Source organism: Macrobrachium rosenbergii, chromosome 52 (genome assembly GCF_040412425.1).
Source record: "Macrobrachium rosenbergii isolate ZJJX-2024 chromosome 52, ASM4041242v1, whole genome shotgun sequence".
In the NCBI taxonomy this organism is placed as follows: Eukaryota; Metazoa; Arthropoda; class Malacostraca; order Decapoda; family Palaemonidae; genus Macrobrachium; species Macrobrachium rosenbergii.
Genome location: NC_089792.1, coordinates 27,500,534 through 27,609,093, shown reverse-complemented (window position 1 = coordinate 27,609,093; position 108,560 = coordinate 27,500,534). Strand labels below are relative to the sequence as shown.

The window sequence follows — 108,560 nt, the reverse complement described above, 5'->3', positions numbered from 1 at the left end:
TTCCCCAGCCTGGCAGGATATCTGCCTTCCTCCGAGGAAGCAGCCTCTGGGTCGGACCCTTCCCTTCAAGGCTGCCCTCAAAAGACTGGCGAGCCTTGGGGGCTTTTGGACCTCATCCTTGAAGTTTTTGGGCCCTCTCCAGGCCTGCTTCCCCAGCCTGGCAGGATATCTGCCTTCCTCCGAGGAAGCAGCCTCTGGGTCGGACCCTTCCCTTCAAGGCTGCCCTCAAAAGACTGGCGAGCCTTGGGGGCTTTTGGACCTCATCCTTGAAGTTTTGGGCCCTCTCCAGGCCTGCTTCCCCAGCCTGGCAGGATATCTGCCTTCCTCCGAGGAAGCAGCCTCTGGTCGGACCCTTCCCTTCAAAGCTGCCCTCAAAAGACTGGCGAGCCTTGGGGCTTTTGGACCTCATCCTTGAAGTTTTGGGCCTCTCCAGGCCTGCTTCCCCAGCCTGGCAGGATATCTGCCTTCCTCCGAGGAAGCAGCCTCTGGGTCGGACCCTTCCCTTCAAAGGCTGCCCCTCAAAGACTGGCGAGCCTTGGGGGCTTTGGACCCATCCTTGAGGGGTTTTGGGCCCTCTCCAGGCCCGCTTCCCCAGCCTGGCAGGATATCTGCCTTCCTTCGAGGAAGCAGCCTCTGGGTCGGACCCTTCCCTTCAAAGCTGCCCTCAAAAGACTGGCAAGCCTTGGGGGCTTTTGGGGCCCATCCTTGAGGGGCTTGGGCCCTCTCCAGGCCCGCTTCCCCAGCCTGGCAGGATACCTGCCTTCCTCCGAGGAAGCAGCCTCTGGGTCGGACCCTTCCCTTCACCAAGCTTTGCTTTCTCTTACCCAAAAGACTATGACGCCTTGGCGCTCTCTGAAGGATTCCAGACGATTTGAAGCATCTCGGAGATTGTTCCTGGAGACTTTGAAGTTTGGCACTTGCGCAAATGGCATTTCTCTCGTTCTTCCAAGAGCTGGAGACTGAAGGACCCAAAATGTCCCTTCAAGGAAAATCCCAACGGTTTCAGATCATTTTGACTGGCGTTAACCATGGGCCTCACTTAGAGTTCTTTTTCTGACACACAAGCAGTTTCCTTTAACGAGTCGTCTTCTACAATCTCTGGGATTCCCTTCCCTTCAATACTCTTTGATCTCTGGAGTCGTCAATGACTTGTTCTTCAAGAATGACCCATCCGAGATTGTCTTTCTCGTCATGCGCAAATGGGATATATCTCGTTCTTCCAGGAGCTATATATATATATATAGATTCCCTATATATATATATATATATATATATATATATATATATTATATATATATATACGTATGGTCTTCCACCTGACGGAGAGAAGCCTTCCGGCGGTCTTAAAGGTCTTGACCAGCAAATTGGGGGTTTTAGTGCGTCTTGAATATTTTTTTAAGCATTTAATGAGGAATCCAATGGGCATTAGTAAAGGCTTCAACCTGGAGATCGTCTTGAAGCCTTAGGAAGACCCAGAGGGTTTTGGAATTCATCCCCAAGATTTAGTAGGCTTATTCATCTCCAAAAACGTTTATTTGCAAGTATTCCCCCAAAGAAGTCTTGAAGCCTCTAGCCTCCGACTTCTTCTCCATCAAACTCTGTTCTTTAGGTTTTGTGCATGAAATCCAAAGGCTACAGAGTTGAAGATTGTCTTGAAGCCTTTGAAGTTTAGAGAGTGTTTAGGGAATTCCCAGAAACCTTTCGGAATGATTCCTAGATTCCTGCAGTCATCCCGGACAAGATCCACTTGGAACGTTTAGAGTGGTTTACATACCTAGGTTACGATCTCTATGCCAGTACTTTCAGACTGTCATTGATGGGCCGGAGTTCAATTTTAGTGGCCGGCTGATGAAGAGTTAGAGGAATTTATTTCTGGTGATAGAAATTCATTTCTCGCTATACTGTGAGTTCGGATTCCACAATAAGCTGTAGGTCCCGTTGCTGTAACCAATTAGTTTGTTTTAGCCTGTAAAATAAGTCTAATCCTTCGGGCCAGCCCTAGGAGAGCTGTTAATCAGCTCAGTGGTCTTTATATAAAACTAAGGTATACTTTTATGCCAGTATACGTAGTTCAGTGGTCTTCCACATGACCGGTGCTCCAAAGCCTTCCGGCCGTCTTTAAAGGTCTGGTAACCCGCAAATTGAACAGGGACTTAGTGCGATTGTGAATCTTTTTTATCGTTAATGTTTAATGAGAGTGTTTAGCGAATGTTTAGGGTTTAGTGAGTAAGTGTTTAGTGAATGTTTATAAGTGTTTAGTGAATGTTCAGTTTAGGGTTTAGTGAATATTTTGTGAATGTATAGTGTGTAAGTATTTAGTGAATGTTTAGTGAGTCTTTAGGGTTTAGTGAATGTTTTGTGAATGTTAGTGAATGTTTATTGTGCAAGTATTCAGTGAATGTTTAGTGAGTGTTTAGCGTTTAGTGAATGTTTGGTGTGTGAGTGTTTAGGGTTTAGTGCATGTTAGTGTTTAGTGGATGTTTAGTGTGTGAGTGTTTAGGGTTTAGAGCATGTTAGTGTTTAGTGAATGTTTAGTGTGTAAGTATTCACTGAATGTTTACTGTGTAAGTATTCAGTGAATGTTTAGTGAGTGTTTAGGGTTTAGTAAATGTTTTGTGAATGTTAGTGTTTAGTGAATGTTTAGAGTTTAATGAATGTTTTGTGTGTGTTTAGTGAATATTTACACATTAAGTATTTAGTGAGTGTTTGGTGTTTCATAAGTGTTTTGTGGGAGCTTAGTGTATAGTAAGTGCCTGGTGAGTGTTGAGTATTCAGTGAGTGTTTAGTGGTACTGAGTGTGAGTGTTTAGTGAGCATGAGTGTATAGCAAGTGTATGTGGTTATTGAGTGTAAGTGTGTAGTAGGTGCACGTGTTTAGTGAGTGTAAGTGTATTGTGAATGTTAGTGTTAATGTGATTGTGCATTATTGTTTAGTTAGACAAGAAAAGGCTGTATCAAAGAAAGTCCGTAATTTACTGGAACCATTTAGAGCCAAACACTGCTTAGATCACACAAACACACACACACACAGGTAAACACATACAATATATATATATATGGAATATATAAATATATAAAAAAATATAAATATATATATAGAATATAAATTATATATATACTGTATAAAGATATAGAAATGAAGAAGCTATATATATATATAATTTATATAGAAAATATATATAAGGGAATATATATATATATATATATATATAAAACCAGGCTGAATATGTTGGACCAGTATATATGCTAATTATGTAATCGTCATGTAAATAGGAGATATTAATGTATTAGGCTCCCTGGTTTAATCAACAAAGAAACCAAATTAATATTGAATCAATGTGCAGCAAAGATATTGGAAAAAGAACCTTCGAATACAAGACCTAGACAGTACAAATGTGGTGAGATGTAAGGAGAAGTAAAGACTTGACTATTCAAAGTACTCATGATACAGATGAACAAGCTATTCAAGACGATCATAAACTGTAATAGACAAACAAATGTGACCCACTAGCTGGACCAAACAAGGAAAAATAGGAAAGTTCAAAATTGTGGAATACGTAAAAATAAAAGAGTTAATATTATACTGCCAAACTTACGCCGCTGCATGAGCGTGTAGTGCTACAACACTTTTCAAGAAGAAGATCAGTCATGACATAACAATGTCAACATTCTCCTTGTCTCTTATGTGTAGACATCTGTTAACGACCACAGAACTCGCACGTTGACAATGATTGTGTGTTTTGAAAGAAAGTGAAGGCTTAGGCTAAATCAGAGTCTTTATTTAGAACTTGTCGTATAGATGTTACGCTGATAAAGGCTATCGCCTCCTAACACCAGGTGACTGGCAACAGACCATCCCCTACCTCCCACCGGTACTTTGGCGACTGTAAGGCTAACCTAGCTGTCAATACGTGGGAGCATTGTACCAACGCTATTAAGCTTCACGATGGAACCTCCTATTTCAAGATCTAGGCTTGAAATCAATTTCATCCGTCTTCTTGAAGAAACACAACAAATGGCAAATGGAAATAAGCCTAAAGACTGGACGTTCGAAAAGGTTAGTAGACTGCAGTAGCCTGTCAAGATGATCTAGGCAGCCTGTGGTAATCAGGTTAGTCCAAACCCTGTCTAAAATATATACTTAAAGCTAAGTTTTAGACGATAATTTCTTTAATTTTTACCGACTAGGCTAGCAAGCACAGTAACTTGGTGGGGTGATGTTGGGCTAACGTCTTGTAGAACTCAGGAACTGGTGAAAGTTAATGTTACCTAAGACTATTTTTAAATAAATTATCAGACTTATTATGACTGTAAAACTGGTTAATTTTTACTTTAAACATCTGCAGATATTGGTGAGTATAGGCTAAGCATGTGTTTTGCTGAAAATTTCCAAAAGCCCTAATACATCATAATCTGACCATACTGAAGGAATTGTGCTGCGACCTGTTTGTGTTTGGGGTAGAACCAAGTAAGAGCTCTGCGTCAGGTATTAGCTTGGAATTGACTTTTACTATAATATATTGGTTGTTTATCAAGAGTTTACCATTATTTTTTGTCGATCAACTGTAATTAACCTGTAATCAACCTCAGAACTGATTATGTTTCTGTATGCTGGCCATCTTGGAATGCTATTGCACTTGTGCAATCGTATAGGGGAACTTTTGGTAAAAAGTGGTTTCCTTCACTGGTGGGTCCTAGAGGGGAGCCAGAGCCCCCTGGCTAAGTAACATGGCCTACTATGTTAGGTTAGGTTAGGGTACATAAGGTTAGTATGGTTCCTTTTATAATAGATTTCCTTAGCCAGTCCCTTTGTGAACATATGGCCCTAATGACTTTCTTATTCTTGGAACGGTTTCATAGGCTACAGTCCGTGCAGAGCTGTTACTTAGAAATACTGTGTTTGGTTTTCCACCTCCTTTTCTATGAAGATTTGGAGTATTTTTGCCAATTTTTGAGATAGTTTTACTGTATGCTCTGCATACAGTCGTTTACACCAAACCATTATCACATTCTGATATTGAAAATGTTATTTTTCTGTTTTAATGGGTTTTGAACATTCCTGGTGTGCCTTTCAATAATTAATTAGTAGTTTTAGAGGTAATGGAACCCCCATTTTAATTGTGGGGGACCATAATGGGAAAGTATCAAACTTAACCTAACCTAGGGTGCCAGGTCCTTACCTGGCTGAGGTTTCTGGGGAGAAAGGGGCCAAAGACCTCCCCACCTAACCTGACCAAGGGCACTGAAAATTGAAATAGATAACAGGGTGTGACCCAACCTAACTTAACAAAGGGTGCTTCTTCCTAATCTGGCCGGGGTCTTTTTTCCTCTAAATCCCCCCACCTAACCTAACCAAGGGCACAGTAAATTATAACATAAATAATAGGGTTGTGACCAAAATTGTAGCTAAAGAGCTCAGTTCATTTCTGCTGGTCAATGACTAAACATTGGTTATTGAGCAGCTCTTGGTTTGTGACTTTCTCGATTTTGACTTTTTGACTAATCATGTCACTCTAGTTTGTCTAGCGTTAGGTATTGCAGCAAAGGCTGCAAGACTAGACTCATTTCGGCTAAGTAAGACACTTATACCGTCTGCAGTTCTTGTAGGGAGCAAATTTACTCACCTGATCTTAATTGTGAAGAATGTAAGGAATGGGATAAGGGGAAGTGGAAGACTTGGCAGATTCATTTAAATAAATTGCAACATGACCGACTGAGATAGGCTACTACTAGGGCAGAAGCTAAGGTTTCCACTGGTTTGTTAATTCTCCGGGAGTTGATATTGCTGCTTTGCCTATCCCTTCAACACATGTGACAGCTTTTTCTCCTATCTCCAGTCCTCCGACTTTTCCTGTTACTCCGTTACCTGGCTCTCATTCTTCTGAACCCAATGCCATTGCCAGCTTAGAAGTGCATGTGGATCAGAAATTTAATTTTTTGGTTAATACCGTTTCCCAGATTGGGAATTCTGTGGAAGTCCTAATGGACAAATTTAACATTGTTGGTGCAGTGTAGAGTGCAGAATTAGTGGAGGAGGTGGCTACTCGTCCCACTGATGCTCCTAGACCAAGATCCCTGCTAAACTCCCCTTGCTCACCTGGGAGGAAGCAAACTGACAGTCCAAGGGAGGTCAAAAGGGTTTGCTCACAAGCAGTTGCTTCCTCAACCGAGCCTGTTGTCCGGAAGTTCCAGGACTTGGAGGACTACCACTGGAAAGGCATCCGATTGGATGTTCATACCTTGTCATCTAGTGATTCGGACTCACATGGGCCCAAAAAACAAAGTGGGCGCTTGGCTAAGGTTTCGAGGCTGTTGAAAAGGCTGGGCGCTTCGGTGGAAGATGAATTGCCCCATGCTCATAAGCGACCTACAGAGAGGGCCCACAACCCGCCCCCTTTGTGTAGTTTTTAGGGGTCTCCTGTCCAAGCTCCTCACGCCCATTCAGTGTCCATCGAGCGCCATGACTCCAAAAGAGTGTACAGGCAGTCCCCAGTTATCGGCAGCCTCGGTTACTGGCAATCTGGTTTACGGCGCTTGTCCAGTGACGACGATAACCAGATTTTCATTGCTGATAACGGTTATCAGCGCTGTGCTGATCGGGCGCTCTTGATCGGTTATTGGCGCCTAACGGTTAACACTAAGGGATCAGTGCTGTTATTGCCAATTTTCGGTTGTCGTCACACCATTCGGGAAAGGAACCCCGCCGATAACTGGGGACTGCCTGTATGCCAGTCCTGTGTATCGACGTAAACGTGTCCAAGCGCCCAGAGTCCGAAAGTGTAGTTTATGAACGCCCATTAAGGAAACACCCAGTGTCCGAGCACCTATCTTATGAGCATTCAGTGTCCGCACTTCCAGTTCATGGGCGCCCAGTGTCCAAACGTTCCACGTTGGAAAGTTCAGTGTATGAACATCCAGTGTATGGATGTGAGTTGTCCAAGCACCCATCATTTGAGTGCCCAGAAGCCGAGTGCCCATCATATGGGTGCCCAGTGTCCAAGCTACAAGCTCCCAGCTGTCTAGTGTTCTCAAAGAATGCCGCAGCTTCTAAGTGTTCTATGTCTGTTCGGTCAGTGAGAAGGCGTTCAGTATCCAAGTGCCCAGTGTCAGTGGGCACTTCTGTTGATGTTTGTCCACCTGTCAGTGTGTGGTGCCACAGGTAGGACAGCCAGTACCTGGCATATCAGGTGAGGTACCCTCCGTTGTTGAAGACCTGTCGTTGGCGCCTGTTTAACGCCAACTAGATAATATTCTACCTTCAGAAATCAGCCTCTGTGGTTCAGGACCCTACAGACCCTCCGATGTTGCCCATTTCCTCTGAAATTGAAGAGGAATAACCAATGTCAAACTATTCAGCCCTTTTATGATTTTTCTTGGTGTGTTATCCTTCGCTCTTCTCTCCAGCCACCCCATCTTCTCCAGGCTCAGCCTTTTTGATGCATCAACCTGCAGGAACTTCCAGATTATCATGTATGGTTCTGTCCTCTTCCACTAGGAAAGCCCTTGCCCGCATCAACGACTGGTTATCGGAGAAGAAGGATGTCAGGAAAGCAGTCTTCCGTACGCCACCCTCTTGACTGATACAGCAGAAGTATCTGTCGTACGCAACTGGCGAAGCGCCTTCCTTAGGAGTTTCTGCCTCCTCTCAAGGGGACTTCTCCAGCCTCATAGAGGCTACACAGCGCTTCAGCTTTCTCCTCTGCAAGGAGTTTCATTGCATTGGAGCTGGCTCATCTTATTAGGGATACTTGAGGTCCTCAGCCTTTGATTGGAGCAGGGGCTTTAGCAAAGAAGTCTGAGGACACGCTCAAGAGAACTTTCTCCTCAGATTGGTTGGGGGTTCTAGCTTTTTAGAGCATTGCATCAGAGTTGGCCATCTTTATCTGGAGTCCTGAAGAAACGAGATTTTACCACAAAGTCTTTCATCTCTCCTGTTTGTCCTTTCAGACAAGCTTATTCCTTCAGGAGTCCCTAGAATGATTGGAGAAGAAAGGGGACCTTTAGCAAAAGAGGTCTGAGGACTGTGCCAACTGCCACAACTTCGCAGCATGAGAGGTCGCCTTCAGTCCCGCCCCAGAACCAATTGTCAAGAAGTTACCAGCAAATTATAAAATGACATTTTATAATAAAATAAAGTTTAATGGCTTGTAACTATGTGCTGACCTCCTCTCATGGACATAGGGCACAAATGAATTGAGCTCTTCAGCTGTGTTGTACCTATTCTTCCCGAAAGTGGGCGGGCGAGTTACCTACACCAAAACAATAGAGTTGGCAACCATCTAGTTAGAAACTAATAGCTGGAGTCCTGAAGTATATATAAAACTTTATTTTATTATAAAAATGATTTTGTTTGACCAGCTCTAAAATGTGCATCCTGCAACCCACTAAGTAGGTTTATATTTTAATTTACAGAGCTTCTGGAATACAAGATACTTCACTCATGAATTTTGCAGGCCCCTTGGGTCCTAGTTTATAATACATTATCACTTAAATATTTTCTAAGGCTGCTGTAATGTGTAAAGGGTATGTGACAGAACTGAGTACATGGCCAGGTTGAAGTTGTTTTTCTTTGGGAGCATGATTCGCGGGGGTTAGGAACCACAACCACCTGTGATAAGCTGAAATCTGCAATAAATTGGTACCCCTCTAAAATCACTTATAAATGCCTATTTTGACAGTTCATACACAAATATACCTTAAACTAAAATGCTTATAGCTGCCTATTTTAATAATTCAAACACCAAATATACCTTAAACTATCATCCTAAAACACTAATATAATTCCAAAGTCATTTTACATTTACCCTTAAAAATATATGGCTTACAGCTACGTGTGAAAACTAATCAAGTTCCCCCAATATTCAGGCACAGCCATTTTCTCTCATACAGTATTCAAGCCATCCCATTTTCTTTTTACAGTAGTTAGGGGAAACATTGGGAATTCACAAATAGAGTTAAGTACTGCACCTCAATATTTAAATATGCATTGAAAAAAATACCAAATTATAAATGCAATCAGCAGTAATAAAATATTTTCTTGTGCACTGTTTGTGTGTTAATCATACTTAGAATCAACTAAACTTGTAATAAAAACAGTACAGTAAATCAAGCAAAGCAAAAAAATAAAAATTGTAACATGCAGATGTATGCAAGCATTCATTCATATGCGTTATGAACTTTTTGGAGTTTTAGTTTCATATTTTTATGTTGATGATATAGTAATTCATATTTCATTAAAGGATATGTACAGTACTGAGAGAGAGAGAGAGAGAGAGAGAGAGAGAGAGAGAGAGAGAGAACTGAGGTGTGTTTATTTGGTAAAACAAATCAGGAAACAGCTGTTTTGTGATTTTGAGGAATTTTACTTTAACATAAAGTATGTAAGTTTACCTTTGTGTACCCATTTTACTTTTATGTGCAGCATTAAAAATAATAGTGGACCCTCACTTTATTTGAGCTTCCCTTTTTCACTTTTTCGCATGTTTTCACTTTATCACAGGAACTTTCACCAACTTGCAAATTTTTCTATGGAACATATCTCTTAAATTATCATGAATTGTTAAAATAGGCAATTATAAGCATTTTAGGGGTGTATATACTTAAGAGTAACAGTTGTAGGAGGGTAATGTAAGATGACTTTGGGTGTTTTGGGATGATGGTTTGGGGTCCATTTTTGCTTGAAAATATTAAATTGTTTTAGTATGACAATTTAGGTATATTTTTGTTTAAACTATTAAATTAGGCAGTGAACTGTTAAAATAGGCAATTATAAGCATTTGAGTTTAAGGGCTACAGGGTATTTGGCAATTATAAGCAGTTAAAAGCTGTTTTTAGAGGGGATTTTGCATTTCTGGAACCTATCCCTGCAAAAACGTAGGGAGCACTGTAATTCCATAAATTACATTTATTTCTTTTAGCAGCTAGAAAATTATTTTCCTAATTCTTTCCATAGTAGGCTCAATCAGCTGATTCTGAGAATGTAAACATTACAAATGTCGGGACGATCTTTTTTTTTTATGCATAATACAGCACAATGATAATAGATCAATATAGTGATACAGTACTCTAAATGGATTCTGTAAGTAAAATAACATTTTATTGATATTTTGTTGTGTTTACATTAATACGCATTAATATTTGAAAATTAGTAAATCATTGTAACATACATATGTATGCGTCGTAAACTTCTCGGAGTTTTAGTTTCGTATTTTTATGTTTATGATACAGTAATTCATATTTCATTCAAGGATGTGTACAGTACTAAGAAGAGAGAGAGAGAGAGAGAGAGAGAGAGAGAGAGAGAGAGAGAGAGAGAGAGAGAGAGAGAGAACACTGAAGTATGTTGACATCAGTAAAACAAATTCAGAAACAGCTGTTTTGTGATTTTAAGGGATTTTACTTTATAAGAAAAAAATGCATTTTATTGATATTTTCCTGTTTACATTAATATTAATATTTGAAAATTATTAAATAATTTTATAAAAAAAATTTATTTAGCCCCAAATATAACATGAAAATACAGTAATTAGTGAATATAGCTCTATGGAAAAATCCTTGAATTAGTCAATTTTCCACGATTTATTTGGATTTATGTTCCACAGGAAAATCTACTACTAACTGAAGATGCGAATGTTGAACCATGATATAGCTGGGCTCCACTGTAATGGGTTTGTAATGAAACAAATTATGAGGATGATTTTGATGGTAAATGAAAGACTTTGTTAAGTTTCACCTAATTTAATTGCCCCTTCACTTATTTATGAATAACAAATTAGCTCTGTTTTTGCTTTCTAATTGCCATTGACATGCTTTAAGTATATCAAGAGGTGTGTATTTATGGAACAGGAATAATTTGGATTTTATGTTCATAAGATCATTTTCACTTTTTCTTATGTGGACTGAAACCTTTAATTACTCCAAAGTTGAAATAAAATATATCATCTTGTACTTTTAGCTTTAAAATATTTTCTTAATCGTATCAGAAATTAGTGCAAGTGCAATTTCTTCCAGTGGATGGAGGATCGCAGTTTGATGATCCTATATGGAAGTCAAACTGGAACTGCCCAGGAAGTTGCTGAGAGAATTGGAAGGGAAGCTTATTGTCATTTCTTCAACCCTTTGGTTTCAGCAATGGATGATATTCCTATAGAAGAATTTTCTAAGGCAACCTTGGCTGTTTTTGTAGCTGCAACTACAGGTCAAGGTGACAACCCAGACAACATGACAAAATTCTTTAAAATTCTGTGGGCAAACCGAAAAAATAGACAACTCCTAGTAAACCTCAAGTTTGGTGTGTTAGGGCTCGGAGATTCATCATATCAGAAGTTTAATTTTGCTGGTAAGAGACTGAATAATCTTTTAGCACTCCTGGGTGGTCAGTCTCTTGTGAAGATAGGCCTTGGTGATGATCAGCATGATTTGGGGCCTGATTTTGAAGTAGACTCGTGGCTGCAATCTCTGTGGACAAAATTATTGGAGCTATACCCTCTGCCTGATGGCATAAAGCCTATTAGTTCATATGCCCTTCCTCCTCCAAAATACAAAGTATGTTATGTTGGTGACGAAAATGATAATTTAAACATTGATAAACCCACCATGTCAGATGAAACGGTTGAACCTTCAGCTCTCAATCCATTTTATGCACATGTCACAATGAATAAAAGAGTCACTGCTGAAAACCACTTTCAAGAAGTCAGGCTAGTAGAATTTGATGTAAGCAGTGTTCAGTACAATTACAAACCAGGTGATGTTCTTATGGTGCAACCTCAGAACTTAGAAGAACATGTTGATGAATTTATAAGTGTGCTCAGCTTAGACCCAGAAAAAAAGTTTTATTTAGAGAGGTCTGAGACAAACCTTACTCTGCCCCCTGCATGGCTGTTGCCTTATCCATGTACTATCAGAGATTGTGTTAGAAATTATTTTGATATTCAGAGCGTACCAAAACGATACTTCTTTGAACTCTTGTCTTTTTTCACTACAGATGAAGATGAAAAAGAAAAGTTTATAGAATTTTCATCTCCTAAAGGACAACAAGATCTTTATGACTATTGTCATAGGCCAAAAAGAAGTATAATGGAAGTGCTGGCAGACTTCCCTCACACCAAGAAAAACATTCCATTTGAGTATTTATTTGATCTAATTCCTCCAATTAGACCAAGGCCTTATTCAATTGCTTCTTCTAGGTTAGCTATTCCAGATCGTGTCCAGCTTCTGGTAGCTGTTGTTGAGTACCGAACAGTTCTCAAGAGACCTAGATTGGGATTATGCACCAATTGGTTATCAAGACAAAAAGAGAATTCATATGTGCCAATATGGTTTAAATCAGGAGCGCTAACTTTCCCTGTAGCGTCTTCCCCAGATTTGCCTCCTGTTATAATGATTGGACCAGGAACTGGTTGTGCTCCATTTCGAGCTTACATACAGGAGAGAGTTGCTTCTGGTCAGCATGAAAATGTTGTCATGGTGTTTGGGTGCAGAAATCGTGATAAAGACTTTTTTTTCAAAGAGGAATGGGAAGCTTTAGTAGCTGAAAAGAAGTTAATTCTCCATTGTGCTTTTTCACGTGATCAAGATGACAAGGTATATGTACAGCATGTCATGCGACAACATGCTGATAGTTTTTGGGACCTTATTGGAAACAAGAAAGCCATGGTATTTTTTGCTGGTAATGCTAAGAGGGTTCCAATAGATATTTATGAAGCTTTAACCTTTATATGTGAAAAAGGTCTTGGTTGTAGCACTCAGGATGTTGAAGAATACATGAAGAAAGATTTGGAAAAACGGTATCAAACTGAAACTTGGGCATGAAAACTTTTTATACTCTGATATTGATGGCCAAGAACCAATGTAAATATGAGTCTTAGCATTGAAGTTACACTTACTTCATACTTATATAGCCTAATTGTGTTCTTTATCTGTTAAGGTCATGGAAGGTGACGGTTGAAGAATTATATGAATTTACTGTACAGGTTACTACTTGTAAATCTTGTAAATAAATATTTTATCACAAATTAAGCTGTTTAGTTAAAATAAAAGTGCACTTCAGTATTGAATATCTCTCAATTACCCTATGATACAATCTTCATTAAGTTGTATGTATATTATTTATGTATATTATGTATTGTGTTATAGGACTGCTGTTGGCTTGTAAATTGAAATCATGACATTTATTTCTATGAAAAAATTTTGCTAATTTTGCACTTTATTTTACTTTTCCTCCCAATTTTTTTTAGTTTATGGTAATTTTAGCAGTGCATAAAACATCCAGATCACTAATTTCCATAAGCAGTTTTATTGTAGGGTTTATTTTTTGTATATTGATAATGGGAAATAATTAAGAACATGTGATGCTTGTTGATTTTTTGCTTTCTTATTGGTCATTGCTGTAATTGATTTTATTCCTTCAACCTGGTCAGTAATGCCATTCATTTTATACCCTCCATGTGGTGTTTTGTGTAATTCATTTTAAACCTTCTGTTTTGTCAGTGACTTATTTAAGATGAATTTTACCTACTGTTAAAAATAGCTTATATCTCCGTGCCGATAGGTGAGTTGGCATTCAAACAGAAGATTGCTTGGCTGACCTGGATGACTATCTTGTTCACCTGTTCTCCACCAGGTGTGTTTCAAATGTTTTGGCTCTTTCAGAATTTTCCATGCTGCCACAGTGTATAGGTGCTTGTTGGTATTTCATGGTTTTGGCTATTTGCTGCTTTCATGGTATTGTACAGTACATTTACTTTTCCAAGGATGTCTTCTGCTAGGAGCAAGGCTAAGAGTGTTAGGCTTTGTAGGAATGATTACTGTGTTAGAAGGATGTTGAATTTTGAGGTAAATGGACACACTGTGCTGAATGCAGGGGTATTGAATGTGATCTTGGGAGTAAGTGTGAGGAATGTAGGGATTGGTCTAAGAACTTTATGCTTAAGTTTGTTAGATATAGGAAGAGAAAGAAGGCAGATATATAGGTTATAAAAAGCAAATTCTGTAGTTAGGTCCGGTCATAAACATGTCATTTCTCCCCCTTCTCCAGGTCCTTCATCTGTAATCATTACTACTCAGTCTATGGATTTTTCCTCTGCTAATGCTTTAGGTAGTAATGAGACTTCCTCTTGAGCTCCACTTTTGGTTCAGGAAAAGTGTATTGAGGAGTTTGAACAGGATGTAAACCTTATTTTCGAGTCAGTGAAAAGGTTTGACTGAATTTATGTGAGGGAATCTTTCAGAGTTTCCCCATACAGTACTGTGAAATCATTTTCTGGTTCCCCTGTAAGAGGCAACGTGTCAGTGTCCTCATCCATTTTTAGCCTGAGCTCAGGACTGCCCTATGACAGTTGGAAGAGTCTGCTGCCAGGGAACTGGGTCAGTTCTTGGGGCGATGTGGTTCTATGCCTTCCATCACCTGATTCTCGTTTTTCACGCTGTAAGTCTCGTTTAATGCGCACCTAAAGGTCGTTTTTGGCATACATAAATCCTCAAACTGTAGTATCAATAGGACAAATGATAAAGGTATATGCTGTTGTAATAATAAAGAAGTTTTGATGTAAGAAAACCTATGTGTGGCAGCTTCTCCTACAGTTGGTCTCAGCCAGAATAGTGCTTGTTGGCACATAGATAGAATATAAAGAACTCAGGAGACGAGGGCTCTATCTCCTGTACACAGTGACTGCCTCAGTTTTCCCTTCATCCTACTCACACAGATGTGACAGTGTGTATGCCAGCTATCTTCCCCATTGCACTCCAGGTCTGTGCAAGATAAATGTTAACCCCTCCATCCCATGCCTTTTCATCAGGGCAAGTGGATTGGTTTGAGGACTTTCAGCGGCTACCAAAACTAGGATTTTCCTACGTCAAAACCTGTTTTTGATAGTGAAGCTGCTGTTCATCCTCAAAGGAGCTTACAAAAGAAATTGGCATTGGATGAAATGGCTTAGCTCTTAATAAATAAATCCAAATTTTTGGTCCAAAGTGTAGCCACAAGTTATTAAACATTTTCTTTATTTTGGTTACCTATTAGGGTTTGGTAGTAAAGAACAGGAAAAACATACAGATGTATATATGCATTATTCTTTGTGGTTCTAAGGTGACTTGCCTAATTATGTCAGATCTGGCTGCGAGATTATTGTGCCTTCCCTGGCAATATCTCAGCATGACCAATACTCTTATGGCAATAGTGTTTCAGGAATTTTTTTATCTAAGGTAAAAAAGTATACCTTAGTTTTACCAGACCACTGAGCTAATTAACAGCTCTCCTAGGGATGGCCCGAAGGATTAGACTCATTTTACGTGGCTAAGAACCAATTGGTTACCTAGCAATGGGACCTACAGTTTACGTGGAATCCGAACCACATTATAGCGAGAAATGAATTTCTATCACAAGAAATAAATTCCTCTAACTCTTCATCAGCCAGCTGGGGGAATTGAACTCCGGCCCATCGAGTGACAGTCTGAAGCTCAACCGACTCAGCCAACGAAGGGCTATCTAAGTCACAGGTTATCAACCATTTTCATTATTCTGGTTATTCATTAGGGTTTGGCAATAAAGAACAGGAAACACACAGACCTATACATGTATTGTCCGTTGTGGTTCTACAGTGACTTACCTAACTATATCAGGTCTGATGTTAGATTATCGTGCCTTCCCCAGTTCAGGAATACTGCCTCTAATAACCACTCCATACACTCAGAGACTTCTTCAAAGGAAAAATTCTGAAGAAAGTTAAAAATATACTCTCCTTTTGGATGTCATGCAACCTATGGAAGGAGTGAGGGTCTGCCTTTTTAATGAGACCCTAGAATAATTCCCAGCTTATGTAGAGAGAATGTGCAAGGATGTAGGAAAAATGGAACCAACTAGGATGTTTGCTGCGACATCTAGATAAACTTTGAGTGCTTGAACTGGGAATAATATTTGATCTGAAATGCTGAGTTCCCTTATCAGAATAGGGATTTTCCCTTTAAAAGGTCTGTATTCTCGGCCAGGAATGATAGGCCAGGAAATAACAGCAAATGACAACTGTCTATGAGTGATGAAATGTTGTTACTGTCTAAGAGAGCCCAGTACAATAATCCGCTCTCCTTATGCCAAAGCAGTCAAGAAGACTACCTTTTGGAGCATATGAGCTGAAGTTGTATTTGGCCCACCGAATTGAAGGGATAGCAGGAGTCTAAGAACTTTATTCAGGGACTGGGTAATGGGGGGCCTTGCAGGAACTGACCTTTGCAGTGCAAAAGACTGGAAAAGGGAATTAACAATTTCTACATTAGAACTACTGTAATTCCAAAACCATAAAGCAAGGGTTCTTACAATGCTGCCTTGTGTGCCATGGTTGTTGTAATAGCAAGGCACTTGGTCTCAAAAGAAATAAATAAAATGTAAAACTGTTTCAACACATTTTAACTGGGCTCTCAGTGTGGAGGTAATCTAACCACATTTTCCATAGGGACTGGTATGTCAGATAGGTGAAGTTCATAGGTTTTGCACTAGATACCTGGTAATGTTAGGTAAATAATCTTCATGGTAGACTAGATTTTAAAAAATCCACACATGAAGGTCACGGCTCAGAAAAGAGGAAGCGTAGACGACTTCTCCTTTCTGGGGTAGAACAGTGGACGGGAATCAAATCTATTCTCTCACCTGTTGTTGAAGAAAAAAGGAACCAGTTACAGTTCAGCTAATTCAGGGCCACTAGGTAAGGTGTTCTGAAGAAAGCTAGTACTTACTGTAGTTCAAATCTTTCAAAATCTGGGACAATGGAAGAAAAAGGTATGTCGTCCTTCATTTTTTCTGCTATTGCTTGAATGTCCAGGTTCAGAGAGACACACACACCACTGGAAGTTAATGGTTCTTGCATGTGACAAAACAGGTCCACTTCCAGATGTGGAAGCCTGTTGGCAATTACTAATCTAAGGGGGCCGAGCTTGAGCCAACCTCTTGGTATAAGAAATTGTAGTTGTGTTGTCTAGGACCAACAAAATGTTGGTCCCTTTTGGAGGCTTCAGTTATCTGAGATGGAAAGACAGCCAACAGCTTCTGAAAGCTGATATGACACTCCCACAGAACAGGTGACCATCTTCCCGCTACCTGATGATCCTCCCAATGGCCCCCAACCTGTCAAGGAGGCATCCATAAGTATTATGACTCATACGGACGGTGGAGTCAGGTCGACCTGTTTGGCCAAGGACCCTTCCAGGTCCACAGAGGGGAGTATCTTCCCAATCTCCGATGAAGGCTATCACAAACCCTATTCTTGGCATGTGAAAGCCACACTCTTGTTTACTCCTACAGTCGCCATCTTATGATTAGATCTACCACAGATGCAAGCTGTAACAGGCCTAGACTTCATTCCAGTTGTCATCTTGAAAAGCTGGGCTGTGCAAGGAATCTTCTCAGGTCCTTCCTTATTCTGGTTTGAGTGCTGTTGGGAAGAGACAGCCAGTCTGAAGAGTATCCCAAAAAAGTCCTTGCCTCAGAAAACATCTGCTGGATATAAGGTGGGAATTGTTCCTATTTGTTTGGAGACCTTTAGACTGGATTCTGTCGACTACCACTCTCAGGTTTCATCAGCACTCTTTTCTGGTGGCTCCCCAGATTAGCCAGTCATCTACTGTAGGTAGGCCACCAGTTAAATTTCTTCCTTCCTGAGTTCCCATAAAATAAATAAGGCAAGTACAGGCAGTCCACGGTTATCGGCGGGGGTTCCATTCTGACGGAGTGATGATAACCGAAAATCAGTGATTTGTGGTTATCAGCACCTCTGTTAGGTATGTATCGGTGCCGATAAGCAGAAATTGGTGATTTCCTGCACCAAAAATTGCTGATTTTTGTTGCTAGACAAGTCCCGTAAAACTGGATCGCTGATAACCAGGGACTGCCTATATTTCTCTGTGGCCCCCCCTTTTAAGATGGGTCTGGTTTTTTTTTTTAAACTTTTTAGAGGAGGGGAGGTTGAGATCATCGCTACCCGGCCCATTGAAAGTTATACGTAATGTGTCTCCAAGGGGAGAACTTTTACTGCATGTGATGTTGTTTTCCCCTAAGTGGGTTTGCCATCTCTCTCTCTCTCTCTCTCTCTCTCTCTCTCTCTCTCTCTCTCTCTCTCTCTCTCTCTCTCTCTCTCTCTCTCTCTCTCTCTCTCGTAGGTTGTTAATCTTTTGTGACTTGGGTGGATTATCTGTTTGGTTTATCCCATTAAACTTTTGCCCTTTTTCGTATGATATTCGTCACTTTTTCTATTTTTTTAGCTTTTTTTCCCTAGATCTGTCATTTAGTAACTCAGACCATAAGTGGGCCCACGTGCCCCCTGTTCCCCCCCCCAGCTATGCTACTGATCTGAGGTATTTCTCTCATGTAAAGTAGAAGACTGTCCTCGAGATCATCCAGATTCAGAAGGGACATTTCATTGGCTACATCCACTTACTATCGGGTCTCAGTGACCTCTCTCCTAAGGAAAGACTCTTCGTCTCCACAGGAAGAGTTGAAGTGGGAGTCCTTAGATTCTGATGCTTTTGGAGTATTGGCCCAAACATGGATTCTGCTTGGAGAGGGGTGGAAACACACTGCCAGAGTTCTGCTGGAACAGTGTAGTCACCTTCCGTACTCCTACTGAAACCTATAACTCATAGAGCATGTTTCATATTTCACACATGTCCGGCAACCAACCAAATTCTCCTTTATTCCTTCAGGGGCTGATTCATGGCAGGTAGTTATGAGCCATTTCAACAGGCAAAAAGCATATTGAGCAATTTGCTGTGGCGCAGGCAATCTGTGGGTCATGTATAATAATAGCCCAGTAATGATAAAAGGAACAAGTGTTTATTAAAACTACCCAGTGTTAGCTACCTGTATCACTATATAAGCAGCAAACATTTCAAATTAAAACACGCTGACATGGCCACAAGTACATGTCCATAGTATGACGTAAGGTAACATGATCAATGGGTCATATCCATAAAATAGTAGTACGGCAATGTATTAAAACATTAATTCACAATTACTACAAAAACATTGCCTTAAAGGATTTACCCTCAAATGCTTCTAAACTCTAAGAATAATATAAATGGTTACCCAGCGTAATGTATTTCTATACATTTCATAACTTTTGAGTACGTGGTGTATTCCCAAGCTCCAGGTAAAGGTCATAGTCTACATTAGTTAGTACATAAGTAAAATCATCATTTATTGGAATTAATATACCAAATTTATATAAAACCAATATCTCTAAGATTTTAAATTGTTAAGCAAACCTCACCATTAGAAAAAAGTACTTTTTCATTCCCATAGGAAAATGACAAGCATCACAAAAATTTTTCTCAAAACCTATGACATTACTATCGGCAGAGTGATGTCCGTTGGGAGTAGATTTGCATGAGTGTATTTTCTTTTACACTTGAAAAGGACAACATTAAGAATAACTGGAGAACTTTTTATGTAACAAAATCTATTTAGTTTGATTATAAAATACTACAAAGGAAATACTATTACCCTTTAGTAAAACCAAGCCTTATAATTCAAACATGATTGGGAACTACTATCATGGCTAGGTTTCATAAGCAAGGAGATAGGCTAACCTGATTTACCCTTTGACTAATGTTTTTCAATAACAAAATTGTCTAACATTAATGTATTAATGATAATTACTGTATTGCTTTGTCAGACAGGAGGAAACAGTATGAAAATTACAGCATAGCTTAGCGATCTGCTCTTAACTTTTTGTCTGGCAGGAGACCTACTGGCTCCCACTTTCAACAAAAATAAGTCTACCCATTAAAACTTTCAGGAAATAAAACTCTTCACTGGGTCTTAAAACTATGTACTTAGCTTGAGTGGTGTTATGATGATCGACAAATGGACAGTCAAACATATTTCTGGAGCAGAAATTAGGGATTAGTGAACTCTTGGACAGACCAGAGTGCAATGAGGAAGATGGCTGACATATTAGTGAAGCAGATAAACCATACAATCATTCATTTGATGATCAGCACATCCTCGACTTATGATGATTCAATCTTACAGTGCTTTTTCAGTGCCGTTAGCAACGTTTTACAGCACTGTAACTTGATGTTGCATCAAGTTATGGCGTTGTTGACAGTACTAACAGGAAGAATAGGCAGCAAGTTAATGGTGCTTACAGCATTGTAACTTGGTGCAACATCAAAGTTATGACGCCATAACTCAAGTTATGGCACCGTTAAAGCGCCGATAATGGAGAAATCAACTTTGGTGGAAATCAACTTCTGGCGCGGCGCTGGAACGGATCCCCCACTGTAAGTCGAAGACACACTGCCATTTGTTCATAGATATAATGAAAAAAATATGTAAGTGACAAATATATTAACTCATTATTAACTGTGTCCAAACTTGAGAATTATGATTATGAGTATATTAGCATCTATTATCCTTCTGTCATTTTGAACATCAGTGTTTTAGACTCCTGAAAATGCATGGCATTGACAGCTACAGGGTGCAGTACAGTGTAATCCTGTCTTTTTACAAGTGCACCTTCCACCTTAGTCCGTCTTGCATCCACATTTAGTCAATTCCTGGGAGCATTTAGAAATCAGTTCAAGTATGGTCCACACAATTCTCCAATTGTCATCCTCTTTCTTCCATCCCCACCTAGAAGGACATTGAAGTTCTGGATCACATTTGACACATTATCCCCAGATATGACCTGCCTGATAGGCTGCTCTTTTACACGTTCCCTTAGTGCATTTTAGTTTGCGGGATTAAGTCATATGACCTCTGCTTCCAGGCTTCCAGGCAAAGAGATCAAGTCTAGCCTTGTCTACTGTTGAGGTCATGCTAGACCTGTCATACATTAGAACTACAAATTGCCCCAGTACTTGTAAATCAGACTCCTCAACTGAGTTTTACAAATGTAGCTGAAACTTCATTAAAGACATTCCATGTCTGCCAAACTGTCTTTTTTTCCTTTAACATTAAAACCTGATACAACATCGCACCCAGTGAAAGGATGGAAAAACAACATTCCTTTGGACTTCTCTGGTACAAGAGTAGACGTAAGATCATGTATAGGAATCCACCTAGTGTGCTCTCCTTTGCCAAATTGGACCCACATTTTCACGAGTCCCATTGCGGTGAGAAAAGGCATCAGATATATGGCAATTACCACTATGTCAGTGTCATTTGCATCAATTATCAGAGACTTGTTGCCCTCCCTAACTGCATACCAGACATGTAGAAATATTTGTGTCAGCCTCTTCATGAGTACAGGGAGTCAATTCCTCCATGCTTATGTTGGTTTAATTGGTACACATGAGGACATTTTCCTCTCTAGTCACAAGCATTGCTTGTGGTCATTCTAACTATGTTATGAGCAAGTAAATGGAAGAGTTCTGATCTGTTTGTGCTGTTACGAGGAAAACTCTTCCAATTTTATGGTGTTTTGCTCTTTTCTGTAACTCTCTTCCTGATGGCCCTTCCTTGTTTTGATCTGGCTTCTGACTTCAGACTGGTCTCCTGGTATACATCAAAAATGATATCAGTTCCCTTATGATTGTTGCTGTAGTGCTCTAACAAGGGAAGAATATCCTTTTTGGCATATTCATCAAATGTCTTAGGTGTTTTTGGAGTAACTACATTCACCAGTGAAGTGTTTTTGGAGTAACTACATTCACCAGTGAGGCCCCATCAACAATGAGTACATCAGATTCTGGCTTGTCTCTAGAATCTTGACTCTATCTTGGAGAATATTCACAAGATCTGACTTCATATATGAGCGCGGTTTACCATTCTTGCTGAGAGATGGAGGGCAAGACTAGTTCTCATGCTTGAAAAATTCTTGTAAATCACATCCTTGGTTTTGACAAGAGATGAAAAGGTGAGAGAACAGGTGACGACCATCCTCCACTTGTAGCTTTGTCTCAGATTGGTCCCTGCACTGAAAAAATCAGTCTTGTTCGTCTTGATGGGCTGATCATGTTGCATTGGATGGATCATCAACATCTGTGGTGTCATGGACCTCTTCTAACCATTCACATTCAAGCTTGAGTTCTTTTTGGAGAAGACTGGGGTCTGGCAATGATACATGATCAATGGTGTTCAGTTCTGGATTCTTTTTGTGGAAGAAGGCCAGTGGGATGTTCGTGAATGTCTCAGGAAGATCAGGAACGTATTTGGTTCGACTGTTTATAACACTGGGCAATGTTCATACTTCCCATTCTTCCTCTGGACTTGGATGCTAGAACAATGAAATATTTGTACCATAGAAGGATGTACTGGCTGTTGCGGCTGTTAGATTGTGGTCTATGTTGTCTAAAGCAGAAGTTGTGAAAAGTCCCTTTCTCAAAATAGGTGGACACACATCATCATCTTCCACGTATTGCTTTACTACACTCTCACCTAACTGCCCTGATATTTCCAACACTCTGTCATATGATATACTAATTCCATACTCATGAGACTTGTCAATTAATTTTCTTTTTCTTGTTTTGGCAAACACTTTCATCCCGACATATATGGAAAAATGTGTTTCACGGTATTTTGCATGCCTGCAGGTTTTTGGTCCTTCAGTATACTTAGAGTAGCGGTTTTATTGTAAAAGTTGTGCAATAGCAACATCTGACAGTTCTACACCATGGTCCGGATGGGACCTGATGTCAACACCATGCTCAATGCTGCAAACAAACTGTAGAAGTGCCTGTAGAACAGCTCCCTGCCCAAGTCCTTCTTGTAAATCTTGAGTGAATTTTATCTTATGAGCAAGCATTTCTCTTCGAATGATATCTGCAGCTTTAGCCAGATGAATAGCTATATTGTACTTGCTAGCATCAGACAGAATTGTGCCAATGTCTTTTCTTAATGTTAGAAGAACATCACGCCTTTTCCTATGGGCCTCAAGCTCAGGGATCCTAGAGAGTGACTGCTCTTTTAACCTGGTGATATTGATGTCTGGGAAGTCTACACCTAGTTGTTGTAGCCGGCGCTAGATAAGCAAGTCTGAATATTGCTGGTGATGTTTCTGTATTAGTAACCTTGCTATCAATGATGTAGATAACAAGTTCAGAAAAAGCCACAGGCTATAATTCTTTCCATTGATCATGGCAATTCTCCTCTTGCTTTATTGGGTTCAGATGTGTTCTCTCTGAGTTGTATAAGTCTGCCAAGCATCGTGGGTGATGCTTCAGTTCTTGGGCAACAACATCACCAGCACTCAACTTTGTAAAGAGCTTTCCATGGTTTAGGGTCTTGGCACATTGACTGAGCTTTTCATTCGGCTGCATTGTCATTGCTTGTCTTAAATTTGATATTTCATCCTCTTCTTCACACAAGAAGCTTTGTACCTTTGGAGGGTTTGAGGTTCTTAATCTCTTTCCACAGTTTTCTTCTGTGCCTGTGCTCTTTTCAGTTTGACATTATTAAACAAAAGTCTGCAGCTGTTATGATATTTTGCTTTATTTCATATCAATGTAGTTTCTATGCCTTCCCCATCATCTAACCATGCTGGATCAAATGGTATGGATATAGCAATAAGAGACTGAAACAATAGTATATTTTTTGCAAGATTAACATATCCAGCAGAGTCCTGTCTCCCTTGAAATAGCTAAGAGGTGAAATTAGTGTTTCATCACTTTTGTCCTCTTGACAAAGACAACATTTACTCCAGCCAGTTTGCATTTTTGGTTTGGCATCCATGATAAAATACTTTGAACTTAAATAGAGCTGGCCGAAGGTTTATCCTTTTGCCACCTAAAGTTGCTCACTTGCAAGTATGGGACACAGTTAGGTTCGAGCTGTTGCCCTACACCTAACCAGATCATTCATCCAATATCATTTAAATCCTGTGCGATCTGTACACCATACAGATAACGTTAAAGCCCCCGTCATCCTTGGCTCGGCTCTCCCGCGCTGGCACATCCTGTCAGTTCAGGTGCTGCTATCTAATTTCTTTGGGGTTGATTTGATAGCATTTCGGTTACTAAACTTGCAGTTTAGCTGATATTGAACCCCAAGCTGAGTTTCATAGCCGTGTCCATCACCAGTGTGCCCTGGTAGTGAGCAACAGTCATTCTCTTGGCTCTACCTCCATAGTTTAATTCTAGAGTTTTCCTTCTCATATATGAATAGTCTTTACTCTGATACTGAGTTTCATCTGCCCAAAGCAACTGGTTTTTTGGTGCCAAAATCTTCCGTGTGCCCCATTGCTGTCTGCAGAATTCCACCCCATCCCCAGCCTCAGGAAGAGAGTGTAAGTCCTTTGAGTGAAAAGCGGCTATGCTATCAAAAGTGTGCCTGTTGTGAGTTGTTGTAATACTTATATTATGTTGATTCATTTGATAGTTAAACCATTCTCTTCTAAATGGTTTTTTGGTGCCAAAATCTTCCGTGTGCCCCATTGCTGTTTGCAGAATTCCACCCCATCCCCTGCCTCAGGAAGAGAGTGTAACTCCTTTGAGGATGAAAAGTGGCTATGCTATCAAAAGTGTGTCTGTTGTGAGTTGTTGTAATTCTTATATTGTGTTGATTCATTTGATAGTTAAACCATTCTCTTACAAATCTACTTCTCATTGTAAACCCTGTCTGCTATTCCTCTTTCTCCTTGAAATGCACCTGTCTGTACTTGCCCTGCTATATCTTCTGCTGTTGGTGAGTTTCTTCCTTCTGACTTTGTTAATGTTTCTCTTTCCAGTCCTACATGTTACAGAATCTTCTGTTGTTTCTAATCTAGATGCTGTTGTATATGCTTTGCTTTCTAAGGAAGGATGGGTCATCTGGGAGTGCTTCTTAGTCTGTTGAGTCACTTTTGGATGAGGCAGCAGTGTTGAAGTGTCACCGTTACTCCTCATCCCCCCCTCCTCCCAGCTTTCCCATTTTCTTTGGTGCCTGAAGCTTAGTCATCTCTTGTGTCAACTCAGGTGAGCCACTTCAGACTGTTTCCCTGCCTTCCTTTCAATTTAGCTGGAGATTTGTTGCAAGTATTTGGCTGCTGTCACCTTGCCTCCTTCTCTGGCACAAAAGAGTGTTTTGAATCGGAGGAGTCTCCTTCATTATTTTGGTGTTTGCTGGAGCATTGCACTTCATTTTGTCCAGATTTAATGGAGGAAAGAGGTCCTTTAGAGACAAGGTCTCTGTTATCTTCGAGTATTTCAGCTTCTTCAATTAAAATGTTTTGATGAGATTTCTCTTACTCTGGTGCATAAAGCTTCTCTTAAGTCTGCTAGCTCTTGTCTTCCTGGTTTTTTGAAGTAGCATAGAGTTACCTCTTATGATACAGGCACTTTACCAGCTCTTAAACTGTCTTCGGTCAGTGTCTCAGGTTTCTGTGCTTGCCTCGATCTTTGACGAGATGTGCTCTTAGGGCTGGCAAGGTGCTCTGGACTAATACAGGGGCAGAGAATTTGTGCAACTCTTTATTTAGAATGATTGTAGTTTTATTTTTCTTGAGCTTTTGCTCAGTACAATCAACGCTGCTCTGAGCCAGTCTAGTGAATTTGTGGCACCAGCTGGTATCAGATCTTGAAAAGAGTCGTTAGATATGATCCAGTCACCTGTAAACAACGCCTTGAGCCTGCCTCTTAATTGAAATATTCTTTGCAGGGTGAATGTTCACACATCTTGAGCAGCTAAACAAAAAAGCAATTGACTCAAGGTAAGTTGTGCTGCAGGATTAATCCAATCTTGCCTTTCTACAAATGATTTGCATTTGAGTCCCAGGAGGCTTTAGGAAGACAGTGTAGTTTTCTTATTTCATTATGTCTAACAGGTTTACAGGATTCAGTAGTTTTAGGTCTCCTCTTTAGGAGCCTTCAACTTCCAGAGCATACCCACAAGTATTGTGTGTTAAGCAGTGCCCTTACTGCTGTATTCAGTCAATCAAAGTCTCATGAATTTGCTTCAAATCATAATTAAGAGTTGTTTCATCACCAAGCCTTACATAACAGTGCTCACACTGGCTGCTCCTGCCTCTAGTATACCTGTCAGTGACAACATTTATTAGCTGTAGGTCTTGAGCCATGCACAGCTTGCTCACCTGTTCTCCTTCTGGACTCACATTTGATGAGCGTGGTGTAGTGTGGAGCTCACGCTTTACATCTGACTCAGGTTCATATAATGCCAGTGACCAATTTATCACCAATAGTAGTTGTTTCCTAGCCTGTTGTATTGTCTATTAGTACTGCACAGCAGAATGCAGTGCTGTCCAGTCTCTCTACTCTGGAGAAATTAAACTGGATCTCCAATAGCTGATGTATTTAATCATTCTTAGGAAGAGAAACTGCAAGTCTTTTAGATTCTTGGATACATGATTTCCTAACTTTCAGATAATGAAGCATATTTTGATTTACCTCAGAGAGACATTATTTTAAATGAGGTTCTTGACTGGATTTGTGAGGTCATTGTGTAAGAGAAGTGATTGTAACCTCTTGAAGTGACGTCAGCCACTGAGCCACATTCTGTCAACAAATTTGAGGGATCTTCCTTCAATTTTTGAGTAACTTAGGGTGGTGACTAAGGATACTATCCTCAAGAATGTCAGTAAGCAAATGCAAGGCAGGATATCTAAGATAGGTTGTAAAAAACTTGTGGCTGCTCTGCAGATCTTTACTCTTCCTGATGTGAGATCACATAAATTTTATAAATGGACTGGTTACATCATGCACACCTTTTTGCCATTTTCAGTGTTCATCTCTTATATCATGTTACATCACCTTTTTGTTGAATAGCACTGAATGACCTTCGGGCCCCAGTGCTTGGGCTGTCCATAAATTTCCTAATCGTACCATCCACAGGTGGCATCTTATTGTCATATTAATGACTTGGCAATGGAATCCCTATTAGGGGGCTTATTTGCAAATTTCTGTATGGGCTCCATTGAAGACAGCACTTTTAGCAAGATCCTGTATCCTCCCCAATATCACTAGTAATAGATGACACCTTCGTGAGAGTGAACACTGAAGAGGACCTGGAAATTTAAGAACTTTTTATAATCTTTGGTTCCAGCAAAGTCATGTTTAGGTGTAAAAAGGTCGGTAGTTGTTACCTTTGTTGTGCCCTCACACACTGCTGCACTTAGAGGGACGTCACTGAGGAGTTTGAATGTTGGCCCAAATGTTTATTAACAACAATATCTCAAATAACATGGGGTTAGATATCAAGAGCACCTTGAGTAATTGTCACAAAGCTCTACAGGGAGACAATATGTATTGGATATTTCCATCAGTGCTGTACAAAAAGCAAGACAAATCTTCAGGGAAATAAATGGGACAGTTGTCACATCATCAAGATACAGCATTAAAAAATTCAAATGAGATTCTTGATCCTTAAGAAATAAGCCAAGTAGGAGAAGTTTTTGCTAATGAAGCAGAAACAAGAATGTAGATGAAAATTTTTGTAAAATAAAAACCATTTTAGAATCAAACCCAGTAATTTTTAAAATGATGGACAATATATATTTCAATAGAAAATTCAGTATGAAGAATTAGATTGTCCTTTCAAACTAACAAATCTGCTTCTTGTAGAGATAACGTTTTGTAATGATTAGATATCTAGCACTAAAGCTAAATCGTACATTTTATAATTTCATAATCAATTGTAGCTCAGATACTTGTTCCCTGAAGACTTAGAGTATGCCATAATTATTACCATATCCAAACCAGGCAAAGACCTAATTAATATAAACAATTCCTAACTAGTTTCCATACCAAATTGCTTATACAAATTATTAGAGAAAATGGTTAATGCATGAATTGTAGGGCATACACATGAAATAAGAGAATGAAACCTTCCCAGTGTGGATCACAACAATAGATCTACTGTAAATTCATTGCCCTATTTGGAAGGTCACATCCATAGAAGATTTGAATACACAGTTAACAAAAGCTGTTTGTTTCAATATAAACCTTCATCTTTTATGTAGAAGTATCCTTCACTGGGAGCTGGAATCAGTTGTTGAAACTTGGTAAAAAGGTAGTTAATTGGTGGAGATGGGGGTGGTGAATGGGTGAGTTGCGCTCACTCACCTTTTGACACTACAACACTAATAGCCTTTTCTTCAGCTGCTGTTTAATATAGATGTGTTGAACTCGACTGCCCTGACTTCAGTTGAGAAACTTGGGTAGCCTACTCTTTTTGATTGTCTGTTTTTTTGTTTGTTTGTTCCCTTGCTATTTGTTTTTTCACTATTGAGAAAAAACATGACCAATGCCATTGCAAGGGATGTCACCATCCTTATGGACAGTTCATGTCCTGTCCTAGTGCAGGACTTCTCCCTACAGAAAGAACAGTAAGTACAGGTATGTGCATCAAATAAAATGGGCCATGTAAGGAGTGTGCTATTTGGGATCTGCTGTATCAGTGAAGTTTGGCAAGTGAAGGGAGAAGGACAAGAAGTGTTTGCTGGCTTCATATGTCCTCTATATTGTTCTCAAATCCTTCTAGCTCTTAGGAGGGATATTACTAGAACTGTGAGACCTGCACATGTGCTTTCTCTCAGAAGATGAAACAATGGCTGAAGGAGGCGATCCTTCAGCAGCCGCGTCACTCTCCATCTTGTCTAATCACATCCACAGAAGATGTGAATACACACGTAACAAAAGCTATTTGTTCTTACGGAAATGACAACCTTGACCTCTTTTTTTATGAGTATCCATCAACTTGAGTGGAATCTGTCATTGAAACTAGCTAAAAAGATACTTCAGCCCACATAACCCTGTTCCCAAATGCCCAGAATGCAAAGTGATAATAACATTTAAACATATGTTGTGTGAATGTACTGGATAACCAACAGTAATCATCAAGTTTCGGAAAGAAATCTATCACAGAAATTTTATCAGAATCTTCAACATTTTCAATTAGTAGCACACCGAGATAACGGACCATGGTATATTGTACTTCTGGATATATTGGTGCGAAATGGAAATATTGATTTGAGGGTTTTCACCTCCGGATTGAGCTTAGGCTAATTTCAGTGATTTTTATTTATTATTTTACTCAAGTGTTTTCCATGTTTATTGTACAACTAGGTAAAATTTGTTATTGTTACTGTTCTTTATTAATTTACATTTCTTTCAACTCTAAAAATTATGGTAAAGCTTTTACTGTCCTGCAGTTTATATTAATAAGGTTTTTATCTTACTTTACGGGTTCTGTTTGTTTATACTGTATAAATATACTGTACACTTTATAGCGAAGAAAGAAAGCGGAACAGTCCTGTGAGAGAAAATGACTATGCTTATGTATTACAGGGCTAACTTGATTAGTTGTCACACTTCTGTAAGACATATATTTAGTTTGTATTACAGTAATAGATATTTTGCTGTGTTTTATATTAATATTAATAGTATTTTAAAATGAGCAAATCATTATTATAAGCATTTTGGGGTGTATATACTTAGGAGCAACAGTTGAAGGAGGGTAATGTAAGATGACTTTGGGTGTTTTGGGATGATGGTTTGGGGTGTATTTTTGTTTGAAATATTAAATTGTTTTAGTATGATAATTTATAGTATATTTTTGTTTGAACTATTAAAATAGGCAGTGAAATGTTAAAAAAGGCAGTTATAAGCATTTTACAGTAGTTCAAGGGGTACAGGTTATAAATATACCTTTATTTTATAGCAAAAACACACTTTCACATATATATACAACGCAAATTCATTTCTCGCTATAATGTGGTTCGGATTCCACAATAAGCTGTAGGTCCTGTTGCTAAGTAACCAGTTGGTTCTTAGCCACGTAAAATAAGTCTAATCCTTCGGGCCAGCCCTAGGAGAGCTGTTAATCAGCTCAGTGGTCTGGTAAAACTAAGGTATACTTATTTTTTTATTTATATCAGAGTTTCTTTTATAGCGGTGTAGGCTCAGAGGCTTTAATCTGTTACCTCGGTGAGCTACTATTCTAATTTTAATATTCATGAAGAAATGTGATTTAAGTGATAAAATATAAAAATGAATAAATAGATAATGAAAATACAAAAACCCTTTGGGCACTTTATGAAAAAAATAAGAATTTTTCAAATCATACTGAACTTATTCTGATTTTTATCATTATTAAATTTCATTTTCATTCGTCACCACACCAAATGACCTATTTGGTCCCAGTGCTTAGCCTATGACCTAGATCTGGTATTCCATTTCATTCTAATCCTTTTGGCCAGCCATATGAAAGCTGATAATCACCTCAGTGGTGTGGTTTAACTGTTTTAATAATAATAATAATAATAATAATAATCTTCAGCTGGCATATGGGGCAGATGTGCTGCACTTGAGTGCCATGGCTTCATTTGAGAAGCATGGATGAGTAGCATGCTCATTTTGATTGATTTCCTGTTTGTTGCTTTGTGGGGTGCCTTGTTTGTTATTTTAGTACTATGGAGAAAAAATATCGAGGTATCTAGAGAAAGAGGTAGCGTCATCCACATGGAGCGCTGTGGTAACACAAACCAAAATACGGTATGATTTTTACCTGTTTGTTTTTTAAGTTTCATGATGATGAAAATAGCTTCGCAAGGTTAAACAAAAGGTAGATTTTTTGTTGCACTCCGGATGCTGATACTGACAATGATAAAAAAATAAAAAACAATAAAAAAACAAGCCATAATTGAAAAATTCTTCTATGTCCTGATTGGCTAGCTATGACGTCACTAAGCTCCACCCTATTTATACCATGCTCATCATCTGTCAGTTGTCAAAGCAGGAAGGCGGTTTTTTAACTGTGTTGACATTTTAACACAGCTAAATTATGGTGTCTTGTGCTATTGCTACATGCCATATAAATCAGAAAAACATAAGGAAATTTGTTTATGACATCCTCATCCGTTTAGCAGACGAATTAATGTCAATGCACAGCCCTGGTGTAAAGGGGGCGTGGCCTAGGCAGGCGAGCTCCAGGGCCAAGACAAGATACCAACTACAGTAGTCAATTTCCTCCCATTCCAGATGCAACCACCTTTCTTATACCCACCTTGAAAAAATATGAGCAGCCCCATTTCAAAGAGGCAGTGCCATCCTTGTGAGCAGTTAATATCCCCTGTAACAGTTGACATACACAGTTTTGTAGGGGGGCAAGCCTTTGTATACCCATTTTACTTTTATGTACAAAAATAGTAATTCCATTAATACCTTTGTTTCTTTTAGCAACTAAAAAACTATTTTCCTAATTCTTTCAGTAGTAGGCTGAATTAGCTGATAATGAGAACGTAAACATTACAGATGGCAGGACGATTGGTTTTTTATACACATTACGATGATGATATATCAATATAATAATACAGTATTCAAAAATGGTTTCTGTAAATAGGGTAACAGTTTCATTACAATTACCTTTATCTTAAATACAGCTGTAATAGCCTATTTGATTTTTGCAAATGGATACTGTGAGTGTGTAAAGCCCCGCTCAATGCGTTGTCTATAGTGAACATCCCATTTTCTGCGGTGCCTTCACATCGACCTGGGGTCGGCCAGAACACATGTTTATCACCATAATTGTATGTAAATTGTATATTTTATTGTCTTTCCAAATGATCATGCTTTATATACATGTAACGAAGTATTTATGTTATGCATCAGACATTACTGATCATGATGTTTTCTGTATGAACCTGTCCTCTTTTTCTAGAGAATTATTTTGACCTCAGGTCACCTGTAAATCTTTGTACCCACGGTCTCTGCGAAGCACGAGAAAACCCTGTTTTTCAAAAAAGCTCGCTTCATCAATAAACTAGCAGTACTTGTCTTCCTGCTCATTATTTTGCACTTCTCTCACAAGTGTAATACCTGGGCTAGCCCAGGTCTATAGTTCCCACACAGCCTTCACATTTTTATCTTGTGTATGGTAATACAATATGGTAACAACTGATAAGGAAGTTGCGGTGTAAAAATATATTAATGGTCACAAAACCATGGTAGGCTGTGGGTAAACATAGGTAGGCTATATACCCACTGAACTGTGTCATTCACTAGGAAGAGGAAAAATAGGGGTTGCATTTTTTAAAAATGTATTATGCAGTATATTTTGTTAAAAATATGGGGAAAAAAGGTAGATAATTGCCTTTTGCATAAAGTTTTCAGTTTAAAATGGGATGGTTGTTGTTCATCAGCATGTTTAGTGGTATTGATAAGTTTAGGTGAGGAAGGGTACAGAGTTGCCCTTGAACACCCCTAGATATTTTTACTCGCCATTATTTGGATTTCACCCATACCTGATGGACCCTTGGCTCTATTAATTCGGATAACTGAAGGATTACTACTATGTCTTTTTTTTTTTTTTTTAATGGCTGATAGACATACCATCATAAACCTAACGCATGCTAATTGGCTACATCTGGAAAGCATCATTGCATTCCACTCGGTAACAAAGACCGTAGTTCCCTAGTGTGCTTGAGCAGTCATGTGTTTGAACTGATTTTGAGTGGACTGCGTTCAGTGTGCCTATTGTGGAGTGCGTGGTGTTCTTAGCATCACCTGCAGTATTGCAGGTCGTGCTTGTGTGTCGTGCTATTGATTTTGTGCATGGCCCGACCTCGTCCTAAGAGGGTGAGGAAGGTGTTGACCCTTAAACATAAATTGGAAATTGTTGAGAGGATGGAGCAAGGTTAAAATATTTTTATATTGTAAATTATCATGTTGTGTTGAGAGAAAAAGGGGTTTACTTTTTTATGAACAATGCAATGTATTTTACAGTACTGTGCTGCAAAAGAGAGAAAAAGAAGGAGGTTGCTTGTTTTGTTTTTAAGGGTAATTTATGCAGATTATTTTTTTCAAATATAGGAAAATAAGGTAAATAATAGCTTTTGCATAAAGTTTTCAGTTTAAAGTGTGATAGTTGTTGTTTCTAAGCATATTTAGTGTTTATGGCTGCAAATGAAAAATGGGTAGCCTAACAAACTGTGTATGGTATGAGATAAAAGGGAATTGCTTTTTTGTTTTTAAGTGTACTTATGGAGTTTATTTTGTTACAAATATGGGAAAATAAGGTAGGCTCATTGCTTTTTGCATAAAGTTTTCAGATTAAAGTGTGATGTTTGTTGTTTATAACAATATTAAATGTTTAGCACTAGGTAAGGAAGGGTAGGGCGTTGTCCTTGCACGCCCCTATGTTTTTTTACTTGCCATTAGCCAGATTTCAACATTATCTGACGAGCCCTTGGCTCAGTTAATCCAGATAGAGGGATTACTTATATACAGTATATTTATATATATACAATACATACACTTATGGATGGTTTTATCTTTTTTCAGTATATTGGCTGGCTTCAGGAAAAGATACCAGAAATGGAAAAAAGTCCAAAGTAAGTAAAGTAATATTCAGTATACAGTACCATATTATGAACAATAGACATATTGAGGGTGGGCTATAGTTCTTCAGATGGTATGTCCTTTTCACTTTTGAAAATGACATTTAGGTAAAAATGCTTCAGACTGCTCTTCATGTGCAACCTTCTCAAATCAACCCCTATTCCAAATGTTTTCCTTCTCTCTATCATTCATTGATAAAGAGGTAAATGGAGTTACTCCCTGACTGTCTGTTTCTGATACTCAGGATTTGAGATCATGTACATATTGATACTGGTCTTTTGGCTCCTCTGCAGGCTATTCTTAGACCTGCCGTGACAAATGTGGTTAATGCAAGGTTAAAGGTGATCAAGAATTTGCATACAGCCAGGTCATCTTCCTCTAGAACCCTTCCTTTCATTTCCAAAGAGCATGCTTTTACTGTAGGAATAAATTCTTTATTTGTATCTATCTTCTTTGGGAGACACCAAATCTGTTGGCTTAATAATTAAGTGGACAGGATCAAGAAGAACTTTTTTGTCTTCTGCTGATGTGGAACAGCATTACACTAAATTCAGTAGTTAAACCCTATGAGGATTTTGGGTGGGAGGTTAAAATCTGTCTGCTCCGGAACACTCGCTGTTCACTGACGGAGCAAGAATGCTAAGCAGTAATTTTCTTATATTGCTCAAAGTAACATTACACTTTATGCTATATTAATAAATTTGGTGCCAGGTTTGAAGCCAAAGAGTTGAAAGTTGTTATGATATGTTTGAAAGTTCCAAAAAATTTTAAAAACATTGATATCATGCGTATCAAAATTAGCTGTAATGAAAATATTTTTGTTACTTTTCAATAAAATTTTACTTTAAATTGGAAAAAAAAAAGAGATATCCTATTTTTGTCTAGACAGTGTTAAAGTATAATAAATTGCCTTTCCAGTGATATGAAATTCATTACTATTTGAGCCAAATATGATACTACAAAGCACATTCAAAAATAAATTAGATATACTTGAGTGGTGGAAGTTTGCTGTGTGGAACAAGGGTTTACGTATCTTTTTTTTTTTAAGTTGCTATAAACTAGAATATTTACCAGTCTCTGTGACAACTGCAAGCCTCCATACAAGCCATATTAAAATTTTGTTATGATGCTTTTGTATGATTTATGGTAAACTTATTAAAAAAATATCTTTCGATGATGACCATAGGTGTTATCAGAATATCTAGGTTAAGAAATGAATGATGACTATAATTGTCATCAAAATCTCAAGTGGTTGATAAACCCATTGGGGAGCAAGTGGGCGAGATCAAGCAAGGCTTTTTGGTCATCTGTGGATGTGGAACATCCTTGCAATGTCAGTTTAAATTTTGAAGATGTCTTTCGTTGTTGATATGTATTGAGTGTTCTAGCAGAGAATGTTAGCCATGAGTTTGGTAAGGGAAAGGTTTTGATAAAAGCACAAACCTTTTGTAGAAAGGTAGAAAACAAAGAATAAAAAAATGGAAACAGTAAATGACTACAAAGTTAGCTGTACACCCCAGAACTTGCAATTATAGTACAGAGTGTGAGTAATTTACTTTAAGGATTTGATGAAGGTGTCAGAAGAAAAACTTCTACTAGAATTTAAAGAAGAAAAACTTCTATGGGAAATTAAAGAGTAAAATCTTTTGGAGGCAAAGAGAATAATGAAGAAGTACAATGGAGTGCTCTATCCATAGCTACCGTTGATACTGATGTTTAACCAGAAACTGCCAGAAACAGTATCATCAGCATGGTACAAAATAAAAGTGAACCCTCATATTCCATCCCCTCATTGTTGTTTTTATTGCCAGAAGTTTGGGCATGTAGGTAATCACATCTAGTAAATGGAAATTAGAATTTGAATCAGAAATATGTGTGAAATGCAGCCAAGAGTCTCATGGAGAATGTAACAACAGTCCAAAATGGGCCAACTGTGGAGGTGAACATGGTGCTTCAGACAAAGTTTATGAAATACTGTACATACAGAAATTTTGATAAAAAGGTCATGGAAGTAAAAATTATTGAAAAAATGAGTTCCTTGCAAGCTGAACACAAATGACAAACAACTTTAATCTAGCTGATGCATGAAATGCAAATATTTCGAAGAGGAAAGAAAGATGCGTAATTCATCAGATATTGCACAAAGTGACTTCCTCATATTCTCCGCCACAATACATCCTTCATAGGTTTTCCTATGCCTGGTTATCTTTTGTTCTGCCAGGTGACTGTTCCACAGCTTCTTTTCCTCCACCTGCTGATCCTGTTTTGTCTTCTCTGTCAGCTTGGTCTTCCACATCTCTTTTGTTAGTTGAAACTTCCATGTCCCCCTCACTTCTTTATCAGTAGGACTTGTTCTTGTCTCTATAAACTGACATTATTTGTTTTTTCTCTGCCAAAAACCTTCACTGGTCTTATCCTGTGCCAGCTAAAGACAGTTGTCTTTTCTTTTGCTAGCTACTTCATTGTCTTCATCTTCTCCCCCATCTGCTGACTCATCCTTATCTCTGCCTGTTGATTCTTCCTGGTTCCCTCTATCTGACTCTTTCATGTTTGATTTTCTGCATATTTGGTAGAGAGCCAAAGGAAAAAATGCCAAGGTTTCCTCCTATTATTCAGGTTACTTTGTGAAAGAAATGGTTTTTTCGTTATTCTGTTTAATCTGTTCAAGTGTTCATGGTAAATGGTTTTTATGTTCAGGGTAAAAATGATGAATGTCAGAGCAGTGGTCAAAGCATAATAATTTATGTTGCTATGATGTAATATTACTTTGTAACTTCTCTAAAATAGATAATTTATTGTTACATATTCATTGAAAGTTTACTTTGTTCATGACACTTACCTGACAGATATATATATAGCTGTATTCTCCGAAAGGGACCGACAGAAATTCAAAAACTTACGGCACACGCAGATGGGCCAGGTGGTTAGTACCCATTCCCGCCGCTGGGAGGCAGGTATCAGGAACCATTCCCATTTTCTATTCAGATTTTCTCTGTCGCCGGTATTGTCAACACCTGTTGTCAATACCTCCGCCGTTGGATTTCGTAAACTTTTCCACTGAGTATTCTGATTGTCTTTTGGTTTTTGACTTTGGCTTTGTGGATAGGCATACGCTTCTATGGACTGATTTGATTTTGGTTTTGGCTTTTCTTGAACAAGATGTCTGGTTCTAGTTCTGCTAGTTTCAGGGTGTGTGTTGTGAAGGAGTGTAAGGTGAGGTTACCAAAAGCCCGGTAGACCCTCACACAGTATGCATGAGATGTAGAGGGCATGTCTGTATGTTGGATGATCGCTGCAAGGAGTGTGAATCGTTGCCTGATTCTGATTGGAAGGCTTACGATTCTTATGTTCATAAAGCTAGAGCGTGATCGTGTAGGAGGTCTTCCTCCAGGAGTGTGTCTGTAGGTGGGAGTCAGGGTATTAATTTATCTCCTGTTAATCCTACTAATGCTTCTCCTTTCCTGTAGAGTCGCCTTCAACCCAGTGATTGCGTCTGCGGAAGGTAATGCCCTTGCTGCAGATTTTAAACTCCATTCGTACTTTGGAGTCTAAGGTGTTGGCGATCGAAAGTGCAGTGAAGTGTAGTGATCCCCCCAGTGTTGTGGAGGGGCGTCAGATCGGCCCTATAATGCCTCTAGGCCTGGGCCTCTGCCGAACTCCCAGGACTTAGGGAATGGGCATGTCGAAAGTCGCAAGAGGGTTACGGGGACCCCCACCGATCTGGCGTCCCTTCGGCAGGCCTTGTTGACGTCTCCCAGGCTGCCAAGGATCGTGCTCGCGCACGATCCTTAAGGATTGCTTCGTCCTCCGAGGCGCCCTCCCCTTAAGGGGTCGCGTTCTCGGTTGGACTCTCGTCCTTTCAAGAGGGAGCGTTGAAGAGGACGCTTCTTCTCCTCTTTCTCGTGCTTTGGAATCTTCTCCCGACTGGCTGCGCGATTTGCCGCAGAAGAGGACCAGGTTTCTTCGGAGGGAGGGTTGCTGAACGCCCCAGCCGCACCAAGAAGAGAGCTCCTGTCGCCCTTGGTAGAAGGAGGAGGACGTCTCCTTCCCCTCTTCTTCTCATAAGAGCAGCCCTTCTCCTGAGAGGGCTTCCTCTCCTTGGCGTCTTATCCAGGATATGCAGCGGCAGTTAGCTTCCCTTCTCGCTGCTAAGGAGAAGGAGCCTCGTAGGCGCCGTAAGGATTTGTCGCTGCCAGTTAAGAGATCTAAGAGGTCTCCCTCTCCTTCTCTTCGTTCGTCTCTCTCCCCTGCGGTTTCTCGTAGTCGCCCTCATCGTTCTTCGGATCATCAGCTCTCCTTGCCCCGTCGTGACGCGCTGGTTGATCAGGATGCTCCTCTTGCAGCTCGGCTTGCCGCTAGTAAGAGTTCGCGCCAAGACGCTCTTCTTGACTCTCCTCCTGCTTCGCGCTCGTTTTGACGTTCGGCAGGGCGCTCCCCAGGACGCTTCTCTTTATTCCCGATCTCTGCATGACGCTCTTCAGGACTCTCGTCAAGCTGGCTTCGGTCGCTCGTCAGGACTCTCGCCAGGACGCCGGCAGCTTGTGAGACAGGGCGCTCTTCAGGACGCTTTCGGCTGCTTATGAAGTGAAGCAGGACGGGGAAGCAGGGTTGTTCGTCAGGCGCTTTTCAGGGCGGCTCGTCAGGACGTTTCGCAGGATGCTTCTTCCGAGTTGTTCCGGATTTTTTTCTGCTTCTTCCACGAGAAGAGGTCTCTGGGCGGGTGGACCCAAAGGTCTTAGTCTCCCTCTAGCCCCGGAAGACTCTCCTGTCGCTCCTGTCAAAGAGGCTGGTTTGTCTCAGGAGTCGGACTCTGCAGAACAGGAGCAGCCCCCTCTGTCGTCTTTCTCCGACTACGGGTTTTGGCTAGCATGCTTGAAGGAACTTTTTCCAGATAAATTTCAGCCTTCTGCTCCTCTTTCCCCTCCTTCGCAGTTAGCTTCCTCAAAGGTGAGGAAATCGCAAGGCTTCCTACAAATGAAGACTTCTCTGGCTACTAGAAAAGCTCTCAAGAGAGTCAACTCTTGGATGGAAGATAGGAAGTCTCAAGGAAAATCTTCCTTCGCTCTACCCCGTCTAGATTGTGAGGGAAAGCTGGAATGTGGTATGAGACGGGAGAGGAAATTGGCTCAAGAGTTCCTTCTTCCTCTCAAGGCGATTTTGCGAGCCTCGTTGATGCTTCAAGGAGGTCTCTTCTTTCTTCGGTTCAAGTGTCTTGGACTCTTTCTGAGACCGACCACCATCTGAAAGGCCTTTTCAAGTCTATGGAGGTTTTTAACTTTCTGGACTGGTGCTTGGGGCCTTGGACTTAAGGACTCGTAGTCCAGATTCTATTTCTCTGGGAGCTGTCCAGTGTACTGTCTTGCATGGACAAGGCCGTCAGGATGGCGCTGATGAACTGGCTTCATTTTTGGTACAACCCTCCTAAAGAAGAGGGCTTTGTACTGCAATTTTGCTGCCAAGTCGGTTTCTCCTGTTCAGAGGGCTGAGTTACTTTTGCCCTCTTTCTAGCCATCTCTTCCCCAGCCGCTTGTCAAGGATCTCGCCTCCAGCCTTAAGGAGAAGGCTACTCAGGATCTCCTTGCTCAGTCTTCCAGACGTCCTAGTGTCCCTTCACGTCTTCAAGAGACTTCCCTCAAAGAGACAGAAGCCCTTTCGTGGGAGATCTTCCTCCTCTAGACCCTTTTCGCGAGGAAGAGGTCTCTCCAGAGGCGGAGCCCCTTCTTCCCAAAGGGCAAGAAGTGACTTTCTCCACCTCCAGACACCAGTAGGAGCCAGGCTTCTCCTGTTTTTCCTGGTCCTCAATGGCGGATTCCTGGTCCCTCAATGAAAGGTTACAGGATCCCGTTCTCAAAACCCCTGTCCTCAACTCCCAGAGATCTGTCGCCTTCTTACCGTCGGAGAAGCAACAGATCCTTTTAGATCTGCTGGAAGAAATGATCGAGAAGAGGGCCATAGAGCGAACAGTCCTGGATCTGGAGTCTCCAGGTTTTTACAATCGTCTCTTCCTGGTTCCAAAACAGTCAGGGGTGGAGACCAGTCCTGGACGTCAGCAGACTGAACAATTTTGTCGTCAAAGAAAAGTTCAAAATGGAAACGCCCCAGTCTGTTATCAATGCGCTGCGACCAGGCGATTGGATGGTCTCTCTCGACCTCCAGGACGCTTATTTTCATGTCCCCATTCATCCTCAGTCGAGAAAGTATTTGAGATTTGTCCTGGGGGGAAGAGTGTACCAGTTCAGAGCTCTCTGTTTCGGACTGAGTACAGCTCCTATGGTGTTCACAGTCCTGATGAGGAACGTTGCCCGGTGGCTTCATCTTGCCGGTATAAGAGGATCTCGCTCTATCTGGACGACTGGCTCATCCGAGCCACATCGAACAAAGGTGTCTGGAGGACTTACATTCAACTTTGAAGCTGACAAAGTCCCTGGGACTTCTTGTGAATTTAGAGAAGTCTCATCTGATCCCCTCTCAGTCCATTCTTTATCTGGGGATTCAGATGGATTCAGCGGTTTTTGAGCCTTTCCATCCCAGGAACGTCAGCAGCACTGCTTAGTAAAAGTTTCGGCCTTCCTGGGGAAAGAAACATGCTCGGTGAGGGAATGGATGAGTCTGCTGGGGACCATTTCATCACTGGAGAAGTTTGTTTCCCTGGGAGGTTGCATCTCAGACCCCTACAGTTCTTTCTTGCGGACAACTGGAAGAACAAGGAGGATTTGGAGGAGTCTCTCAGGATCTCTCTCTCTGTCAAGGACCATCTTCGGTGGTGGCTCGATCCCTTAAAGTTGGCAGAAGGGGTCTCTCTCTATCTTCAGAACCCCCGACCTAGTGTTGTTTTCCCACGCGTCCATGTCGGGATGGGGAGCAACACTAGGGGAGGAAGTGTCAGGCACCTGGAAAGGGGAACAGGTGTCCTGGCACATAAATCTAAAAGAACTGAAAGCGATCTTCTTGGCTCTTCAGTTCTTCTTGAAGATCAAGTTACAGGCCGGGTAATTCAAGTCAACTCAGACAACACCACGGCCCTGGCGTACCTCAAGAAACAGGGAGGTACTCATTCTCGGTCCCTGTTCCTGATCGCCAAGGAGATCCTGCTGTGGGCACATTCTTCGGGTGACAATTCTCACTCGTTTTGTAGCAGGGGTCGAGAATGTACGCTCGGACCTTCTCAGTCGGCAGCATCAGCTTCTGCCAACAGAATGGACTCTGAACGCAGGAAGTGTGTCAGGAGCTTTGGAAGCTTTGGGGACGTCCCCTGGTGGACATTTTTGCAACTTCAAGGACCACAAGGCTGCCCCTTTACTGCTCTCCAGTTCTCGACCCGGGAGCCCTAGCAATAGATGCCTTTCTCTGGGACTGGAAGGGTCTAGATCTGTATGCCTTTCCCCATTCAAGATTCTGGGGAAGTCGTCAGGAAGTTTGTAGCCTCAGAAGGGACGAGAATGACTTTAATCGCCTCCTTTTTGGCCTTCAGCAGAGTGGTTCCCAGAGGTCATGTCTCTCTGGTGTGGATTTTCCAAGAACGCTTCCTTTGAGAACAGATCTTCTCAAACAACCCCACTTCGAGAGGTACCACAAAAACCTTCCCGCTCTGAGTCTGACTGCATACAGACTATCGAGAAGTTGCTCAGAGCGAGAGGTTTTTCTAAACCAGTGGCTAAAGCGATCGCTAACGCCAGGAGAGCCTCTTCCAGCGCAGTGTACCAGTCTAAGTGGGTCATTTTCAGGAAGTGGTGTAAACTTAAGGGAATTTCTCTACCACAACCTCTCTGTCCCAGATAGCGGACTTCCTTTTTATTTGAGAAAGGATTTGAAGCTGGCAGTCCCTACCATCAAAGGCTATAGGAGTATGCTGTCAACGGTCTTTAGGCATAGAGGCCTGACTTATCGGACAATAAAGACCTTCATGATCTTCTTAGGTCTTTTGAGACGTCTAAGGTAGCCTCCCTAAGTTACCTTCTTGGAATTTAGATGTCGTTCTAAAATTCCTGATGTCCAGAGATTTGAACCTTTACATTCTGCTTCCTTCAAAGATGTAACCAAGAAAGCTATTTTCCTAACTGCTCTGGCGACGCGTAAGAGAGTTAGTGAACTTCAAGCGATCAGCAAGATTATAGGTTTCAGAGGGCCTGATGCTGTCTGTTCTCTGAGCCCTATGTTTCTTGCCAAGAATGAAAACCCGTCTTCCCCTTGGCCCAGGTCCTTTGAAATTAAGGGCTTGACTGAACATCACTGGACAAGAACCTGAGAGAACCCTGTGTCCTGTCAGGGCTCTGAAATTTTATTTGCAGAGGACCCAGGATTGTAGAGGTCCTTCTAGCAATCTTTGGTGCTCGGTTAAGAGGCCTGATATACCTCTCTCGAAAAATGCCCTGGCGTTCTTTTTTACGAAGCACCATCATAGACGCCCATTCCAGTGTGTGCTAGACGAGGATTTGAGAACTTTGAAGGTCAAGGCTCACGAAGTGAGAGCCATTGCTACCTCAGTGGCCTTCCAGAAAAACCAGTCTCTCAATGACATTCTGGGTGCCACTTTTGGCGAAGCAATTCTGTCTTTGCTTCTCATTATCTCACAGAAGTGAAAACGTCCTATGAGAATTGCTGTGCGCTGGGGACCATACGTTTCCATAAATACGATCTTGGGAACAGAAAGCGACTCTCATCCTATCCTTTAGTTTTGTTTTGTGTGTTTTTAAATATTTTATGTGTTGTTTTTATGGGTGTTGGGTCTCCACCAGTGGTGGTCGCCCCAGTCCTTAGTTTATGTTAATCTTTATTGACGTAACTAGGCTTGGTCAGGTGGTTGTTTAGTTTGTCGCACCCTCAAAGTAAGGTCATATGGTCTAGTCACATTGTGGTCGCCCCCGTTGACAGATCATCTAGATTTCACCAGCTTTATAGGTCTCTACCTCGCTGGAGTTCTCTAGTAAAGCAGAAGCAGACTTGGGTGACAGTAATCACGAAGTCAGCAATGCTAACAGGTAAGGGAACCAAGGCGTCAATCGCCTACATAGGTTTGTTTCCTAAATCCTATTCTGTCTCTTCCACCTCCAATGGTGGGATTCAGCTATATATATATCTGTCAGGTAAGTGTCATGAACAAAATGATATTTTTATGATAAAATAAAGTTTGTTCATACTTACCTGGCAGATATATATAATCATAATACCCGCCCTCCTCCTCAGGAGACAGTAGTTCTAGTTTCTAGAAAATCTGAATAGAAAATGGGAATGGTTCTGATACCCGCCTCCCAGCGGCGGGAATGGTACTAACCACCTGGCCCATCTGCGTGTGCCGTAAGTTTTGAATTTCTGTCGGTCCCTTTCGGAGAATACAGCTATATATATATCTGCCAGGTAAGTATGAACAAACTTTATTTTATCATAAAAATATCATTTTCATTGTATTATTTACTGATTTTCAGTGCTCCCAATGAAGAAACATTAAAGCATTACAAGAGACAAGTCGACTTCTTGAAAGGTGTTATTGATGCTGAAAACTGCGTGAGTAATGCAATTAAATGTTTAATCCTTCACTGTTATTTTGAACTTGGAACTTTTATCAATTTGCTTGTTAACAATGAAATCAGATTTGATATATTGATGCTGTGTGATGCTGCCATGTGGGTCTTTCCCAAATAACCTAGGTAATGTGAGTATTTTATTGTTGTTAGATGGTCATTTTAGAAAAGAAACTGAGGACTGTTGTGTTTGCTAAATTTGTGTCATCATGACCCTGTTGATCATGTACTGTATGTCTAATATCATAGTTCACAATGTTCCAATGATCACAAGTCTTTTTTTGTTACATAAAGAAGTAGAAGATAGTCTTGTTACCTTTGCACCCTCTGGACTTTCATATTTTTATTAACTACTGCAGTAACTGCATATGTTGGTGGTCATGTAATGTTGACAGCAGCTCTGCCATAGCTCTCCGGGTATTTTCTTCAGGATCCTTTCCAGAACTTGATGCTAATTATTATTTTTTATATATTCAGAAAAATGTATTTCAGCCTTTTTGATAGCGTATCCGCTGTTCGTCCTCAAAGGAGTCACTCTCATGATCCCCCCAGAGCTCCATACGACAGATCAACTAGTCTTAAAGAATTCTTTTCTACCCTCTATTTGGTTTTGGCTAGAATAGAGTAAGTTGCCACAATGATAGAATATAAAGGACTCAAGACAATGAGGATCTATCTCTATCTATGACTGCCTCGACTCTTCCTTCATCCTTCACTCACTGATGTAGCAACAGCACATATGTTGGCCATTTTCTCCATTACATTCTTGGTTTCTGCCGAGTGAAGAACCTCAGTGGCTTTGCTCCCAGATTATTTTCCCTGAGATCTTATTTTGGTCACCTTGGTAGAACTAAACTCAGAAGCAAGTTAAATGCATAGGTTTAAGTCCCATTGAAAAGTTTTAAATCTACAATTTTTAACTGGTAGGTTTATATTTGTTAAAGTTGGGAGCCAGTGGGATCTCCAATCAAGGTGAGCAGTCAAATTGATTGCTGAAAGAGCAATACTGCCCTGTTATTTTCTTTTTCCTCTCTAATAAAGTGATATTTAACAATACTGTAATGCAATAATACAGTGCATCACCGACTTATGGCGGATTCAATTTTATGGTGCTTTTTCAGCACTGTAACTTGGTTTTGCATCAAGTTACTGCACTGTAAGTGCCGTTAATGTTGCTAACAGCAAGAACAGGCATCAAGTTAATGGCACTTAAGGCACTGTAACTTGATACAACATCATATTTCAAAACGCTGACTTACATTACGACGAGAAATTAGCTTGCAGCGTGGTGCTGGAACGGATCCCCCGCCGTAAGTTGAGGCCCTACTGTATTAGACATTTTGGTTATTGAAACTCATTATTTAATGGCCTTTTAATGTTGGTAGTTAATTTTATGCTATCCAATAACATGGTAGCCTAACTTCTCGTGTACAAAAGGTAGCTGTGATAGTTCTCAGTTGTGCTTGACTTCCAAGCCTTGGCATTTAGTAAAAGCTGGTTTTCCCTCTATAGTATTTGATGATCAAACTGAATGGATTATATGATATAGAAAGTTCCCCATTTATCCTTAGTACTGGGGACTTTTATCAAGTGTGAATGGAAATTCGTTTTGCAGATCTACTTATACGTAACAGATATTACTCTACCATTAGTGATGTCACATGCAGAAAATTCTTGTGATGGTTGCTTCTTCCTGCAGGAATATTAAATTACATTTTTAGGCAAGTGAATTAAAATCTTATGTATACTTATTTTATATAAGATTTGACACACTAGTTGTAATACCAAATTATGTACCCTCTAATGTAGCGTATAACATTTACCTGCTGCTTAGGATTAGACAAGATAAACAAAATTATGAAAATGTAAAGGAATGGGATTTATGGTATCCAGTTAGTTCTGTTTTAATCAAGTTGAGTAACATTTGTGAGAAAATACTTTTAAAGGAAGGTAATAGTAGTAATTATGAGTTGATATTTTAATACATTAACCCCTTCGCCACTGGCCTGTTGCACTGCCAATAACGCTTGCATACCGCATGAGACCGCGAGTATATCAGTCATCATTTGCTCCCACTAAACTTTCTGTTATTCATATTTTTTTTCATTTATATTCTTATGTGAAAACATTGTGTACATACCAATGAATATTTTTCACCACATTGGCTATATATATATATATATATATCGAAAAAAGAGGAATATTTAGTGGAAAAAGTAATTGCAGAAATAGAAATAGTAGTAAAGTAGTAGAAATAAAGTAGCAGAAAAAGTAGTAAAGTATTAGTAAAATAGTACTAGTAGTAATAGCAGTATATACTAGTTTTCTTACGGAAACAGTTAGTATACATCAATGAATGTTTATGGCATTGGTAATAATAATAATAATAATAATCATAATCATAATAATAATAACAATAATAATAATTAAAAAATTCAACAGTAATACCACTACTACTACAACTTGTAGTAGAAAAAATAATGATAATAAAAATTACATGTTAGTGTAAAAAAAAATGAAAGAAGTTTTCAAAAAACATAGTATACTTTCCTGTTGACCTGAAAATACTCCTCTGCCCGAGCATTCATCCATTCACACAGTCTGCCAATATCATCATCACAAAAAAGAAACAAAATGCATCTCGTGGGCAGGTGAAGTTGGGTGTGCAAACAGAGATCCCATTGTCACCCTCCGTGAAATCGGGGGGTGGGTCTGGGCGCTTGTCACAAAATGGATCTGTTATGAACTGCCAACCTTCATCGACAATGGGTTCAATGTCTTCTAAAATCTCAGTGTCGCTGTCATCCTCCTAACTATAACAACTATCACTGTAATCATCTGACAGATCTGGCAGGTATTCCTACCCAGAATCTGAAATACTATCATCCGACATCATGATACTGAAAAATAAAAACCAGTAAAATAACTGCAATCAAAAGGAGAAAAAGTTTAGCCTTCGAATCCAAATGGTTTACTCACAAGATCGTGACAATGTTTCATACATAACAGCTTGAGGCGCACTGGCATGTGCTGCTGGACGATACCCTTATAATATCCCATATGAATATGACGTCACGACGACCATCGGACACTCATTGGCTAGAATGAATAGTGGGTGGAGCTTCTGCACCTCTCTCGTACACAATACTATGCCTGAAACCCATCCAAGCTGAATGAAAGCAGCTCTGCTTTTCGAGGAGGGATGAAAGACGTATAGGCGTAACATCATGTCTTTTATTACTGTACCGTAAAAGACGTACATGTGTACGCAGATTCCGGTGGCGAAGGGGTTAAAGGGAAGGTAATAGTAGTAATTATGAATTGATATTTTAACACATTACCACTGTCTTATGGATATAACCCATTGTTAAGATTGCTAACAGTATACTATGGCTACATACTTGCGACCAAGTCAGCCTGTTTTATGTTAAGTGTGCTGCCTATGAAGTGATTATAGGTAGCTAGCACCAGGTAGTTTATAATAAACAGTTGTTCCTTTTATCATTACAGGGCTGCTATTATGCAGGACTTACAGATTATGTGAGCCGCAGCGAATTGCTCAATCTGCTTTTTGCCTGTTGGTATGGCTCATATCACCTGCCATACAAGCACAGCCCTTGCAGGAATAAAGGAGAATATGGTTGGTTGCCGGACATGTGTGGAATATGCAACATGCTCTTGGCAGCAAGCTTAAATGATGAAAGAGCTCACTTTAAGCTGTCTGTGTGGATCATAGGTTTCAGTAGGGTACAGGAGGAGACTACATCTTTCCAGCAGAACTTGGCAGAATGTGTAACCTTCCTTCTTTGAGCAGAATCCACATTTGGGACAATACTCCAAAACATTGGTTCCTAGAACCTCCTGCGTCGACTCCTTCAATGGAGACGAAGAGTCTTTCCTTGGGAGAGATGTCACTAACATTGGACAAGAAATGGACTTAGCCACTGAAACTGCCTTCTGAATCTGGAAGGTCCAGGGACAAACTCTTCTGCTTTACATGAGAGGGATACCTCTGATGAGAATCTTCCCTCTCCCATGCAGCTATCAGATATTGAAGGGGATCCTGATAGAGTCCACCCAACCCTTTCTGAAGTGTCTGTATCTTCTAGGGGGTATATGGGACTTCTATCCTGCTGGACAGTAGTGATACAACTGCCTCTGCGTGCTCAGTTCATGCTGGTGCCCTGATGGGGAAATTCTGCTGGTAGTACTTTCAGAATTCCAGGAGGAAATTATGGGCAGTATCAAGGCTGGTCTTGCTACTGAGCATCAGCATGTCGGAGATCTTATCCACGATTCCTGAAAGGAAATTCAGTTATTTCTGGATACAGAGTTAAATGTAATGTTTGAAAATTCCTCAGCCTTTAAACACTACACAGTATCCCTTGTATAAAGAAAAAATCATACGACAATTACGAAGGACATCATAATACAGGCAGTCCCCGGTTATCGGCAGGGGTTCCTTTCTGACGGCGTGATGATAACTGAAAATTTGTGATTTTTGGCAATTTTCAGGGCTTATCGGCATCGAAAATCACCGATTTTCAGTTATTGGGCTCACTGTTATGTATATACCGGCACCAATACCCAATTATCGGTGCCAATAAGCGGAAATTAGCCATTTTCAGCATCTAAAATTGCTGATTTTTGTCGCTAGACAAGCGCTGTAAAACCAGATCGCCAATAACCGAGCCTGCCAACGACCGGAGACTGCCTGTACAGGTATTCTGGAAAAATCATACTTTATACATTTTACAAGCGAATATTATGAGATTCTTCCCCCCAGAAGATTGTTTATCCCGGGATAAATAATATGCAACTACATTGTTCTTTCCTGAAATGTTTCAATTTTACATTATACAGTTGCAAGCACAAAGACCACCTTGTCAATCTCTGATTCTGATTTTTCATTTTCTGAGTAAAAGTGAGGGGGTAGTGGTCAGATAACACTAAAATTTCTTCATTCCTAGGTCTGTTCATATACACTTCAAACTTTTTCAATGCTGTGATTAATGCTAATGTTTCTTTTTCTCTTGCTGAATACACTTTCTGATGCTTTTTCAGTTTCAAGACATAAAACTAACTGGGTGTAAGATATTACTGTCCTCTTCTTGAAGTAGAACAGCTCCAGTCCCAAAGTCGGATGCATCAACTTGTATCACAAACTTGTTATTGAAGTCTGGAGCTTGAAGTACTAGTCTCAAAGTTAAAATGGCTTTAACCTTGTCAAATGATTCTTGACATTCTGAAGTCCAAACTTTGTCTTAGGGCTGGTTAAATCAATCAAGGGACCTACTATGGCTGATAAATTCAGACAGAATCGGCGATAAAATCCAGCCATGCCCAAAAATCTTTGTAGTCGTTTCCTGGTAGTTGTGGGGGGTAGCCTTATGGATACCTACATTAGCGTCAACAAAAGCGAGAAGGCCTTTCCCAACTTCAAATCCCAGATACTGAACAGTTGCCTTTCCAAACTCACTCTTTTCTAGGTTGATTGTTAGTCCTGCTTCCCGTAGTTTCTTGAACACTTTTCTTAAAATCCTCAGAGGCTCTTTCCATGCCCATGTTGTAGAATAAATTAATATATGTCATGAAGGTATAGCCTACTCCTATGGGCCCTAGCAGGTGATCCATCACTCGTTGGAATGTTGCAGGTGCATTCATCAGACCAAATAGCAAAACAGTGTACTGATACAGTCCGAAAGGAGTAATGAAAGCTGACATTAATTTAGCATTCTCATCTAAAGGAATTTGATAATACCCTCTTAACAAGTCTATCTTGGAAACAAACTTGGCTTGCCCAGTGTTATCAAGTAACTGATCTATAAGAGGCAAGGGATAATTGTCAGCTACAGTGATGGAATTCAATTTCCTGTAATCAGTACACACCCTAAACGATCCATCTGGTTTCTTCACTAACACACATGGGGAATTGTAATGGCTTGAACTGGATGCTGCTAATCCATGCTGCAATAAATATTTTACTTATTTCTTCAAAACATTTTCGATGAAAAGGTGATAGGCAATATGCTCTCTGTTTAAAAGGTTTTCCATCTTCTCTGATCTTTAACTCATGCTTTGTCAGATCGGTATGCCTAGGTACATCTGCAAAAATTTCAGGGAAACTTTTAATTACTTCACTTAATTCACTACTTTGCTCAACACTCAGATGTTTTAGTTTATCCTCCAAATCTTGCAGTATTGAAGAATTTTTCATCTTGCTTTCAGCTCCCAATTCATAGCTATCCTCATCCTCTGTGGATGAAGTTGTCTAGCGTTATGGACACTGTTTCAGTTTTAGTCTCTGAGAAGTAATGTTTCAAAAGATTCACATGCATCTTCCTCTGTCGTTTCCTTCTTCCTGGTGTTTCAATCACATAAATTAAGTCACTTAACTTCTCTATTATCGTATAAAGACCTTGAAATTTATTGTAAGGGGAAATCTTTTCACTGGTAAGAACACTAGAACTTGCTGACCTACACTAAAACTTCTTAGTTTAGTCTTAGCAACATATCTTCTTTTCATTGTCGCTTGACTTATTTTCAGACTTTCTACACAGAATTTTCTAATTTCTCTTAACCTTTTCCTCAAGTTCTTCACATATTCTCCTTGGATTTCCTCTTGATTTTCTTCCCAATTCTCTGCAAGAATCTTCAATGGACTTCTCACCTCTCCACCAAAAATCATCTCATTAGGTGAACATCCCATGCTTTCTTGATAAGCATTCCTAACTTCAAACAACACTTAGGGTAAACCAGCATCCCATTCTCTTCCTGGTTTATAACACTATTTTGTTATAAATTTCAATGTCTGGTGGAACCTTTCCAAGGCTCCTTGAGTCTCTGGATGATAAGCAGTTGATAACTGTTGTTTCACCCCTAACAAGTTCATCACATCCTGGAACAATTTAGAAGTAAAGTTTGTTTCTCAGTCACTTTGCACAATTTCTGGTATTCCAAACTTGGAGAAGAGCACCACCAATTTCTCACCAGTTACCTTGGTACTTATACTTCTCACTGGCATTGCCTCAGGATAACGTGTCACAAGACACATTAATGCTAACAGATATTCATTTCCTTTGTTTTTGGAAGCAGCCTAACCACATCAAAAATCACCTTGCAAAAGGGTTCTCCTCCAACTTCTATATGTTGTAGGGGGGCTTTCTGAATGGTTTCATTCGGTTTTCCAGCTACTTGGCAGGTGTGACATTCTCAACAAAACCTGCTAACATCCCTGTGAAGTCCAGGCCAGAAAAAATACTTCATAATCTTCTCAACAGCCTTCCTGATTCCCATATGTCCAGACTCATGTGCTACTACCGCTTGCTTCCTCAATGGATATGGAATGAGAATTTTATGATATTCACCCCATCCAGCATTTCCTGGTATATTTGCAGGTCTGTGCTTCCTCATTAGCAAACCTTCCTTTAGATAATAACAGGTAGGAGTTTGTTGCATCTCTTCTTGATCAACAACTTTGATGAACAAGTCAGATAACGTTGTATTCTTCTTCTGCAGTTCCATTAGCTTCTCACTAGTCACTTGACCAACTTCAAGGGTTGAACTCTCAATATCTGCTAACTCAACTTCTGTAGCTTCACTACTATCTTCAGGAATACTGACTATTCTGAGTCTCTTCAAGAACAACAGATTCTTCTTCTTGGGAAATCTCTTCGTTGTTAGCACTAGAGGAAACTTTACCTTCCTGGAACAGCTCTACTAAGCTGAAAGATCCTTCACTTGATCCTTCTTGTGTGTGTAAATCCTCAGTTTCTTCACTTGCAGGCATAGTTCTCTTCATACTCCTGGTAGTTACACAACTTTGAAACAGGTGGTGGTTATTCTTCTCTAAATCTACCGTAGGACTAATCCTCAACGGTTTGTCCGTCACTGTAGGACAAGGAACAAATGGTACACCACCTGCTTCATTACCCAATAAGACATGTACACCTTCAACAGCTAGTGAATCCTTGAAGTACCTTGGGGCCAATTTCAGTGGCTGCCATGGTACTGGGGTAGGAAGCATAGGAATCTTGTTTTCTCCTAGTACCTCTTCGCATTAAAGTAAGGTGTTGAATTTTCGGGAGCCGGGGGTACAATGTACTGGGAGTACTCACTAGTCTCAGTGGATGGGTTGTGGTGTTTTCAGTGTAAGTGAAAGCGATGTCTGATTCTTTTCTGTATTGGCACTGTGTCCAGGGCAAGGGTACTTGTGTATGCTTTGCCAGCAATCAGGCCTATCCTCCTCTGCAAAGCTCCCACTTAAGGGAAGCACATGCTTACATAGAAATAATGCTCCGATTTTTATGGAATTTTTATATGTTATACATATATATAAGGTGATGTTCCAGGAAAAATTTGAGAGTGATCGGATGATTATTTTGGATTTTATTAAAAATAAAAATAAAATAAAAATTAAAAATGATTCACCTCCTTCATTTTTAGAGCTATTGCAATGCGGCTTCATACACAGAAAATATATCACAGTATGAAAAAAAATAATGGGAAGAGTTTTCTACTTTTCCTTTTTTTTTTGATGGGGGCAGGGGATTTTCCCCACAAATTTGTATAATTTGATTATCACCGGTTCTCGTCAACCTAAGAAAATCTAGCCCCAAACAAATATTCGTCTTTCTTTCCTCTTTCCAATGGTATATTTAACTTTAAAATTGGCCTAAAAATAAAAATGTAGTTTGCGTTTGAAGTGCAAAAAAGTGAAAACTGAGAAAAAACGACCGTAAAGATAAACAAGTGGTTTTGGCACTCGTGGAAAAACTTACCTTAGAGCATTATTTTGGTTGATTTCTGGCTCCAGGTCACCCCTTCCTCTATAAAAGGGGTATTATTCGCTCGAGGCGAGGATATCATCAAGTACCACCTGACTCATTGTTGCCTTGTTTGAAACTAAGAAACTAGAAGTTTAGTAGCTACCAGGCTGATATTCTTGACTCATTTTCAGTCGTTTTTTCACTTGTTTGGTCTTTTTGGTCTTTGGAGTTTGATTTTCAAGCCTTTTTGTCTCTCGAATGATGAACTTCTTCTATACTTTCACTTGTGCCAAACAGATGTGTTAGCAAGTTGAATTTCTCATAGCCAAAGTTGTGTTCAATTTCCTCAATATTTATCTCACTCAATTGATGGTGCTGAGATTTTCCATTGCTAATTCGCTTTGCTGGGGCACTAACTGTAAACCTACACGATTGGCACTTCATTAAAATATCAGTATCCCATCTATTGGCAGAGAATTCGACCTGAACTTTACCCCTGCAATTTCCTACCTTGCACCTAATACCGACACTATTTTATCTAACCGAGATTTGATATAATGAACTTGTCATCATATACTCCCTTTTCATCATCCTTTATTCATTTCATCAACTGTGAGTGTATTTTTGAAGGTGAAAGTATATAGATTGTATTTAGAGTTACTGGATGTAAAAAGACAGCAAAAACACCGCAAATAGCGAAAAATTGCTCAGAGTAAAGTGTCCCACCACCCTTTTCAACGTATGGTGGCAACCCTGTCTCCTACCACGCATTCACCAAGGAACAAGCCATTGTTGTTGCCAGACACTGCCAGACGTAGGAGATAAGGTGATATAAAAATCAAAATAATGAATAAATTAGGCGAATAAAGGAAAAAATGACAATAGTCATTAGAGCCAAACGTCAGCCCTGCCTCACCGTGTGGGGCGAAGGCCCAAAACCCCATCAATTTTAATATTTCGAAAAAATGCTTTGGTCACGTGATAACGAAGGTGTTGCTCATGTCTTACGGCCATTTAACCATTTTTTTAAAATTTCAAAATATTCATAAAAATCTAAGAGTGCGCTCCCCTTAAGTAGAGGCGACTCACAACTCAACTGCCATGCTACAAAAGGTTAAGATGAGCACCAACCAGAGGCAGTTTTCACCTGCAGTAGCGCTCTTACCAAGTAAGGAAACAACAAGCATTGTTTCAATGCTAGCACACCTTTCTATTTCAAATTCATTACTATTACTTAATGTTTTGGAGTAGAATATGTCCATGTGACCCACCTCCTGTCAATGTGGGATTCTGCTTTGTAATCACTTGGTAAGTTACTTATATGAAAATGTAATTTTCATGGTAAAATTAAGTTTCATATATACTTACCAAGTAATTACAGAATTGGAGCCTGCCCTCCTCCCTTCTCATAGACATAAGGCACAAACAGAGTGAGGTTTTCTGCTAAGTCGTTTCCAGTACTCCTGTTAGTGGGGGGGCTTGTCACCTACACTAAACTATCAAAGTTCTACTGTGATTTTTTAAATAAAAGCTGCTGCGCGAGTTGAAACTATAGCTATGTAATTACTTGTTAAATATGTACAAAACTTAATTTTATCATGAAAATATTTTTAGTCTAGTGGAATGGAAACAAAAATAATGCCTATAGAAAAGGGAGTGAGACTACTTTGCAGTAATAATACATAATTACCTTCCAATGAAAATCAGTGTAAACAGGAAATTTAACAAACTATGTCGTAGAGATTATATCATTTCCTGATATTTAAACATTTACACTATCATCAACTGATATAAAGTTACTAGATAAAAAGTACCTAATTAGTTTACAAAAGGGAGGATTAAAGCCATAAACAAGAAGTTTGCCAAAAAGACCATATGCCAAGTTGTGTCAGATACCATAGTGATATTTGAAGCAATGATAAAATATTATATGAAGTCTTATTGCATGATCAACATATTGCATTGACAGCACTGTATATTGAAGGTTCCAAGTGGACATTGCCATACTGAGGCAGTATAAGTGTTCTGTGGAAAGAAGGTTAAATTCAAGGAATTTGAGAAAGTCTCAGTCATGTAGTGGGCAGTGAGGTAGTTATTTTAAGGATTACAGTTTTTGCCGGTTAATATGTTGGGCTTGAACCATCGTATGTTTCCAAGAAGTAAAAAAAGGAATGGATGAATTAATAGTAAAAAATAAAATGAACAACAAAATGCAGGTATTGATTCATTTGAAAATTTTCTGAAAGAATTGTGGTCAAGTATGGTCTAGACAAGTAAAGTTATTAGGTTTATAATGAAGTAAGGACCATCTGTTTTGAAAATTCCTTGATCTCTACCAGTAAAATCTTTGGATTGCACAAGACACTAGCAATAGGTGTATTTCATCCACATCATTGTAATTTTCATCCTGAGTTTTCATTACCATTTGCAGTTGTTTAAATGTTATTGAAAATATGTATGCACTTATTGGTAAAAATGTTCTTTTATATAAAGAATTGGTTTGAATCCTGGGATATGGAAATTCCATGTTTTTAAATATCTAACTTCCTGGTAGTTACATATATATAGCTTTATCCCGATTGATTCGTTGTGCACGGCAGAAATTCAAAATTCAGCGGCAATCGCCGATAGATGGTCAGGGTGGCCATACCTGAGCGCCCTCTACGAGGTACTTAGAACCATTCCCAATTGTCCTCAGAAATTCCCTGCCGTCGTTCTATCAACACGTTGAAATTGACTCTACTTTGGTTTGCTTTACTACAATTGGTGAAGTACCCATTACTTGTTTGGTTTTTCGTTGATGGCTTTCTCTTGATTTTGGATTTTCCTGGATTTTTCTTTTTCATTGTTAGCCTATTTGGTCGGTTTTCTGACTGTTACAATTGTTCTTTGTACTTGCTTTTCAAGATGGCTGACCCTGTTGTTAGAATGTGTGTTAGGGGATGCAAGTTGGCTTCCCAAGGCTGCTCTTGATCCCCACACAGTTTGTAAGAAATGCAGAGATCATGTGTGTGCACTTGATGATAGATGCAAGGAGTGTGAAAGTTTGTCCGAGAAAGAGTGGAGAGAGTATGATCGCTATGTGAGGCGATTGGAAAAGGACAGACTTAGGAGAGCTAGATCTTCCAGTGTCCTTCCAGCTAGGTCTTCTGATAGTCAAGTCCTTTCTAACTTGTCTGATACTAATATTCCTGATCCTAACCCTAAGGTTATAGTACCCGATCCTCCTGGAGTCGGGAGTCAAGTAATCCGTCATTAAAGGATATAATGGCTGCTATGGAGGCCATAGGAGTTTCTGTGCAATCCCTTTCTTCGGATAGGGAAGTGATGGGGGGCAGTGCATAGTTTGCAACAAAAGTTCGGTGACAGTGTTAGTGCAGTGGAGGGTGCGTCCGTTCGTGCCTGTCACGCCCTAGCCCTAGACCTCTTCCATGCTCCCCAACCCCTGGGAGAAGGAACGTCGACAGGCTAAGGGGAGGTGAGAGACGTTGAACAACGAGCGTAACGCCCCCGAACAGCGATCCTGTTGACGCATCCCAGGCTGCTCGCCCTCGCCGCAGGAAAGGCGAGATGAGGACGTGTTGTCTTTCCTCGGATGACGCAAGACCCAGACGTGGTTGGCGTCAGTCACAAGAATCTAGACCTATCAAGAGACGCAGGTCCCCTTCCCGCTCCAACAACCTCTTGCAGCAAATGGAGCTCTCTCAGAGAGATTCCTGTCGTTTGGAAGAAGACGGCGTTTCTGCGCCTAAACAGAGGCGTAAGACGCATATCTCGTCGGAGGAAGAAGACGTGATACATGACTTCAGTTCACGCTTCTCCCCGACCCCAGAATGGGACGTGTCACAAGCTGGCGTCACCACCTCTTCATCAAAAGATCCCAGCTAGAGTCTCCGGTTGTGGAAGCTCGTGCAGTGCCATCTCCAGTTGTTTCCCAGCAGCAAGTGGCACCTCAAGAAAAGTTCTTGTCGGAAGTCCAGCAGTCTTCTTGCGTCTCTTTTTGACTCTTACAAGTCGCAAGGACTAAGAGAAGAAACACACAAGAAGGAATCTAAGGACGTCAACAGACCCAAGAAGAGGTAAGGCAAGAATCAGAACAACAAGACGCTAACAGCCAGCAAGACGCAAGGCTTCCCGGCAAGTTGCAGCGCTCATAGACGCTTCCCTGCAACAAGGCGCCACGAGTGACGGGAGGGAACAAGGATCGTGAAGCTCCTCGCAGCAAGTTGGACGCATGCGTGACGCACGCAAGCAGCACGATTCACACGTTTTCCCCACTCGCTCGACATCGAAATAGCGGATCCTTTGGAAGAGATCTCGGAAGAGGAAACTCAAGAAACTCTTCATGCCGCTGATCTGAAAAGACTTCTTACTCTTTTTGGCGGACTTATTTCCTAACGATTTTCAACAGGCCGTACCTCGGAGTCCTCCTCGCAATATTTGATGGGTAGACCCCAGAAGTCTTCCTCATTCAAGAAGACAGTGTTGGCCAAATCAGTGAAGAAGAGCCTTTTCGACACTGAATGATTGGATTTTGAAGAAGAAGGAACAAGGAAAGACAACTTTTCCTTTCCCCCGACAAGATTGGCTTCTAGATCCAGCGTGTGGTACGAGACTGGGGAAGCTCTCGGTTTGGGAGTTCCTGCCTCCTCCCAAGGGGACTTCTCCAGACTCGTTGACTCTTCACGGAGAACAGCCATGACAAAAGCCAAGGTTCTGTGGTCCACTTCGAGATGGATCATTTGCTGAAAGGCGTCTTCAGAACTATTGAAGTCTTCAGCTTGATGGACTGGACTCTTGCAGCTCTTGCAGAGGTTTCAGATCAGAAGAATGACACGCAAATGCACCTTATTGCCTGTCTCGATAAAGCTGTGAGGGACGGGTCAGTCGAACTTTCTGCCATTTTCACAGGAGGTGTTATCAAGAAACGAGCTATGCTGTGTCTCTTTCGTGTCTTCTGGAGTGACTATAGCTCAGAAATCTGAACTGTTGTATGCTCTGGATATCTAAACAGCTCTTCCCTTCAGAGCTGGTTAGGATTTATCAGCAGCCCTTGCACAACAATCAACGCAAGATCTGATCACAAGGACTGCTAGGAAAGTTCTTCCGCAAACTTTTTAGCCAGGAAGGACAAGGAAGCTCCTCCCTAACGCATCAGCCCTTTCGTGGGAGAGCCCTTTCGAGAGGAAGTCAGAGAATGGCTGCTGGAGGACAAGATTTGTAAGAACCCCAAGCAGCAACCCAAATCCAAGAAATGATCACTACAACCTCCAGACACAAGTGGGAGCCAGGTTATCCCACTTTTGGCAAGAGTGGAGCCAAAGGGGAGCTGACCATGGACAGTCGAAGTTTTGAAGGAAGGATACAAGATTCCCTTCCTAAGGAAGCCCCCTCTTTCACAAGAACCGTTAGAGTTGACAGCTACTTACTCGGGGAGCAAAGCAGCAGCTCTTCAAGAACAGGTGACCCAGATGCTATCAAAAGCAGCAATAGAAGAGTGGAAAAGGACCTCTCGTCAGGGTTTTACAACAGACTTTTCTGGTACCCAAGAACTCGGGGGTTGGAGACCAGTTCTGGAAGTAAGTCCACTGAACAAGTACGTAAGCAAAGTCAAGTTTGCCATGGAGACATCTCGCTCAGTCCTAGCAGGCACCAGACAGGAAGACTGGATGGTTTCGATAGACCTACAGGACGCTTATTTTCATGTACCAATTCACCCGAACTACAGAAAATATCTGAGGTTTGTGCATCTCGGGACAACCTATCAGTTCAGAGCACTTTGTTTTGGACTGTCCACGGCCCCTCACGTTTTCTCTCGAGTGGCATCGAACGTAGCTCACTGGTTACATCTAAAAGGGATAACGGATTTCGATGTACCTGGACGATTGGCTAATCAGAGCCAGATCGCAAGTCAAAGTGTCTGGAGGATCTACAAGTTACAATGAATTTGACGCAACAATTAGGTCTGGTAGTAAATCTAGCCAAATCGCAGCTAACGCCTTCACAGGACATCATCTACCTGGGGATGAGGATTCAGTCAGTGGTTTTTCGGGCTTTTCCAGCCCCAAACGCATTCTAGATTGCTTAGAAAAGGTGAAGCTCTTTCTAGGGAGATGGACCTGTTCGGCGAGGGAGTGGATGAGTCTGCTGGGGACCCTCTCCTCGATCGAACAAGTTTGTCTCCTTGGGAAGACTACATCTACGTCCACTTCAGTTCCATCTGTCAAGCTATTGGAAAAGAGGCCAAGATCTGGAGACGTGGATTCCGATCCCTCTGGGAATCAAAAATCATTTGAGTTGGTGGAACGACCCCAAAAACTTCAATTAGGGCCTCGAACTTCAACAAAAGAACCGACCTAGTGTTGTATTCAGACGCATCGGACATGGGATGGGGTGCAACGCTGGGGGAAGGGCGAGATCTCAGGTCTATGGAAAACCATCAGAAGAAATGGCATATAAATGTCAAGGAACTGGTGGCCATTCATCTTGCACTAGTCCACTTTCAGGAGAAGGTCCAGAACAAGATTGTACAGGTCATTCAGACAACACCACAGCGTTGGCCTACATCAGGAAACAGGGTGGCACTCGTTCTTTTCCCTCACGAGGCAGCAAAAGATCTCCTGCTGTGGGCAGAAACGAACAACTCTAACTCTGATCACCCGCTTCATAGAGGGAGAGAAGAACGTCAGAGCGGATCTTCTCAGCAGAGGAAGACAGGTTCTCACGACAGAATGGACCTTACATCACGATGTGTGCAACAGGCTTTGGAATCTGTGGGGAGAACTCAATAGACCTCTTTGCGACACAGAGAACAGAAGAGGTTACCAGTCTACTGCTCTCCAGTCCCAGACCAGGAAGCAGTGGCAGTGGACGCCTTCCTCATGAATTGGGAGGGACTAGACATGCACGCTTTTCCTCCATTCAAGATCCTAGACAGAGTCATGAAGAAGTTCAGAGAGTCAAACACGCCAGCATGACGTTGATAGCTCCATTTTGGCCCATGAGACCATGGATCACGGAGGTGATGGAGTGGCTAGTAGACACCCCCAGATCGTTACCTTGTCGGAACGATCTACTCAGACAGCCACATATAGAGAGATACCATCAAAATCTCCTCGCTCTCAACCTAACTGCCTTTCGACTATCGAAAAACTGGCAAGAGCGAAGGGCTTTTCAAGGAAGCTGCAAGAGCCATCGCGAGAGCGAGGAGAACATCCACACTCAAGGTGTACCAGTCAAAGTGGGACGTATTCAGGGAATGGTGCAAAAAAATAACATTTCCTCTTCCAGTACCTCTCTAACTCAACTGGCAGATTTTCTTCTGCATTTGAAAACCCAAGGAAACCTAGCAGTATCTACCATCAAGGGATACCGCAGCATGCTTGCTTCCGTCTTCGTCACAAATATTGACGTGTCGGGAGACAAGGACCTCATGGATCTCATAAGGTCTTTTGAGACAGTTAAGAGGAAGGACAAGTTGACCCCTCTTGGAATTTGGACGTAGTCCTAAAATTTTTAACCTCGAATAGGTTTGAACCTCTCGACAAGGCTTCATGGAAGGATCTCACTAAGAAGACCCTTTTCCTGGTTTTTTTGGCTACAGCCAAGAGGGTAGAGAACTACAAGCCTTTAGCAAGAAAGTAGGCTTCAATGGGGAAAATGCAGTCTGCTCACTTCAACTTGTTTTTATGGCTAAAAACGAGAACCCTTCTCAACCATGGCCCAGATCTTTTCCATACCAGGGCTGTCTCATTTAGTAGGACAGGAAAAAGAGAGAGGCCTTTGTCCAGTTAGGGCCCTAAAATTTTATCTACAGAGGACCAGAAACATGAGAGGTCAGACAGATCACCTCTGGTGCTCAGTGAAGAAACCCGTTACCCTTATCAAAGAATGCACTGGCGTTCTTTATCAAGGACTTAATAAGGGAAGCTCACCAAGAATGTGAGAGAAAAGCTTCCCAATCCTCAAAGTCAAAGCTCACGAAGTAAGAGCTGTGGCGACTTTCGATGGCTTATAGACACAACAGGTCTATGAAATCGATTTTGAAGCGACTTTTTGGCGAAGCAAATCTATCTTGCAGATTGTTACCTGAAAGAAGTACAGACCCAATATGAGGATTGCTGTTCCCTGGGGCCCGTTTGTTGCCTCCGGCGCCGTAGTTGGGAGGTAAACTACTGCCTCTACCTTATAACCTTTTTTTTTGTATTATACCCTTGCCTTTTTTTTCTTGATTTGAACTCACAGGTTGTCTGTGAAGGTTGTTGCAACCTTCCACAGTCTGGGGTTGCAAGTCTAAGTTAGGTTTTATGGAGTGTGTTATTTAGTGATTTTTAGTGGGTCAGGTGGTCAGCTCTTTGTCCATGGCTATGCCAGGATAGCAAGGGTGGTGGTCTAGTCATGTTAAGGTTGAGGACGTGTGACAGCCCCATAGAGACTTTCTACAGCCCCTGGATGGGTCGCTGGGTCTCTCAAGGAATGCAGGCGAATGAGGCAGGATAATTATGAAGCCAGCTTCCTTATCAGGTAAGAACCAGAGTATGTTTACAGCTAATATTTAGTGTTTAGTAACTATACGAATTCCCAACGGTGTTTTGGTTCTCTAACCCACCACCAATGGTGTCAATCAGCTATATATATGTAACTACCAGGGAAGTTAGATATTTAAAAATGGTATTTTCATTATAAAATAAGTTTTTAAATATACTTACCTGGTAGTTACATATATAAAAGGTCCCTCCCTCCTCCCCTCTGAGAACAGGGGCATGGAATTTCTGAGGACAATTGGGAATGGTTCTAAGTACCTGGTAGAGGGCGCTCAGGTATGGCCACCTGACCATCTATCGGCGATTGCCGCGAATTTTGAATTTCTGCCGTGACGTCACTTAATCGGCGGGATAAAGCTATATATATGTAACTACCAGGTAAGTATATTTAAAAACTTATTTTATAATGAAAATACCATTTTGTAAATGTTAAGACCCTAATTTTTTTGTATTTTTTATTTATTTCCCTTCTTAGAGTGGCACATGAATGCAATGAAGCCATTCCCCTCATGATGGGGTTTTCATAACTTAATATCCATTGAAAATAGTTCTGACCTATTTAGATTAGCCTTTCATTCCAACATAAACAAGAATTTTCAAGTGTGACATAAAATGTTAAGTATATTACTTTTTCTTCTTTCTTAATAGGCTAAAGTGATTGATTCTGGCACAGCCACTCAAATGATTCCTCATGGTCCAGCAACTACTAGTGATCACACTGTGACTCAACAAATTCATCACCGTGCTCAAGTAAAAACTACAAACAGGTTACGGCAAGATTTGTTGGGCTTAGGTAAGGATTTATTAATATAATTTAGAACTTAAAGATATCAGAATGATTTGTAAAGTATTAGTATAGTGTAGACATCCTTCTCAATCAGTGGTTTCATTTTTACACTTCCCTCCCAATTTAGAAATTACAGTCAACCCCAGTATTCGTGGGGATGCTTACCACTACCCCAGCAAATAGCTAAAATCTGTGAATACTTAAAACCCCTCAAAAATGCTTATAACTGCCTATTTTGATAGTTCAAAACACCAAAAACTCTCTAAAAATATTTATACCTGAATATTTTAATAGTTTTATCACAAAAAGTGCATTTAGTCAAAAATTATATGAAAATATAGTCATTTGTGAATATTTCACTATGAAAAATACACAGTTTCAGTGTGTCTCGAAAGACTCAAGTTTGTCTCACAAGACTCAAGGTTGTCTCGAAGGACTCAAGGGTGTTTGTGTTGAACTATTCAGGGTGTCTCGAAAGACACAAGGTTGTCTCAAAAGACTCAAGGTTGTATGTGTTGAAGTATTCAGGGTGTCTCAAAAGACTCAAGTTTCTCTCAAAAGACTCAAGGTTGTTCATGTTGACCTATTCAGAGTGTCTCGAAAGACTCTAAGAGTTGTTCGTGGTGAACTATTCAGGGTGTCTGGGAAGACTCAAGATTGTTCGCAATGAACTATTCTGGGTCTCAAAAGATTCGATTATATTTGTTAGGAACGACTTAGGTTGTCTAGTAAGACTCGGCTGTATTCATTAGGAATGATTTAGGTTGTTTCATAAGATTCAATTTGTTCTTTATGAACTATTGTAGGGTCTCGAAAGACTCAGTTTGCTCTTCATGCATGAGTTTGGGGCATCTCAAAAGACTTAGGTTTGGTCGATATGAACAATTCAAGGTTTCAGCACATAATTAACGTAAGCCCTAACAAAAAATTTTGATTTGCTGAGAGACGCTTTGGGGGGAGTTTAGTTTGAAAGGAAATGAATGCATGGGGTGATGAGGAAAATTAGCCAATTTTAATACTTTACATAGAATTTGCGGCGACAGGTTATAAAAGTACTTAAGTTTACGACGCACAAGGCAGAACTAAGCTGCCTAATGATCACTTGTGCAAGAAAGAAAAGATTATATTACTCTACTGGACCTGTGGTTGGCACGTGATCGGTTATACCCATCTTACTCTTCCCTAGAGGGTCGCGTGATCGGTGTTGACAAAGAATGAGAGCACGTGGTGTTTGTTATGACAGGGCTGCAGGTCATGGATTCGCAGCCGTCTGGGCTAAGTCTGGAATTCTTTCTCTCGTCTGTGAAGTTTCTTGCATTTATGAATGAAAGGTTGTGCGTTTTACAGACTTACAGTCTGTTAGAAACGAATGGGTAAAGGGACCTTATACATGCTGTGGGTTCTTTTACTTAGATTTCAAATTTCTAATGGACGTTACCTATATGGGCAAGTTTTCTGGGGCTCATATGGCCCCGAACAGTGTACGGTTCGATAATACACTACATTTAATTAAAGTGGAACAACGAAATTAAGAGGTTTCCTACTGAATCCTAATGCTTCCTATCATGCACGAGCAAGAGAGAGAAAATGTAATCCAACGGACGAAACAAGGGAAGGAAATACACGTGCTATTTCCTTCCTATCACTTGGATAATCACTTGCCTAGCTATTCTATCCATTAAGACATGCAGGGTTGTCATGCATTAACGACAAAGCTCATGGATTGGTTACTGCTCTTTTTGCTATGAATGATTTTGCATACACACAGTCTATCAAATTCCTAACACTGATTTTACAGTCACGTTTTTTTGTTCACCCAACATTAAAGTATAAAATAACGAAATTTTTACTTACACTGTGGAACTGGCTCACTTATGTGCATATATGTGTGGTTTATGCTAAAGGTTTGTCTCTAGTCTTGCAACCAGCTTTTAGCAATGCTATTCAGCTGATAGTCACAATTGCAGGGTTCTTGCAAGGATGCAACTGGATTCTGAGCATCGGTCACCACTGATATGGTTTTGATCTGGCCCAGAGGATAATTTGGCTGAAATAAGGGCACTAAATGGTTTTAAACTGGAGACTCACAGAAACTTACCATGGGGTTGGGTAGTGTCTGACTTTAGTTCTGGGTTCAGACAAAAGCATATAAGAAAATGTCGGCTTAAGGCCTTCTTCAAATGAGGGAGTTATCAGGTATACACTTAGGGTTCACTTAACTAATTTATTTACATTAAACACATAGATCAGAAGAATGGGGAATAATTATGGACAGGTAAACAGAGCAATCAGATATATAATAGATGAACAATCCATGATGAAACACAAGGGTGACCTGCTTAAAAGGGGCACCATGATGGCAGATACATTGGTTAGGCCACTGTGCACACAAGAGGATGAGATAATTCTACAGGAGCCACTCCTATCTGCAATCAAGAAAGCATATTGTTACTTAATGAGTTGACAGCTTAAATAAAGGGAATTGAGGGGGGCTGCACTTATGGTGCCAAAGCAACTCAATTCTGTAACACTGGTTAATACACTTTACGTTAATTTAAACGCCGACTGGGCGTATCAATCGACTAAAATTGTCTGTTGGGTGCTGAGTGGGCGTACCGCCACGCCGACTACAAAAAATTTCAACCTTCGGTCAAATTTGACTCGACCGAAATGGTCGAAAAACGCAATTGTAAGCTAAAACTCTTACATTCTAGTAATATTCAATCATTTACCTTCATTTTGCAACAAATTGGAAGTCTCTAGCACAATATTTCGATTTATGGTGAATTTTTGAAAAAACTTTTTCCTTACGTCCGCTTGGTAACTCAGCGGAAAATTTTCAGAAATTCTTTGGTCATTTTGTTGTAATGTTTGCACTGGTTTATATTAGTCGTTACTTAAAGTTTTATATATGGAAATGTGCGCAGTTTCATGTAGAATACAACAGAAAATAACTCATGGTTGTAGTTTCTATCAGTTTTGAAATATTTCCATATAAATCACGATAAGTGCCAAAATTTCAACCTTCGGTCAACATTAACTCGACCGAAATGGTCGAAAAACGCAATTGTAAGCTAAAACTCTTACATTCTAGTAATATTCAGTCATGTACCTTCATTTTGCAACAAATTGGAAGTCTAGCACAATATTTTGATTTATGGTGAATTTTTAAAAAAACTTTTCCCTTATGTCCGCGCGCGGTAACTGTGCCGAACATCTCAGAAATTCTTTCGTCACTTTGTCGTAATGTTTGCACCGGTTTATATTAGTCGTTACATAAAGTTTCATATATGGAAATGTGCACAATTTCATGTAGAATACAATAGAAAATAACTCATGGTTGTAGCTTTTATCAGTTTTGAAATATTTCCATATAAATCACGATAAGTGCAAAATTTCAACCTTTGGTCAATTTTAACTCGACCGAAATGGTTGAAAAATGCAATTGTAAGCTACAACTCTTACATTCTAGTAATAAACAATCATGTACCTTCATTTTGTAACAAACTGGAAGTCTCTAGCACAATATTTCGATTTATGGTGAATTTTTGAAAAAAACTTTTTCCATATGTAACTCAGCTGAACATCTCGGAAATTCTTCGTCACTTTGTCGTAATGTTTGCACCGTTTTATATATGAAAATGTGTGCGGTCAACTTTAACTCGTCGAAATGATCGAAAAAACGCAATTGTAAGCTAAAACTCTTACATTCTAGTAATATTCAATCATGTACCTTCATTTTGCAACAAACTGGAAGTCTCTAGCACAATATTTCGATTTATGGTGAATTTTTGAAAAAACTTTTCCTTATGTCCATGGATAACTCGGCCAAACATCTCAGAAATTTCTTCGCCACTTTGTCGTAATGTTTGTACTGTTTTATTTTAGTCGTTACATAAGGTTTTATATGTGGAAATGTGCGCAATTTCATGTAGAATACAACTAAAAATAACTCATCATTGTAGCTTTTGTCAGTTTTGAAATATTTTCATATAAATCATGATAAATAGAAAAATTCTACTTTCGGTCAACTTTAACTCGAATGAAATGGTCGAAAACTGTAATTGTAAGCTAAAGCACTTACAGTCTAGTAATATTCAATCAGTTACCTTCATTTTGCAACTAATGGGAAGTCTCGAGCACAATATTTCGATTTATGGTGAATTTTTGAAAAAAACTTTTTTTACGTCCACTTTTAATTCATGCATCATTTTGTGATAATATTTTCTCTGTGTTGCTTTGATCGTTTTACAATTTGTTATATACCAAAATCATTGCAATTTAGTGTACAATACAAAGAAAAAAATGACTCGTTAGCTTTAACCATTTTGCTCACAGCGATTTGTATACAATTATATATGAATTTTTTTTCACGCTGTCATATATTTCAATATTTATATATGATAATGATATTTTTTCATTTCTGATGGTTGCATACTAAACTTCAGGCAATTACAAAAAAGGAGCCAAAATGAACTCTTAATCTTAAAAACTAAGCGTGCTGTGATTTTTAAAAAAAACTTTTTTCCGCTTAGCGCTAACTCCTAATGCTGGCATACGACAGACACTTTTGTAAATAGAGGCTCGGCGTTAGAGGGTTAATAATGTTACGCACTTCACTTATGAACACAGGTCTCACGGAGGTGAATTGCACTGAGAAAAGAAAATAATATGCTGTAGTGAGAGAAAATGAGGTATGTGACTGACTTCGAGAACCAAATTCGAGTAAATTACCTTCTTCAGGAGATGGGGTTTTCCTCATCTTAGGGTGCCAGTGATGGAGGGTAATAGTGAAAGGGGTTCACTGCAAAAGTAACTTGGGCTTCTAGACCAGCCACATGGGGAAGAACAAGGGGCAGCTCGAAGGGAGCAAGAGGACTGCAAGTGTCCTGGATATGGTATCCAACGCCTCTGAGATCAATCAGCCCATGCAACGCCCTTTTTAAGGTTGAAGGATTAAGATTCCAGTCCTTCTATGTGGCGTTGTATTCACTGGTACTTCGTTTTCTATAGAAGGCTCGCATGTGGTGTTTGGTGGGTAGACCGCATTTACACGATGGTCACTCATGCCCAGGTGTCATGGTGCCAGCACATGGGGCCAGTGACTATGGGCCGGCTCGCTTTCTCTTCTGAGTCACTCCAGTGCTGGCAGGGGTTAATCTCCGAAGGACAGCACTTGGAATTAAGGCCTTGGGGTAGATCACTCTGTCAAAGGAAGATTAAAGCAACCAATATATATATATATATATATATATATATATATATATATATAATAGAAATGTCATATATATATATATAATATATATATATACACATGTACAGTATATATATATATATATATATATATATATACTATATATATATATAATATATATATATATATATATATATAATATCTTATATATATAATATATATATATATATATATATATATATATATATATATATATATATATATATATATATAATATATTATATATATATATATATATATATATATAGTATATATATATATATATATATATATATATTATATATATATATATATATATATATATATCAATAATATATAATGTATATATATTAGTAACATATACAGTTACTGTACATAGGTCTAAGAAAACGTGAGTGTCTGAATGATAGGGGATACTTAAAAAAGTAACAGTTTTGTACTTAACTTTGCAACATGACTTTGAAATGATATTAGGTGTTTTTGGATGATAGTAAAGGAATATTTTTGTTTGAACTGTCAAGTTTAGAGATGAACTGTTAAAATAGGCAGTTATAAGTGTTTTAAGGGTTTATATTTAACAGTAGTCGGAGAGTACTGTAATGTAAGGTTACTTTGGGTATTTTGTGATGATGGTTTGGGATATATTTTTGTTTGAAATGATATTACAGTGAACCCCGATTCATTGTCAACGTTCATGGACTGGCGGGTTTCTCTGTGGAACATATCTAGCCATCATAAAATAAAGGTACTGTATTTTTCACTGAGAAATATTCACTAATTACTGTATTTTCATATAATTTTCATGAATAAATGCACTTTTTTGATAAAACTAAAATATTCAGGTATAAGCATTTTTACGTTTTTTGTTTAAGCTATCAAATGGGCAGTTCTAAGTGTTTTTAGAGGGTTTTTATCTAATATTGCAAGGTTCACTGTAAATTGTTTTAGTATAATTTAAGGTATTTTTGTTTTATTTAAGCAGGAAATATTAAAAAGGCAGTTAAGCATTTTAGCTTAAGAGGATGATCAGTTATAAATTATGAAATTTTTATTTCAAAGTTTAGTTCAAGTATATTCATTAAGAATTCCATGGTTACACGCATGTTGGTTCATGACACCAACTAAGAAAAATATGGCTCTAAAAATATGGTCAAAATTTGGAGGGTTTTTAGTGAAAACTCAATCAAAATTTAGGTTATGTCATTTTTAAGACTTAAAGGATTAAAGTTTTTTATGATTTTAGACTATACTCAGACAACATTCTGGAAAGATCCAAAACAGCAGAATTACCAGAGGTTTTTTATGAAAAACTCAATAAAAATGCAGGATACTTTTCTTAAAGATAGACAATTTCAGTTTAGTCTTTTGTGTAACTGAAGGAGAAGACAGTTTAGAATTCAGTTAAAATATTCAGTTAAAGAGTCTGTCAGTGAAAAGATCAAGGTGGCCGTATCCAATGTTGTAAACACACTGTCAGTCATACAGTGGGATATGTTAAGGTTCAACTTTATTCCCTACAATTTGCACCATGCACTAATTTTATCTAAATCTCTGTTAAGAGATTCAGATGTGGGAGATGACATCTGTGCAAGTAAAGTAGCATCATCTACAAAAGCAATGAGTCTGTTTTCAAGTCCAAACCCCCATATGCATAAACAGGGTATAGTACAAAAAGTAATGGACCAAGAACACCACCTTAGGGAACACGAGATTACACTCCTGTAGTCATTGTAAGGTTCACCAACAACCCATTGCAATATATAAGTTAGAAATTCAATAATGCTACAGAGCACTAGTCCAAATTGGTCCACTTACTTCCTTCTCTCCAAATTTGAAAACAAGGGGAAACAAGGGCCTCATGATTAACAGTTAACAGCAGCACTAAAGTCAAGACCTATCATACAAATTTCATGACCATTATAGACTTAATGTATTTAGTAAAAGGATATTTTCCTAGTAAAGACAGCATTCAGGGTTGTGGAACCTCCCAATTTAACTTGTTTTAAAGGCTAGTTTGCAACTGAACTATTGCTGTCAACTACATTATCAAATTTACTCCCAACTTCTAGCTAAAAGAGAATCAGTTAAAAGAAGTAATAAATCGTAATCAAATACTGATAATTCATTAGGGAAAATTTACATACTATAAAATATATTTAAGTAATTAATATGAAAATGATTAATTTCGATGAGAAATTTTGGGATTGAGGTCACCTGATTCTAGGGCAAGCTGGTGATGAGCAGAAACAGCACAGGTGGGCTGAGACCTGAGTTAGTGTGTGGCAGGTAGTGGGGTGATTACTCAGTATCATAAAGGATTTTGCATAACCCCACTCCTGCACCATGTTGCAGAGACTTCCAAGGCAGGTGTATTTTAAGGGTGGCGCCTAACATGTATGGTATCTCCATTATGGTTATCTGTTGCTCAGGGCACTTTGTGATACCTATAATTTTAAGTGAAGTGCAGAAAGAGACTAATATAAATGTGGACTGGCTTTAAGCTGCCCACAGATCACAAAAACTACAAGAGTGATACTGAAAGAAGCTTTGTCCAAAGGTTGATATTTAATAACACGGTAGAGTCAGAATGATGGTTGGTTGTATGACTTAAGGAGAGAGGTGTGGTAAGTAGAGAGGGTTTTGCTAAAAGCAAGCAGAGAAATGAATGGCCATATAGCAGCGGATTCAAATTAAACCAGGCAAATTGCCAACAGGCAAATGTTAGAACCTTTTAATTTATCAGGAAGGATCATAATAAAAAGGGAAAAAGTAGGACATGATCAAGAATGTCACAATGGTAACTTGTTGACATGAACATTAAGACTTTTGCTAGAATTATTTTTTAATTATCTTTCTATTATAAGTACTAAAGGTTATGTAGACACCACAAACACAATTAAATACAGTAATAACCTTCCTTTGATTTCAGCTCACTGTACACTGATCTAGTGATTTAGCCTAATTTGTTTACTTGATGTTTTCTTAATTCTTACAGATCCCAGAGATGGCAGCGAACTTAGAAATCGTAATGCAGGTTTATCAGATGTTAGTGCTGAAGACTTTCAAAGTCAGTTATTGACAGATGAGCAAAAGCGAGAGAAAATGGTGGAGGATATGATCATAATGACGAAAGAATGGAAAGAACAGTCCAAAATTGCTAAGAAAATTATACAGAAAGATATTGATGTAAGTTCTGAAGAAAAATATAACTTTGACTTAAATTTTTTTAGGTAATGAAAGTTATTGTTCTTGATCTATTGACTTCATTTCTATCAACTTCATGTCATTAGTTTCCAGTAACAAGTACTGTATAATTTTGATTCTTGGAATTTTTTCTTGTAATTTTCAAGTATGATTTTGATTATTGAATTTTTTCTTGCAGAAATTCTAAACAGTAGTTTACAGTAAGAAAGATGATCCATTTTACACTGACATACTTGTGAATTAAGGGCTAAACAATTGCATAGTAAAGCTTTTTGCAACTGAAAACCCCATTACTTTGTGATAGCCTTTGTGCAGAGCAGCTGTCTCTAGATGCCCCAGAAGGAGAATCTCCTTCCCAATTATCTGAGTATGCATCCAGTTCCAAGACCACCTCTAATGGTGAAAACTGGTCATTCTCTGTGTGTCTGTTGTTCAATGGACAACAGCAGTCTCATTCATAAGAATTCTTCTCTTTAAAAATGTCATTATGAACCACTGAGTAATAAACTCTTAAAATACTTCTTTTACTGTAGAATCCTTTGCAGACGGATTAAGTCGACAGGGTCAGATCCTTCCAACAGAGTGGACCCTGCACTCTAGTGTCTGCGACAGCCTCTGGAAGTTGTGGGACAGGCCGACAGTGGACCTGTTTGCCACATCGAAGAATTACCGCCTTCCTCTGTTTTGTTCACCAGTCCCGGATCCTCAAGCATGGGCGACAGACACAGTGCTGATAGACTGGTCAAACCCGGACCTCTATGCCTTTCCGTCACTCAGCATGGTGGGGGGGTGTTCTCAACAAATTGAGGAGTCACAGAAACGTATCAATGACCCTGATAGCGCCCTTTTGGCCTCTCAAAGAATGGTTCCCAGATCTTCTCAAGCTTCTTGTGGACTGCCAAAGGTTACTGCCCCAAAGTCCACATCTTCTCAAACAGCTCATCTTTGGAAGTTCCATCAAGGAATGGAAGTCCTGTCCCAGGAGGAGGTCATAACCTCCAGGAATGTATCTGGCAACTGCAAGGTTGCAGATTTCAGATCTGTGAGGTCTCCTGACCCTTAACTTGACAGTAGGAAGTATTATCTAAAAGTGATTGATACCCTCAAATCGTGACAAGTTTATGTCTGTTAATGATAGCTCCTTGGGGAACTTTGTCTTCCCTTATGAGGGACATTTGTGTGCCAGAATCATCAAATGCCTTGACCTGGCTGGCGGGCACCTACCTTTGGGAAGTGCCACATAAATGAGACCCTGGGCTGAAGGACCTAAAGATGTTGGATCGGTGACTGCCAAGGCAAGGGCGGGCATACTTGACTTATTATTATTAGGGCATTTTGCCCATTGGGCAGAGTGCCCATAGACTTTGCAAGAAAGGCAATAAGGCCGGCTATAATCTTTACCTGGCACTGTCCCATAGGAGGGAGCAGGCCCCTTACCCTTTGTCCACGACCAACAGGTGTGGCTTGGGGTGTTGTCCCATTTGAGGAAGTAGAGTGGCACTGTTCAGTGGGGTGCCCTATTCTCTTACAATACCCACACACAGGTTTCTTATGGGGGTGCCCATTCTTGTGAGGTTGCTGGGAGTTGGTCAAGGCAGGTGAGGAGGGATATAATTTCCATCCATGGGAACTAAGATGGGGATGATGCGTATCCCAAATATCAGCCCAACGGCAGCACTTGACCACTGTCTTAGATGCCTTGTCGCACAAATGAATGGCAAGAGCTGGTGGGGCATAAAATAAGAAGGCCTCAAGCTGGAAAAGTTCGAGGACTTCCTCCACACTAGTGGCTTTCAGAGATTCTAATCATCATTTTGGGGCCTGGGTCTTTTTGAATATCCACTCAGACCAGGTTTGGCCTGATTCCTTGGGCATTTTTCTCCACCTTTTCTTCCAACGGTCGGGAGTTATTTCAAAAGCCTTTATAATGGCTTGGCAGACAAGGTCAAGATATCCTTGATCCTCTGAGGGGAGAGCGTTGAATGCAATGGCACCCCTTTCCTGCAAGGTGCTTTTCAGGATCAGAGACTTCTTTCAGAGGGGTATAGGTTGTCAGGACCTTTTTCAATATGCGAGGCTTCAAGCTCAGCTTCGCCCCATTTTCTTATGAGGGTGCCTACACTGCTGAGGGTTGAGTGTGGGGTGAAGGTGTTGATGTGTTACGCATGTCGTCAGCTGCCATTGCAAGCTGTTGAGCTCTTTTCTTCTCCCTCTGTCTTTTCTTTCTCCCTGTCTTTCTGCCTCTTCTCGTTTCTCCTGAGTCTTTCTTTCTCTTTCTTGTCTTTTTGCCTCTTCTCATTTCTCCTAGGTTATTCTTTCTTTCTCCTTCTCTTGTCTTTCCTTCTCCTTCACCAGTCTCTCTGCCTCTTCTTGTTTCTCCTGGGCCCTTCTTTCTGCCTCTTCTCTTTCTCCTAGGCAAGTCTTTCTTTCTCCTTCTCCTACCTTTCTGCTTCTTCTCATTTCTCCTGGGCTCTTCTTTCTGCCTCTCTCTCCGCCTTGGCACTGTCTACCCTCTCTTGGACCCATTCCCTCAGGGCTTGTCCTGATAGTCCCATGTCCTTTCCAGCAGACATGCAGAATTTGAAGTCCTCATTTTGCTGGGCTCTGGATGTCGAAGAAAAATAAAAAAAAATCAGGCAGAGAAACAACAGGAATCGTGACTGACTAAGAACCTCATTCTGGTACATTACCTTCATCAAGATGATGGTGTCCTTGTTCGATAGGGCGCTGGCGATGGAGGAGGGAATTATAATGCCACCACAAAGTATACTGGTCCGAACCCCAGGGTCAAACACATGGGAGGTTCAGAAGGACAGGCAAGGTTCTCTCTCTCGATTTCTGTAGTGCATCGGGTTAAATAACCTTCGGGGATTACGCATCATGTCCCACATAGGTGACACAAAGATCAATCTTTGTCACGTTTTCTATAATGACCACATGGCAGCATTAACCCTTGTGGAGAGTTCAGAATGAGGTGGGGGTGCCAACTTTCTCCTTTTGGCTCCTCCCTTGCCTTGTTTGACGCCGAGAAGGTAGCTGGAAAAGGCCTCAACCAGTCATTGTGAACAGAGAGGGTTTAGGCTTAACCATTTGGAGGAATGAAGGAGAGAGTTTATGAAGGGGCAAGTGGAAACCCACAGTTCTAGTAATTAATAATTGAAATTAATTTTTAGTTCTCAGTTATGTTACAGATGTAAAAACAGGTGAGGTTGCAAGGAAGAGGTCCCATCTGTTGCACACAGTATCACTCGTTCTCTCTTTTTTTTTGCCTGATTTACAGGATAGTATTACATGACAAGTTTAGTTGACTCTAAAATGGTTATCAAACATCTTAACAGTGCAAAAAAGAACATTTTATCAATGTTGATGTTTCATCTCTAAATAAAAATATTTAAAATGCAAATTTGTAGATGTTGGCAACACCTTGAGCTATTTATAACTTATCGTTACTGCCATTAACCAAAGGGAAGGAGTGTGCATATGTATGCATATGCTGGGGGATATAGAATGCATTTGTCTCTTTTGGGTTGTAAATTTTATTGTTTTTTCGTCTTTTATGCTGCAAAAATTATGACAAATCACAGAAAAATAAAAAATGAAAATATTGTAAAAATAGAATAATAAAAAGAGAAGGAATTTTTGTGTTATAGGCTATAACATATGTGACACCTCAGTTGTTGTTCTCTCTCTCTTTCTCTCTCTTCTTTTTATTTTCTTGCTTTGTGTTTGATGTATTTCATTACAGCTTACATTACAGTGCTGTAATATCCTTTGATAACTGTTCGAAAAAACATAAACGCTCCAACAGAGTCAAATGCCTGCCTACCCATCTCCACCCATCCCACACTGCATTCCCACCTCCCTCCCAGGCCAGGAAAATTCTTTACCTGACCACCCACCTTCCAAAACAACCATTTCTCTAGGTGAGTCTTTCTGTAAACAGCCATTCCCCTCCCATGGTGCCCAGCCATCAGACACCCACCCCCACCTTGGAAACTTTTCCTGGCCTCCTACACCCCAAATACTTTCTCAGTTTCTTTGAGTGTAAGCAGTGTTACCAACATTAACTTAGGCTGTGTAGCATTGCCAACTATTGCAGAGTGGTTTTTTAAACATTTTTAAACATATATATGTATAAATATATCTTTGGTCCCTGGGGTCCGGTTTTGTCTGGATAAAGCCGAGGTCCAGATAATGAAGATCTAGGTAATTGAGAGGTTACTGTAATTACTAGTTTAACAGTATGACTGAGTTATTTTTTTTATGATTGATCATTTCAAACTGAACAAAACCAAAGTCAAGAGGGCTGAATAATATTCAGTCATTTGAGTTGTGTGAAAAAATTATTCTATTGCTTTCAGCATTGAAACTTTGTATTATCCTTTGCCATTTTTGTTTGTACAGCTTTGTTTTCTTTTTTCAGGTTCTTGATAAGTCTTCAAAACTTGCTGATTCCAATCAAGTGCATCTTAAAATTGAATCAAATAGATTGGCTGACTACAATAAGAGAGGATGCAATTTCTGGATTTGGATTATGATTATCTTTGTGTGCTTTACATTTATAGGTTAGTATATCTTCATATCGTTTACTGTCATGGGTAAGTACATTATCATCATCATTTCTACTGCTTGGACAATAGGACTAATTATATGAAAGCTCTGTTTAAAGCTTTATTTTTCACTTCCTCCACTGGTTTTGGGGCTTTCATTGTGACTCATTTTTGCTCACATCTTGCTTGCAGGATCTGTTACATGTCCCACTAATACTTGTTTTTACAAGAAGGCCCTTAGGCTAATGTTTGTTCCTCCTCTTAAGACTGCATATCTCTTTCTTGCTTCACACAGTAAGACAGTTAAACTAGGATCCGATGGTGATTTATTCATTTGTCTCTTCAGAACATAAGATTTTAAAACAATTTAGTTTTTTTTTTCATGCAAACCTGTCAATCATATCATGCTGTATTCAGTCTCAGTGTCCCCAGATGGAAGAAGAGTGATTATTCATGCATGTACCTTCAGAACCCACTAGTAAGAACTGTACAAGCAACCCTCCTCATAGTTTGTATTGGATGAATGCAACAGCTAGAAACAAAGGGATGAGAGCTGGTCACTTAGTATATGATTGATGGAATTATATGAAAAAGCAAGTTTTATTATTTTAAATTATTTTGTTTCATCACAGCCCAATCAATCATATCATGCCTTTAGTGGAATTTATGAGGAATGTTAGAGTTGAGAATCCCAGATTGCTTGAGTATCTGGTGGACCTACAAGAGCTCTTGTGGACTCTGAGTCAGAAGCCAAGGCTGCTGTAATTTATAGTGTTACTTGAAGAGGCCAAATCCCCAGATAGTAAAACAATAAGTTTTAATTGATAAGTTGTCAGAAGAGTAGACATCAAAACATTCAAGTAAGATTTAGAAGTTCAACCCTAGTAGATTGTATCTCATGAGGATGCATGAGGCATGAATAAGGATTGATCAAGAAGAGAAAGAAAATGAAGACCCCACAGCATCTCCCACCATGAGATGCCAGGGCCCCAATCAGTACAAGCCCATTCAAATGTGCATAACATATGACTGGCCCAATGAGCACAGAGCCATTCTTATGTGCATAACATTTCTTAGTTAAAAATGTGCACAAGTAAAATGACAATGTCAAGTACAATCCTGATCCTAAGTCTTTTTCTAGGCAGGTTTCTCCAATAGGAACTTTTTGGGGCAAACTGGGACCATTTTGGTTAGACTAGGACATTTTTGGTCAGAATAGAAACTTTGTAGGGCAAACTGGGATCTTTTTAGTAAGACTAGGACCTTTTTGGTCAGAATAGGAACTTTGTTGGGCAAACTGGGACCTATTTGGTAAGACTAGAACTTTTTTTGGTTCGAGTAAGAACTATGTGGGGCAAACTGGGACCTTTTTGGTCAGAGTAGGAACTTTGTGGGGCAAACTGGGACCTTTTTGGTAAGGCTTGAACCTTTTTGGTCAGAGTAGAAACTTTGTGGGACAAATTGGGACTTTTTGGGTAAGACTAAAACCTTTTTGGTCAGAGTAGGAAGGGGCAAACTGGGACCTTTTTGTTAAGACTAGGACCTTTTGGTCAGATAGGAACTTTGTCGGGCAAACATTGTATAATTGTTCATGAAAACAAGTACAGTAGTATATTATCACGGCATGCAAAATCCATAGATTTCAACATTTTTGCAAAAAAAAAAAAAAAATCCATATCTGAAGGTGGAAGCAGGAATTCCAAGATCTTTAAATAAATCCTTAGCTTAGGTTAGTTGGGAGAGGGTCCAGGTGAAGCAAAGCCCTCCTGGTCAGGTAAAGACTTGTCGCATAGGCGACTGTCTGGTCACGTTGCATAGGCAACTGGTCGCATAGAGGAACGGACAGTTGCATAGGTGACCTTTTGGCAAGACCAGGACCTCTTTGATCAGAATAGGAACTTTGTGGGGCAAACTGGGACCTTTTTTGGCAGGACTAGGACCTTTTTGGTCAGAATAGGAACTTGTGGGGGCAAACTGGGACCTTTTTGGCAAGACTAGGACCTTTTTGGTCAGAATAGGAACTTGTGGGGGCAAACTGGGACCTTTTTGGTAAGAATAAGAACTTTTTGGGACAAACTGGGACCTTTTGGCAAGACTAGGCTTTTGGTCAGAATAGGAACTTTGTGGGGCAAACTGGATCCTTTTTAGTAGGACTAGGACCTTTTGGTCAAAATAGGAACTTTGTGGAGCAAACTGGAACCCTTTTAGCCAGAATAGGAACTTTGTGGGGCAAACTGGGACCATTTTGGTAAGACTAAGACCTTTTGGTCAGAATAAGAACTATTTGGGGCAAACTGGGACCTTTTTGGTCTTTTGGTCAGGAATAGGAACTTTGTTGGGCAAACTGAGATCTTTTTGGTAAGGCTAGGACCTTTTTGGTCAAAGGAGGAACTTTGTGGGGCAAACTGGGACGTTTTTGGTAAGACTAGAACCTTTTTGGTCTGAGTAGGAACTTTGTGGGGGCAAACTGTGACCTTTTTGGCAAGTTTAAGACCCTTTTGGTCAGAGCAGGAACTTTGTGGGGCAAACTGGGACCTTTTTTTTTTATAAGACTAAGACCTTTTTGGTTAGAGTAAGACTTTGTGGGGCAAACTGGGACCTTTTTGGTAAGGCTAGAAACTTTTTGGTCAGAGTATGAGCTTTGTGGGGCAAACTGGGACCTTTTTGGTAAGATTAGGACCTTTTTGGTCACAGTAAGAACTTTGTGGGGCAAAATATATATTTCACATCATAGAAACAGAAAGACACAAGTAAATTTAAATGCATTTGTGCACTAGTTCATATTTACTACATGATCTAATAATCTTCAGATAATAAGGAAGCATAGAGACTATTGTCTCACGTCTTGAGTATCTCCTTTGCATTTTTCAAAGGCCTCATTTTAACCATTCATAATTATATTTCTTTCTTTCACTTTTCGTCTTTCTTTTATTCTACTTTCTCATATTTTTATACAATTTTATTTAGCTTGCTTTTTTTGTCTGATTGTCTGGGTCAAATATTTTAACTCAGTTTTTTACCTGTTCCCTTCATCCAATAGACTTTAAATTTGGTTACTCAAGTGTGGTGACAATACAACCTTTCTTGATCAGTAGATCAGCAGTGACCTCTAGTGACTCTACAGTGACCACTCCCAGTATCTCAGGATTTGTATGAAGTGAATCTCTCTCCAGATTTTTCGTACCTTCTTTGACTCAGTTGAATAGGCTAATTTAATAACTACGGATTTTTCAAACTGTCTTTGGCTTGACATGATATTATAGAATATCATGTTCAATTTCTTTAGCTACAATCATAAATCGGTTACAATTTCTGTCAAGACTAAAGAGTATAAAATAAAAAAATAAAAAATATAAAAACAATTTTTTTGAGACAAGAATTTTCTTACAGTTAACCTCTTCCCTATCAACCCGTGTATTCTTGGGTTTAAGATAACCATCATATTTCAGTAAGCCCGAGTATACTGAAATTTTGTTATCTCTTTCCTAGCAACTCCCAATAAACTCGGCTGTTGTTTATATTAGTCTCCCACTATAGAAAGCTGTTTTCTATGGATATAAGTGCCTTCTTTTAGAAAATTATAGTTACCTTGGCGTCGGTTGGTCATTAGAGACGCGTCCTTTCATCAGGCAGGATTTCCATTGTTTTTTGTGGATTTTCTTTTATTATTATTGATATAAAGTATGATGAGTAGTGAGAGTGACAGTGATACAGAGTATTATGATCGATTGGACGATTCAGGGAGTGAAAGTGATGGTGATATGACGTCAGAATACTCTGATACTTCAGATGAAGATGATGACGACAATATTCCTGATAACCAAGGCTGGCAAAGAATAACAATTTCGGATGATAAACCACCCTCTCCTCCACAGCCTGCATTTCCCTTTATTGGTGATAATATAATTCATCATGTATATATAATAATACTGAAGATGATGAAGAAAATACATATATTCAGTATTTTGAGTCATTTCTTGATGACAATATTTTAGACATTATTGTTACAGAGATGAACAGGAATGCTGAACAAAAGTTGAGTGGAAAATCAGAAACAGAGAAAAGAAATGGCATCCAACATATTGGGAAGAAATGAGGATTTTCCTTAGTGTTATTATGCTACAGGGGATTGTAAAGAAACCTGAAGAAAGCCAATACTGGTCTAAGATGCCCTTGTTACATACACCCCAATTTTTCTAAAATTATGCCACACATCGCAGATTTTGCAAAACAAAATAAAACAGTATTTGCATTTGTCAAATAATGAGAATTTTGACCCTGCCACTCATCCTTGCCCAAAGCTCAACAAAATCTGGAAGTTTTATAATAGCATTATTAGCAAATTCAAAAGTATGTACACGCCTGCACAAAAAGTAGCTATAGATGAAAGTCTTTTACTTTATAAAGGACGTCTTGGTTGGGTACAATATTTGCCACTAAAAAGAGCTAGATTTGGGATAAAATATTTCATGTTGTGTGAATCAGAATCAGGATATGTTTGGAATTTTGTCATTTATACAGGTCAAGGAACAATGTTTGATAGTGATTATAAAGACCTTCCCATGTTTTCAAAAATTGTTATGACACTGATGAAGCCATTATTGAAAAAAGGCTATTGCCTTACAATGGATAACTATTATAACTCTCCCCAATTAGCATATTTACTGACAGAAAATGAAACAGACGTATATGGGACTGTCCGTGTTAGTAGAAAGGAAATGCCCTCTGGATTGAAACGAGAAAAACTGCAGAAAGGCGGTATGGTGGCTTACAAAAGAAGAAAAGTAACAGCAATAAAATGGAAGGATAAGAAAGATGTTGTATTACTTTCCACAGTGCATAACACAGAAATGGTAGAAACAGAAAAAAAGAGGAAAATTTGAAGAAGCCTAAACTAGTTATGGACTACAATGACACAATGGGAGGGGTTGATAAAGCAGATCAACATCTCCATGATTATCCTTTTACAAGAAAAAGGAGAAAGAGGTATGACAAGAAAATATTCTTTCATATTGTCGACTTTGGATTGTGGAATTCCTATCTTTTGTATCTCAAATCAGGAGGAGAAGCAACAGCTCTAAAGTACCATCTTCAAGTGATTGACGAGACAATAAAAAAGTACCATACACCTGTGATGTCATCAAAAGTAGGACGACCAAGTAGTGTACCTCACTCTCTTCATTTTACAGAAAGGCATTTCCCAGATGTCGTGCCACCTAAAGAAAAGAAAAATAACCCCACAAGACAATGTTTAGTTTGTAGCAGAAAGCGAGATGCAAGTGGAAAAAGACTAAGGAAAGAAAGCAGATATTGCTGTTTGGTGTGTGATGTAGCACTGTGTGTAACTCCTTGCTTTAGGATATATCACACGAAGAATAACTTTTAGGAAAAGATGAAAGAGTTTTATTTTTTTATATCATGTTCTGTACAGGAGTAAATACATTTATTTTCAAAATATAAAGCTGAAATAGGTAATATGGAAAAAAAGTATTATTCATTATGATGAAGGTAAAACCTTTCATTTCAATTTGTCCTTTTCTATTACTTTTTCATAAAGGCAAGAATCTTTTTCTTTTTGTGGTAATGAAACCTTTTACATTTTCTGTTGAAAGTATTATATTTTTGTCATCATATTTTTTCTTCTATGTTAGTCACCAGGCTTTACTTTATTTTATTATATTGTATTTTTTTCATAAATGCAAGATTTTTCTCTCTTTTTTTTTGTAATAAAAATTTGCTACTTTTATTTTCTTTTGAATTTCAGTTATGTTATAAAGTTTTACATTTATCATGTGTAATTATTTTGTTGTTATATTGAAGAATTATGAAAGAATAAAAATATAGATGAAAATGCAATAAATATATTCTTTATTTGTTATTTTTCTTGGTTTTTTATAATTTCGAGAAAACTCAAATGCAATGGTTGAAGACTATCCTGACAAAAAAATATTTTTTTTCTGGAGAAATATTTGAGGTGATTTATTACTTTTTACTTTAGAAATTGGTTTTTTTATAAAATTTGTGAGACGGAAGGGTTAATCATGTTTGCAACAATAAAAGCATGGCTATCAAACATGGAAGGAAATGCTACAAGAAAAATTTTTTTTTTTTTTTGTTTATGTAGCATTTCCTTCCAGTTTTGAAGACACTTTACTTTTGTAGACATGATTAAAAAAAAAATTGGTTTCTGAAAAAATGATTTTTACTTTTTAGTGTATTTATAAAAGCTTGTTTAAATTTTTTTATAGTTTTTAATATCAGTCTTCACATGTGAAATAAACAATAAAAAAAGAAATGGTATTGGATTATAAAGACTGAAGGTTTGATTGATTGATTTTATAGCAAAAATGTAAAATTAAGGGGGGGACTTTAGGGTTATTATCATGTTTGCATGAAAAAGGGTTCTTTTATCAAAAGTCAGCCAAAATTCCATTACCCTATGACAAAAATTGCCAAACATGGAAAAAAATTGATTTTTTTTTTTTTATAGTAATAACAAGAAAAAAATGTTTAAATTTTTGTTACAAACAAATTCATAGAGTCAAATTACCTAAAAAGAAAAGAAAAAATTTTTCAAAAAATTACAAATGTTTTTGACCTGTCTATAGAGAAAACTTTCACATCAAAATATCTTAAATTTGTAGATATTTACATTTTAGTAAAAAAATTTTGGTGCATCTGTTTCTACATTTAAAAAATTATTTTCTTACATTTTTGGTAGATATGTATATTTTAACCCTACTTTTGGCGCAAAAATAAAAGCGCTATTTTTTTAAACTTTTTTCGTGTTTTGGTGTTGTTTAGTTTAAAAATATCAGTGTTGGGAACTTTCACTTGGTTTTGTGTAAAAAATATGTCTGACATATCCATCCTCAACAAACATTGCCTAGTTAAAATCTGGCTACAAACATAAATGACCTGCTAAAAAAAAGAAATGGTATTGAAACATACATTATGAAGAACAAAGAGGGTTGGAAGAGTGAGATTGATTGTATTTTATAGTTCATGAGGCTGACCCACTAGATTTTTATGTACAAAAAAAGCCTAGCCTACATAAGAAAATTTAGGTTGACCTCCCTACCTACATTAGAACGGGCATAAATTTTGGATGTTTTTTAAAATCTGCAGGGTTCTTTTATCATTTTTAATGAAGGTCATGCTCTGGCAGCGGTAATAATATTCACTGTAGCCACAGGTTACAAAAACAAACATAGGGTAAGTTCCAAAACCCTTAATAGCAGCAAAACAAATGTAAAAAAAATGTTTTTATTTTTTTCTTAGGTTAGTAATAACTGGAAAAGGTCCTAAATCCAAAAAGACCCAAAATGGACACGGAACACATTCTAGGTATCACTTCTGGGAACAAAATAAAATTTCAACATGAAAACTTAACAATATGATTACAAACAAATTGGGTCAGCCTGAGATATGATTCGAATTCAAATTACCTAAGAGAAAATCTGACTAAAAACCGTTTCAAATGAAATTTTCAAACATTTATAAATTGTTTTCAACCTGTCTATACTTTTTGGGTAGAAAACTTGAACAGTTTTTATCAAAATGCAATTGAAATGTCCCATCAAAATATCTTAAATTTATATATAAGATATTTATACATTTTATATATATAAAACTTATACACACACACACTCCCTAAAAGGAAATATGGAAAAAATTAACTGCCTACATTACATTACAGTAGCTGTCAATGCAGTATGGCTCCTGGTCCCCTCCCTACCTCTTTCTATGGAGATGGGGATATTATTACTATATATTCATATATAAACATGATTTTTACATCTATGTTTTATATATATATACATAGTTTAGGGTCTCATCTGGTGCCACAGACTCATTGTTGCCAGGTTTACTGCCTAAAATCCTCCGGGAACATGATCCTTTTCAGGTCCTCCTGTTTTCCTCTTCTTTTTAGGTGATTGGGAACCATGGCTTAGTCTGTTTTTTTCAAAATGTTCTTCAGCACTTTGTCCAAGACCAAGCTGACTTAGTACAAGTTCATTTCCATAACCAAAGTTATGCTGGATGGCAGTAACTCTTGCTGCAAACTCAACTTGGATAAGCCGACAAATTTTGTCTTACTGGACTTACTCCAAAGCTTGCTGTGCAAACTTTCATTAGCATTTTGGGTCTTACCCTTCAGACATCTTTCAGCTAAAGATAGGCTTGTTAATTCTTCATTAGACATTCAAAATTGTTTCTTTCACTGCATCATTCACTCGGAAACAAATCTTCATTTCTTTGTGTGGTTGCGGTTGAACTGCTTGTGCTTTGTTATAAAAGCACCAGGAGTCTGATCCTTGGGGACAAAGATGGTGTTGTGGTTTATCATCACTGCTGATGCAATGATAGAAAGAAGAAAGTATGTCCTTTTTCATTTCCTCTGCTGTCTTATCCACATTTCTCCTAACAGCATTTCCACAGTAGCGCACGAGAGCATCTATAACTTCGTCAGTTAGCTTATCAGTCCCTGTTAATAAGCTTACAAATCTTTTTCCTCTCTTTTCCATGTAAGACTTTTGGAGACTCTTCAGCCTAGCTCTTAACCTCTTTGCAACATGATTGATACATTCTCGTTTTATGACTGGGCATTTGGAACCATAGGGTCCAGATCCATCATTCAACTTTACCAATGAATTGTAAGTACACGAATCACCATCACTCACCATACTTTTATATCTCATTTTATTCACTGTTTCCGATCTTTGCCACATTACAAGTGCAGCATGGGCGTCCATTCCACCAGAAGAACCAGTATAATTAATCTTGCAAAGATTTTTATCTTCGTGTTTCTTGATCTTAGTTTCATACTGTTCTTTAGAGATTTTCCCTGCTTTTAGTTTACTTGAAAGAATAGCGCAGCCACGGCAATAAGAACATATTTCAAAATCCAGTATTGCCCCAGTGTCCACCTCTACCACAAATGCAACGCCGAATTTTGACTTCTGACCTCGTGTCATCCAAGTTGCATCGAAGCTGACATCAACTCAATTACTCCATTTTCATCTGGCATCACTCCTAAATCATTATAGTATTTGAACACTCCTTTTATGGTAGCATCTTTCAAGGCATTATATTTATCATGAACAGCATCACAAATCGCTTTCTGATATTTTGTAAACACACCTGGAGTTAGTGGTGGTAAGCCTAAGATGCTAGTGTGTCTTTCTAGCCCCGCACTTCCAACATCATTCAACATGCTTGAAAGTACCATTCTTATATTAGCCTCAGTCAAAACTATTTTTGAGTCCGGAGCACTTACAGTCTGAGGCTTATCTTCATACACTATGGTTTCACGTTTCACACATTTTACAACCACTCCGACCTCACAGCCTACTTTTTCCAAAAAACTTTGCACTTTGAATTGCATTTCGGTTTGTTACACACGATTTTTTCTGCAAGTTTTTCTAACGTTTTTTCACAGACCATTAGCATGTTGCCACTTTTATGAGTTGCATCTTCGTTGGAATGTATATATTTTTTCCTTATCTCACTTGTTTTCGTAACAGTCAATGTCTCCGAGCCAGTTGCTGAACAGCTGGCACGTGCTTCTTCCTCAATAACCATGCACTCTCCCCTCCTAACACCCACGCTTTCCACAGATTTCTTAGATATATATTTTTTCCCTAGCTTTTTCCTCGCTAATTCACGAGCACGAGCTCTCTGAGCCTGCTTGAGCTTGGTGGGACGCATTATTATCACAATATACTGCACACTAATGCACAGACACGATATAATTGCGATAAAGTCACAACTAATCGATTTGTAAACAAACTTTTTCCCGCTTTCTGAGTTTTGACTATCAGGTGGCGTGACTGTGAGTGTGAGTGTAAGGCAGAAGAGGTTGCCTGTATTCATGCATCCCAACGTATCGTACGGTTCATACTGATCACATTGAAAAAAAACATTGAGATATCTTGATTTTTTTAGTGAATATTAGTACTAAAACGAACAATTTTCCCATAAAAGGGGAAGTGGCATGCATATGAGTGGACATTCAAATACGCTCAGCGACCTTTAAATTTTCGCCGAACATCTGGCAGCGCCCCGCCGCTGAATGCGCGAGAGTCGATTCTTCCAAAGCTATCAAAATGGCGTTTTTTCCTATTTTTCGATTTTTCAACCTAAGTCCCCCTTAAGTGAGGACGAAATTCTCTGTCTTGTATTGTCTATGAAAGAATTTTTACTCTGTCCTCTTGCTCCTTTCTTATGTCAACCACCTATTTAGCGATTGAAATCCCTCCACCATTTCCTTTATTGGGAAACTCTTGGTTTCAAAATTTACTTTGGAGACTGCTTCACCAAATTTATGATTGTGTGACATTTTATGTTTTGATGAACCAGGAGAGTTTATAAGCAGGAACTATTGTACTACTCTATACAATAGAGATATACTTGGTACATCACTTTTAATACACGTACCTGTTCCCATTAGAGGGGTCCTCCAGACAAGTTCAGCTTTCCAGTTTTCAGCAAATTTTTGAGACAAAGTTGTTATCCACATGTCCTTTTCAGCTGTGGCCTAGATCATTTATATTTATCTACCAGCAATGTTAGTTAATTGCTTAGGTCAAAATATACACAGTGGTTTCTGGCAGAATGTTCTGAGTCAGTTGGAAATGAAATCCAGTATCTTTTCTGGGTGAGAGGTGAGCATCCTAACTATTGGAATTTGAGAACCTTAAAAATTGCTCAGGATTCCTTGTAGACCTTTTATCTCAGCCCAGATATAATCTTTTGATTGCTATGGATAATGCTCTGATATATAGAGCTGTGTTTGTATAAGAGTGCAATTAAGTAAGTACTTAAAGTGCTTTTATGGGTCTTAAACACTTTTTAATGATGCTAGTTTCTATGCTGTATTTCAGGTATGGTAATGTTCATCCGCATATTTCCAAAGAGGCAGACTTAGTCATTCAACAAGGTAGCTGAGGGAACTGCATGTTTCATAGACCGTCTAACCATAACCTTAATCATAGTAATACATTTTTTCTAATGGTTTGTAGTTTTATTTTATAGTCCTCTTGTATATATTACCAGTTTTTATTGTAAGTATTTTCGTTATGCCTAAATTGAGATTTTCAGAAAAGACATTTTTATTTCCTTTGCATCTTTGGTCAGGAGTATGATCAATTAACATATAGTCAATAGTGAACCCTCACTTTTACGCGCTTCACTGTGTTGCAGATTTTTGTGGAACATGTCTTTCAATTTTACGCAGAAACTTCCACAAATTTGTGAATTTTTCTATGGAATTTATCTCTAAAATTACTGTATCACTAATTCGCTTTTTTTTTGTAGAGCAACACTGTGCATTCACTAATTAGGCTACTGTATTTTTTTTTTTATTAAAGGATATGTATATTGAGAAAGAGAATGAGAGAGAGAGAGAGAACTGTTTACATCAAAGTCTAAGCACAATATAAATGGATTCTGTAATTGAAATAATGTTGTACTGATATTTTGCTGTGTTTTTTCATTAAAGGATATATATACTGAGAGAAAGAGAGAGAACTGACGTGTTTACATCTTAGTCTAAGCACAGTAACTATAGCCGATTCACTTAAGGTAGGTTTTTGGGCCTACGAGACGTTTGTTTGGTGGACTCTGATTGGGTGGTACCAGAAGGTATGCAGCTAGCTCACAGTTTCATTTTAACGTCTGTAGCTCAGAAAACTGGCAATATGTTTATATTTCTTCATTTATCTCAAGTTTTACACAAGATAGGAAAGTTCTGATCATACCATAGGATTCTGTATTAATTGTACAACTATATCGTGATTTCCTGAAATCAGTAAGATAAAACACATGAATTACAACGAGTAAAAGTGAAGAGAGAAGCATTTCATTCTTTATACCTGTTTTTCCATATCGTTGGATTTTTCATCATTCATGCAATCAAGATAAAAATAAAGCTTGTTTTCATACAATAAATTCACCCTGAATACGCTGGTGCCTTCAGATTTTAGATGCGTGTGATATATGAAGAGATAATGAAGAATATGTCGTATTATGTTGAATCCGTTCTTGACTCAGTTTGCCAAGAGACGTGATGATTCCGTAAGACACGCGTTGGTCCTCTCAGCCGTTGACAGTTGCCAATTAGCGATATGAGAAGTTTGCAGTTTCGACAATATTTGCTTTATTATTATGTCATTACATTTTCTGAAAATAAATGCACACAATTCCCATTATGACTGTCGAACATTTTCACTCCAGTATTATATACGTCCGTATGTCTGGACATATCTAATATAAAAAAAATAATAATCAGATGGATGCATCTGGATGTGCTGGCTTCAATTTAGACATCGCCAACAGATTTTACGGTAAGAAATAAAAAATGTATTTACGTTCATTTAATGAACATATGAAAAATAAGCTTTCGATGTTATTAACAAGAGAAACGAGTGGCCATAATAATGAACTCATCATTATGTAGGCCGGTATTTATCATGTAGTCTACAGTATGTATGCAAATTTCTAGACTAAATTGAAGCCAGCACATCCAGATGCATCCATCTGATTATTTTTTTTCGTATCAGATATGTCCAGACATACGGACGTATATAATACTGGAGTGAAAATGTTCGACAGTCATAATGGGAATTGTGTGCATTTATTTTCAGAAAATGTAGACATCATAATACAGCAAATATTGTCGAAACTGCTAACTTCTCATGTCGCTAATTGGCAACTGTCAACGGCTGAGAGGACCATCATCATCACGTCTCTTGGCAAACTGACTCAAGAACGGATGCAACATAATAAGACATATTCTTAATTTTCTCTTCACATATCACACGCATCTAAAATCTGAAAGCACCAGTGTATTCAGGGGAATTTATTGTATGAAAACACAAGTTTTATTTTATCTTCATCACACGAATGATGCAAAATCTGATGATGAGTAAAAACAGGTATAAGGAATAAATGCTTCTCTCTTCACTTTACTCGTTGTAATTCCTTTGTGTTTTATCTTAGTGATTTCAGAAATCATATTTAGTTGTACAACTAATAACAAAACCTATGGTATAACCAAACTTTCCTATCTTGTTCAAAACGTGAGATAAATGAAGAAATATATATAAACATTGCTAGTTTTCTGAGCTACATACGTAAAAATGAGACAGTGAGCGGAGTCTCTACCTCCCGGTACCAGCCAATCAGAGGCTGCCAAACAAACGTCTCGTAGGCCCAAGAACCTACCTTAAGTGAATCAGCTATAGCTGGGGACGAGACTTGACAGGTATGGTTAAACTATAGCTGAGGAGGAGAGGAAGAATCAGTTGCCTACATTTGAAATTCGGATTTTAAATATTTTTGCGGTGATTAGAGGTGAAACATCAATAGTGATCAAACATTTTCTTGTGTACTGTTATAAGATATGTGATAACCATAGTTAACTAAACTTGTAATGAAATATGGTACAGTAAATTAGACAAACCAAAAAATATGGCAACACGTACGTACTATGCACTCATTCGTAGTGAACTTCCTGGTTTTTTTTTTTTATGGTACAGAAATTAATATTTCATTAAAGGATATGTACAGTACAGTAATGTGAGAAAACCGAGATTTTGTCATCGGAGAACTTGCTACTGGTGATTTTGACTTGCCTGCGTTTTAAATTCGGATTTTAAATATTTTTAAGGTGATTAGATCAATATAATAATACAGGATAAATGAATTCTGTAAGTGAAATACCATTTTATTGATATTTTTCTGTATCATTAAAGGATGTGTATACTGAGAGAGAGAAAATGAGGTAATGAATTTTTTAATAAATTTATGGGAGATGGTGAGGACTAGCCACAACACGACTAGGTCGAGTTGTAAAGTCCCCGCTCAATAGGTTCTCTGTTATAAACATCCCGTTTTCTTTGGTGCCTTCTCAGCTGACCCGAGGTCACACGTACACAACCTTATTATCATTATTGCGATTTGTATATTTATTACCTGTTCATTTGTCCTTGTACATAGTATATGTGTCAGAGTATTTTTTGTGTCCAACCAGCTATTGTTAATCATCATGTTTTCTATATTTACCTGTCCTGTTTTGTGTAGAGAAATAGTTTGACCTCGGGTCACTTGTAAATTTTGTACTGGCGCCTGCGAATACGCCGACGTCCGCACGCTGCTTTATAAGTGGGTCGCTTCATCAGTAAGCCAGCAGTACTTGTCTTCTTGCTCTTTCTTTAGCACCTCTCACAGAGTACGACGTAAACCAAGAATTTACTGTACTAAATAATTTTTTTTATGTTAGGCAAAGGAAAATGTGCATGTCTGAACTATAGGGGATACGTAAGAGTAACAGTTGTAGGCATGTATGCAATGTTGTAAGATGACTTTGAAATGATATTGGGGTGTTTTGGGATGATAGTTTGAGGTATATTTTTGTTTGAACTGTCAAGTTGGGCAATCAACTGTTAAAATAGGCAGTTATAAGCGTATTAGGTTTGTACATACTTAAGAGTAACAGTTGTAGGAGGGTAATGTAAGATGACTTTGGGTGTTTTGGGATAATGGTTTAGGGTGTATTCTTGTTTGAAATGATATTAGATTATTGTAGTATGATAATTTAAGGTATATTTTTGTTTGAAATATTAAATTAGGCAGTGCACTGTTAAAATAGGCAGTTATAAGCATTGTAGTGTAAGGGGTACCGGGCATTTGGCAGTTATAAGGGCAGATCAATAGTCAAAATTATTTTAACACTTTGTTTCAAGTCGGTAATCTTGTATACTTGGGTTAAAGGGATAGCAGGTGTAGGGAAATCATTATTTATACCAAGAATAAAGGACATTATAGACATAAGTTTTTACGTAAAGAAACTCATTTCAACCTTTAAACTCATTTCAACCTTTAAACTAGTTCCTCTTTGGAGGAGTGGGAGAGCAGGTCGAGCGCCAAAGAGGAATTAGAGGAATTTATTTCTGGTGATAGAAATTCATTTCTCGTCATAATGTGGTTCGGATTATAGGTCCCGTTTAGGTAACCAGTAAGTAAAAATAAAACCATTTAGGAGAGCTGTTAACCAGCTTTAAACTAAGATATACTTAACTTAACTTAACCTTTAAACTGTGTACATCTTTCAATTAAAACATTTAAATTTAAATAAATGCCTGCTCCTCATATCTGCAGCATCAGTCAAGTTAGTTTGGTAGAGGGCCTTTTTTTAAACTTCCTAACAAAGTCGGTTTTATTTCTTTAAAAGAAAACTATTGTGCCGGCTTTGTCTGTCCGTCCGCCCTCAGATCTTAAAAATTACTGAGACTAGAAGGCTTCAAATTCGTATGTTGATCAGCCACCCTCCAGTCATCAAACATACCAAATTGCAGCCCTCAAGCCTCAGTAGTTTTTATTTTATTTAAGGTAAAGTTAGCCATAATTGTTCCTCTGGCAGTGATATATGACAGGCCATCTCCAGCCTGTGGTTAAAGTTTCATTGGCCACGGCTCATACAGCATTATAGCGAGACCGGTGAAAGATAGATCTATTTTCGGTGGCCTTGATTATGCAATATACAGAAAACTCGATTGCGACGAAGAAACTATAAGCGCATTTTTACTTATTTATTTTAGTTGTCACAAAAAGTGCCAAGTTTGATTCTGTTTTGTCAGTTATACAGGTCTAGGACTACCGTGTGTGAAATGTTTATGGTACTGGTTGAAAAGTGACTGAGTAGCAGTTTGAAGTTATGTATATTATGTTTAGTAATACAGGTATACTTGAGTTTGGTGCAGCCTAACTGTAGGCTGATGCACCGCTGTGCTAATATGACCAAAGTGTGAAACTGGTTGAGCTTGTGATTGAACTGCTATTTGGTATCAGCATTTATTGACAGCTGGGAAACAGTGCTACAAGTCAATTCTTATGGTACTTTTTAAAGTAAATTTTAAGTATATATAGTAACAAACAATATATTGTAATGAACAAGTATAAATCATATACTCCATTGTTGGGGGCTGTTGATGGAAATTCATTTCTCGCTAGAATGTGGTTCGGATTCCACAATAAGCTGTAGGTCCCGTTGCTAAGTAACCAGTTGGTTCTTAGCCACGTAAAATAAGTCTAATCCTTCGGGCCAGCCCTAGGAGAGCTGTTAATCAGCTTAGTGGTCTGGTAAAACTAAGGTACACTTAACTTTTTACACTGGAGCAGGCAGCTTCTTCCAATACAAGGATACTACCCCAACTAAGGAATTGGAAGAGAGAGAGACCCAACATTTTCCCCTCCTGCGGACGAAATATAAAAACTAACTACAACGGATATAATAGACTATCATCCCAGCAAGCAAAAAAAAAAAAATTACGGGAAATCTAAACAGATCTGGAACATCAAGCAGACAGAAAGCCTATAAAGAAAAGCATAAAGAATAGCTTCCACACCTTTCCTCCTATGATATTGTCAGGGTCTAAGGGCAAAGTATGAAACACTAAAGCTTCAAATTTATGAACATATTCCTATAACCATATGTTTACTGGAGGCCTTGTTAGAAAACTAATGTCCCGTGTCCTAGGAATATATCAGTTGTAGAACTCTGTATATTGCACAGGTAGGATGCAATGTTGGAAGTCTTCTATATTATCTAATCTGTGGTATTCCTCAAATACCACAGAACCTGTGCACTCCTCTCCAAGAAATTGCAGTACGAATTAACCTCAAAAGAAGGCATACCATCTGCTCCCTTTAACATGGCTGAATTGAGTAAACAGCTACCTCCAACTATTTTTTATAGCTTGACAACATGAACTATAGACATCCTGTGTGGGGGATATTTTGGTCAGTACAAAAGATAATGTCACTGATACAGAATGAAGATAGTGTATTCCTAACTACAGGTGAACCTGCTCATTTAGTGTATTCCTAAATACAGGTGAACCTGTTCATTTCCACATAAACAAGGCACAGTGTCATGCACTGACACAAAAGTGACTACTTTGGAAGATGCATTTAACAAGGATGAATTAGTTAGCTTGTGATTATATTCTTTGACAGTGAAAAGGTTTATGGCGCTGCTTGAAGATACGGAGTTTTAACAGTAGATAATGACTGGGGACTAAAGGGTGAGCTGTCATTATAAATTCAGTCATTCTTGTCTCTTTCGAGTTAAAATATGCAGCATGCTGTCAGGAAAGAAGGGTCGTTTCATAGGGATCTGTTCGTAATGTAACATTGTCAACACTAGCTTTAAATAGAACATTGAAGTTATTCCTCTAATATTCTCTACATCCTCACTGTAGATAACTTCTTCATATCTTTTGCAAGAACAATAATGACTATGGTCAGGAGAAAATTACACCTCTGCTTATTACAAAGTTGGCAGATATGAATGGTTTCAAGCGTTTCGGATAATAAAATTAAACATTTTGATGTGCTGTCAAAAATTTTTGGATGTGAAATATATTCATCACCTACCCCAAGCAGATTAAAAATTTAGATTATATACATCATGCAGGCGTCTGGCTAGCCGCTGAAATGTTCAGGTAATCACCTATTCTTAATCTTCAAATAGATGCGGAGACGTTGCCCTAAGACTTGCAGTGCCACTCCATCTGTATATACTGTCTTGCTTCTGAAGCTGTATTTAGAGATAGTAATTGTGGATATTATGAAGTAAATTCTGAATCTCACTGGTCTTTTAGATTTTGGGTGAAACAGTTGATGAAGGATTTTAATATAATCTAAAATGAAGTACTTCCATTTTAAATACCCATAACGCCCCCTCGGAATTTACCAAAGAAAGACTTTTTGCAAATACTTGAGCGGTTTCAAGAACAATATTATTGAGGTGGAGGCCTTTTCAATTTTTACGGAACATGTTGGTGAACATAGAGGTTCGAATTTTATTTTTACCAGTGGCTCCAAGTCCAGAACTGAAGTTGGATTTAGAGTTTACAGTAGTGAATACCATCGCAGGGATGCAATTTCTCTTATAGTTATTTTTGAAGCAGAGCTATAAGGAATGATATAGCAAATGAGAAAATTGCAATTATGGGAGAAAACAACTTCACCATCTTGTCATTCAAAAAGTGTTTTCCAGGAAACACTTAAAAACTCAACTAGTAAATTGATTTTAAAGATTTTGCAATGGTTATATAACATTGAGAGTATAAGAAAACAAACATTATTCTGTTGGATACCAGCACATGTAGAGGTACGCAGCAAGATAAGCTGTATTTGATCTGCTTCTAAGATGTGCACTTTTGTGTAGGAATTTCATCCCATAAATCAAAACCTTAATTCTAGACATCTGGCAAGGACGCTGGGACTTGAAAATTAGAAAAATTAAAGCGAACAAGCTCTAGATCTCCTTGGAAGTATGGAAAGATGATCAGAAGATGAGATACAGCCCTACGCTGGTTACATGTAGGTCATATTCACCTAAGTCGTAAATAGTTGATGGCTGGTGATTGCCAGCCATTTTGTAGGCCTATAGATTAGTTGGTCCCCTTGACTACAAGGCATTTGCTGGATTTAATGCCCCAGCCTTGGATATCTTTGCAGTCTATACCTCTTTGATAGTGAGGATAACAGGTACATCCTTGCCAGGATTCTCCGAGAGGAGTTTTGTTTCAGAAGTTGGTCTTCTTTAAAAGATCTAATTCAGTCTGTTGTTTAATTAATTAGCTATGGTTTTAAACTGAGTGCTTTATGTGATTAATCATGTTTAACAAATGGTATCGGCGTCAATAACCTTTGATGTCACGAGGAAAAGGAACCTCAAATCAGACCAATCCACTCCTTATGCACCAGTCGGTACTCCAGTGTGCTTCGCTGGTGGAATGTGCTGACCCCATTCTTAGCTGTAAAGAGGAGGTTGGGTATTAGGGGTAAAATTTTCCATAATATAACACATGTTATATAAATCCAGTGTGACCATGAATGGTAGAGTAGTTTTGAAGTCATTAATAAGGATTGCAAGACTCATAGCGTGTCCATTTACAAGTAATAGTGAAGAATTTAGGAAGTAATTATGCCCTTACATTTAGTTATGAAGACAACACCACTGTGAAGAAAGCGGTAAACATTGGTCTCCCAAGGCAACGTGACTAAATTCTTAAATGACTAAATTCTTAAATAATATATATATATATATATATATATATATATATATATATATATATATATATATATATATATATATATATATATATATATATATATATATATATATATATATGTATATGTGTGTGTGTGCGTGCGTGCGTGTGATATGTATATATATATATATATATATATATATATATATATATATATATATATATATATACATACTTATAAACGTATATACAGTATATAATACATAGTTGTGGGCAGTAGAGCTATGAATGGTTTCATTATATCAATAGAGTGATATTTTGTGATTCTAATTTAAAACCCAAGAGAACCAATGATAAGACTGTTTGTGCTTGCAGAAAATAATAGCCTTAGACAGATTGCGTTTGGACAGAGTAAGGAACAAAGGTACATACCATGGTCTTGATTAGGCTTTACAGGAACCAATTTCTTTGGGATACTTGTCCAAGATAAAGTCGAATGGGCATTCATGATTACCAGGCCGGAGCTTTTGATGAAATATGGAAGAAATATACCTAATTCAGCTAATTGCGGTACGAAGAGAACAAAACATATGAGACGGTTAAATGGTAGATATTACTTTTAACATTCCTAATATCAAATACATACAAATTTATGGACGTGATTCTTCTTTCTGATGATTCTTCGCCATCCTTAATTTCAGATATATTGATTATAATCATCCGCCATTCTTTTGGCCTTTCACGTGCTCAGCAAAAATCCTGCAACTGTCAGACTTACCTAAGGACCATCAAGAATGTGCCCACGCCAGTTGTCACTTATTTAACTTCAAAGGTAACCCAGCAGAGACGCTGGGTCTCCTAGATGCCAACCCATAATATCATCGATTTCCATCCTTTTCATGTTTGTTACTTGTGAGGAGGAATTTAATATCTTTAAACCACACTAAAGGTTATTTCAGTATAATTTATACCTATTTACTTTGAATATTTTTTATAGCTATGTTTTACGATCTGAAATTTTTGTAGATGTAGCTGATAGCTTAGTTTAATCGGCGTTCCGGGAGGTCACAGTTATCCGCTATGCATCTTTGCTGTTTTGCCCCTATAAAGATATATTGACATTTTTAAAATAAATCTATTTTTTATACGAACTTTATTAAATAAGACACCAATCCTCGCCCCTACTTTTTTTTTGAAAGCTTGGATAATTTTTGGTAAAAGTTAACAATGGGATTGAATAACCTTGAATAATTTATTGATGTAAATAAAAGTAGAAATATGAGCCATCATCACTATCGGTAAGCAGATCAAAACTTAAATTTCAGAATGGACGTGTTGAGATCCCTACACCTTTAGACAGTCCTGTTCATGTAATTCTTTATAACTGAGCTAACTGACAGTTTGACAGATTTAGATACAATCTGAGTTCGAAGTCGTTAATGACAAATCAAAACAGGAAACATTATATATCTTGAGTAAATTGTAAAATCCACCGTTATCTGTTCCTTCAAGGTAAGTATACAATATCGTACTTCTCAAGTGATACAGTATCCACAGGGTATCTTTTATTTTTTAACACAGATGGATACATTTAACATATTTATAAATTAGGTGTCAGACGAATCCTCATTGTCATATCCTCCATTGGTTACTGCTGTCTAGAGAACTGTCTACTTTATCCGTACTCATGCTTCAAAATCGTTTAAAAAGCATCAAAATACAAATAGAAAGCACATTCTGTATGGGCATGAATAACTTATGAAGAAACGAGCTGCTATTGACTATCTTCTACTCATGCGCACACAAATAAAAAAAATATATACACATTAATGAGGCAAGTCTGAAGAATAATTAAGGTATACATAAAGAAAGACATCCTGTGTTTTGCAACAGTTTCTTCTATTAACTTGATGGCTTCAAAATACTGTAATAAATTTGCAATGCAAGGTCAATATACATCCATCGTGTACCATATTTGGCAGGTAGGCGAAAAACAATTTCAGTAACAATACTAGAATTCTTCTCTAAGTTAGATTCAGTATTTCCAGATGACGAAAATAAAAAGCTGCCAACTGACATAGGTAAACTCAACGGGTTTCCCGTATTGTTTTCAGCTTTGCACGCAAGCAACGTTTGCATTCTTAGTAATGTGTCACTTCAGATTAATTTATAAGCGACCTCGATGTGTTGTTGTCTGCCGAAAAGAAATATGTGCAAAAAATTTGACTGTTTGTTGACGTTCTTTACAAAATTATTTGCGGTTGTACTACAAAGTAAATAGTTGCCTCAAAACACACAGATGAAAAGATATATCATATAGAGTTAGAGATGGCAGCTAATTGCTACTTTATTATTTGAATAAAATTTAACGGAAATATATGCAATAAAATTTATGGTTTTATCTATCATCTTCCTACAGAACAAAAAGAAAATTTGTATAAGAACGGTGGAATATTTAATTGAACCTGATGAATTTTAAAGTCAAATCCGTTATGGTAATAGTAACTTATAAATAGTGTGCAATGTCACATTGACCTATCTCATTATGGGAATCTGCCACATGGTGGAAGTTTAGGTTTGCAGTTTTTTTAATTTTCAGGTGCAAAGAGAGAAGGCAAAAAAAAATGGAGAGACGTAACAAAACTAGTAGTACAGAACGCACCAGGTAGAAACCTTGGCCTTGCATCTTTAACTGTGATCCAAGAGAAGGTAAAGGTTTACTCACTTCGGAATTAGTGAGTCACCTGTGATTCATCTGCGAAATCGCGAGGAAGGTACGGGTGAGTCGATCTCAGGTGCCCTGAGTGATAACAACACTTGCTACGCCAGGATTCACCAAACGAGCGAAGTCTCCCCCATTTCTAGTGTGCGAAAGCTGAAAGGTAAAATGGGATTTCGTGCAGAACAACCACGAACTCCTTAAAAGGAACAGTAGCTAGAATTGACACTGAATACGCTGATGCCCGAAATGACAGGTAGGGGCAGTTTTTCTTCGCTGGGTGCGATAGGCGGGTGCACTTCTGACATGTTTTGGGAAGATCTCGACTGAAAGTTTTAATGAAAAGATCTCGCCCGTTCTGCCTAACAACGACAAGTTTTGAAAGTACTCTGTTGAGAATGCGGATATGATCATCTGGGGTAGGCTAGCTTATGGCTCTGTGGCCTAGCCTAATGGATGAGCTGTGGAAGCCCAAGCCCACACAGCTAGGCTGTGGTCTAACCTGCTTTTGACAGAGGTGTAGGCTAAGATTGGATCTAGTTTTTGGCCTATGACAATTGAACATCCCAGTGGTCAGGTGCTGATTTTCACAATCTTTTTCCTAATGGAGTACATGGCGAATAAATAGGCAAATGGAAAGGTTTATAAAGTTTTTTAGCCCACTGGTTTTGTCTTTCTGTTGTTGTTCAGTAGACTACCCCTGATATCCTTGTAAACCTCATTTGGAAAAATAGCTCCAGTGTAGACCCATTTCCCCCATTTCATGATTTTGGGTTTTGAATAAGTCACTAGGCTGCTATGATGGTGAATATCTCAGTAGCCTAGGCTAACTCCATCCCTTCTATAATTGGTAAAAAAATTTTTTTTTTTTTTTATAATTTATGGCATCACTCTGATGAATTAGATGTTAATTTTTGCTAGAAATGACTGCTTAACTAAGTGTGATTCACTTGTATCTTAGTGAAAATGTGGGCCCATAGTAGGAACCAGGTTTTTGGGTTGTGGGGGGGGAAATGAAAACCAGGAAAAAACCAAAGCTGTACAATGCCTAAAACACTCAACCTAGGATGCTGGATCCTCCCCCTTCTCCTTCTTCAGTTGAATTTTGAAAATTAATTTTGTTATAGAATCAGCTGACCTATTTTTTGCAAGATAGGCTAGAGGAAAGAGTAGCAAGATATTGAGTGATATATTTTTAGTCATAGAGTGAAATTCTTAACCATCGAGGTCAGACTTCCAAGCATTCCCTCATTCTTCTGTTGGAAGTTGTATGTGGGAATGAGTTTAGGTTACCATCGTTTACTGCTTTAAGTCAGAGCTTTCTCTGTGTTACTGAAGGATTTGTGAAAGTTACTGGTATGAAATTCTATTTTATTGAAAACTTTAATCAGGTATGATATACATGTGCTTATTATAATGTATACCAAAGATAATATAAAGTGATAACCTCTGTTAATTTTTGGGTAACTCATATCTGCCCATATAATTGAAAGTGTTAAGCTATATGTCAGTGAAGACCATTAATGTAGCCAAGTGCTTTAATGTCTTCCAAGATGTGGATAATCACTTTGAACTGTGATAATGATAATACCAACTAAGCAACTACCATGTCTTCTATGTCCAGTGGCCCTCAAAAAAAAAAAAAAAGGCATCACAACTATTAAATTTTGGAACACAAGCAGATATGCATGAAAACTAGAGTACATACACATATAAAATGGTAGCTGTACACTGCAGCTATTGCAAAACAGAGTGTCAGTGTTTTCCAATATAGTGACACTGGTTGTACTAATACAAAGCATTTGACAAACATCTCACTAATGCTGCACAATTACCAGTACATTTGTACATGACAAGTCCCTGCAATTGCATCAATTTTATGGTTTGCAGGTTTTGTAAATTTTCTTTTAGTTATACTGCTCCATCTGCAAATGAAGTTTGGGGAAGTACATTGGAATCACTGTGTCTTTTCATCTGCCAGTAGACAGATGTTGCCTGGAGCATTTATTGGTATACAGTTAAATATACAGATAAGTTTTCTGAAACCATTTACTCTAAGCTAGTTAATTATAGTATATTATCCAAGTTCTATATACTGTAAATTCATGTCCCAATTCAGTTAGTTCTTCTGAAAATCTAATAAATACAGTTTAGAGTAGGAATCAGAGCAATTGGTGTAATGAGACATTTTGTATTTCTACATGAAGTAAGTTGGACTTAACTTGTAAATTCTACCATATACCTTCATGCTGTACATAAAGTTGAATTTTGTAATAAACTTATATTCTTGAAACCTAGGGAGTGAGTTTGAAATCAACTGCACTCAGGATCTGAAGCTGTCCACCTAGATAGACTGAGACAGATAAAGGCAGTTCTTTGCCAAGTGGTTAAGTTAATCAAATAAATTGGATTTTTTATGTGAAGTTGGATTTTTATGAACATGTTCACTTGGTTTTCTGATTTTGATCTTGGAACTTTATGCTAAGTTATACTTATTGATAATTTTTTCAATTTTTATTAATGTTATGCTGAGATTATCTTTGTTATAAATTAGTCAAGTTTAGAAACTTGCAGCCAAGAATTATATGAAGTTCCTTTGGAAAAGGTGTTGCTGAGAAGATCTCACATGAATGTACCCAAGGTCCTTTGAATAACATTAAGGTCACTGTAGAGAAATTAAGAAAATCTATGATGAACTTGGAGGTTTTAACAATTAAGCTCCATTTCTACTTACTACAAAACTTTTTGATTACCAGAATCTATATCATTACCTAGAAATAAGTTGAAGGTATCAGTGAAAATTTTAAAATTTGTTCCTAGGAATACAAACCAATGCCTTTTATGTAAAAGCCATTCCTTAATATGAGCTGGAATTGGTCGCTGAATCTTGGTTACAAGGTACCTTAGTTAAATAGAGAAAATTGGACAAGTGGAAGAACCCCCTTCCTCACTTGCTGGAAGCAAGCACTCTTTCTTTGGCCGTTGTGTAGTCTCTAAGTTCCTCTCTTTCAAAAAAGCATCACACCTTGACTCTTGGATGGCATAAGACTGGAGATTGAATGAATGAGTGGCTGACTTTCTCTCCTTTCTTCCATTTTTCCATTTTTCCACACACTGCAAGGCAGCAGTTAGGTTTAGTATGTGCTGTGCATGCCACAACACAGACTTTGCAATTGGTCATTTTATTTTAATAGCTTTGCCTTGTCTCTCCTCCCTTTCAACAAGGGGGAGGGTTTGGTAAAGTAGTTATCTGAACCCATCAATTTATGATTGACCCAAATACTAGCTGTCCTCCAAGCAGAGCTATCCTTTCTTTAGGGCACTACTTAGTTCTCTAAAGTTTTCTTACAATGAGAGTTCAGATAGATCCATTCATTCCTGCCCAGGACCCTGTCATCGTGCATCCTTAAGCCAGATTGTATCGGAGGTTACAGGAGTCTTTGATCCTTTAACCTTGTATGCAGGAGTGATTGTGACCATGAGCATAGCATTTCTCAGATGAGATTAAACTTGTCAGTCAGTGGAAAGACTCCTACCTAATGACTGAGTCTCCTTCATAAAAGGGCTGTGGTTTGTGTTCAACTAGGAACCAGTCTCAATATTATGAAATTAATTTGCATTTTTCCTAGATATGCAAACCAGAGCCTTTTATAATCCCTCTTCAGCCACTCAGCATAGTCTCTGATGTCAAAGGAAAAAGTGCTTTTTGGTGGGAGGTAAGTGGGGTTTCCCCCTCTCACCCACATACCACCAGTTAACTACTGTGTTACCAAGTTTCAGTGAGTGATTCCAGCTCATGTTGTGGAATATTCTTACATAAAGGGTTTTGGTTTGTCTACTAGGAAAAATACAGGATGGTATTAAAAATTTGTGATTTTGCATTATTTCAGTAATAATAATTGTGTGGAATGAGAATATCCGTTTGACAAATTACAGTTAAAAACATATTTTCCTTTAATTTCAGATTTTTAGGGCACCAGCAGTAAAAAAGAAACAGCCAGAATGCATGGTGAGTTTAAAGTTTGTGTATTCCTCCTTACTAACTCAAGATGTTGGTTTTTTGCATTTATTTAATTTTAATGTTACTAACTATTGTCTGGTATATATAGTTTTTGTTATTTTCTATTTTTATATATGTTTATATAATGATTTTCCTAAAGTTATTGAAATAATTTTGCATCTTGAATTTCAGCTGGAATACTTATATCAATGACTGCTCCATACAGTTCTTTTTCTTCAGTAGAATCACAATTCCTAGAAAGCAAGCAAACACAAATTTGTCTTTGTTCTTACAGAAATACACTGCATTGTCTTTTATATAGGAATATCCTTCAACACAAGGCACTGTCTTTTTCTTAAATTCATCTTTTCCTCATACAAATGTTTTTGTTTACAGGGCGATCAAAGAGGAAAGGTCCAGACCTAAAATTCAAGTTTGCTGATACTCCTCCACCTGCACCAGTGTAAGTTAAACCCTAATTTAGTTGTCAAAACCAGCTAAATTAAAAGGAAAAACATTAGACCATGGAAGGTAACTCCTTGAGGACTCAACAGCAACTACGCTATAAAAAAAAAAGGCATTGTGGAGGCACCAGAATGAGTAAAACAAATATAAATTGCTGCTTCTTATATAGAGATGGCAATTGAAATACTGTAATGTGGTTGTATTGTTTGGTATTACTTATTGAGCATTAAATGTAACTTTCTGATTCTTTCAATCAGGACACAGCATTAGATTGAAATTCTACTTCTTTCAGTGAGGACATCTTAATTTCCTCTTTGTTCCTATGGAAATACAAATCAAAGCCTTTTAAATTGGAGTATCCTTCAGTATAAACTGGGTGATGGTTGTTAGTAGTAAGGTTGTTAACTGGTGGTTAGTATGGGGAATGTGTTGAGTGGGTGAATACCCCTTATACACCAACTGTCTCCAAGCACTTGTCCTTTGACTGTCTTGCAGAATAGGTGTTTGCTGTACAACCCTCTGTTGTAGTTGAATTCTTTGTTTTTTGATAAGCATTAGTAGTTTTTGTGTGTTTGCTGCATTTTTTTTTCTCTTCATTACCTCTATGGATAAAAAACTAGACCAAAGACATTGAGGGGCTGGGGTGATCCTTGCAGGTGTTTAGACCAAAGACGTTGAGGGACCCAGGTGATCCTTGCAGGTGTTTCGTGTCTTCTCTGAGTATTGACCTGCATAAGTATTGTTCTTTTTCAGGGAAAAAGTATGCCCCTGTATATCTCACTGCAATGAGTGCATTGGTTGATCTTCTCTCAGTGGGAGAAGGATGGTAGGCAATGGGAGAAGGATAAGAAGGATTTATCGGCATAATGGGGAGGAGCACATCTCTGGTGAGAATGCTTAAAATGACCAGTTCCTTCCTCCCTACTCCTGCTTTACATTTCCCACTACCTTCCCTTAACATCTCTTGTAACGTGTCTTTTGCATCATTTTATACATCCTTGCATCTGTGAAGGAGGAGGATTCTGCTTTGGCTGCCCCTGCTACTGCTGCTGCTTTGGTTACTGAAAAAGAGGGGATTGTCCTTTAGTGGACTCTCCTGCTTCTTTGACAGTTTTCTAGCTTGACCTGTTCCTCGGCATTAGAGGTGAGCAAAACCCAAGGGAGGAAAGCATTCACAACATTTTTACTCATCCTCCTCCTCTTCATTGTCAAGCTTGCCTTCCTCCTCTTCCTCGTCCTTGATTTCTCCCTTCCCTTACTGGAGGAAGAGGGGGAAGTCCAAGAAGGCCTCTCGTAAGAAGTCCTGTAGGGTTTTGAACGAGTGATCTGGTAGCTTCTGGCTTAGCTGGCATACATTTCTCAAAGTATGCTCAATATCTCATCCTGACCCACTTGGACACGAGGACTGCTCCTAGCTTGTCCTCTCATGTTTCTCTGGAAACACTTGTGGTCAAGCCAGAGCATTCCATTCTTTCTGTCTGTGCTTGGTTTCTGAACTGTGGAGACACACTGGGTAGAACATGTGCAGCCACTCTTGATATGCATGCTAGGTCCACAGACAAAGTGCATGCAGGGAGCAGGGTAGGTCTTTCCATGGGTACTTCCTCCAAAGTAGACCTGGCTGAGCCAGCACAGCCTGCTTGTCTGGTGTGTGCCAGATCTGTGGATTTTGTATAAGAACCAGCTCTGTTTTGGACAGTATCTTGTAACTTTGCTTAGTGTGTGTCTGAGGACCTGAATGTAGAGTGACTGGACTCTCTTTCTTTCCTCATTTTGGAGCACCACCTGTGCTGAAGCATCAGCTAGGATTGGACTTGATACAGGTAACTACACATTGCACATCCAGTTTTAGAGCTCCACCCTTAGGCATGTGTTCCTCCTTTCTTTGAACCTATCAATTATACTAGCTAGGAGAGCTACCTTCTTATGTGTAGTCCCTTTCTCTAGGGAATTGCATGCTCCCCAAACTTTTCCATATTTGAGCAAGGCTCTCATCCCTCACTCAGGTCCAGGCCCCTACCACTCTCTTATCCCTATGCCAAACAGAGTAGGAGTTTACAGGAGTCATTTTATCCCTTGCTTGCAATCATGATTGGGTTCATGGCATTTTCGGGTTGATTCTTTAACATCCAGTAAGTTGACAAAGATTACCTCCCACTTAAGGAGTGAGTCCCCTTATAAAAGGTGATGGCTTGTATTTCTGTAGAAACGTAAACAGTAATCTTTTGATTATGTGGATTAATTGAACCCAGGCCCTGTCAGACAAATGTGAATTCCAGATAAATGCAAGTAGAAAAAAACTATGGGTGTAAAATGGCAACTACCCTTACTCCCCTACCTTGTCAATATCACATAACCACAAACATGCAGTATACTTATAAACTGAAAAGCTGCAAAAGGCTTTAAACTTCCCCCAAAACTATACACTTCAAAAAAAGGCTCATAAATGAGACAGTTTATAAATATTCTTCCCCCAATATGGTTTTGTAATTAAAATTTATACAACAAAATACATTTGCCATAAAAAACTTGATACAGCATCCCAGAGGAAGTTGTGCAATTGAAACTTCAGAAGTTTTTCTCATTACTACCTAATACTAATGCATTTTAATTCACATTTGTTAATTTATTCGTATTTTTCTATTTTAATAAGTGGGGTAGCCTACCTGTTTTCACCTAATAAACACCAATTCCTTGAATTTAATGTGGTTTTATCACCATTAATAGGTTTTTTTATACAACAACTGTATTTTTAATAGTTGTTGCCATATTTTACTTTTGAATCCATTTACACTAGCATCATGCTGCATCATCATCATAATATAAAAAATGTGATCAAACACCATATGCATTTAAATAGGCTTGGCTAATGTCTTATGTTCTCAAAATCAGCTGATTGCGGCGTACTACCGAAATGATTTAAGAGAATTGTTTTTTAGTTGCTAAAAGAAACAGATTATTACAGGAATTATTTTTATTTTTGTACATAAAACAAGTACTATAAGCTAACATATGTATGTTAAACTAAAATCCCTCAAAATTGCAAAGCAGCTGTTTCCCGATTCGGTTGTTTATTTTGGCAGTTTGGAATGGTTTTACACTAGCAGAACGTCTAGTCAGAGACAATACAATTGCAGTCTCTTCTGACAATTCAATTCAACCTCTTGATTCCTACAAAAATTGACAAGAAGACACAGATCAAGAGATTTGTTCATGCTAGCAAAGAAACTTCATCTCCTTTTGGACAGAGCCTAACATCATTATTCCTTTACCTTGTTTTGTCCTATGGAAAAATATTGTTATTGAAGACCAACTCAGCTGAAAGGGCAAGGTCTTCAGTTAGGTAGTCTCCTCTTCCTCAGGTTTGCCAGAAGTTGTGGAACCTCTGGGGAGACCCAAACACCAATCTGTTTACGACTGCCCAAAACACTACTCTACCAGTTTACTGCCCTCCATGCCAGGATCCTTAGGCATGGGCAGTTTTATACCTTTTCCTCTGTTTGCGGTTTTGAGGAAATACTTAAGTTATGAGCTTTGCAGAACATAAGGATGATTTTGATAGCTCATTGGTGGCCCCAGAGGGAATGGTTCCCATAACTTCCTTTCGTGGTGGTAGATGGTCCTCGTCTTCTTCCATTCAGGAAAGACCTTGCAGACAGTCTTATTTGAGAAGATGCCATCAATCCTCTACATGCTTCACCTGACCATGTGGGGATTGTCATTGTCTGTTGCAAACTAAGGGCATTTCTAGCAATCCTTAAGTCTAGAAATCCCTCTGCTGTTTGACTTGTGTATCAATAACAATGATCAGTTTATTGATTTTGTGCTTGTCCAGAGTGATATCCAGCACCTGTTCACTAGATAGCCTGACTTAAGCTCTGCCAGCATCTCGGGTGTGCAAAACAGTTTTCTGTCACAGTGATGAAAGGATACTGCCTTACATTGCATTCAGTTCTGCATCATGCTGACTGGAAGATCGCTAACGATTTAAAGTTTGAAGAGGTTTTCTATCTTTTGTGCTTGAAATTTCAATCTACCCATCATGGTTTACGATGCAATTTAGACGTAGTTCTCCATATTTGAACATCAGCTCAGTTTAAGCCTTTTGATAAGGGATCACCTAAGAACTTTGAAGACACCTTTCTTTTAGCTTTTGCTGTGGCAAAGTTTGTTAGTGAGCTTCAAGCCCTTTCTTTTTTGTGGGCTTTGTTGTAGTGGCAATGTCTCTCTTTTCTTTCATTGCTCAGAGAAAAGATTAGAAGTGAAAGCCCTTCTCAGATTTGTGACAGTGCTTAATTTAACTGCTTTGGGAGGCAAGGAAGAAGTAGCTGTCTTCTGTCCCGTGAGAACTCTTAAGTGTTTACCTGTACAGACATAAACCTTTAAGAGGAGGAGTTAATCATTACATGTGGTGGTAGGAGACCAAACACTCCTATGTCCAAGAATGCTTAAGTCAATGCATGCACAATTGATTCCTGAGCTTTTACAATTTTTGAAAATAATCCTCATGGATACCCTACCGTAAGCACTAGAGAAGTTTGTCATGCAGCTCAGGGCAGCTCAGGGGAGATGTTACTGTTGTTGACTTGTATTATTTGCTAAATGTTCAAATTTGGCATGTGTAAAGCCCTTAGACCTATCGTTGCGGCAGGGACGCTTTCTTCTAAACCAAATATGATAGTAACCTAGCTTTCTAGCTTATTGTTAGTTCTTAGGAAATCCCGCTGTTGAATTTTGGGAGCATGAAGGTACACATTGTTGTATAGGAGCTCACCTTCATATATGAAGGTGGTAGTTGTCTTTATTTTTGGCTGTTGGTTGTGGGCTTTTGACTCAGGCACAGGAGTCACTAGTACTCTATGAGATAGTCCTTTTTTCCCTGTAAGGATCCTCTAACAAGTCTCGTTATGAGGGCCTTACACCCTATTGTGGTTCCAACGTCTGGTGACAGTACTTGTCAGTGAGGACCACACAACCAGCAGGAATGTCGAGAAGCTTTTTTCCCCCCCATTAAAAATCTTTTAGTTCACTTGACTGAACATTGTTTCTCTGGCTGAACTAACACACCATCCTCATTCAATGTGGTAGTCAGCTAACTTTAACAGTAGGTGAGAGTCATTCGTGATAAAATTAATTTTTGGATACCTACCTGCTGTTGAAGTGGAAACCCACCCAGCCTCCCCACATCTTAATGGGTTGTCATGAAGAATTCTGACAAGAACATAAACATTCCAGTGCCACCTGGTGGGAAACAAGTGATTACAGAAACAGTCCTAGCTGGTTAGCCAAGTGTTATTTTTTTTATTTTGTGTGCTGATCATATCTAATTGCGCAAAGATATAAGCTAACTTTAACAATAGGTAAGCATCCAAATAATAAATTTTATCATGAAAATTATCACAGTTTTGCACACCTATTCTGTACTTACAGTACTGTGTGTACAGTTTTTTAGGGTGAAAAAACGTACAGTGCAGTACTGTTCTGTATTGACTGTATATCATACTTGTACTGAAGTAGGCATGAAAAGTACAGTAACCAACTTACAAACAATTCAACATACAAACAGCCGTCCGGAACGTAACTTGTTTTTTGATTAGGGTGGTGTCTTATATCTTGAATTGAATAAGTGAATAAATATTATAGACTGAATGAAAAATCAAAATCCCTCTTAGGATAGGTGATATAATTATTTTATATGGAATTGCTGTTCAGTAGAAGCTAAGAGTCGCTCCAGGGTACAGTATTGTGTCGGCCCTTTACCAGTCTTGCTTACTTGGCAGATTTTGTCACTTACCAGGAGGGGCAGACCACCAAACTGTCTCTTAAATTTAAGTTGGGTGTCACTGTGCCATGTTAATCTGTTTAAAAGGATGAGGATCTCTTGATGGGGGAAGGTTGCTGGGTTGTTTTTAAATGTGAGGTTTTAGGTATGGTAATTTTGATATGAATTATGAGATCCATTTACATGTTAACATTGGTGGTGGAGACATTATTGATAATTTTCTTAAAAATATAGTTTAACTGCTTTTTGTATTGGGCTGTGGCCGTTCATGGTGGACCACCAATCCAGTGCCATAAATATGTCTTTTATTAACCTGCTTGTAAGAATATTAGTTGTTTATAAGTAAAATTGAGAATTGCAGTTTAGTTCTTGTTGGGTGTCCTGCCAAGAAGAACAGCATGTTAAAGCTCTTCTTACAAAGGCTTTAATGGTTGTGTTCTTATATCTTGAAGGGGACTTGCTTTCTCTGTTAAGACATGTATAAATTAGAAAAATGTGCCTCCTGTCACATATTTTGACTGCTTTTACAAATATTTCTGAAAATTCCAATGTGATTTGTTCAGCACCTGTTCTTTGTGGAAGTTTTCCAACTGCTGAATTCATGTCTTTTTGAACTTAATTGAATAAGAAGCTTCCTATAGAGTGGGTAGTGCTGTCAGTGCACCACTGTAGGTAGGCATTACTTAAGGTTCATTGCAGAGTCCCTTCAGCCCCTAGCTGAAACCCCTTTCATTTCTTTTACTGTACCTCTGTTCAAATTATTTTTCTTCCATCTTACTTTCCACCCACTGTTCAAATTATTTTTCTTCCATCTTACTTTCCACCCTCTCCTAACAATTGATTCATAGTGCAACTGCGAGGTTTTCTTCCTGTTACACCTTTCAGACCTTTTTACTGTCTATTTGTTTTTCTGTGTTGACTGACCTCATAGGTCCCAGCCTAAATTCTATATTCTATTCAAAAAGAAGCTTGTTGGTATAGTTGATTTATTTAACTAATATAAAAATAATTGAATAATTATAATACATTAGTTTGCAAATCATGTTTGAGGTTTGTTTTATCAAAAAAGGAGTTCCTAGTGTTGAGTGGGAAGAGTGTCAAATGTTCATAAATAACTGCAACACTGCAGTTGACACTTTGTTCACACGATATCTGTAGAAAATAGATCACATAGTAATGTTATTTTTATGGTATTTCATACATTAGTTAAAACTACTTATAAAAGAAATAGAATTCTTATTAATTTGCAAGACTTCATTGTGAAACATCAGTTTGCGCTTTTAGGCCAATAAACAGTAACAAGTGTAACAAGACCGAGGTCTGTAGAAATAAATTTGCATTAATTTGCTTAAGTTTTCAATAATGAGTGCTACCAGACCTACTGGTTCACTTTAGATTCATCTGCATTAGTGACATCAAAACTGATTTAATTCTTTATTATTTGAATTAAATGACCCACTTTTAACTTTAATAAAATTTTGTCTGTTGACTCCTTGTCTTTTATGCTCTCCAAACAGTATGTCTTTTTTTTTTTATAAAGTATACAGTAAATTTAGCAAATATTTTATTCACTTGTGTATATACCAAGGGCATAGAGCTAATTTTTTTATCACAAAAATAGAAAAAAAATCCAACCAAGCAAGTACTTAGTTAAGTGACTAGAGTGAGGTGGGTAAAGGTTAATGCAGAGACCTTATAAAATGATATAGTGCACTTATGATACTCCCATTGTAAAAGTATATGATGACATTTTGTTTGAACAGACAATGGTGTCTCAAAGTAGATGCAGGCTTCAGTTAGCACGCCCATATGTTTTTATATATGGAATACTTGCCTTCAAGTCACCAATAACATAGCATATGAATTACTTATCATGTTGAGGTAAAGTAATATAATTCAGGTGCCACATGAAACTATATACAGTAATGGTAACTTGATGTTTATCTATGCCCATGTACTATGTTGAAATAGACCTTAATACATGATTTACGGATATGAAAAATGTTATGGTATTACAGTCCCATACTATGCCCAGTTGAAAAAGATTTCTAGCCTTTTAAGCCTTTAATTATTCCTTTTTTTTTATAAATCTAGCAATTTTACAAGTTGTAAATGTATAGTATTAACTAACTTTCAGAATAAAATTTCGAAATTCAATAAAGGACTAATTATTGTCTTTTTGCTTTGCCTATTGTAATATTGAAATCATCCTATACTAGAGTACCAAAATGGAAGTCTTTATTTTGAAAATTTATTAAGCTGTCAATTCAGAAAGGCTGTGAGTAGACAATTGAATATATAAAACCTTTCTTATTATTTCCATGATAAAGTCTTTGTAAGTCGCGAAGATATATTTGAATACATATGTATTCATTACAAAACCTTAGTTTCAGGTGTATACTGTACTTTATTAAGTTATGAATCAACTGTAACTAACTGTCAGTAGACGATACACATTGAATTTACCCATAGAAAAGGTTTCCTATTATTTTCATGAGAAAAAGTAATTTTGTTCATGCGACTTACCATCAGATATATATATAGCTGTATTCTCCGAAGTCCGACAGAATTCCAAAATCTCGCGGCACACGCCAGTGGGGCCAGGTGGTTAGTACCCATTCCCGCCGCTGGGAGGCGGGTATCAGGAACCATTCCCATATTCTATTCAGATTT

The 108,560-nt window shown here is 38.6% G+C and overlaps 1 protein-coding gene and 1 long non-coding RNA gene across 5 annotated transcripts; both read left to right on the top strand.

The window, feature by feature from the left end:
* Nucleotides 1-3,392: 3,392 nt before the first annotated feature.
* LOC136833769 (NADPH-dependent diflavin oxidoreductase 1) lies at nt 3,393-84,873 on the top strand. 4 transcript variants are annotated; one of them, XM_067096017.1, is made up of 7 exons: nt 3,623-4,056; nt 33,198-33,247; nt 42,677-42,755; nt 60,732-60,876; nt 69,099-69,289; nt 73,731-73,872; nt 84,744-84,873. In XM_067096017.1, exons 1-7 carry the CDS (start codon nt 3,946-3,948, stop codon nt 84,785-84,787), a joined length of 762 nt encoding a protein of 253 aa, XP_066952118.1. In that variant the 5' UTR covers nt 3,623-3,945; the 3' UTR covers nt 84,788-84,873. The 4 variants fall into 4 exon arrangements, with proteins under 4 accessions (XP_066952116.1, XP_066952118.1, XP_066952120.1 ...); XM_067096019.1 differs by lacking the exon at nt 33,198-33,247; XM_067096016.1 differs by lacking the exons at nt 33,198-33,247; nt 42,677-42,755; nt 60,732-60,876; ... (1 more) ...; nt 73,731-73,872; nt 84,744-84,873 and adding exons at nt 10,601-10,703; nt 11,010-13,049.
* A 10,685-nt stretch (nt 84,874-95,558) lies between these two features.
* Nucleotides 95,559-100,114, top strand: LOC136833768 (uncharacterized). The gene is made up of 3 exons (XR_010851582.1): nt 95,559-95,701; nt 99,605-99,649; nt 100,037-100,114. It is a non-coding gene; the product is annotated as an uncharacterized lncRNA (long non-coding RNA).
* Nucleotides 100,115-108,560: the final 8,446 nt, after the last annotated feature.

Excerpts from the sequence above, each read along its gene's own strand:
- LOC136833769 (XM_067096015.1), top strand. The coding sequence starts at position 3,946 with ATGGAACCTCCTATTTCAAGATCTAGGCTTGAAATCAATTTCATCCGT. Across the intron at positions 4,057-11,009 it reads AAGACTGGACGTTCGAAAAG|TGGATGGAGGATCGCAGTTT; the intron begins GTTAGTAGACTG and ends AATTTCTTCCAG.